The sequence below is a fragment of the Bos indicus genome, chromosome 25 (genome assembly GCF_029378745.1).
Source record: "Bos indicus isolate NIAB-ARS_2022 breed Sahiwal x Tharparkar chromosome 25, NIAB-ARS_B.indTharparkar_mat_pri_1.0, whole genome shotgun sequence".
Taxonomy (NCBI): domain Eukaryota; kingdom Metazoa; phylum Chordata; class Mammalia; order Artiodactyla; family Bovidae; genus Bos; species Bos indicus.
Genome location: NC_091784.1, coordinates 35,396,941 through 35,521,752, shown reverse-complemented (window position 1 = coordinate 35,521,752; position 124,812 = coordinate 35,396,941). Strand labels below are relative to the sequence as shown.

The 124,812-nt window shown below is 49.6% G+C and overlaps 4 protein-coding genes, 1 long non-coding RNA gene and 1 other non-coding gene across 13 annotated transcripts; 2 read left to right on the top strand and 4 right to left on the bottom strand.

Moving 5' to 3' along the window:
* Positions 1-10,177: 10,177 nt before the first annotated feature.
* Positions 10,178-103,732, bottom strand: ZP3 (zona pellucida glycoprotein 3). Of its 2 annotated transcripts, XM_070780080.1 has the most exons (11): positions 103,373-103,732; positions 77,031-77,131; positions 28,443-28,472; positions 17,574-17,830; positions 15,590-15,708; positions 14,649-14,752; positions 14,390-14,567; positions 14,177-14,294; positions 11,434-11,525; positions 11,175-11,302; positions 10,178-10,409 (listed from the first exon to the last, which is right to left on the bottom strand). In XM_070780080.1, the coding sequence occupies exons 2-11, from the start codon at positions 77,047-77,049 to the stop codon at positions 10,192-10,194; spliced, it is 1,263 nt and encodes a 420-aa protein (XP_070636181.1). In that variant the 5' UTR covers positions 77,050-77,131; positions 103,373-103,732; the 3' UTR covers positions 10,178-10,191. The 2 variants fall into 2 exon arrangements, with proteins under 2 accessions (XP_070636181.1, XP_019842813.2); XM_019987254.2 differs by lacking the exons at positions 28,443-28,472; positions 77,031-77,131; positions 103,373-103,732 and having other exon boundaries at positions 17,574-18,098.
* SSC4D (scavenger receptor cysteine rich family member with 4 domains) lies at positions 35,671-48,677 on the top strand. 6 transcript variants are annotated; one of them, XM_070780077.1, is made up of 11 exons: positions 35,671-36,022; positions 38,033-38,230; positions 39,796-39,831; positions 40,081-40,386; positions 41,338-41,415; positions 42,285-42,599; positions 44,900-44,977; positions 45,550-45,624; positions 45,740-46,051; positions 46,943-47,011; positions 48,303-48,677. In XM_070780077.1, the coding sequence occupies exons 2-11, from the start codon at positions 38,065-38,067 to the stop codon at positions 48,542-48,544; spliced, it is 1,677 nt and encodes a 558-aa protein (XP_070636178.1). In that variant the 5' UTR covers positions 35,671-36,022; positions 38,033-38,064; the 3' UTR covers positions 48,545-48,677. The 6 variants fall into 6 exon arrangements, with proteins under 6 accessions (XP_070636178.1, XP_070636177.1, XP_070636179.1 ...); XM_070780076.1 differs by lacking the exon at positions 48,303-48,677 and adding an exon at positions 47,641-47,957 and having other exon boundaries at positions 35,686-35,898; XM_070780078.1 differs by lacking the exon at positions 48,303-48,677 and adding an exon at positions 47,641-47,957 and having other exon boundaries at positions 35,686-36,022; positions 42,402-42,599.
* Positions 46,669-54,490, bottom strand: LOC109578771 (uncharacterized). 2 transcript variants are annotated; one of them, XR_011564100.1, is made up of 3 exons: positions 54,313-54,490; positions 49,363-49,918; positions 46,669-48,954 (listed from the first exon to the last, which is right to left on the bottom strand). It is a non-coding gene; the product is annotated as an uncharacterized lncRNA (long non-coding RNA). The 2 variants fall into 2 exon arrangements; XR_002183734.2 differs by having other exon boundaries at positions 49,801-49,918; positions 54,313-54,481.
* On the bottom strand, positions 64,033-64,105 carry TRNAG-CCC (transfer RNA glycine (anticodon CCC)). The gene has a single exon. It is a non-coding gene; the product is annotated as a tRNA-Gly (tRNA).
* On the top strand, positions 71,353-95,975 carry YWHAG (tyrosine 3-monooxygenase/tryptophan 5-monooxygenase activation protein gamma). Its single transcript, XM_070780081.1, has 2 exons — positions 71,353-71,642; positions 92,591-95,975. The coding sequence occupies exons 1-2, from the start codon at positions 71,556-71,558 to the stop codon at positions 93,245-93,247; spliced, it is 744 nt and encodes a 247-aa protein (XP_070636182.1). The 5' UTR covers positions 71,353-71,555; the 3' UTR covers positions 93,248-95,975.
* A 13,200-nt stretch (positions 103,733-116,932) lies between the features above and the next one.
* HSPB1 (heat shock protein family B (small) member 1) lies at positions 116,933-118,603 on the bottom strand. Its single transcript, XM_019988125.2, has 3 exons — positions 118,122-118,603; positions 117,339-117,402; positions 116,933-117,248 (listed from the first exon to the last, which is right to left on the bottom strand). The coding sequence occupies exons 1-3, from the start codon at positions 118,471-118,473 to the stop codon at positions 117,059-117,061; spliced, it is 606 nt and encodes a 201-aa protein (XP_019843684.2). The 5' UTR covers positions 118,474-118,603; the 3' UTR covers positions 116,933-117,058.
* Between the last annotated feature and the right edge of the window lie 6,209 nt (positions 118,604-124,812).

The following is a 124,812-nucleotide window of genomic DNA, read 5'->3' as shown; positions in this document are numbered from 1 at the left end:
ATACCTACTTGGATGACAGACACTTAAACATGCAACTGCAATCTAGTGTGATAAATGTGATAAAGGAGTAAGAGCATAGAAGGGGTGCCTAATTGCAGGAAGAGGGGATGTCAGGAAGACATTTCACGGGAGGTGACACTAGAATTTGAAGCCTGAGTAGGGGTTTGTCAAATGGAATACAGAGAAACATTTGCAAAGGATGAGAGATGAGAAAGTGCCTGATGCATTCAGGAAGCAATGAAATGTTCTGTGTAGCCAAGGCAGAGAATAGGTACATGGACAGGGTGAGGACAGAGAAAATGGATTAGGGTGTGGCAGGATATGGTTAAATGGCTGGGTGAGATTATGAAGGACTCTAAATATCACGCAAGAAATTTAGTCCACTGGAGTCAATGGAAGGATTTAAGCAGAGGAAAGAGAGGCAGCATTGCACTTTAGAAGGATACCCTTGTGGTGGGTGGAGGATTGAGAAAGGAGTGGGGAGACCAGTTTGGAGGCTTAGGCTGTAGTCCAGGTCAAAAGTGATGAGGCTTAAACCAGGCTAATGACTAATATTTTGGATCACAGACTTCCTTTACAAAGCTAAAGAAAGTGGTTCCCAGAAAAATGCTCGGATACATTCACACGTATACACACATACATTTTACATACAGTTTCAGGGGGTTCAGCGTCCTCTGAATCTTGGACTCTAATTGAAATATCTTTACATAATCTAATCAAAAGCTAGTGAAGGAAGAGAAGGAGTGCCTGCAGCAGGCCTAGTTTCTGGTACCCTAGGGCAGGACCTCTTACCGCCCGGGACCTGACTCAGAGGACACTGGTCTTGAGCCTAGGAAGGCATCGAAGTCGGGATCTCCCAGTTATGCCCAGAGCCAGCTCTCCATAGAGGAATGAAGGGTAGCGTTTTACCCACGATTTATACTAGATGCTTGAAGTGGCTACAGATTAGAATAGGACACTTCCCTTCCCCTCTCAGAGCCTCAGTTACCTCAGCCATAATCATCCACAGGACGTCTAAGGCACTTAGTAGGTGCTGAGCACTGGACATGCGTCACCTCAGTGAATCCTCTCAACGAGATGGATGTTATTCCCATTTTTTGGACCTCTCCCCACAGCATGCAGGACTGTGGGGTCCTAGCCACTGGACTGCCAGGGTATTCCCTGAGGAATGCTGACTTCTGAAGAACGGATGAGAGGCAGAAATGTCTGGGGAAGAGGCTGGACTTGGGGACACGGGGTGAGCATGATGGCTTAGATCCAAGAGAAGTGTCCCATGAAGGGGGTGCTCAGTGATGGCAGACAGTTCTGAGAGGCCCAACCTGCTGGTCCCCGGGCGGGGAGCCCATCCAGAACCCAGGGCTCCTGCTTCCCTATCTGGGGCTCCCTCATTTTTCAGTCAACCGGCTGACATTCAGAAAAGTCCCAAACTTCTGACTTAGCACAGGAAGGCCATTAGTGACCGCACAGCAGTTTCCACTGAGAGACAGGAACTGAGGTCATGGAGGTTAGGAACGCCTGGGAGTACAGGCGGCTCTTCCAAGAGCCATCTTTGTGTTCCACACATGGGAGGAGGGATTGAGAGGACCGAAGAGGATAAACCCCCACAGGGGGGATGACACCACCTCCATAAGGATGCCCGTGGCCGCCTGCACTTTCGGTGACCTCCGAAAGGCGGGAATAGCAGGTGATAGTCACTTTCTTTGTACTTTTCCTGTAACATTTGAGTGTGTCCCAATGAATAGTTTCCATTTTTATAACCTGAAAGGAAAGACTATTTTTATTTGGGGAAAAATGAAGAGTTCCGGTTGTGAAAAGAGGCAAAATAGGGCAGCAGCAAGAGGGAGAAGGGGGGACAGGGACTGTGAGTTTTTAGGCAGGAGAAAGTGGGGACAGGGACTCTGAGTTTTTAGGCAGGAGAAAGTGAGTGTGCTGTGTCCTGAGGTCACAGCAAGATGTCCCTCAAGAAGCTGGAAATGAGGGAAACTGGATGGACCACTTGCAAACTGAATTTGAAGCCAATACACGCAGCAGAAGGAGGCTGGTTAAATGACCCTAGAACGCTAGGTAGAAAGGATGAGGAAGACTCACAGGTGCTGAGGGAACTGGTAGCTGAGATCTGCTGCTGCTGTTGCTAAGTCACTTCAGTCGTGTCCAACTCTGTGAGACCCCGTAGATGGCAGCCCACCAGATTCCCCCATCCCTGGGATTCTCCAGGCAAGAACACTGGAGTGGGTTGCCATTTCCTTCTCCAATGCATGAAAGTGAAAAGTGAAAGTGAAGTCGCTCAGTCGTGTCCGACTCTTCTCGACCCCATGGACTGCAGCCTACCAGGCTCCTCCACCCATGGGATTTTCCAGGCAAGAGTACTGGAGTGAGGTGCCATTGCCTTCTCCGAGCTGAGATCTAGTGTTAAGTGAAAAAGGAACTCTCAGAGCAGAGGGTTATAGTAGAGTAGGTACTTATTTGTGTGTGTGTGTGTTTATTGGTGTGTAGTTGAGTTACAATATTTTGTTAGCTGCAGGTGCACACCAAAGTGAATCAGCTATTCATATCAGATCAGATCAGTCGCTCAGTCGTGTCCGACTCTTTGTGACCCCATGAATTGCAGCACACCAGGCCTCCCTGTCCATCACCAACTCCCAGAGTTCACTCAGACTCACGTCCAGCGAGTCAGTGATGTCATCCAGCCGTCTCATCCTCTGTCGTCCCCTTCTCCTCCTTCCCCCAATCCTTCCCAGCATCAGAGTCTTCATATACATATATTCATTCTTTTCAGAGTCTTTTCCCGTATAGGTCATTACAGAGTATTGAGTTCCCTGTGCTATGCAGTAGGTTATTAGCTATTTATTTTATATATGCTAGTGTGTATATGTCAATCCCAATCTCCCAGTTTACACCCCCTTCACCCCTCCCCATATAACCGTGTTTGTTTTCTACATCTGTGACTCTATTTTTGTTGTATAAATAAGTTCCTTAGTGCCATTCTTTAGATTCTACATATAAGCTACATCATACATTTGTCTGACCTGCCTCACTCAGTATGACAATCTCTGGGTCCATCCATATTGCAAATGGCATTATTTCATTCTTCTTTGTGGCTGAGTAATATTCAACTGGGCTTTCCTAATGGCTTGGTGGGTAAAGAATCTGCCTGCATTGCAGGAGATGCAAGACATGCCGGTTTGATCCCTCGGTTGGGAAGATCCCCTGGAGGAGAAAATGGCAACCCACTCCAGTAATCTTACCCGAAAAATCCCATGGACAGAGGAGCCTGGCAGGCTACAGTCCAAAGGGCTCCGAAGGATAGGACACAACTGAATGCCTGAGCACAGAGCAGGCTATTCCACTGTAAATGGGTACCACATCTTTATCCATTCCTCTGTCAATGAACAGTTAGGTTGCTTCTCTGTCCTGGCTATTGTAAGTAGTGCTGCAGTGAATACTGGTGTGTGTGTATGTGTGTGTTTAAAATGCACACACAGGCTTGTCAGCAGAGATTTTTCTGTAAGGAAACCTAAGATGCTCCAAGAAGGTAACAGATGAGCTGAAGATTTTTATTTTATTTACTATATATTCGGGCTTCCCTGATAGCTCAGTGGTAAAAAAATCTGCCTGTAATGCAGGAGACACAGATTTGATCCCTGGGTTAGGAATATCCCCTGGAGATGGAAATGCCAATATTCAATGCTAATTTTTTCTACCACAAAAATATGAGACTTCCCCCCAACACACACACACACAGTAGGGTAGGTTAGGTATGCCCTGTGGGAGCTGAAACATTCCTGGCAGAGGCTCTGTCCTTAATCATCTGCCCAGAAGGAAAGACTTTTTTTCTAATGTCTCAGAGACCGGCATTTGTGCCCCCCACGGACCTTTGAGGGTTCCTAAGCAACGGAGGGGTTTCCCAGGCGGCACTAGTGGTAAAGAACCCGCCTGCCAATGCAGGAGACGTAAGAGATGTGGGTTCGATCCCTGGGTCAAGAAGATCCCCTGGAGGAAGGCATGGCAGCCCACTCCATTATTCTTGCCTGGAGAATCCTGTGGACAGAGGAGATTGGCTACAGTCCGTGGGGTCGCACAGAGTCGGACACGACCAAAGCAGCTCAGCACGCACGCACACAAGCAGCTGAGAATGAGTGAGGTGGCCATAGGTGGGGGAGTGGTGGTGGCCAAAGGAACTTAGATTAAAAAATAAAGTCGGGGTAAGGGGAACTTTCCTGGTGGTCCAGTGGTTAAGACTTTGCCCTTCCAATGGAGGGGGTGCAGGTTCGATCCCTGCTTGGGGAACTAAGAGCCCAATGCCATGGGGTGTGGCCAAAAGAAATAAAATAGCCTAAAAATAAATTAATTAACAGTGGGACTTCCCTTGTGGTCCAATCGTCAAGACTCTGACCGTCTACTCTGGGAGGCAACCAGTTCAACCCCTGGCAGGGAACTAAGATCTCGCATGTCACGTGATGTGGCCAAAAAAATAAAGTCCTTCAACTCCACTCCAGGTGTCAGCGTTTACTGCTTCCTAAAGCTCCAACCCTGGACTCAGCCTCCAGCTCACCCTGGAGCAAGAAAAGATCAACGTAAACCTGGGAAAAGGCAAGACAGTGGAGCCCAGGGATGCCGCTGAGGGGATCAAGCCCTTTCTGATGTTTTGCTTGGGAAGGCAGAATTTCGTTGCCTGGTGCCTCAGCTAATTGGCCTCCATCTGATACTCCGGAGGGCTTGTGTGATTAGAAGCCACAGCTGCCTTGCTCATTATTTCTGATTAATAGGCAGCACTTGGCATCTCTGGGCAACGGTGCTGGCTCAGGATCCAGGTGTGATCTACACAGCCCACAAGAGCATGATGGCTTTGCAGCCCTGAGGTGGGAAGCTGTCCCCACTGAAAGCATTGTCTTATGTAAGTCCCAGTCCCTTGGAACACGATTTGATGAACTGCTTTGTCCTCGCTACTTCCCTTGCTGCCAGTCTGAAATAACTAATGTGTACTCAGAGTTAATACATTGGAGATGTTTGTTTTAAATCTAAGCAATCACACTTGACCTCTGGCCCCCACTCCACAGTTATTGTTTTGATTGTAAAGTAATGCTCTGGCACCCTAGTGTCAGAAAGAGAAAAAGAGAAAAGAGAGAAAGAAAACAAAAAGAGAGAGAAAGAGATCGAACAGGCCCAAAATGGACTCACTTGTGCTAAGCCCCACAACAGCAAACCAAGACTTAATAACTAATTGCAGTTTCAGCCTCTCCCAGGAAAATAATCCTTTAACCAGCCTCTCCTTTAACCAGTCAATCTGGAATTACCTAGCAAGTACCAGTGGTGGTTCAGATGGTAAAGAATTTGCCTGCAACGCAGGAGACCCTGGTTCGATCCCTGGATCGGGAAGATCCCCTGGAGAAGGGAATGGCAAGATCAGGCTTCCCATTGATCTCCAGAATACTGGCTACCGACTCCAGTATTCTTGCCTGGAGAATCCCATGAACAGAGGAGCCTGGTGGGCTACAGTCCTTGGGGTCCCAAAGAGTTGGACACAACTGAATGACGAACACGAACATATCAGTGAAGTGATTCGCCCCATACACACTTTGTGCCCCATAGTAGGAGGGTAACTTTCCCTGAAATAACCCCCTCTGCTCAAAACTTCCTCTTCCCACCCTCTTCTGCCTATAAAAGGCTTTCATTTCGTACAGCTGTTTGGAGGTCCTTTCTATTTGCTAGACAGAGTGCTGCCTAACTCATGAACTGTTGAATGAAGCCAATAAGGTATTTAAATTTACTCAGTTGAATTTTGTTTTTTACATTCATTTGGGATCTTGAGTTACCCGAGAGAAGGGATCAGGGACTTCTCTGGCAGTCCAGTTGTTAAGACTCTGAGCTTCCACTTCTGTGGGCATGGGTTCAATCCCTGGTCAGGGAACTTAAGATTCCACATGCCATACAGTGCAGCCAAAGGGAAAAAAGATAAAGAGAAGGGATCCACTGTGATGTGTGGACAAACTCAGGTGCCCTAGCCTGAAGGCTGAGGGCAGGTGGTCCCTTGGTAGACAATGGATTATCTTTCTGGTGATATCCTACCTCCTCCTGAAAATTTCCATTAGCCCTTAGGAGTTGCTCAGAATCTACTGGGGAAAAAAATACCTGATAAATCTCACACCTGTCAGGAAAAATTGTAGAAGACCTTGAAAGTGAAATGAAAGTCACTCAATTGTGTCCCACTCTGTGCGACCCCATGAACTGTAGCCCGCCAGGCTCTTCTCTCCATGGGATTCTTCAGGGAAGAATACTGGAGTGGGTAATCATTCCCTTCTCCAGGAGATCTTCCCCAACCCAGGGATTGAACCTGGGTCTTCTGTATTACAGGCAGATTCTTTGCTGTCTGAGCCACCAGGGAAGCCCCCAAAAGACCTTGAAATAGGCAGAAAGTTAATCTGAAAGGGTGTTAGAAAACGCCCGGTTACCTGATTCTTTGAATCTGTGCCTTTCCTTTTACAAAACCGATAGTAATACAAATAACTCTTATCCAGAGGGATCTTATTGACTTCTGTCTGTGGAAGCCATTTTTGTCTCTATCAGCAAATTCATGTCTGCATTCCTGCTTGCCTTTGTAAATGTTTTTTTTTTTTTTTAATTCTCCTTTGTTTTCTTTTTTTCCTGATTCTCTTTTGAACCACTTTTTTACATCTTGCTCTTACCCTCAATGAATGAGTTAAAACAAGGTCTTCGACACTTTTTTATTTTACATTTGTGGTATCATGATTTTTTTCTTCATTGTTCTTTAACATACCTCATATCTCCCTTTTCCCCCTGGCTATCAGGAAGGCAAAAATTTAAGATTAAGTTGTCTTATTTTTCTAAATGTTTTACCAGCAGGGAATGCCTGTGGGCTGGGACTGCAGGCTGGTCCAGGCAACAGTGTGTGGGATTTCCCAAAAGGGCAAGCAAGGGGCAGCTGGAGCCCCCAGGATGTGCCACGTACCTTTGGGTGAAGTTTTAAACCTTCAAACTGTTGATTCACCCAGGGTTTCCCAGCATATAATAGGGCGCTTCCCCAAACACACACCAGGGACCTGCGTGCCTGCCACTCTCCTCCCTTCCCAAGGAAGCTCCACCTTGAGGCAGGCAGGCAGGGCCCTCTGACATTACTGCTGGAGGCCAGTGTCTCCGCTCACTGAGCTGAGGCCCCCCGGGAACTGCCTGGGGCTGACACTCACGGTCACATCCTCAGCACACTTCCTCCCCACACCAGACCCAGCCACTTCCTCTGAGGACAACCGAAGCTGAATGAGAAATGAGTTCCTGAGATGTTGCAATACCCGGGACCATGAGGACAAGTAACCCGTAGGTGTCTGCGGCAGGGACAGCCCCCCAGGGGTCCTGGGAGTAATCTTTCTGGAGAACAGCTCTGAATGCACACTGCGTTCCAAGCGTCACATGAATCATTCCCATAACCCTGAAGTTGAGAGCTCCCCTACCTGAAACAAGATAAAGCTTAGCAGGAGGAAGCGGGCTCAGGCAGGGGTGGAGCTAGGTGGAATGTGAGACCGGTCGCCTGGCCCAGGGGTCCTGACCAAGATTCCAGCAATGCACTGTTAATCTGCAGACAGTGCCATCCTACAGACGAAGGGAACTGCCAACCTGACCATGGCCGGCTTTCTGTCGGCCCCCTGACCGTACTCCGCTGCTCAGTTGATCTCCCCAACAGGGACAGTCCATCCATGGCACTCAGCCCTTCGGTGGCTCTTCTTCCTGTCATCAGCCCTACATGGCCTCCCTCTCTACTCTCCCCCTTACTGGACATCCAGGCCCTCCAATCCATCAGAGCCCATGCTCTCCCTGTCCTCTCTTCCCTTCATACCCACCTCCCCATTTTGCCCAGCTAGGACCTGCTTGATCCTTGAGGGTTTACTCCAGGATCACCACCTCCAGGAAGCCCACCCTTCCTACTCCAAGTCTCTTTTCCCCTTATATAGCATACCTGATAGAAAGGGAGGCAGATTCCTACTTGAGGTAAATCCCTTGGCCCAGAATCAGCCGGGGATTTTGTTGAGACGCAGAGTCTTAGGTCTGGAATGGGGTCCCAAACTCTGCCTTTCCCACAATCCCCAGGTGATGCCCAGTGGTGTTTATAAAAAACAAAACAAGAAAAACACATGGACTTCATTGGTGGTACAGTCACTAAGAATCTGTGTGTCAATGCAGGGAACACGGGCTCGATCCCTGGTCCAGAAGATTCCACATGCTGTGGACCAGCTAAGCCCGTGTGCCCTAACCACTGAGTCTTCACGCTGCAGCTACTGAAGCCTGCGCTCCACAAAAAGAGAAGCCAGTGCAACGAGAAGCCCATGCACTTCAACTAGAGAGGAGCCCTCCGCTGGCACAGCTAGAGAAAGCCTGTGTGCAGCAGCGAAGACCCAGTGCAACCAAAAACAAATTTGTAAAAACCCTGAAAGAAAACCAACAAGACAGGAGCAAGGATCTAGGCCTTCCTCTTCTGAGACCCAGAATCACAAACTCTTGCTCTGAATGTTTTTAAGCGCCATTGGCTCCAATCAGTTTATGCCTCAATAGCCCTGCCCAGCTGAAACCAGCCCCATGTGGCCCCCAAGGGTGCTCAGGGCTCACAGCAGGTGACTAGCAAGGCTGGGATTCCACAGTGATCTTCACCCAGTGAGAAGTCACAGCTGGGGACGAGGTTGGAGGCAGCTAAGAGCCAGTGCAAGGTAGGGACATCACAGCCCTCAGCAGAAAGAGCATGGCCACCTCCCCTGGAGAGGGGCCACAAACTTCCTGGGCACCCTTCTCTTGCTGAGCAGCCCTAGAGGCAGTGGCCCGTCAAGGGAGTGAGGAAAGCAGGGGAGGCAGAGAGGCAGCTCCTGTCCATCACAGGAAGCCCTGAAGCACTCACAGCTAGTGACTTGATGCTTGCTCCTTGGAGGAAAAGCTATGACCAACCTAGACAGCGTATTAAAAAGCAGAGACATTGCTTTGCCAACAAAGGTCCGTCTAGTGAAACTTTGGTTTTTCCAGTGGTCATGTATGGATGTGAGAGTTGGACTATAAAGAAAGCTGAGCACCTAAGAATTGATGCTTTTGAACTGTGGCGTTGGAGAAGACTCTTGGGAGTCCCTTGGACTGCAAGGAGGTCCAACCAATCCATCCTAAAGGAAATCAATCCTGTATATTCATTGGAAGGACTGATGCTGAAGCTCCAATACTTTGGCCACCTGATGTGAGGAACAGACTCATTGGAAAAGACCCTGATGCTGGGAAAGATTGAAGGCAGGAGGAGAAGGTGACAACAGAAGATGAGATGGCTGGATGGCATCATCGACTCAATGGACATGAGTTTGAACAAGCTCCGGGAGTTGGTGATGGACAGGGAGGCCTGGCATACCGCAGTCCATGGGATCGCAGAGTTGGACACAACTGAGTGACTGAAGTGAACCGAGACCACAGCACCCCCACATCCCAGCGGGGCTCCTCTACAGCAGCTTCAGCTGTCAAGATGAGCTCTGCCCTCTGCCATCACCTATGGCCTTCGAGCTTCTAGCCCACAGACGTGAGGCTTTCTGCCAGCTGCCACTAGAGAAAGAGACTAGAAGTCCTTTCCTCCTTGCCCCTACTCCTTGCACCAGATCCACGGGGCCCAGAGCCAGGACCCTCTGCCAGCCTAAAAGTGGGGCAGGGCCCACCCCACTTCAGCCCCCAACATCTCTCATTTTGGGCTCACTAGAGACACGGGGTTATAATTGCCCCTGAACAAGCGAGCCTTGGCCCAAGGAAGGACGCGTTGCCCAAAGCCAGGAAAACAGGCTTGTCTTCACCAACAATCCTGGCCTCTCTCCTCTTTGTTGTTTACTCGCCAAGTTGTGTTAGACTGTGACTCCTTGAACTGTAGCCCGCCAGGCTCCTCTGTCTCTGGGATTCTCCAGGTGAGAATACTGGAATGGACAGCCATACCCTCCCCTCCAGGGGATCTTCCCAACCCAGGGATTGAACTCTCATCTCCTGCATTGGCAGGCGGAGTCTTTACCACTGAGCCACCAGACAAGCCCATACAGACTCACTAAAGACACAGTGGTACTTTGATTTCACTGTTTGAACCCATGACTCGGTTATTGTCTGCCCTCCGCCCCTACACAGCCACTCCCAATTCACCCCCATCTAGTCACTGCTCCACACCAAGTTCACTTTCTTCTTTTATTGGGAAGCAGACACAGGGCACACGGGGTGAGAAGCAGCCCGAAGCCTCCCAGTGAGACCCAGGACAATGGCAGCCAGAGTCAAGGTCATCACAGTAGCCAGGCCTAAGCCCAGCATCACCAGAGGGGGAGAGGAGGTGGGCCCTTCCACGCCACGGTCATTCATCTTCCTCAGGAAGATCAACGGCCCCACGGTGACATCTGCTTCCTCCGTCACTGAAAGACAAGACATCCGAGGGTTACCCAAGTCCCCAAGCCAGGAATCGGGTGAGGGGTTTGTTCTGCTCAACGGGCTGAACCGGTAGGTTTAGTTCTAGCTGCTGCATTAGTCTCCCGGACCCGGGATTATGGGCTACCCTGGTGGCTCCGCGGTGAAGAATCTCTAGCCAACGCAGGAGACACGGGTTCAATCCTTGGGTCAGGAAGATCCCCTGGAGGAAGGCACGGTTACCCACTCCAGTATTCTTGCCTGGGAAATCCCATGGACAGAGGAGCCTGGTGGGCTATTGTCCATGGGGTTGCAAAGAGTTGGACATGACTAAGCAACTTAAAAACCCCCTGACTGTCAGGATCCCAGGATGACTGCAGAATGGCCCTGGCCAACATCAGGTGGGGGCTTGGAGCCTCTCCCACTTAGCTCCGAGATGGTATCCCCTAGAAATGCATGTTAAGTCCCTTCAGTAGGGTTTGACTCTTTGGGAGCCCATGGACTGTAGCCCGCCAGGCTCCTCTGTCCAAGGGTTCTCCAGGCAAGAATACTGGAGTGGGTTGCCATGCCCTTCTCCAGGGGATCTTTCCCCACCCAGGGATAGAATCCATATCTTTTATGTCTCTTGCTTTGGCAGGCAGTTTCTTTACCATTAGCGCCACCCAGGAAGCCATCCCCTAGGGCTAAGCAGCTTTAAATGGGGAACAAGAAAAGGACTGTCACCCTAAGGTCACAGCTGGTGCCTCTGAGGGGAGGGACCTCCCGAGACCTACCGTGCCTGCGACTTCGGGGAACAGGCCTGCCCTCCCGGTGGGACAGCCTCATGGAACGGCCTGAAATGCCACAGCGCCCCTTGCTACAGCATCGACAGATGTCAGTGGGGCCTTCAACCGGGGACCACCTGAGAGTGAAATACAGGAAGTTAGACAGCTTTGCAGCCTGCAGGAAGCAGTTTGCTAATAGTGGGCACATTGGGGAAAAATCAGCATGAGCAAGGATGGCTGGTTTTCCACCCTAGTCTGCTCTCCTTACCTGTTGGAGGACTTGCTGAAGGAACAGGCTTTGTTTAGTTGGTCCGGGACTCGGTCAACCGGAGTGACCTTCAGGTGGCAGGTGATATATATCTGGAAATAAGAGCAGCTATTACCAGGCAAAGTTCTAGGCAGTTCAGTGACTGGTAAGCCAGTTCGTCAATAACCTTAGCCTTTGAGGAGGGGAAGCCCACTTTAGAGACAAGAGGATGCATATTCAGAGATCAGCTTGCCTACAAGTCCAGAGCAAGTTGCAAATTGAATTCTGAATTAGAACCCAACCCATCAGCTTTATTCCTAGACTCTCTCACACTTCTCCAATCACTCAGCCGTGTCTCACCCCCAGGGCCTCATTAAATCAAAACCTTAGGAACGGGGACTCAAGCCCAGAGGGAACAAAATCCAACTTGGCTGCTGGAATGGGAGGAATTTTGACAAGACCAGAGCTCAGGTCAGCCCAGGGCCTCTTGGTAGAGGGATCCCAACCAGAGGTCCCCCTCATACTCTAGGGGTCCCCCACCCCACACATGCCCTGCCAAGGCACTGGACCACCAGCTACCTGTCCTGAAGACTTCGGCGTACAGAACCACAAGCTGTGGCCACCACCTAGTGGCTGAATGCACCAGCAGGGAAACCGTTTCGGAAACTTGAATCAGCCAGGCTGCACTCCCGATTGTCTGACTCCACCCCTTCTCGAAACCCGGAGAAGCACTTCCTGGTCCTTTAGCATCCCTATTCCAGGAAGGGAACTGCCTTGAGCCTCAGCTTCTTCCCAGATGATGCTAACTGGGGCCTCAGATCCCCGGAGCGGTTCCTCATTAGCTGTTGAGTAAGAGTCCATCTCCTCTGTACTCTAGCCACAGCTGGCCCAGCCACCTGCCCACCTTTGAGGGAGAGCCCTCCCAGAGTTCAGGCTGCCTTCCCTTGATCAGGATCCTCCTCTGGTCTTTAGGTACCACCCCATCTTCAGAATGCAGATGCTGGCTCAGGTGTCGGCCGTGATGGCTAGCACCTGTGTGAAGCCTCGTCTCCTTCCACTGGACCACCTGTGAGGTCACCACCCCACCCCAACAGGATCTTCTACCTTAAGACCCACAAGGTCATCGATATGGGGACTAGGACCCTTCCCTCGTCTAGTCTTTCTCCCCAGACCCATTCAAACACACAGCCTGCCATTACAAAGCTTCAGGAGAACATCCAGTAGCTTCGGTTGCACCTTTCATCACCAGCTGTAGCAAAGGACTCCTGTTCTCAGGCAAGGTGAAGTAGCATCTGTGTGCTCATCTACAAAGTTCCCATTGCTTGCCTCTCAATGCCACCCAGCCATGTAGGCCTCTGGCTCAGTACTCTGTAAGCCTAGCTGCTTGTTAGAGAACTTAAGTGGTTTTTGATGCATTTGTAAATAGAGACCAGTGACTAGGCATGGCATAAAACACTAACAGAACCTAGATGGTAGGTATGTAGCTGTTTGCTTTGAAATCCTTTCTCTACGTATTTGCAGATTTTAATGGAATGGGAAAGTTCATGTCAGACCCCACCCAAGTTGAGTGAAAATATATGGGCTGATTAAATCAGTATTTTGATGATCTTTCCAGGTGGTTAGTACAAGAGCCAGAGCTGGAAATCCTTGCTTTAATCACTGTTCCTTCCTGACCAGCTATCCCGAATTCCCATCCTTCCATTCCTATCTCAGGAAAATGCACTTAAGAGCTACTTGAGGGCTTACCCTGGTGGTGCAGCGGTTAAGAATCTACCTGATAATGCAGGGGACACAGGTTTGATCCCTGGTCGGGGAAGGTCCCACACGCTGCAGGGCAACTAAGCTGGTGTGCTGCAACTACCGAGCCCCCTACTCTAGAGCCCACGAGCCCACAACGAAGACCCAGCACAGCCAAAAATAAATATTTGAAAGATAAAAGCGTCTTGGTTTGTAAAATTCTACCAGCACTTTCTGGCTAGCTGCCAGTCCCACCTATTCTTCCTGCCAGTCATCACATGTGGTCCAAGTTTTAGCTCCCTCCCGCCTTGCCACCCTTAGTGTCAAGCTGAGCTTCCTAGCTTAGTGGTTCATCAATGGCACCTGAAGACTTGTTAGGAATGCAGGTGCCAGGCTCCACTCCAGGTCTATTGAACCAAATCCTGGAGGGTATGGGCTCAGTGATCTAGTTCAACCCACCAGGTGATGCTGGTAAACTTAGGGTTCAAGCAGCCACTGATCTAGCCTATGTTCGAGTTTGAGAGGCTAACTAGTATGAAAAGTTCATACCTGCTTCCCTTGCCCCTTCTAGAAACCCTCCAGAAAGGCTGGCACCTGCTCTGATGAACTCCTTTACTCAGCCCATCTGGGTTCCAGTCCTGTTGACCTTGCTGAGGATAATGTCAGTGACCTGGTCACCAGATACTGCATTGCTGATGCAGTACCATCATCTGATGTGAATTGTCAGCTGAGTCTCCTGGGTTCCCACTCTACCTTGTTATGTTTCCAGGATCCCTGACTCATTCCATCCTTCGTGGATTTTCTCACTCCATCCCACATAGATTTTCTACCAGTCTCTTAAGGCCTATGCTTTCCCAAAGATCTCGCTGGAAATCATGGCTTTATCTACTTGCTAAGTTACTAGGATGGGGCAGAACTATCATATCATTGCTTAAGGGAACAGCTCATGAGTGACAGCACCAGCTTAGGAAGGCTGGTCCGCCTGACCCTAAGAGTTCAGGCTTATTCCAGGCTATTAAGCCATTACCATGTTTCTGGAGTCATTAGCAAAATGGAACACATCCACTGTGAACTGGAGGATCTCCGGTCTGGGTCTGGGTGCTTTGAAAGCAGACGAGGCATCGGTGAGACCATCAACGAGACAACTTTGAAGAGAGCAAGTGAAACACAGTTAGAGATGGAGGAAGGTGACACAGGTCACATCCCAGAAGGGTCCCCCAGAGAGGCAGGCCAGCCTCACCCATGGAAGTCCACGATGGTGTGGTAAGGGGAGGTGCTCCAGTCTGGCGTCAGCGTGGCCACGCAGTGGTCCACGAACAGCCGCAGGGGCACGTGGCTGCCAGTGTGCACTTGGGCCTGGAGGTGGGCTCTGTCTCCCAGCTGGAAGGTGGGCGTCATCTTCTCGGCGCTCCAGTTCTCTGCAAGGCACGCCGGGGGTGAGAGCCTGCCGGAGCACTGCCCCCCCCAACAGTTGACCCCTCCCAGCCCATCTTGCTCACCCTCCATCAGGCGCAGAGAGAAAACCAGCTTCTCCTCCGAGAACACCGTGGTCCTGAATGGCACCCAGGTGGGCTGGATGGCCCAGCTACTCACATTGCCCTGCCTAGGAAGAGACAAGCAGCTGCCCAACCTGGCCTGCGGCTCTGGGCCCTACTAGAGACACTGTCCTCTGGGTGTGTCTGCCCACCTGCCTGAGCACCACCCCCCCGGATCTTGTCCGGGGAGGCCCTTCCACACATGCCTTGTTCCTTCATCGTATCAACACCATCTCCCCTCCCAGATCAGAGTCAAGTTCAAAGCCTTCCTAGACGTCCCTGATGGCTCAAAGAATCCGCCTGCAATGCGGGAGACCTGGGTTTGATTGCTGGGTTGGGAAGATCTCTTGGAGAAGGGAATGGCAACCCACTGCAGTATTCTTGCCTGGAGAACTCCATAGACAGAGGAGCCTGGTGGGCTACAGTCCATGGGGTCGCATAGAGCTGGACACGACTGAACGACTTTTACTTTGCACTCAACCCAGCACACAGGGCCAGGCCTTGTAGTTGTAAGCCAGTCACTCGGTCCCCAATCCTTGATGCTCCAAGGTCACAGGCTCATGCTTCGTGCTGGGGCCTCCCCCACCCTCACTCAGCTACAGAGTGCAGGTTGTGATGGCCAAGGTCAAGGTCAGAGCTTGGAACCCACTTCTGCTCTACTGAGCGAGCCTTTCTGAACTGAGGGGGCAGGGCAGCCCTGCAGCTTCCCCCAGGAGGCAGCTGTGGGCTGGCCGGTTTCAGGGGCTCTGAGCAGAGGCCACAGGGCCACGCCCACCCCCACCAGGACTGAGGGCAGCGACGACAGCCCCAGCCTTTCCTCCGTCCTCACAGCCTCACTGCCAGGTGCTGCCAGGAGGCTGACATGCTTGCCGAGGGGCCTCTGGGCCAGGGGCAGCCACACAGACCTGGGGTAGTGGCACTCGATGGGGACCTCTGCGCGGTTAGTCCTCAGGATGGACAGGTTTCCTGCAGGGCGGGGGTTGTGGAGCAGGAAGGTGCTGTACACCAGGGCATTGTCGGTCACCTGAGGGAAAGGAAGGGGTTAACTCTACCAGCATCACCTGCCCCAGGTGTGCCCGGCAAGGGGCTGGGGGGCCGGGGCCGCTGGAGGTGGAGAGCACACAGGCCCTGGGCTCAAAGCCCACTTCGCTGATCCGTGGGAGCAGCTGCACAGGCGCCCCGCTTCACACCTGGTTTCACTGCAAAATAGGGACACCGCCCCGGGGGTTCTGGATCAGCTCTGTGTCACCAGCAAGCAAGGCCCTGTTGACCAGAGGCCTTGGGTGCGAGGTCCTGTCTCAAGCTGCTGCCCCCCACCCCGAGACACATACACCTTTTCCTTTTCCAGGGAAGGCCTGGGGGCCAAGAAAGCCCCCAGAAGAGGCTAGGAAGTTCCAGGAATTTCAACTCACTGCCACAGCGGTGACCACCTAACTCACCCTCCTTCTTCTGACTTATTCTCACGCTCGTCTCAGAGGGGGAAGCTGGCTTTGTGGCTGCCCAAGGCCGGAAGAGCACCAGCAGGTGCTGCTGGGCAATTTGCATCCCCTCCCAACACCCCCCTCCCAGTGAGCAGCTGCCCAGCCCGCCCTCACCGCTCAAACTTCAGAGGAGAGTCCTAGCTGTCCATTAGTGAGTCCCCAGGTGGAGAAGCTGCATATTTGTGGAACCCGGTGCAAAGGGAAAATGTGGGGCTCCTTGTCCAACAGGAAAGAACGTCAGGACAGTGGAGCATCATTAAAGCAAGCGTGGTCCCCGCAAGCCGCCGGAACCCCATGTGATTTTCCCCACGTGATTCTCATCTGGTGAGACCGGGCAAGCTGCCCAGCTGTGCTCCATGGTGGATCTTACAGATACTGACGTCTGCCCCCACTTCCATCCCAATTTCAGATGGAATATGGGGATCAGTCCCTTGGTGACTCTGATGCCCTAAGACTGGGAGTTACTAGGTTAGGATAATCCCTTAACTCTAAGCAGCTCTGGCTTGCCTAAGCTCTCCCCAGGGAAATGAGGTCCAGGTGGCTTCAAGTCCAGCCCTAGGGACCATCCTGAGACCAGAGCTCCCGAGGAGGACTCCAGGGGCTGAACTTGGCTGAACTGAGACCAGAGTCCAAGGGCTATCTGGGTGGGGGGCGTAAGGGAGGGGAGGACAAATCCTCTGAGGGGCAGCACGAAGTTGATCCAGGAATTGTGCACCTGCTGGGCCAGTGCCCTGGCCCTTGCTAGGAGGGCCCTCCTACCGAGGCTCTGCCCCTCCCCTTGGGGGACGATCTGGCCTGAATTACTCAGCTTTCCCCCTGCACACACACCCCCGTTTGAGACTGCCCCCATGGGACCCACACTTTGAGCCTCTTCAACCATGATGCCCTTTGACCCTGCCCTCAAACCACTTTCAACTCAAGGCTTCAAAGCCATTAACATGAATGAGGGACACCAAAATAGTTTTTTCCCGTGATGACTTTTGGGCTTTCTGAGGTTTCAAAATTCACCTCTTCCATACAAGTTTCTAGGGCCCCATGAAAGCGCTGGGTTACCTGCAGAGTAACCCATCACGCACCCACCCCCCACCCATGTTGACTATGTCTTCTGGTTGCCCCCTAGGGGTTCAGAAGTCCTCAGAAATCAGAGTGGGGGTGCCCGGTCTGGCGCAAAGTGAACTGCCACTTCTGGTCTCCATCCCACCTCCCCAACTTTGGCACCCAGAGGCAGGAACTCCCTCACCCCAGCGCCACCAAGGCCCAACTTCAGGTCTCAGCAGCTCCACCCACTCAGCTCCCCCTAATGAAAGGGATCCACCCTAGCCCCACCTTCACCCACACTCTGCATCACCGGCCCCCTCCCGTGTCATCCCATCAAAGCCGGGGCTGCCGAGGTGGGGCCAAGCCTCACCTGCAAGATGTTGCCACACTCGTGCAGCCCGACCGCAAACCTAACCACGCCATCCGTGTCCGCGGAGGCCAGCGGCTCACAGTTGTCGGGGCCCAGGGTGAGGTCCGCAGGCCGGATGAGCTTCCCGGTGCCGAAAAGGTCTTTGTCGACTGTGACCACCAGCTGGGCCTCCTGACACTCCACCATCACGGCGGGCGGCTTTGATGGCCTGAAACGCTCGGTTTCATCATCCCAGAAGGGCTGGGGGCTGCAGAGCTCTGTGCTTCCCCAGAGCAGAAAGCAGAGGAACAGCCTAGAGCGCGGCCCCATGGTGCCCACGAAGCCACTCCCACCCACTGTGACTCCTGGGCAGGCACCACCCACCGTCTTATACCCCTGATGATGGCCACTCACACCTGGGCCCCAAGTGCCTCTCTTCCCCAGCCAATCAAGTGGGCCAGGCCCCGATGCTTAAGGTGACCCTCCAGGCCCGCAGCATCGGCCTCACCTGGGAGCTTGTTCAAAAGGCAGACTCTGGGACTTCTCTGGTGGCCCAGTGGTTAGGAAGGTGCACTTCCACTGCAGGGGGCACGGGTTCCACCCCAGATGGGGGAACTAAGATCTTGCAAGCACCGTGGGCAGGCCAAAAGAAAGAAACTCAGACTCTCTGACACAGCCCAGGGTAACTAAGTCAGGACCTGGTCTCCCTCTTTATCCCCAAGTGATCTGTATTCACATTAAGCTTTGAGAAGCATCAGCTGGTAGCCTGGTCAGTCATAGCTTCTCACCCCTTCCCTCCTTCCACCCTTTGCTGGCCTTTCCCTCATCACCTAGAGAGGGAGCTAAGAGCTACCCTGGATCCTTAGGGTGTGTGTGTTGGTTGCTCAATCGTGTCTGACTCTTTTCAACCCCATGGACTATAGCCCACCAGTCTCCTCTGTCCGCGGGCTTCTCCAGGCAAGAATACTGGAGTGGGTTGCCATTTCCTTCTCCAGGGGATCTTCCCGATTCAGGGATTGAACCCACTTCTCTCACATCTCCTGCATTGGATGCGTATTCTTTCCCACTGTGCCACCTGGGAAGCCTGGATCATTGGGGGAGACCAGGAGAAAGCCCTTGATTAAGGATGAGGAGAATTTTATCAGAGATGGGTGCTCTTTCTAAGCAGAGAAACCATGGTATCATTAGGAGACCAGGGAATGTTGTGGGATGCTGCTCAACTTTATTTTTTTTTTATAAGATTGCATTTTTCAATATTTATTTATTTGGCTGCACCAGGTCTCGGTTGTGGCACGTGGGATCTTTAGTTGTGGCATATAGGATCTAGTTCCCTGACCAGGGATCGAACCTGGGCCCCCTGTATTGGGAGCATGGTGCCTTAGCCACCGGACCACCAGGAAGTCCTTGCTGCTCAACTGCATAGGAGGTAGCAGGGAAGGGCAGTTCAGGCAGAGGGATCTGTGTGAACAGAGTGTAGACAGGACACTGGGTAGACCCGAGGGAAAACCTCAGGAACTCAGAGTTGCTGGAGCCTCAGGTCCCTAGGGGCCAGAGAGACAGTTCAGGGGGCTGGGGGGCAGGATCCTGAAGGTGCTGGGCTGAGATGCTGGACTTTGCTCTTGGTGGGGGAGAGGCAGGGTGGGGAAGATGAGTGGTCTGGCCAGCTCTAGTTGGGGAGGGGTAGGTCTGAAGACAAGAGTCAGGGGGGCTACTGCACCCCTGGTTGGGAGGTGGAGAAAGACTGACAGACAGGGTGGGCCCTTCCTCACGGCCTACTCCTTGCCAGGCCTGGGTGAGAGTCCTTCAAGGGGAGAGAAAGAACTCAAAATAGTCACGGCGTTAAATTCCTAGGGGCAGAAGTGATACCAAGCAGGGCACTGTGGGGCTCCTGGACAGAAAGGCTTTCTGTGTCCCCCACTTCTTTGATTTCAGGAGACAGCCTTCACTCAGCCCCCATGCCCTTCCTGGGTCCCAATGGGCAGATTCAAGCACTTGTTAATTAGGGAAGGGAGGGGATTTGAGACCAGGGAGAAACAGTCAAGAGCAGCCTTGGGGCAAGGTGCCCTTTCCCCACGAATGGGTACACACAACAATATCTTTAAGCTATTTTGCAGACACTGAAAGCCCCTCCAGGTGGGAGAAGGTAACAATTAACAACGGTGTGCTGCCCACAAGCATGTAGACCCCAGACCATTTGGACCTGAAGGTTGACGATGCTGACTCCTACTTGCCTCACCAACCCAAGAAGAATGTCCACAAACTGATCATGCCCGCTTTGAACAATTACTATAAAACTTTTCACTGTCTTCTCCAAGAGGGGGGACACATGGTTTTGAGGGCATTAGCCCACTGTGTCCCCCTTTGTCTGGAAAAGTAACAAAGTTATCCTGTTCTCCCTCACCCAGAACTCTGTCTCTGCGATCTGATCCAGCACTGGTGTAGAGAGAAGCTGAGCTTTCGGCACCAGAAGTGCAGGTGTGCGTGCTAAGTTGCTTCAGTCCGACCCTTTGCAACCCCATGGGCTGTAGCCCGCAAGGCTCCTTTGTTCATGGGATTCTCCAGGTGAGAATACTGGAGTGGGTTGCCGTGCCCTTCTCCAGGGGATCTTCCCGACTCAGGGATGGAACCGGCCAGTGTCTCATGTCTCTGCATTGGCAGGTGGTTTCTTTACCACCGGAAGTGTGTACTCTTGTAAATACTTGCTTCTAATTCCCTAGTGGCTCAGATGGTAAAAAATCTGAGCTACAGTCCACAGGGTCGCAAAAAGTCGGACAGGACCAAGGGACTAACACTAACTAAAGGGATTGAACCATATGTAAGTTGCTTAAGAATATACTTCCTTGGTGTTTTTTGTTTTTGTGTTAATAAACTTGTTATTTTGTTAATAAAGGTATGTGTTTTTGTTAATAAACTCGTGGGAAAATAAATGAAGGGGAGAGATTACCCTCACCACTTCCTTTGACTTGATCAACACAGGTCGGGGTGTGGTGGGAGGAAGCCGGCAGAGAGAAGCAGATGGGAGTTCAGGCTCCAAGCTTGCCTGGGCGGCCTGCCCACCACAGCAGAAACCACCTGGGTTTCCTGCCTAGCAGGCCCACAGGCAGAGAGCCAGCTGTGGCCTGAGGCCCCCGAGGGACAGCCAGCCGGAGAGACTGTGTCCTCTGCTGCGAAAGGGACCCCTCAGTCCCACAGCTGTGTTCTCAGATTGTGCTGGGAGTAGGGTGGGGTTGACTGGGGATGAGCGACCAGGGAGGGCATCCCTGAAGCCATCAGCCCCTCTCCGCCTTGGAGTTAACCCCCCTTAGAGGGCTTCCCTGGAGAAGGCAATGGCACCCCACTCCAGTACTCTTGCCTGGAAAATCCCATGGATGGAGGAGCCTGGAAGGCTGTAGTCCATGGGGTCGCTGAGGGTTGGACACGACTGAGTGACTTCACTTTCACTTTTCACTTTCATGCATTGGAGAAGGAAATGGCAACCCACTCCAGTGTTCTTGCCTGGAGAATCCCAGGGGCTGGGGGATCCTGGCGGGCTGCCATCTATGGGGTCGCACAGAGTCGGACATGAGTGAAGTGACTTAGCAGCAGCAGCAGAGGGCTTCCCTTGGTGGCTCAGATGATAAAGAATCCTTCTGCAATGTGGGAGTCCTGGCTTCGATGCCTGGGTCTGGAAGATCCCCTGGAGGAGGGCATGGCAACCCACTCTAGTATTCTTGCCTGGAGAATCCCCATGGACAGAGGAGCTTGGAGGTCTACAGTCCATGGGGGTCACAGAGTCGGACATGACTGAGCAACTAAGCATATCATAGCACGGAGGGCTTCAGGGGAAAAATAGATAAGAATCGGTAAGGGTAGGGGGAGTCTGGGTGAGAGTCTATATGCACACGGGTGGTGGTGAGCGTGTGTATTCCCGTTTTTCAGAACAAGGACCAGAGACAGCACCCCTGGGAGCATGGCCAGTCCAGCCCCCACCACACCAACCCAGACCAGATTCTGGATCTTTTACATTTTTTCTGAGAAGTGCTGCCCCCTGGTGGCCAGAATGTACCAAAGCGGCGTCACCAGCTCAGAGCATTTTCCTTTGCTTAAAACTTTTTAAAGTCCGGATGTCGTAATGTTGCTTTAGTTGCTAAGTCGTATCTGATTCTTTTGGGACCCTCGTGGGCTGTAGCCTGCCAGGCTCCTCTGTCCATGGGCTTTACCAGGCAAGAATACTAGAGTCTGTTGCCGTTTCCTCCTCAGGAGATCGTCTTGACCCATGGATGGAACCCACGTCTCCTGCATTGCAGCTGGATTCTTTACTGCTGAGCCACCTGGGAAGCCCAAAGCCCATAGTGGTTTCTAAAATACTATTCCTCTTTAGATGCAGGACCCAAGTCTCCTTGGAGAAATGGCTGATTCCAGGACTAGGGCCGGGAAAGTACAGGGTGAATCTGGAACATCTTGTTATGCCAAAAAAATGCTCATAAAATGATATGGATGTGTCAGAAGAACATAGGAGCCAAATGAATGGGGTGGGGTTGTGGGAACTGGTCCAGCTGGGGACAACTGTCCACCAGAATGAATGAAGACAATAAGACAGCACATTGAAAGAAATAAGAATCCATGAGTGTCCGTGCAGAAGCTAAAAACACACAAATGAGTAAGCTTTTTCCATAAAAAAGGAGACTTCCTTATAGTACAGTGCAGACTAATGATTGTAGAAGGAGAAATAGATTCAGAAAATAACCATTTGCAATCATCACAGTAGTAACAGATGCAGGCAAGAAGTATTAGTGCAGGTTAAAAATCAGCTAATGGTGGGTGGGGAAGGATGGATTAGGAGCTTGGGATTAGCAGATGCAAACTATTGCATACAGAATGGGAAACGGAATCCCCTGGCAGTCCAGGGGTTAGGACTTGACACTTTCATTACGGTGGGCCCACTGTTCAGTCCCTAGTCAGGGAACTAAGATCCCACAGGCCATGTGGTGCGACAAAAACAAACAAAAAAAAGGGAAACAACAAGGCCCTATTGTATAACACAGGGAGCTACATTCAGTATCCTGCAATAGGGCACTTCCCTGGTGGTCCAGTGATTAAGAATCTGCCCTGCAAAGCGAGGGACGTGGGTTCGATCCCTGGTCAAGGAACTAAGATCCCACATGTCTCGGTGAAACTAAGCCCACGTGCCACAACTATTGAACATGCACACCACAACTAATATGTGACATAGCTAAATAAATAATACTTTAAAGATGTCCTGTGATAGAGAATTCACTGGGAGCTTAGTGGTTAGGACTCGTTCTCTCACTGCTGAGGGCTGGGGTTCAATCCCTGGTCAGGGAACTAAGATCCCACATGCCGCATGGGGAGGCCAAAGTTAATTCTCCTAAAACATTCAATGAAAGTGAAACTGAATGTCACTCTGTCATGCCCGACCCTTTGCGAACCCGTGGACTATTCAGTCCATGGAATTCTCCAGGCCAGAATACTGGAGTGGGTAGCCTTTCCCTTCTCCAGGGGATATTCCCGATCCTGGAATCAAACTGGGGTCTCCTGCATTGGCAGGCAGATCCTTTATCACTTAGCCACCTGGGAAGCCCCTTTACAGTGGATAAATCTGGCAAATAGCACTTTAGCTACTTTGTCAAAGTTAACCATTAGTTGAATAAACACTATTATTCATTTAGTGGGATAAAAGGACATCATGCGCCTCATCATGAGAAGAGATGACACCCAGTGGGGTTTTTTTCTTTTCTTTTGCCCCAAGTCACGTGTGATCTTATTTCCAAGACAAGGGATCGAACCCAAGCCCCCTGTGTTGGAAGCGTGGAGTCTTAACCACTGACTTGACTGCCGGGGAAGTCCTGATGCCCAGTGTTTAGGAAAAGGTTCAGTTCAGTCACTCAGTCGTGTCTGACTCTTTGTGACCCCATGAATCACAGCACGCCAGGCCTCCCTGTCCATCACCAACTCCCGGAGTTCACCCAGACTCACGTCCATCGAGTCAGTGATGCCATCCAGCCATCTCATCCTCTGTCGTCCCCTTCTCCTCCTGCCCTCAATCCCTCCCAGCATCAAACTCTTTTCCAATGAGTCAACTCTTCGCATGAGGTGGCCAAAGTACTGGAGTTTCAGCTTCAGCATCATTCCTTCCAAAGAAATCCCAGGGCTGATCTCCTTCAGAATGGACTGGTGGGATCTCCTTGCAGTCCAAGGGACTCTCAAGAGTCTTCTCCAACACCACAGTTCAAAAGCATCAATTCTTCGGCTCTTAGCCTTCTTCACAGTCCAACTCTCACATCCATACATGACTACAGGAAAAACCATAGCCTTGACTAGACGAACCTTTGTTGGCAAAGTAATGTCTCTGCTTTTGAATATGCTATCTAGGTTGGTCATCACTTTCCTTCCAAGGAGTAAGCGTCTTTTAATTTCATGGCTGCAGTCACCATCTGCAGTGATTTTGGAGCCCCAAAAAATAAAGTCTGACACTGTTTCCACTGTTTCCCCATCTATTTCCCATGAAGTGATGGGACCAGATGCCATGATCTTCGTTTTCTGAATGTTGAGCTTTAAGCCAACTTTTTCACTCTCCACTTTCACTTTCATCAAGAGGCTTTTGAGTTCCTCTTCACTTTCTGCCATAAGGGTGGTGTCATCTGCATATCTGAGGTTATTGATATTTCTCCCGGCAATCTTGATTCCAGCTTGTGTTTCCTCCAGTCCAGAGTTTCTCATGATGTACTCTGCATATAAGTTAAATAAGCAAGGTGACAATATACAGCCTTGACGAACTCCTTTTCCTATTTGGAACCAGTCTGTTGTTCCATGTCCAGTTCTAACTATTGCTTCCTGACCTGCATACAAATTTCTCAAGAGGCAGGGTCAGGTGGTCTGGTATTCCCATCTCTTTCAGAATTTTCCACAGTTTATTGTGATCCACACAGTCAAAGGCTTTGGCATAGTCAATAAAGCAGAAAGAGATGTTTTTCTGGAACTCTCTTGCTTTTTCCATGATCCAGCGGATGTTGGCAATTTGATCTCTGGTTCCTCTGCCTTTTCTAAACCCACCTTGAACATCAGGAAGTTCACGGTTCACATATTGCTGAAGCCTGACTTGGAGAATTTTGAGCATTACTTTACTAGCGTGTGAGATGAGTGCAATTGTGCGGTAGTTTGAGCATTCTTTGGCATTGCCTTTCTTTGGGATTGGAATGAAAACTGACCTTTTCCAGTCCTGTGGCCACTGCTGAGTTTTCCAAATTTGCTGGCACATTGAGTGCAGCACTTTCACAGCATCATCTTTCAGGATTTGAAATAGCTCCACTGGAATTCCATCACCTCCAGTAGCTTTGTTCGTAGTGATGCTTTCTAAGGCCCACTTGACTTCACATTCCAGGATGTCTGGCTCTAGGTGAGTGATCACACCATCGTGATTATCTGGGTCATGAAGATCTTTTTTGTACAGTTCTTCTGTGTATTCTTGCCATCTCTTCTTAATATCTTCTGCTTCTGTTAGGTCCATACCATTTCTGTCCTTTATCGAGCCCATCTTTGCATGAAATGTTCCCTTGGTATCTCTGATTTTCTTGAAGAGATCCCTAGTCTTTCCCATTCTGTTGTTTTCCTCTATTTCTTTGCTTTGATCACTAAGGAAGGCTTTCTTATCTCTTCTTGCTATTCTTTGGAACTCTGCATTCAGATGTTTATATCTTTCCTTTTCTCCTTTGCTTTTTGCTTCTCTTCTTTTCACAGCCATTTGTAAAGCCTCCCCAGACAGCCATTTTGCTTTTTTGCATTTCTTTTCCATGGCGATGGTCTTAATCCCTGTCTCCTGTACAATGTCACGAACCTCATTCCATAGTTCATCAGGCACTCTATCTATCAGATCTAGGCCCTTAAATCTATTTCTCACTTCCACTGTATAATCGTAAGGGATTTGATTTAGGTCATACCTGAATGATCTAGTGGTTTTCCCTACTTTCTTCAATTTCAGTCTGAATTTGGCAATAAGGAGTTCATGATCTGAGCCACAGTCAACTCCTGGTCTTGTTTTTGCTGACTGTATAGAGCTTCTCCATCTTTGGCTGCAAAGAATATAATCAATCTGATTTTGGTGTTGACCATCTGTTCATGTGTAGATTCTTCTCTTGTGTTGTTGGAAGAGGATGTTTGCTATGACCAGTGCGTTCTCTTGGCAAAACTCTATTAGTCTTTGCCCTGCTTCATTCCGTATTCCAAGGCCAAATTTGCCTGTTACTCCAGGTGTTTCTTGACTTCCTACTTTTGCATTCCAGTCCCCTATAATGAAAAGACATCTTTTTGGGGTGTTAGTTCTAAAAGGTCTTATAGGTCTTCATAGAACCGTTCAACTTCAGCTTCTTCAGCGTTACTGGTTGGGGCATAGACTTGGATTACTGTGATATTGAATGGTTTGCCTTGGAAACGAACAGAGATCATTCTGTCGTTTTTGAGATTGCATCCAAGTACTGCATTTCGGACTCTTTTGTTGATCATGATGGCTACTCCATTTCTTCTGAGGGATTCCTGCCCGCGGTAGGAAAAGGTTATGCATGTGTAAATATACATGTGTGTATGTAAAAACACATGTACATGTATACATATGTGTGCATGTATATGGATAAATATGTAATGTGTAGCAAATTACATATATACAGAAAGAAAGCTTATATAGCAAAATGTTCATATTTGCTCTATATGGGTAAAGGGTAAAGAGGATTTCAAAATAAGATTAAAAATAAACCCTTTCTAGGTCAGATTCAAGTGAAAGAAAGGACAATCGGGATCTGTTTTCAGAAGAAGGCTGTTAACAGGTTTCCAAAAGCAATGCCTGAAACAAAATATGAGGTTACTTGGTAGAAAACAAAAAGATGGGTAAGATTTTTGAGGAATAATTTGTGAAAATCATCAAAGAATATAATCTAATTAGAGATTCCACATTCATGGATGGGAAATGCAATCTCAAAGATATCAGTTCTCCCAAAATTAATTTGTAAGCTCTATCAAAATCCCAACAGGTTGTGTGTGCGTGTGGGTGTGTGTGCGTGAGTGTGTGTGTGTAACTTAAGAAAACTAATTTAAAATTTATATGGAAGGGCTGGGTTGGCCCTTTACTTGGCCATAAAGCAAGCCTTTTGAAGAAAAAGAACAATGTGAGAGACACACCCTAACAGATACAAAGATGTATTACAGAGCCATGGTAATGAAGGCAGGGTGCTGTTAGGACAAAAAAAAAGTACAGTGGAATAGACAAGAAGCCCAGAACAGCCACTGCATATGTGGAAATATGATACATGACAAGGGGAACAGATGGACCTCTCAGTGACAGGAGCTGTGACAAGTATTATCCATATGGGGGAAAATTGGATTTCTATCTCATACATAAAAATGAATTCTAGAGAGATTAAAAAGCTGAATGTGAAAGAACAAAAGTTAAGACATTCAGAAGGAAATGCAGCCTCACAGGGCAGAGTGAGGTGTAGGGTGTTTCCCAAATATGACCCCATGCCCTCCCTCCACAAAAAAGCACAAATTATAAGAGAAAGGTGACTTTTTTAGGACACTTTCATAAATAATAATAAAATAGCTATAATAAACATAATTGCCATTCAATGTGTATTCATAATACACAGGACTAGGCTGAGTACCCTAATCCTTATACCCATCTAGGGAAGTGTCATTGGCCCCGTTTCACAGATGTGCAAACTAAGACTCACACAGGTGGTCACACAGCCAGGGAACACCCCAACCAAGATTTGATTGCAGATTGATCAGACTCCAGTTCCCGTTCTTCTGTCTCTAACCTTTACTGTCTCTCTGAGACCTTACAGTAAAGTCAGTTCAGTCAACATCACACAATTGTGTATGGGCTGGGGGTAGACATGCCCAGATAAATAACTCCAATACAAACAAGGGTTGGGATTTACGGACACGTGCCTGTCTCCCCCAACTATTCATAGTAGATACTCAATAGGTGCTTTAAAATATAGGACTTTCTACCTGTCACCCTGGGAAGACAAACTAACCAACGTGTGATTGAGAATAGTGAGAACCGTGGGGCAGCTGAAATTTGCCACACACACACACACAACACTGATACTACTGCCTTTGCATTAACTCTGTAGCCAGACTTTAGCTGGAGAGACCCTGATGGGCTGAGATTTGGCACATTTTTTTGTGCATTGGGAGAAATGGAGAGAGATTTAGGGGTATAAAGAGCAAGCTGATTGGGACAACTTTTCACTATTTCATTATTAAATGTCAAAGTGTGTACAACATTTACAGCCCGCTTGACTGAGTGAGTGACCTTTTTAGTGAGTGTGTATGCACACACATATATATTTGGCTGCACTGGGTCTTAAATGTGGCACATGGGATCGTCAGTCTTTGTTGGGATATGCAGGATCTTTATGTATTCTTTAGTGGCATGAGGGATGCAGGATCTTTAGTCGCAGCATATGAACTCTTAGTTGCAGAATATGGAATCTAGTTCCCTAACCAGGGTTCGAACCTGGGCCTCTTGCATCAGGAGCATGGAATCTTAGCCATTGGACCACCAGGGAAGTCCCTGAGTGGGTCACCTTGATCACAGCTAAGAAAAATGGATTTTTGTACAATGTTTTGGCTTTTAATTACAGAGTGTTAAAAATTACCTTTAAAAATAGTGCTGGAAATTTCTTGGTGGTCTAGTGGTTAGGACTCTCACTGCTAGGGCCTGGTCATAGAACTAAGATCCCACAAGCCTCTTGGTGTGGCAAAAAAAGAAAAACGTGTCTAAAGGGAAAATGAAATACACCTCCTCCCACCCCCAACTATTGTTACCAGTTTGTAATGAATCTTTCCAGACAGTTTTTCTATGCATATAAAATCACTTAAAAATACACTTACTATATGCAATGTTGTGTTCTAGATTGGATCCTGGAACAGAAAAAAAAGACGTTAGTGGGAAACACGGTCTATTCAAATAAAGACTGGAGTTTGGTTAATATTAACGCACCGATGTTAATTTCTCAGTTTTGACAAGTGTGTTGTGGTTGTGTAAGATTCTTAATGTTATGGAAAACTAAGTGAAGAATTTATAGGAATCTGTGTACTATTTTGGCAATTTCTCTGTAAATCTAAAATTATTCTAAAAGATTATTTTAAACATGAACTTTAAATGGGGATTATATTCTACACTGTTCCACAATCCGCTTTTTCTCATAAGATGTGGAGGACATTTTTCATGCTGAAAATCACTCCATTCTTTTTGATGGCTGACTAGAACACCCCTATACAGATGTAACCACAATTTACCCACCAATATCCTCATGCTGAACATGTGGATGGTTGTAATTTTTTCCGCTGTTACACTAGGACTTCCTTGTCCATCTATCTTTTCATATCTGCTTAGATATTTCTTTAAGATCAATTCTGAGAAGTGGATTTTTGGGTCAAAATGTATATGTGATGGGACTTCCCTGGTGGTCCAGTGGTTAAGACTCTGCACTTCCACTGCATGGGACATGAGTTCAAGCCCTGGTTGGGCAACCAAGATTGGATTCCCACATCCTGCACCCCACATGGTACAGCCAGGAAAAAAAAAGAGCAAAACAAAAAAACCTAGTTAAGATGGTAAATTTTCTGTTAAATCTATTTTTCTGCTTAAAAATAAAATAAAATAGTTTTAAAATATTTCATTAAAAAAAAATCCAGTTTCTAGCCAAGAGGACCTGCTTGATTCTCAGAATGCGGCAGCTGCTGCCAGAAGTTTCCTCTGCACCATTGGTCGCCCAATACAAGGCACATCCCTTGGGATCTTTTTGCCTTGGCAACCCTTAGGCTGCTTCTGAAATAAAGGGCTGGATAAACATAATGGCCTCCACTTCTGGTCATTCAAAACTCTCCATCAGCACCAGTGTTGCCGCAAACATGCTCCCGGCCGAAGTCCACGGAAAGATCAAAGAATGAACTTTCAGTGACTCAAGGGGGCAATACAGGGCATGTCTCTTCTAGCCTCTGATTTCACTTTCGGGTATTCTGTGGAAACTGCATTTTGTCACTGTGCAAACGTATCTCACAACAGGACTTTCATTTCCCAACAACGGGTTGCAACGGACTCCCACTTCAGCCTCGAAAAACACACCAAGAAGGAAGGGTGATGTGGGCCGTTGTATGATTCAATGCAACAGATTTCCTCCGAATAGGCGGGGCTGTTGGAGGTGCTTAGGGGAATTCCTTGGCGGTCTAGTAGTTAAGGGACTTCCCAGGTGGCTCAGTGGTAAAGAACCTGCCTGCCAGTGCAGGCGATGTGAGTTCGATCCCTGGGTCAGGAAGATTCCCTGGAGGACGAAATGGCAACCCACTCCAGTGTTCTTGCCTGGAGAATCCCAAGGACAGAGGAGCCTGGTGGGCTACAGTCAACAGGGTCTCAAAAACAACAACAACAAAAAAAAAACCCAGGGTCTCAAAGAGCGACTAAGCAGCAACAGCCAGTGGTTTGTTCAGGGTCTGTGCCCTTTCAACACCATGGGCCTGAGTTTGATCCCCCGTTTGGGAACTAATGTCCACAGGCCACTCGGCCAAAAAAAGAGAAGAGATGAATTAGGAGTTCTTTTCATGACTATCCTAAATGGAATCATCACAGTTTTGGGATGTCACCACCCTCCCAGGTGGCAGAAGAGCTGCTCCACTCGGGAAAGGCGGTCCAGAATTTGGGGTCCTTGTGGAGATCTACTCACACATCTTACACCAGGTTTTCCTACTATTCAGCCAAGCCTGGCTGCTTCCAAAGGATCTTTTTTTTTTTTTTTTGGCCTCACCCCTCAGCATGCAGGATCTTAGTTTCCCAACTAGGGATCAAACCCATGCCCCCTGCATTGGAAGCTCGGAGTTCCTAACCACTGGACGGTCAGGGAAGTCTCCTCCGTAGGATCTTTGAGAAGGTAAATCAGTGAATCAACCCCCCGGGCACCTGCCGTTTCTCACACCAGGGAAAACCGCTTGTCAGAATCCATTTTCACACACATTTTGAGAAGTGCTAAAAACTTTTTTGCTTTTATTTTGCAAGGGTAATCTGTATTGTTTTTGTAAGTCATCTATGACTTTTAAAAAAATGTCTTATTCTGAAATGCTAATTATAGATTCACAGGAAATTACAAAGAAATGTATAGGGAAGGACTTCCCTGGTAGTCCAACGGCTAAGACTGTGTTCCCAGTCCAGGGGACATAGGTTCAATCCCTGGCAAGGGAAGTAGACCCCACATACCACAACTAAGACCCAGATAAATAAGTTTTTTAAAAAAGAAAAGAAATGTATAGGGAAGCCCCATGAAACCCTCCTGGCTTCCCTGGTAGCTCAGATGGTAAAGAATCCGCCGGAAGCGCAGGAGACCCCGGTTGGATTCCTGGGTCGGGAAGATCCCCTGGAGAAAGAACAGGCTACCCATTACAGTATTCTTGGGCTTCCCTAGTGCCACAGACGGTAAAGACTCCGCCTGCAATGTGGGAGACCTGGGTTCGATCCCTGGATTGGAAAGATCCCCTGGAGGAGGGCATGGCAACCCACTGCAGTATTCTTGCCTGGGGAATCCCCATGGACAGAGGAGCCTGGTGGGCTACAGTCCGTGGGGTTGCAAAGAGTTGGACATGACTGAGCGATTAACACTTTCACTTCTTACCTAAGCTGTACGTTAAGTGTATGTTCAGTTTTTAAAGCAACTGCTAATCTATTTCCCAGAGGGCCAGACCGTTTTACGTACCCACCAGCAATGTATGAAGGATCCGATTTCTCCACGTCCTTGTTAGCGTTTGGTACCGTCACTGTTTATCGTAGCAGTTCTAAAACGTGTGATGATGGCTTACCCCAGGCTTAACTTACACCTCCCTAATGGCTAGTGATGTTAAACATCTTTTATGTGCTCCTTGCCGCCCATATCGGAGAAGGCAATGGCACCCCACTCCAGTACTCTTGCCTGGAGAATCCCATGGATGGAGGAGCCTGGTGGGCTATAGTCCATGGGGTCGCTAAGAGTCGGACACGACTGAGCGACTTCACTTTCACTTTTCACTTTCATGCATTGGAGAAGGAAATGGCAACCCACTCCAGTGTTCTTGCCTGGAGAATCCCAGGGATGGGGAAGCCTGGTGGGCTGCCATCTATGGGGTCGCACAGAGTCGGACGCGACTGAAGCGACTTCGCAGTAGCAGCAGCCGCCCATATGGGCTTCCCTAGTGGTTCAGACGGTAAAGCATCTGTCTGCAACACAGGAGACCCAGGTTCGATCCCTGGGTTGGGAAGATCCCCTGAAGAAGGAAATGGCAGCCCACTCCAGTATTGCCTGGAAAATCCCATGGATCGTGGAGCCTGGTAGGCTACCGTCCCTGGGGTCGCCAAGAGTCGACTTAACTTCTTTCACTTGCTGTCCATATACTTCCTTTGGTGAAATGTCTCTTTGTTCACTTTCTTTCACTTGCTGTCCATATACTTCCTTTGCTGAAATGTCTCTTTGTGGTTTGCCCATCATCTAATTGGCTTATTGGTTTTGTGTGTGTGTGTGTGTGTGTTCAGTTTGTTTAATGTTGAGTTCTGAGAGATCCTTACATATTCTACATAGGAATATTTCTATTCATTTAGGTGGTATACCCATCCAGTGGAATATTACTGGGCCATAAAAAGGGATAAAATACAGATACATGCTATGACATGAATGACCTTTGAGGACTATACTAGGTGAAAGGAACAGAACACAGAAGGCCTCATATTAGAGGACTTCACTTATAGGAAATGTCCCTGAATGGGCAAATCCGTAGGGATAGCATGTAGATTAGCAGCTGCCAAGGGCTGGAGGAGGGGGAGAAGGGATTGACTGATAATGGGCACAGGGTTTCGTTGGGGGTGGTGAATATGTTCGGTAATTGGATAACGGTGATGGTTGTACAACTCTGTGGGTGTACTCAAAACCAATAAATTGCACACCCAGAGCTTGTTCAAAGTTTCCTAGACAGGGAGTATGGGTGAAGAAAAAGGCTAGGACTGAGCCGAGGACTCCCATCTACTTGCCAATTGTGCTTTGCGACGGGCAAGTTACTGGATCTGGCCAGTGAGACGTAAGGGGATTTCTCTTCTGGGTTTTCTGGGAAACTCTTCTAAGCTTTTAAGATAGGACACAAGGTGGGGATGTTTCCTCTTTTCTGGCTCCGAACATTGTCGTATGCATGAGCTACTCAGAACTGAGGCCACCATCTTGAGTCATAAGGGAAAGCAGCCAGGGGAGGAGCAACTTGCTGAAGACGGCAGAGCAGACCTGAGTCCCTGACGATGTCCGCCCACTGAATTAACCAGTCCTGAAATGGCCTTCCCTCTTCCCTGGTGGCTCAGACAGTAAAGAATCTGCCTGCAGTGCAGGGGACCTCAGTTTGATCCCTGGGTCAGGAAGATTCCCTGGAGGAGGAAACGGCAAGGAGCGTGGTGGGTTAGAGTCCCTGGGGTCGAAAAGAGTGGGACACGACTGAGTGACTAACACTTTCACTTTCTCACTAAGTGAGGCCAAAAACAACAACAAAAAAAACTCCTCTTTTTGAGTAACTTTGATTTGCATCTTCCATTACAGCCAAAACACTGTAACTGATAGAGTCAGACACCTCTGAGGAAACTTACTCAATATTTTGTAATAGCCTGTAGGAGAAAAGAATCTGAAAAAGAATTATATATAGGACTTCCCAAGTGGGCCAGTGATCAAGAGTCCACCCGTCCCGCCTGCAGGGGGCACAGGTTCAATCCCTGGTCTGGGAAGATTCCATATGCCGTGGGGAAACCAAGCCCATGGGCCACGACAATTGAGCCTGTGCCCTGGAGCCCCGAGCTGCAGCTACTGGAGCCTGCGAGCTCTAGAGCCTGTGCTCAGCAACGAGAGAAGCCACCGCAATGAGAAGCCCACACGCCACAGCTGGAGAGTAGCCCCCGCTCTCTACAAACTGGAGAAAAGCTCTCGCAGCAATAAAAACCCAGTGCAGCCAAAAAAAAAAGAACATATATACCTGAATCACCTTGCTATACACCTGAAACATTGTAAATCAACCATGCTTCAATTAAAATTAAAACAAAAAAACACTTCTGTGGTATCAGGTAACACAAGGACTAGGGCAGAAACAGTCATTGTTCCCGGCACTTTTTCCCTCCTGTTACACAGTAATAGAATTGTTAGCCAGGCTAGGGCCGTGAGAAGCTGTTCCAGTCCTGAGAGAGCAGAAGGGACATGGTCGTGCCCCTTAAGGGGAGAAGCATGCCTTCACTATTAACCTAAGGAAAGGTTTGGTGCTTGGCGTGCTAAGGACCAAAAGCAGACTGAAGCCAACTGACCAGTGAGTGAGAAGTAAAAAAAAAATGAAGGTGGGTAAGCAGATGGCTTTGGGGGTAGATTTGGCTGTGATGGGGAGCAGAGGGATGGGGCAGCAGCTGGAGGGGGCATGGAGGCCAGAGGCAGCTATGCCAAGGCTCTGCTCGGATCTCCCCGTGAGAAAGGAGCTGATGAGCCCCAAGGAGTGCAGTCGGCCGACAGCCTCCATCTGTAGCACCTTGGAGCCGGGGATACATTCTTCCCAGACATCCCCAGCCAGTGACAAAGCAGGGTGGGGATACCAGGCCGGGCCACTGCTACCTTGAGGACCCAACCAACATAGATGGTAAGGGTTTTCTGTTGTTCGCTTTAAATGACAGAGACCAGAGTTTGCTTAGAAGCCCCATGCGAAGAGTCTAGTTGGGAAAGAGCAGCCGAACATGGACGAGAGAAGACGCACAGATGGAGAGAGGGAGGTCCCTGGGAAAGCAGAAGATGGAGTCTGGACTGCGAGGGAACAGATCCTCAGGCCCGGGGAGGAGGAAGGAGGCAGGAGGATGGGAGGACTGAGAGTGGACATGCGAGGGGATGCAGGTTTGGGAGCGAGGTGGTGGCAGACCTCCCACCAGAGAATTTTCTTCTCCTGAGAAGTAGGAAGCAAGGCCAGGCTCCAGAGTCAGGGAGCTAAATCCTTCGAGGCTGCACAGAACTGTGTGTCTGTTTTCTTTTCTTGATGTCTGTTTTACCACCTGCACAATAAACAGCTTGGGTTAGAACCCTGCTCCCCCAACTTGTTTAAGCCTCAATGGGTTTTCAAAAATACACTTTTGGGGGACCCCCACCCTCAGCTGCTGGATCAGAATTTCTGGGGCAAAAGTGGTAAGGGCAAGAATCTATGTGTGTATGTATATATATATGTACATATACGCACTTTAAAAAATATTTATTACCTATTTATTTAGTTACACTGGGTCTTCGTTGCAACACACAGATCTTTATTTGTGGCTATGTGAACTCTCAGGCGTGGCTCGTGTGATCTAGTTCCCTGACCAGGGATCCAACCCAGCCCCCTGCCTTGGGAGCACAGAGTCTTAGCCACTGGACCACCAGGGAAGTCCCTGTATATATTTTTAAAGTATGGCTGGGGATGACGTGAAGGCACATCCAGGTTTGGGAACCACCCTGCCGGGCTTCTCAGGACCCCTCCAGCTCTGAGAGTTTGTAGTCCCAGCTCCCCCCCAGGATGGTGCAGAATTCTGGCACAGCATTTGACTGAAGCTATAAGCTACAGAGTAAGCCACATGCCACTATCTGTTACCAGGAATTTAAAAAGCCCCAAAGGGCTTCTCTGGTGGTTCAGACAGTAAAGAATCTGCCTGCAGTGCAGGAGACACAAGTTCAATCCCTGGGCTGGGAAGATCCCCTGGAGAAATGAATGGCTACCCACTCCAGTACTCTGGACTGGAGAATCCCATGGACAGAGGGACCTGGTGGGCTACAGTCCATGGGGTCGCAAAGAGTTGGACACAACTGAGTGACTAACACAAAGTCCCAAAGGTACCAGACTCCAAAGAACCATAACAAGGCAAAAAGCCTGGCAGCAAAACCAGAGGTTCTGCCTGTGTGGGAGCCCACTCAGGCTCCTATGATCGATGTTTTCCAAACCCCCTTGGTGGGACGTGGTTAAGGGCAGTCCCAAGAACAGGAGACAGGCATGCTTTTGGCACCTCTACAAAGGGGTGGAGACCTGGCCAGGCCTTTCAGAAACCTGAACCCTGGGGTGGGGGGGGGGGGGGGAGGGGCTGCCCGGCCCTGAGAGTCCGTCTGCCCCCCTCCACCCCAGAGCTCCTCCTCAGCCTGGTCCCCCTTCCGGGGGCTGCTCCAGACGCTGCAGGCCACCTCTGCTCTCTCTTTGCCTCCCTCTGCCCCTAAGGTCGAGTGGGGACAGGCTGGGGCCACCAGCCAGCTCCATGGACGGGGGACTTCGCCTCTGCTCACCTCCCAGCTTTGGAAAGAAAAGAAGAAAGGTCTGTGTTGCTTTGCATCTGGGAGATCCTTCCCCGTCCTAAACTTCTGGAGGCAGGAAAAAGGGATTTGACCTTGGATTGACTATAAAATAAGGAACAGAGAGAACCTAGAACCTTCCCACAGGTATGAATTTCTTCACTTTTGCTGGCATGTGTGAGTATGAGTGTGTATGACAGGTTTTCCATTGGTCAGAGATGAAGTTGTCCGTAATGATCGCCCAGGCCCTTTCTGACCGCTTCGGTGCTGTGATTCTGCAGCCCTAACTTTCATTCAGTTGTTCAACGTTTCCTTAGCACCCATCCTATGCCAGGTGCTGCCACTAGATAAGCCCTGATCCCTGCCCTCAACGGTCCCCAGTCTGGATGGGGAAACAGTAATCGTAATAACAGCGACCACATTTACGGCGGGTCAGGCACTGGGCTAAGCTTTGTATCAACTTTAGCTCATGTATCCTAGCAAAAACTGGAAGAGGTTAAGTGTATTCCTAGCCCCATTTTACAGGTGAGAACAGTGAGGCCCAGTGAGATGAGGTCACACAGCTAGTAGATTGTGGAACCAATGCTTGGAACCACTGTGGATGCAGCCTGCCTGCACTGTAGAGACAGTTCAGGGCAACAGGTGGACCACTACAGCGGAGGGAGGGAGCCATGATCTGCGGGGCTGGCAATGGTGAAGCCTCATTTTGACCAAGGTCTCCAGAGTGTAAGGCAGGACCAAGCTCAGAGCTGGAGATGGGCAGCCTCCACGAGGCCCACTGAGAGCTCTTGGGTCATCTGGGACTTGAGGTCAGTGATGGTCCGGATCAAGGGTCCCCCTCTCTCATTCTGGGGGCCAGGGTGATGGGAGATAGAACAGGAGGACTTCAGGATTCCCCGCCAGCTTCCCTGGGAGCTGTCTGTCCCCACACTTAAGAGCGGCGGCTTCCCTGACCTGGGGGGCTAGTGTCCCAGCAGCCTGAGAGGTGGGTGGCCCCCAGGCCTGGGAGGCAGGGGCAGGCCCAGGTCACTGTGGATCCCCCTCAGCAAAGCCTGGACCACAGTTTTCCCCTCCTCACAGTTCTCGACTCCCATCTCCCATCTGTCCCCAGAAGGACAAAAGCTGATTATTCCACTGGGGGCTGTACTGGGCCCCATGAATGGAGTATTGAAAACCCTGTGTCCACATCCAGATAGATTTTCATCCTCTTCCCAACCAGCCTGTTTGTCCGCCAGGATGGAGGCAGAGCCAAGGAAAGATGGGGCGGGGGGCGGTGTTCTTGATGAGAGGGGCACCCACGTCCCTGGGCACCTCAGTCTCAGTGTATCCCAAACAGAATCATCTTCTCTTTAAAAAAAAAAAAGTATTTGCACTGGGTCTTAGTTGCAGCATGTGGGATCTAACTAGTTCCTTGACCGGGGATTGAACCCGGGCTCCAAGCATCGGGAGAATGGAGTCTTAGCCACTGGACCACCAGGGAAGTCCCTCAAACAGAACCATCTTCTAAACCAGCCACCCCTCACCGCCCCCGCCACAACCACCCAATCATTATCCACTCACTGGGATGCTGGTGACATGGTGTGAATGTTCACTGAGCTCTACTCTTAGGATTTATGCTTTTCTTGGTTTGTAAACTTCAATCCAAAATTAAACAAAATAATCTCCCTGGGCTTCCTACTTCAAAAGGGCACAGCATCCCAAATGGCATTTAAACTTCCAGTCCTACACCATTTTTGCATATTTGTGACTCATGGGAACCATGTCTCCTTGATGTTTTTTCTTTACATTGACTGTTTTTTTTTTCCTAATTAAAATTAACTGTAGGGAATTCCCTGGCAGTCCAGCAGTTAGGACTTGGCGCTTTCACTGCTGGGACCCAGATTCAATCCCTGGTTGGGGAACTAAGATCTCACAAGCCACGATGCAGCAAAAAATAAATAAATAATTAATTTAAAATTTAATTAACTTTCAAGGGAAACCTGATATTGTTCCAGATCAATGGAAAGCCAGGATCCTTTGTCATAAACAGAATGCACTGCAACAGGAAAAAATTAAGGCAACAGTAAATGTCCATCTATCCCCCCAGCCCCCCTCCACCACAAAGCTCTCCCTGGGCCCTTCCAGCTGGAAGAAGAGACCTGGAACATTTAATTCCAGATGTTCCAGCTGTGACTTCTCACTGCACCTTGATGGGACCACTGGAAAGACCACCCATTGGCTGGACACACAAGGAAGCAGAGATGCACACTGGTCCCCAGCCTGATGAGAGGAGCAGAGGACGGGGGTCCGGAGACAGGAGCACTGCCCCTCCCCCTCTCCCCCCAGCCCTGTCCTTCCTCCTCCTATTGCCACTGGGTGAGTGCCTCCCAACTCCCCTGACCCTCCCCCTTCCCTTTTCTGACTCTCAGCTTTCCCAGTTGTAAAATTATGGTGGGACATGGCCTGTAAACGAGGTGTTTTCCAACATTCTTTCCAGCTCTGCCATTTGCCCCAGGTTGATGAAAGCTAAGGTCTGAGTTGGGCGAGTGGAAGGCTCAGTGTTAAAGGCTAGAGCTCAATGCACACAGAGTCTAGGCAGTGAGGATACTGGAAATAGGGAAGGAGCGAAAGGGCATGGACTCACCAACGGCTGTTGGAAAACCAGCTGGTAGAACAGATGGAATCAAACAACCTAGGAACTAACCTAACTTAGGAAAAAAGAAACTGACTCTCAGTTTCTTCATCTGTAAAATGGGTTCACTAGTACATGCCTCAGAGGTTGTAAGGTAAGGTATGGGGCTGTGTCTGACAAGCCTGTGCACAAATGAAGGGTACTATGGGGTATTAACTTCTCATGCCAGGCCAGTTTCCTTCTTAGGCCATGTGCTCAGAATTGTTTGGTGAAGAGGAGTGTGGCTATCTGGGTTAGAATTTCTGCTCCACCCTTTATTTGCTTTGTGGCCTTGAGCAAGTGGCCTGACCTCACTAAACCTGAAGTTTTCCCTTCTGCAAAATCTAAGCTGCCTCATAAGTTGTCCTAATGATTAAGTGAGCCAGGCCACATAAAGCAATGAGCACAGTGCTGACATATACAGAAGCAGAAGGACTGATAGGGACTTCCCGGTGGCCCAGTGGTTAAGACTCTGTGCCTCCAATGCAAGTGGTGTGGGTTCTATCCCTGGTCAGGGAACTAAGACCCCACATGCCACAAAGCATGACCAAAAAACCAGAACCAAAAAAAAAAAAGAAACCCAAAGGAAACAGAAAGACTTACATAGGTAAACTCTTTAGTGGGAAACCAGAATGAAACCCAAAGTTAATTTACACCCTTAAGGCAAAGCTGAGGAGTAACAGACTCTGGGCAGGGAGCTCTGGGGAAAACCAAGATGACACAGACCTGGCCACGTCACTGGGCAGAAGGCCTGGAAAGGGGTATGTATATGGCATCCAGAGATTCAGAGGAGAAAGACAGCCCTTTTAGCTGAGAGCTCCAGGAAGGCTTCCCATAGGAGGGGGCTCCATCTGCAGGGCTGTAATGAGCAGGGGGAGCAGAGGAGACAGCAAGATTACAGACCTGGTGACCAGACTGATGCAAGATTAACAAGGAAGGTGAGGCTACTCAGAAGATCCTAGAAGGCTTTGCAGAGAAAGTTCAGGGTCCAGGACTTCTGCAGGAAATGGGGAAGCTTTGAGGAATTCAGCAGTGGAATGGGATCAGCCTGTCTGGGTCTCAGGCAGATCTCTCTGGGGCGGCCCATGGACCAACCGGTGAGGGATGAAGCCAAGAGGCCAACTGGGGCAGTCAGGGGCTTTGGAAGCAGGGGTGGTGACGAGGAAGAGGGTGATGGTGAGGACTTGAGGGGAGGCTTGGAGGGGAGGCTGTGTTCCTGGGGCCAAGGGAGGGGGCTGAGGGGCCAATGCTCTTCCTCACTCTGTTCCAGCTGGTGCCCTACAGCCCACTTCACTGCCCTTTCCAGGTAGGTGCCCCTGCCTCTCCCCCACACTCCCCCAACTCTCGCTCCCAAAGCACTCAGGTGCTCAGAAGACCTCTGTTACTCAAGATGCAAAGGGACAGCTCCAGTGTCCCCATTTTACAGAAAGGGCAAAATAAGGCCCAGGAGGGACTGATCCCAAGGTCCCCACAGCTTCGTGGCAAGGTGGGCATCCTCTAGGTAGGGCCCAGTGACCCCCACCACCACCCCGTGCCAGGTCACTTCTCTCCACAGAACTCAGGCTGGTGGGGGGCCCGAGCCGCTGCCGGGGCCGCCTGGAGGTCCTACACGGGGGCTCCTGGGGCAGCGTCTGTGACGACGACTGGGACGTGGTGGACGCCAATGTGGTGTGTCGTCAGCTGGGCTGCGGCCTGGCGCTGCCCGTGCCCCGGCCCCTCGCCTTCGGCCAGGGCCGAGGCCCCATCCTGCTGGACAACGTGGAGTGCCGCGGGCAGGAAGCCGCCCTGAGCGAGTGCGGCAGCCGAGGCTGGGGCGTGCACAACTGCTTCCACTATGAGGATGTGGCGGTCCTGTGTGACGGTGAGTGGGACAGCCTGTGACCTGGAAGCGCAGACAGACTGCCGGGGTGAGCGGGCAGCCTGTGACCCGGAAGCGCAGACAGACTGCCGGGCAGCAGGGCTGTGGGCTAGACACGTGAAGGGACTTCCCAGAGGTAAGAATGTTCCAGTGAAGACCAAGCCAGCAGCTGCAGTGTGTACATAGTCCTGGGGAAGACCCCCAGCCTGGCAGGCAGGAGCCTGGGCCCTGCCATGCTCCGGCTCATGGTATGACCTCTGCTGAAAACCAGCAATACTGCTTCCACAGAGGGCTTCGATCATCCCAACAGAGAGCTCCCTTCCCAGTTTTATATCCAGACCATTGGGGTCTGGTGGTTTAAGGCCCACTTGGCATAGACCTGCAACAAATCTCTGGGAGGCTTTGACCTTGAAAGCAGTAGTTCTGTTTTTTAAGAAAATCAGCTGGAGGGCTCATTATAAAACCCAGATGGTGGGACTTCCCTGGCGGTCCAGTGGTTAAGACTGCACTCCAATTGCAGGAGGCACAGGCTCAACCCCTGGTCAGGGAACTAAGACCCCCACATGCTGCATGGCACAGGAAACACACACACACACACTGATGGTAGCCCCATCCCAGAATTTCTGATTCTGCAGACCTGGGATGGAGCCTGAGAATTTGAACGTTGCATTTCCAACAAATTCTCAGGTGATGTGATGCTGCTTTAAAAACTAAGGAAACCAAGAACTGGAAGAAATTCTCTAAAGCAAACTCCTCTAAAGCTACTGCTTTCAGGACTCAGGCGGCCCTTTCTCCTCTCTTACCCAGAGTCCCCAGCTTTGACCCTTTGTGTGGCCAGAAACCGAGATCAGGAAACTTAGGGGTCCATACACTGCCCCTCACATATCTGTGTGTGTGAGGATGGAGAACAGAAATATCCACATCTTCCTCTCTTCCACCCTGCTTCTTTCCCAGAATTCTTGCCCACGCAGCCCCCAACAAGGAGAGTGTTAACCAGCAGGGAACCCCCTACAACGCCCCAGAATGGAAAAGGTAAGCAAAGGCAATGTGGGGGACCACCTGGGTCTTAGGAGAGGGATCCAAGAGGAATCTCCCAAATCCTACCCTAGGCAGTGGGAAGAGAGGGATTACTGATGGGTGAGTTTGGTCATTCCCTCACCCCTGCTCTGCCCCCTGCACCCCCACCCCGCAGGCTGCTCACTATCTGGATAAGGAAAGAGGATTCATTCTAGTGAGATGATAGAAATAGTAGCATAAGGTTGGAGAAAATAAAAGAGGTGGGCTAGTGTTAGTCATTCAGTCGTGTCCAACTCTTTGTGGCCCCATGGACTGTAGCCTTCCAGGCTTCTCTGTTCATGGCATTCTCTAGGCAAGAATACCGGAGTGGATTCTCATTTCCTTCTCCAAAAGAGGTGGGGGCTGAAACCTAATCCAATGGGAGAGTGAGATATACTATATATAGAAATGCTGATAATCATCTTAGAGCAAGAAAATGAAAAATGAAAAATTCTCTTAAAGGACAGATAAAAAGGCAAGGGAGTCCAGAGGAGGAAGAGGATCCCACTCATCAGAGATTAGAGAGGGCTTCCTGGAGGCAGAGTTGTTTGTGAAGTAAGGAATCAGCACATTCTATACGGTTTAGGAGAGCGTGGACAAGGGCAGGCTGAAAGTGACAGAGTTATAGGATTCTATCCTCAGATCCCCAAAAGCGCCCCTAATCTAGACTGTGAGGAGGCAGTGCTTTGGGGGTAAGTAGGTGAGCAGGTCTTCCTGGGTGTTAGGTCCTGGGACACCATGTATTGTGGGTATGCAGAGGGCCTGGGGCAATAGGAAGACCACTGGATTGGGATGGGCAGCAAAGCCCTGGGGGAGATGCTCCTGGTTCCCGCCCCCATCACCAGGTGAGGGCAGCGTGCGCCTGGTGGGGGGCGCAGGCCCGTGCCAGGGCCGAGTGGAGATCCTGCACGGTGGCCTGTGGGGCACCGTGTGTGACGACGACTGGGGGCTGCCGGACGCAGCCGTGGTGTGCCGCCAGCTGGGCTGCGGGGCGGCCCTGGCAGCCACTACCAACGCCTTCTTCGGCTACGGCACGGGGCACATCTTGCTGGACAACGTGCACTGTGAAGGCGGCGAGCCCCGTCTAGCAGCCTGCCTGAGTCTGGGCTGGGGCGTGCACAACTGCGGGCACCACGAGGACGCCGGCGCGCTCTGCGCAGGTGCGGGGTTGGAGGCGGGGCCGGCGGGGCGGCGCGGGGCGGTGCGCGGGGCGGGGCCGTATTCTGAAGCAGGAGACCGGAAGAGGGACCTCGGAGGGGATCGGGATGTTGAGTGGCTTGATGTTTCCCTGAGCTCTTTCGAAAAGGCCCCCAAATTAGTTTTTGTTTCTCAGTACGACTCTAGAAGTGCCTCATAAAATTCTAGTAGACTCCACGACTATGTAATACTGCAGTATTACCCCACCAATTGAGATTCCCTGGTGGCTCAGACGGTAAAGCGTCTTCCCGCCATGCGCGAGACCGGGCTTGATCCCTGGGTTGGGAAGATCCACTGGAGAAGGAAATGGAAACCCACTCCAGTTGCCTAGAAAATTCCATGGATGGAGGAGCCTGGTGGGCTGCAGTCCATGGGGTCGCAGAGAGTCGAACACGATTGAGTGACTTCACCCCACCAATACTCCAGAGTTGTCTAACAGTACTCCAAACATGTCTCCAGAATTTTCTAGCACTCAGTTCAGTTCAGTCACTCAGTCGTGTCCGACTCTTTGCGACCCCGTGGACTGCAGCACGCCAGGCTTCCCTGTCCTTCACCAACTCCCGGAGTTTACTCAAACTCATGTCCATCGAGTCAGTGATGCCATCCAGCCATCTCATCCTGTCATCCCCTTCTCCCGCCTTCAAGTTTTCCTAGCATCAGGGCCTTTTCAAATGAGTCGGCTCTTTGCATCAGTTAAGTAAGCACAGTGACAATATACAGCCTTCCTATTTTCCTATTTGGAACCAGTCTGTTGTTCCACGTCCATTTCTAACTGTTGCTTCCTGACATGCATACAGATTTCTCAAGAGGCAGGTCAGGTGGTCTGCTATTCCCATCTCTTTAAGAATTTTCAGAATTTTCCAGTTTATTGTGATCCACACAGTCAAAGGCTTTGGCATAGTCAATAAAGCAGAAATAGATGTTTTTCTGGAACTCTCTTGCTTTTTCAATAATCCAGCGGATGTTGGCAATTTGATCTCTGGTTCCTCTGCCTTTTCTAAAACTAGCTTGAACATCTGGAAGTTCACGGTTCACAGACTGTTAAAGCCTGACTTGGAGAATTTTGAGCATTACTTTACTAGTGTGTGAGATGAGTACAATTGTGCGGTAGTTTGAGCATTCTTTGGCATTGCCTTTCTTTGGGATTGGAATGAAAACTGACCTTTTCCAGTCCTGTGGCCACTGCTGAGTTTCTGGCACTAAGTACTCTTTTTTTTTTTTTTAATTGTTGGTATTTTCTTTTTAATTTTTATTTTATATTGGAATGTAGTCTATTTACAATGTTGTAATTCTTTTCAGTGTACAGCACGCTGATTTAGTTATACATATGTGTGTGCATGCTCAGTCATGTCTGACTCTTTGAACCCTTAAACTATACTTATACATATATACATGTATATACATGGATTTTTCTTGATTCTTTTCCCATATATGTTATTATTACAGTATGTTGAGTGCTATACGGTAGGTTCTTGTTGATTACACTTGTTGATTACTAAGCACTCTTTGTGAAATACTTCGGAGTAAAGTAATAGTACTTTAAGATAGCTCCAGAGATACTCCAGAATTCTTTCACTGAAACTCAGGTATGTCCCCTGAATTCCCTCTCTCTTCAATCCTGATTCTCTTATGATAGTATTTCCCCTCACCTGGTCCTTCTTCCGCAGTGAAAGGTTTTCTGAACAAATAGAAATAATAGGGCTGTTAATGGCACTTTACAGATGGACTCCACTCTGCCAGATATTAAGTGCTTGCCCATGCCTCACGGCAAACCAGGAGCCATCAATCCCGATTTACAGATGGGAAAGCTGAGGCCCAATGAGGCACAGTGAGCCCTGGCAAAGCCTCAGCTAACCTTTCTGCATAATCTTGAGCATGCCCCTTGCCCCTTCTAATCTTATTTATCTGTAAGACGGGGATAGTGAGTTTTGTTCTGCAAGCCCCTCAGGACTGTGCATGGCCCTCCCTGGTGGGCAAGACCTTCTTTATCTCCCCAACTTGAACATACGTTGGGCTTCTGAGAACCCTGGAAAGAAATGAAAACATGCTTGTGAAAGTGTTGTATAAACTATAGTGTACGCCTAGGCAGCACAAATAAATGACCAGAATTGGCAAAGCGGGGCAGACTTCCTTGGACCCCAGCTGAGGCTGAGTCTCCAGCTCTGGAAGTAAAATCTGTTTGTCTTCTCCAGGGAAACCCTCTCATTCTCTCCAGGAACCAGAACCTTGGCCTCTGACCCCACTCCCTTCTCTCCTACTCTAGTCCTGGGCCACTCGACTCTCACAGCACTGCCACCGTCAGCCACAAGAGTGGACTGGGCCTGGCACACAGAGCCAGAGGGTAAGGAGCCCTGCCCTCCAGGCTGGAATGGTAGAGATGAGGTGGGTAGGACTGGAAATTGGGAAGACTGTCTGGATCCATGGGGAGGGGGCCTGGGCTAGCAGGCCAGGGCTTTTGAACCAGATGGTAAAGACGTGAGTGAGAGAACGGATGAGCAGATGGAGCAAGAATGAAATCCGGAGCTCTGAAAAGTTCAGCAGGGTGGGAGGAGGCACTTCTTCGAAGCTCTGAAATAAAATTTGGCAGGGGCCGGGTGGAATGGGGTGCTGAGATTGGAAATCGAGGAGACTTGTGAAAATTGAGATACACGTTGAATGAAGGATAGAAGTACTTTTGGAATGAGGGCTGGAACTATCGTTGGCACTGAAGTCTGGAAGTAGGATTTGATTCATTTCCTTCAAGCTTCCTGAGGACCCCACCACAGCAGACAACATGGTAACTCTAGAATTGAGGCTGAGTAGGGTGAAGGCGTGGTAGAGGTCGGACATCTCCGTAGGTGAGCCGTGTGCCATGCTGCAGGCCAGAAGTCCCCTTTGTCCCATTCAAACGCTCTAGATGCCTTGTCTCTGCAGCTACAGGAGTTGGTGCCCTGCCTTCCAGGGAGCCCGCACGGCTCACCACTGCCGCCTGGGCGGCAGGGAAGAAAAGTAAGTGGCAGGGCAGGGGTTCCGTTGCGGGTGGGAGAGGGTGGGGCCAGGGCTCTGCCAGGGAGCGGGCGGCCCCAGCCCAGCCCCTCTGGCCGCGGGCCTGTGCACCCTGCAGGCGGGCGGCTGCGGCTGGTAGGTGGCCCAGGCCCGTGCCGCGGTCGCGTAGAGGTGCTGTACGCCGGGGGCTGGGGCACCGTGTGCGATGACGACTGGGACTTCGCGGACGCGCGCGTGGCCTGCCGCGAGGCGGGCTGCGGGCCGGCGCTGGGCGCCACGGGCCTTGGCCACTTCGGCTACGGCCGCGGCCCCGTGCTGCTGGACAACGTGGGTTGCGCCGGCACGGAGGCCCGCCTCAGCGACTGCTTCCATCTGGGCTGGGGCCAGCACAACTGCGGGCACCACGAGGATGCGGGCGCGATCTGCTCAGGTGAGGCCGCAGCAGGACCACAGGTGCACTGCGGCTCAGGCGAGGCTGAACGCCTTCTGGGAAGTGGGCGGGGCCCCGCGCAGGCGCTTACTTAGGCATTGGCGGGGTCTGCTGTGAAGTAGGCCGTGGTGCCGGCGGGACGAACAGGCTCTGAGGAATGGGCGGGGCCTCACGGAGGCAGGCTCTGGGGATGGGCGGAGCCTCGCGGAGGCACGCTCTGCGGCGCGGGCAGGGCGGGGTTCGTTGGGAAATGGGCGGGGTCGCGCGTGAGCGCTCACCGCGGCACTGCAGCGTGAGCGCGGCGGGAGAGTGCTCACGCTCCGCAGGAAGAGGTGGAGCCCACCATCGGGTGGAGCCCACTCGCTCTGCGGCTGCGCGGCATGGGCGGGGCCGGGAAGGGAGCGCCCTCTGCGGCAGTGCGGGGCGGGGCCCGAGCAGAGTCCGAAGTGCCGGAGCTCAGAGTGGGAGAGTCAGTCAAGGGCGTGGTCCGGGAGCTTTTGCTGTGCTGCGTCAAGGATCCGAAAAGCTCTAGTTAGCAACGAAAGTTGATCAGCTTTCGGGGAGCATACGTTTGTCCCTTGGGAAGTCACTGGAAAAGGGATAGTTGCAGAGTCCGACACATTTAAAAATGCGTCTCTTTATTGACGGATGTGGGAATTGATATTTTCGCCCTTGTTTGGTGCCCTGGTGGTAGCTTTGGCCACAGAGGGCTCTGCTTTGGGCCCAGAGTGAGAGAAACACAAACCCCGTTTCTGTTCCAAGGAGTGGGGGCCTATGAAGCCCTTTCTGATCCTAGATCAGGCTTCCCTTGGAGGGTAAGAGGTGACCTGGTCTCAAGGGACTGGTTCCCTAGTATCACAGCCACCTCTTTCTCTGTCCTTGCTGAACCAGGTCCAGATGAGCTAGTCCAGCAGGAGGGTGCTGAGACCACCCGGGTACCCACTCCTCGGCCCAGGGACGGTAGGTGTTCACAGTCCCTAAGAGTGAGGTGGAGGCATCAGAGTAGGAGGGACCAGATCTGGAGGGAAGTCACAGCCCCAGGTTACACAGCAGATTTGCACCAGATCCTAGAACTCTTGTCCTTTCCTGTTAGTCTCAGACCTCATCAATAGAGGTATGATGTCTGGAAGGAGGGAGGGGGGTTTTAAGGTAGAGCAATTGAGAGATTTCTAGACTTGAGACCAAAATAAAGGGACGGGGTTCCTGTCCTGAGGAAATCAATGAAAGAATTCAGGCTTTAATTTGGGGAGTCCAGAGGGGAGGGGAAATGGTGATGACCTTCGGGGACACAATCTCATTTGACAACAGCTGTAGGGCTGAGGTATTAGGATTGTAAACAGCCAACTAAGGAGAGAGCAGGCATGGAGCTCGCAGCATGCACAGAACACCCCACAAGGGCTTGTACACACTTTCCTGATGCCCATCTTATTTTATCTCATTTGTCTGCCCTTGTCCAGTGGCTCCCAGGGCAGTGAGGTGTCCCAAACCACCACCCTTTGTCTCCTCTTAACTACCCCTCCCCTGGCCTAGCTTGGGAGTGGCCTGGCCTGGGCCGGCCCCTTCCAGCCCCAGGCCTTGTCCCCCCACAGGACACCTACGTCTGGCCAACGGAGCCCACCGATGTGAGGGGCGTGTGGAGCTCTTCCTAGGGCAGCGGTGGGGCACTGTCTGTGACGATGCTTGGGACCTGCGGGCAGCTGGCGTCTTGTGTCGCCAGCTGGGCTGTGGCCAGGCCCTGGAAGCCCCTGGTGAGGCCCACTTTGGCCCAGGCCGAGGCCCTATTCTCCTGGACAATGTCAAGTGCCGTGGGGATGAGAGCGCCCTGCTGCTGTGCTCTCACATCCGCTGGGATGCCCACAACTGTGACCACAGCGAGGATGCCAGTGTCCTGTGCCAGCCGGAGTGACCCAGCTTGCTCTGCAGACCACCTCTTCTGGGAGCCTACTGTGGCCTGCCCCTCTTCCTCCAGGAAGTCCTCCTCCTGTGACAGCAGCAGTTCACTCTGCCTGCCCTCCCCTTGCTTGGGAGAGAGCCTGCCTAAATGGTGTGGTCCTGCCTAGGGAAGCAGAGCCCATCAACTTAGTGTCTGACCTCACTGTCACCACCTGTGCTGGGCCCAGTTCAATGAAAGCTCCCACTTTCTGCTCAGCTCAAACAGAAAGTGGTGGGGAGTGAATAACTCCTAACTGTCCTCTTTGGCAGGGGTCCCATTACAGGAACCCTGACCCAGCCTTCCTGGTCTGTCCTCCAGAAGGTCCAGAATGGGGTATATCCCTTCCTTCCCACCTCTACTCATCTTGGAATCCTCAAGAAGAGGGAAGGCAGGAGAGGCCTACAGTTCTGACCTTAGACTGCCAAGGGCTGCAGAAGAACCGGGGTCATTGCACTGGCCTGCTCCAAGAGGGCCAGATGGTGCTTGGCTGGACAAGGGGACTGGAAGGGGCCAAAGCAGTGACAGTGGTCCCTCCCTGCAGCTGGAACCAGCAACTCTGATTTCTGCTGCCCCCACGACAGAGCCTCCATTTTGCAGATGCAAAGAACCCTGGGGGCCTGTAGCCACCCATTCATAGGTGCCAAGTCAATAAAGCATTGTTTCCCCTCCTTTTCCTCTTTTAACCAAGGTCAATGTTGGTGTGTAAGTGCACTGTTTGTGGCAGCAGGAAAGACTCTGGTTAGGACTCTGGAGGAAACCCTCTGGGGGATGGAGGGCGGGTCAAGAGCATCATCAGAGAGCTTTCCGCAGGCCCATCGCATCCTGGAGACGCTGACTCACAGTGTCAGGCCGCCAAGAAGGCCCCTAGAAGGTCCCCTGGGCCATCCTCACTTTTATGTTCACAGAAATCTGGGTCTTCGACGGGGTCTACTCAAGGTCACGAAACATGGCGGTCATGGCATCGGAATGACTAGAAGAGAAAAAAATTGACAGGAGGCAGAAAGAATGATGGGGAAAAGGAAGCAGCACTGGGGCTTCCCCAAGGGCTGCTCTTGGGGTACCTCACCTGGAGCCCTAGGGCCACAGAGAAGTAGGGGATCCTGCCAGAGCCTCTCTCAGCCCCAAGGTGCATGACTTGCCAATAGCAACTGTCTGACCAAAAAAGCCCCGCCTTCCACATTAGCCTGCAGGCTCTGTATGAGTTTTCTCTCATTGCGTAGCAAATTATCACAAATTTAGTGACTTTAAACAACATAAATTTATCATCTTACAGTTCCCGAGGTCATGAGTCGGAAATGGGTTTCCCCGGTCTAAATTCAAGAGTGTTGGCAGGGCGATATTCTTTCTAGAGGATCCAGAGGTGAATCCATTTCCTCACCTTTAGCAGCTTCTAGAGGCTGCCTGCATTCCATGCTTGCTCAAGACCTCCTTCTGGTCAACAATCGCATCACTCCGACCCCAGCTTCCATCATCTCATCTCTTCTTCTGACTCTCCCACCTCCCTCTTCCATCCTTAAAGGTCTTTTATGATTATATCAGGCCCACCTGGATAATCCAAGATAATCTCCCCATCTCAAGGTCCTTAATTTAAGCACATCTGCACAATCTTTTTAACCATGTAAAGTCACATTTTCACCAGCTCCAGGGATTAGGACATGGACTTTGAGGGGAAGGCATTGTTCTGCTTCCCACAGGCTCCAAACCCAAGTCTTGGCTGCCAGCCAAAAAGCGAGGCAGACACTTAAGCTCCAAACTCCATCAGCTCTTGGCAGTATTGGTTTTGTCTCCATTTGTCAGGGAGCACCCTGCAACTTACTGTGTCATTGGAGGGACGAGGGCTGGAGGAGGGAAAGGAATGACAATGCTGAAGAATTCAGGGAGTCGGGGCTTCTGGTTCAGGATGGTGAAGTAGAAGGATGTGTGCTCATCTCCTCCTGTGAGAGCACCAAAGAATGGAGGGAGTCAGGCAGAGAAACAGGGAAGTTCTAGCCACCAAGAGCCTCAGACCTGAGCGCAGCACGCTATCATTTTGCACAGCCCACGGTTATTACCTCTCCAGGTACATCACTGACTCGATAAGACATGAGTTTGAGCAAGCTCCGGGAGTTGGTGATGGACAGGGAAGCCTGGCATGTTGCAGTCCATGAGGTCGCAAAGAGTCGGACACGACTGAGCAACTGAACTGACTGACTGAGGTACACCCACATTCATTGTCTTGAGGTGTATCACAGCTTCCCACCCCTGGACTCCCCTTCCCCATCTAACAAAGTGCTTTTATCGGTGCTCAACTCAAGGGAAGTATTAGCATCCCTTTTTACAGACAGGGAAAACTGAGGCTCAGAGACCGGAAATGATTTATCCAGGTTTGCAGAGTAGATGCAGGACTGGAAGTTAAGCTTCTTTTATTTCTTAGCTGCACCACATGGCATGCAGGATCTTAATTCCCTGACCAGGGATTGAACCTGTGCCCCCTGCATTGGGGGCAAGGAGTCTTAGCACTGGACTTCCAGGGAAGGCCATTTGCTCAACTCCTTAGTTCAGTCTACAAAGTCTCCTGCACAGACTGGCCCTGCTTGTGTTTTTGACATCATCCATCACCACTTGGTGCCAGGATCTCGCCAGGCTGAACTACTTTCAGTTCCTCTAATGTCTGGGCTTTCTTCCCACCGTGCCTCTGCACATGCTGTTCTCTCTGCCTGGAATACACGTCACCCTCTCCCCTCCTTCCCCCTTAGTCAACTCTTATTTAGCCTCATGGCTCAGCTTTCCTTTCTCCAGAAGGCCTTCACGGGTACCCGCTCCCGCACCCACGGTCAGGACTAGGAGCCCCCATCACACCATGCACTTGCCCAGGGACAGCACCGACTCACGCATCTCAGCGGACTGCTCTGACTCAGCTGTGTCTTCCTGGGGCTGGGGCTATTGTGTTCAACTTTGTGTGTGAGACCTCATACACGGCAGGTGCTCAAATAATAGTTGGCCAGTGAACAGAGGACCTGAGCAAATATTTCTGGAGCGCCCGTGTGCTAGTCTGCGCACTGGGCTGGACTCTGGGGCTGCAGAGCCCCAGAAAGATCTAGACCCGTTTCTGTTTGCAGGGCCCAGAGGTTACCTTCAAGGCAAGTCCCGTGAAAAGCCACTGAACAAATCAACAGCCAAGAGATTTGGAGCAGTGATTCGTGCTAGGAAGAACATGAAGCAGGGTGTTATGGGAGGGAATGGATGGTGAGGGAAAGCCTCTGAGGAGGTGAGACTTGAGCTGGGCCTGGGTGGGAACCAGCCATGAGCCTTCTGTGGACCATGAAAAGGTTTAGGGTAGACCATTCCAGGTCTGTCACTAGGGATTTAGCCTGGCCTGCAGAAGGACCAGAAAAAAGTGCATTGTGACTGGAGCAAAGTGCCAAGAGACAAGTCAGGAAAGCTGGTAAGGGTCAGACCACTCAGGGCTTTCTGGGCCACAGAGGTGAGTTTTATTCTAAGGGCAATGAGCCTCTTGGCCATCTTCCGCATCTTTCAACTTCCTGACTGCACCTTGCCTCTTGAGATTAATTAAAAGGGCCCATTAAAATAGGATACCAAGGATCCCTACCAAAAATCTCAGGAATTCTTATGGAGGTTAGTGAAGTGAGTGAAAGTCAGTTGTGTCCAACTTTTTGCAACCCCGTGGATTACACAGCCCATGGAATTCCCCAGGCCAGAATACTGGAGTGGATAGCCTTTCCCTTCTCCAGGGATCTTCCCAACACGGGGATCGAACCCACGTCTTTTGCATTGCAGGCAGATTGTTTCACCAGCTGAGCCACAAGGGAAGCCTAAGAATACTGGAGTGGGTAGCCTATTCCTTCTCCAGCAGATCTTCCCAACCCAGGAATCAAACTGGAGTCTCCTGCATCGTACCAACTGAGCTATGAGGGAAGCCCCTTATGGAGGTTAGGTCCTGCTAAGTCCCCCTGACTTTTGCTGATTTCTGAATCTCCCATCTGCTTTTGGAGAAGGCAATGGCACCCCACTCCAGTACTCTTGCCTGGAAAATCTCATGGACGGAAGAGCCTGGTAGGCTGCAGTTCATGGGATCGCTAAGCGTCGAAAACGACTGAGCAACTTCACTTTCACTTTTCCCTTTCATGCATCGGAGAAGGAAATGGCAACCCACTCCAGTGTTCTTGCCTGGAGAATCCCAGGGACGGGGGAGCCTGGTGGGCTGCCATCTATGGGGTCGCACAGTCGGAAACGACTGAAGCGACTTAGCAGCAGCAGCAGCATCTGCTTTTACCTCCTTTGTGACTCCCCCTTTACCTGTTCACTGACTAAGCCCTTCACCCCTAAAGTTCCACCTGTTCCGGGCTGCGCACAGTGCACGCTTGGCCACTGATCGGGGGCAAGCATTCAACAAGCAGCTGAGGGACTGCTCTGGTGGTCCAGTGCTTAAGACTCCACCTTCCAATGCAAGGGCCTCGGATTTGATCCGTAGTTGGGAACTAAGATCCCACACACCTTGGGGGAACTAAGCCCTCATGCCCATGGGCCCTGGAACCCATGCAGTGCCACAACTCGAGAGAAGCCCGCGTACAGCAACGAAAGATCCCACATGCCACAGCTAAGACCTGACACAGCCATAAATAGATAAATAAATGTTAAAAAATAAAGATGCAGCACGCCACAACGAAGATCGAAGATCCCCGTGTGCCAAAACTAAGACCCAGCACAGCCAAAAAAATAAATATAAAGAACAACATTAAAGAACCAAACAACTGAAAATTAAAAATTAGATACCCTGTTTTTTTTTTTAACTCAAGTCCATTATTATTATTTTGGCCATGCCACACAGCCTGTGGGATACAAATTCTCTAACCAGGGATGGAACCTAGGTTCTCTGCTGTGGAAGCTCAGAGTCCTAACCACTGGACCACCAAGAAGTCCCTACATATCCTGTTTTTAAAGAGCTCTTTTGTATATTCACACAGGGCCACCATCACCACCACTGCACACACAGGCACATTCCCACATCATTTTTATTTTGATTTTCTTTACTCTAGCCCTAACAGCCTACCCCAAATGAGACCCTCCCTGTCTCCTACCCCAACGTTTGCAAGCCCTCTGACTCTTACATTTTTGACTTTTCTTAAACAACAGCATTACTGAGATATAATTCACATATCATAACATTCACCCTTTTAAAGTGTACAGTTCAGTGGTCCGTTAGCTATTTGCAAGGTTGTGCAACCATCACCACTATCTAATTCCAGTACATTTCATCACCCCACCAAAAAACCTCATATCCATTAGCAGTCACTCGCCATCTCCCCACCCCTGGGGCATCTGGCAGCCGCTAATTCACTTTCTGTCCAGATGGCTTCTAGACATTTTGTAGACATACAATCAAGCAATATGGGAGACCCAGGTTTGATCCCTGGGTCGGGAAGATCCCTGCAGAAGGAAATGGCAACCCACTCCAGTATTCTTGCCTGGGAAATCCAATGGACAGAGGAGCCTGGTGGGCTACAATCCATAGGATTGCACAGCCAGACATGACTTAGCAACTAAACAACAATAGCGCAAATGATAATAACATGCTTAACATTTGGAGGGATTACCAAATTGTTCTGCACTGTGGATGGGCCATCTTACATTCCCACGTGCACTGCACAGGGGTTCCAATTCTCCACATTTTTGTTAATTCTTGTCATCCCCATCCCCTTAAAAAAATTCTAGCCATCCTAGTGACTGTGAAGTGTTATCTCCTGGTTTGGGTTTGTATTTCCCTAAAGACTAATTATGTCAAGTGTCTTTTGTTGTTGTTGTTATTGACAATTTGTGTATCTTCTTTGGAGAAATGTCTATCAAGTCCTTTGCCCATTTTTCGATTGGGTTCTTTCCCATTTCTTAGGCAGAACTGTTTATTTTGTCTACTGCCTAGCCTCCAGGACTAGCTTTCCAAAACTGTCCCTTTTGTTTTGCTAATCAAAGCTGGTTCTCCCAATTTAATTCTGCAGCCACCTATGAAACTAAGTGGTTTCATATACATTGTATTCATTGTCTCACTGTCTCAACCTAAGAGATGGAGATAAAAATCTTTCTAGGATTTTACACAGGAGGATTTAGGGACTGGCTAGGATCACACAGCTACATAATTAAGAGGGTGAGATTCGCTCCCTGAACTGTCAAACTCCAGAGAAGCCCCATGCTTTTCCTACTAACTAGTACAACCGTGTCTCCTGACTTCTCCTGGACGTGTTTATCGCTGCTGTACAAAAGAAAAACGCAGGGTCAGAGAAGGATCAGTTTTTCTGGGTCACAAAGATCAGGGATCAGGTCTAGGGATTCTCACCTCTGCCCCCAAATCCTCCTCCCAGTCCCACACGCTCAGTGGCGTGGACCTGGAGGGGGTGACTTGGCTCGGCCCTTCCGGCCCAGTCGGGTCGCGCCTTCCTGCTGAGTCATGGCGGAGGGGCAGGGCGGGGTGGACGCCCCAAGAGAAGAGAGACTAGGAGCCGCCCTGCGTGAGAACCGAAGCCCCACCTCTGGCTCCGGGGTAGCCTCCTGATTGGAGAGGCTTGGACTGACATAGCCAATCACAGCAAGCTGCGGCGTGCGGGTGGGGCGGAGCCAAAGGCAAAGGCACCACCTCCCCTCCTATCTGAGAATCTGCCCTTTCCGGGCGCGCCCCTTGGGGCTTTGGGGAGCGTCCTGGGCTCCGCTACTGGAGAGGGGGGTGTGCCTGGAACTGGGGTGGAAGCCTGGTGCCACCTATGCGGGGTCAGGAGAAAAAGGTCAGGAAGAGCGCCCAAGAACCTGGGGTGAAGGCGAGCTTTTCTAGTCTGTGCGGCCATTCTCAGTTTACAAAGAGCGTTTGACACTCCACCCGCCCACAATCGGGCCAGGCTGGGATCTTTATTCTTGGTTTAGGGGAGGATTACCCTGCAGAGGACTATTAAAATTATAAGGCCAGTTTTTATTAAAACTGGCATTTGGAAGAGGCAGGCCCAGGTACTTGCAGACAGGTGTACAAGGCTGAGAGTTTCACGACCAGCCGCTTAGGGGCACCCGGACAAAGGCCTGGGCGTGCAAGTTTGGTCCTGAGGGTCTTTGAGATATAGACAAGGGGCAGGGAGGGTGGTCTCTGGATCTCAGCAGTTTGTTCATCAAACTCATAGTCTAGGCCCTGTCTCTCCCTACCCCCACCCCGCCCCCTCCCCTGCACCGCCCTCCACCGCTCTGCACGTCTCTGGCCTCTGCCCGTCTCTGGCCTCTGCCCTTGGTCTTGGTCTGCTTAAGCTTATCTTGCTCTCAAAGACTGCTAGCAGCCTTTCTTCCTCTCAGCCTCACTCAGCTACTCAGCAAATATTAATATTTGAGCCCTTCCTTGTGTCAAACTGGAACAAACAGCGCATCCAACCAGGTCTCTGCTCCTGTAGAGTTTACAGTCTAGGCAGGAGATAGACCAATGATTCCATGAAATACTGGTGAGAGTTGGATGGGAGAAGAATAGAGTGCTAAGTCTGGGGCAGCTTTCAGGGCATTCTTGCCTGGAGAATTCCATGGACAGAGGAGCCTGGTGGGCTGTACAGTTCATGGGGTCACAAAGAGTCAGACATGACCGAGCAGTGTAACACTAAAACTAAATGAGTACTCCATGGAGACTTGAGAGGCCCTGGACAGCTGGTAGATCAAACCAGTCAATCCTAAAGGAAATTGCCCACGAATATCCATTGGAAGGACTGAAGTTGAAGCTCCAATACTTTGGCTACCAAATGCGAAGAGCTGACTCATTGGAAAAGACCCTGATGCTGGGAAAGATTGAAGGCAAAAGGAGAAGGGGGCTGCAGAGGATGAGATGGTTAGATAGCATCACTGACTCAATGGACATGAGTTTGAGCAAACTCTGGGAGATAGTAGAGGACAGAGGATCGTGGCATGCTGCAGTCCATGGGGTTGTAAAGAATCTAACAATACTTAGCAACTGAACAAAAACAATTGAGTCTAGGAGGGACCAGGGAAAGCTTTTGAAAGAAAATAGCTTTTAACCAGATGAAAGGGAGCCTGGATTTCTTTGAGGAATGGGAAAAGAAGCAGGTGGCTGGAACAGAGGCTCAAGGGAGACAGTGGATTGAGACGGGAGAAGAGCCTTTGTAGGCTCATTAATGGTTAGGAAGATTATCCTGATGGCACTAGGAAGCTAACCAGAGGATTTTAAGCAGAAGAGAGACATAATAGGATTTGAGTTTTAAAAAGATCACTCTAAGCATCCTGTGGAGAAGGGGTAGATAGTAGGGGAAGAAGATGGAAACAGGAAAACCAGCTGCATTAATTCAGGGGAGCTGTGATGATGGTTCAAACTCTGATAGAAGCGGTACAGACCATGAGCAGAGGGATGAACTGTTGACCTGTCCAAGGGGGGCTGTAATGCTTTTGGAGCCTAAGAGTGGCACTCCCTCTGTGAGGTCCCCTTTATTCACTCATTTATTCTTTCATTCAACAAATACTTGAGCACCACTCTAGTCAGAAATTATGCCTGGTTTCCCAGGGAGAGAGGCTGCCATCTGACCCAACTGGGCTGGAAGGGAAAGGGTAATGTCTGCAGATGGGTTGGTACAGACCTCACTGGGACCCCACAGCTGTACAATACCGGGACATTGGTGTGGCGTTCCTCTGCATTCCAGCTCCTACTAGAGCCTCACCTCATCTCTGCTGCCAGCCAGCCAGTGAATTCAATTCCTACTTGGCTGATGAAGAAACTGATGCTCAGAGAAGGGACTGACCTGTCCAAGGTCACCACCCTGAGCTAGAGGCAGACTTGGAACCTGAGTATCCAGGCTCCCACTGGCTTCTCTTCCCACCACAGTCTGGCTGCCCACATTTGGGTTGTTTTAGGCGCCGAGAGCCTCTCCGCCACTGTCAGACAGGAGGAGAAGCTGCAGACAGAGGGGCGCCTGCTCCCTGCCTCTCTGCGTCCAACTCCGGCCCCGAGATTGCAGTATTATTAGCAACAACCCACGACTGCACAGAGCTGTGCAGCCTCCAGCTTGCCAAGGGACTTCACATGCAATATCTCATTTGATCCATCTGGCCTCGCCAGGAAGTGAAAATTATTATCCCCACTTAACAAGTGAAGAGACTAAGGCTTAAAGACATAAACTATTATGCATCTGATGAACTCTGCTGAGGTTCAAAAACATATGTATCCATTGACCTCTGATCCCCTGCAACTGTGCTGGGTTCCATAGAATGCAAAGATGAATAGGATCTGTACTCTGACCCCAAAGAGGAGACAATCTGTAAGGATACTGTGCATATACATTCCTAGCCCTTGAGTAAGACCCTGGTGTATGCAGCTTTGGAGAAATGTGGGCTCAGAAGCAGAAGGAGTCACTCCTAGGGACTTCCCTGGTGGTTCAGGGGCTAATTCTGCATTCCCAATACAAGGGGCCTGGGTTCAATGCCTGGTCAGGGAACTGGGTTCCACATGCCGCACCTAAGAGTTTGCATGCCGCCATGGCGCAAGGAAGATCGAAGAGCCCTTGTACTGCAACTGAGACCTTGCACAGCCAAATTAAATAAATAATTTTTTTTTTTTAAAGAAGTCACTCCTAGAAGAAGTTCTGGGAAGCCTTCTGGAAGAGGAAGCACTTAAGCTGGAGTTGGAGGCCAAGGACTTGGATAGACGGGACTAGAGCCCCCTTGATGTCCCTTCCCAGCATCCTGGGCTCGTCTTCTCATCACATGTCTTTATTTGTCTCACCCGCCAGATATGATGCACCTAATGAGTACCCAACATTTGAATCAATGGAGGGACAAGTAAATGGTGGGGAGGCAGAATGAGGCCAGTGTGCCGGCAACCCTGATGATCAGGACGGTCTCCTCCGGCCCAGTTGTGGAGGGCTGCCATCTGGGGCAGAGCTCTTAGGTAGGTGGGACAGAGCGATGATACGTGTCCTTTTGTCCCTATGTCGTTGGAGCTTGGCAGCCAGCATAAGTGCCGGGGTTTAGGGGTGAGGGGAGGTGAGTTGCTGTTGTTTAGTCTTCCAGTCGTGTCTGACTCTTTTGCAACACTATAGACTGTAGTCCGCCAGGCTTCTCTGTCTGTGGGATTCTCCAGGCCAGAATATTGGAGTGGGTTGCCATTTCCTTCTCCTGGGGCTCTTCCCAACCCAGGGATGGAACCCGAGTCTCCTTATTGGCAGGTGGATTCTTTACCACTGAGCCACCTGGGAAGCCTGGGGAGGAGCTTTTAATTAGTGAGATCTTTATCAGTGATTCCTGGGTTGGGAAGATCTGCTGGAGAAGGGATAGGCTACCCACTCCAGTATTGTTTGAAACTCTGGACTGGAAGAAACACAAGCTGGAATCAAGATTGCCAGGAGAAATATCAATAACCTCAGATATGCAGATGACACCACCCTTATGGCAGAAAGTGAAGAGGAACTCAAAAGCCTCTTGATGAAAGTGAAAGTGGAGAGTGAAAAAGTTGGCTTAAAGCTCAACATTCCGAAAATGAAGATCATGGCATCCGGTCCCACCACTTCATGGGAAATAGATGGGGAAACAGTGGAAACCGTGTCAGACTTTATTTTTCTGGGCTCCAAAATCACTGCAGATGGTGACTGCAGCCATGAAATTAAAAGACGCTTACTCCTTGGAGGGAAAGTTATGACCAACCTAGGTAGCATATTCAAAAGCAGAGACATTACTTTGCCAACAAAGGTTCATCTAGTCAAGGCTATGGTTTTTCCTGTAGTCAGGTATGGATGTGAGAGTTGGACTGTGAGGAAGGCTGAGCGCCGAAGAACTGATGCTTTTGAACTGTGGTGTTGGAGAAGACTCTTGAGAGTCCCTTGGACTGCAGGGAGATCCAACCAGTCCATTCTGAAGGATATCAGCCCTGGGATTTCTTTGGAAGGAATGATGCTAAAGCTGAAACTCCAGTACTTTGGCCACCTCATGAGAAGAGTTGACTCATTGGAAAAGAGTCTGATGCTGGCAGGGATTGGGGGCAGGAGGAGAAGGGGATGACAGAGGATGAGATGGTTGGATGGCATCACTGACTTGATGGACGTGAGTCTGGGTGAACTCCGGGAGTTGGTGATGGACAGGGAGGCCTGGCGTGCTGCGATTCATGGGGTCGCAAAGAGTCGGATACGACTGAGCGACTGATCTGATCTGATGGCTCAGTTGGTAAAGAATCTGCCTGCAATGTGGGAGACCTGGGTTTCAATCCGTGGGTTGGGAAGATCCCCTGGAGAAGGGAAAGGCTACCTGCTCCAGTATTCTGGCCTGGAGAATTCCATGGACTGTATAGTCCATGGGGTTGCAAAGAGTCAGGCACGACTGAGTGACTTTCACTTTTAGCAGTGGTGCAGCCCTGGGAACTGGGGTCACAACCTAATGTCCTGACTCCCCACCTCTGGCCCAAACGGCTTGGCCAGATTTTTGGAACTCTCCTCAAACGATGCCAGGAACAGAAGACATCAGTTGCCTCCAAGTTCTTGTGAGACCTGAAGGACAGCCTTGACGCCCAGGTTACTCAGGACCCTGTGGGGCAGGTGAAGACATGTCACAACCGCTGAGCATTGGGTGGCTCTTTCCATCTTACTGATGGTGATGAAGGGAGGTTAATGGCTGCCAGACCTCACAGTTAGTGAGAGGCAGACTGGGGTTGGGGGGGAGTGCTGTGTTCATGCCTCCAAAGCAGACCCCTTCTTCTCCCACTTCCTGCTGCCCTTGAGGAAACCCTGGGGGCACTCATCAGTCTTCAGCAAGAGTCACCTGACTGGGCTTCCTGCAGCAGGTGGTGCAGATGGAAGGGATGCTGTGGCTGCCTGGCCTGGCGGCCTCTGCCTTCCCAGAACAGCCATCCATCTTGCACTGATTGGGTCCATCCCAGCAGCTTCCGGAATGAGCCATGGGCACGTGGCCAGTGAGCTCAGCACCTTCTCTCCACGATTCTGTCTCAGCCATCCTGCTTTCCTGTCTGTCTCTCTGTCCTGTCGGATCCTTGTCCCTCTGTCTCTGTTTATTTCTCTTTTCTCTCTTTTTTTTTTTTGTTGCCTGCCTCGCGGCCTCCTCCTTGATCTTTCCCTGCCCCAGGAGTAGCCCCAGGACCTTCAGCACCTGGGGAATTACGGCGGCCCCTACTCTGCCTGCTGCCTGTTCTTAGCCACCTGCGTGACCCAGTGGACAAAGCAAGTACATGGCAGGGGAATACCGTGGCCACACTCCCCTTTGCTCAAGCCCTTGGCTTCCTCTTCTCTGGTTGTGAAGTTCAGGAGGCCCAAATCATCCCGTCTTCCTCCCGAGGTAGAAGTGTTAGCCCAGAGATGAGAGTTACGGGAGCAAGATGCAAGGGTGGCAGGGCCCTGTGCCTGGCAGAATGGAAAGACATGAAGGTTCAAGCCACTAGCTGCCCCATGTGCCACGCTGCTTCTTCCAAACCCCCTGGGCAGACCCCCTTCCTTGGGGCCCAAAGCTTGTAGCTCTGTGAACTATCCCTGTGCCCTCAAAGCCTGGTCCTGGGTGGCCTTCCTGAGCCTTTGACCCCTAGTGGTCATTTTCCTCCTTCCCCAGGCCCTGCCTCATCCTGGGGACTTCCAGCATCCACAGGACATGGTGTCTTCAACTGGAGCCTCTCAAGAGAGTCTTTGCTCTAGAGCCTGTACATTCTCCAGAATTTCCTGCTGCTCTTGGGGGGCTTCCCACTCTCCTGATGCTCTGGCACCCCCACTTCACTGCTCCCTCTACCTGCTCTTCCCTGTCCCTGAGCCTTCCGGCCTCTGACCTCCTCCTGCCTTGATTTCCCCACCTTGCCCCATCCATGTCCTTGGCCAGTCCTAGCACCCACTCCTTTGATATATTGAGCCCTCTTGGCCCCCAGTCTCTTGGCCACAGCTGACCACTGCCTGCCCTGGGTAGTCTGACCTCCACCTTCGCAGCTCCTGATCCACAGTGCTGAGTGAGAACTGCTGAAGAAAACCACAGGGCCCAGCAGATGGGGTTCCGGTGCACGCGGCCTCCAGGCCCAGCTGGTTCTTCTCCCAGCTCACTCCCCCACCCTCCCCAGAGGCTCCCTCAAACCTTCAGCCTGTTCACCAGCCTCTTCCCCTCCTCCTCCCATGACTCAGCAGATGACTTCAGCTTCTTCTTGGGGAAGAAGTTTCCCAGGAACCTCCCTGCTCTCCACTCGAAAGTCTCCACCTGCCTTCCTTCCCCGCTGGCCTCTCCTCCAGGGCTCCAGACCTCTCCCACATCAATTTATCTACCCGCTCCTCCCACCTTACCCCCATCCTTCCAGCCTCTCACTCTCCAGACTCTCCCCGAGGCTTTTAAACAACCCCCAACCTTTTGCATACAAAGAAAACCCTCCCTCGGTCCTGAGCCACCAGCAATATCAGCTTCTCCCTCCTTCATCTATTAAATGACTGATGAAGATAGTCATTTCTGTAACACAGTATTGTAAGTCAACTGTACTCTAGAATAAAATTAAAATTAAATTGAAAAAAAGAGAGAGACAACAGTCATTTCCAAATTCTGATTCACCACCTTGCTAACCCCTGCCATCCTGAGCCACTACAGCTCAACTCCACTAAAATCTCACTTGCCAAGGTTGACAAAGATGCCCTAGCTCAGCAAAGGCCTGCTCTGTGTCCTTCCAGGTTTCTGGAGGCACTTGGCACCGTGAGGAATGGATGGTCACATCTAGTGCTTCCTGGTGATCCCTCCAGGTCTCCAGAGCCTGTGTTCACTGGCCCACCCTGATCTCGGGTGGCCTCGGCCTGCACTGGCTTGGAGCCGGGCTTGGGTTCTGAGCCAGAGATTGAAGCTGGGTCACGATGGAGAAAGCACCAGACTCTAGCTACTAGACCCATGATCAGTGACAAGGGCCCTGGCCTTCAGCTTTGCAGAAAAGAATTCCCATAAAAACGGAAAGTAGTGAAGCAAGTAAAGTATTTATTAAGAGGAAACAGGTACAGTATGTGTGGATAGATACGCACATGCACAGACTCAGAGGGAGAGTTCTGGAATTGCGCCCTCGTGGCAGTTAGAATTACTTTTGTGGGGTATTTCTTCTGGGTTTCCTTTAGCCAATCATTTTGATTTGCCTGGTTCACAGTCTATATTTGGTCCATCTCAGGATCCTCCCACGTGTGTGCACGCGTTTCTTAGCCAAGATGGATTTTACCGAAAAGGCGTCTGGGTAAGGAACATCCCTTGACATGACTCTCCTTTAACCTCCAAGAAGCCTTTTCTGCACACGTGTGGTTGGGGAGGTCTCCTGACTTTGAGAAATGAAATATGTGGTCTGGGCAGGGCCCAGCCTCCTCCCTTAGTTGTCCTGCTATTCTTGGAGTTGCAGTCCATAGGGAATGAATCTCCAATAGCTTTACTGTGGGAGGAAGGGGCAGGCAGGGCCCATCTGCCTTCTGCCTCAACCCCATACATCACTCCCTGCTCATTTATACTCTTCATTTAAAAAAAATACATTTAATTTATTTATTTGGCTGCACCAAGTCTTAGTTGTGGCCCTTGGGATCTTCAGCAGCAGCATACTGGATCTAGTTCCCTGACCAGGGATTGAACCCAGGCCCCCTTACATTGGGAGTGCAGAGTCTTAGCCACTGGACCACCAGGGAAGTCCCCCATTTATATCCTTTAAAGGCCCATGGGTCCACCACCCACTGCAAACTCAAATTTCTATGTTGGGACCCAATCTGGGCATCTCACCTCCCAAACTGAACTTGTCATTTTTCCCTTAACCCTGCTCTGTCGAGGAGAATGGGACTCTCCCTGTCCACCCACTTGTCTAGGAGTCGTGCTGGGCATTTCCTCTGGTCACCACTGCTGCCCTACCCTCACTCCCACACCTCCCACAGTGGCTGTTATAGGAACACCCCCACCCCAGTGGTCTCCCTTCCTCTGGTCTCCCCATCTGGCCCACCCTCTACTCCAGCTTCCAGAGTGACCATTCTAAAATGCAAACCTGACTCCTCCTCTCCCTTGCTTGAAATCTCCCCTGGCTGAAAAATCCAAAGGGCAGAATCTGGTCCAATCTGATCCAATCCAGTCTCAGATTCCCAACCTCAGGACTTTCTTGGGACTGGTTTTATTTATCCTCCCCTCCCTGATGCCCCCAAACCCAGGAAATCCCCAAAGTTTTCTTTGAAGGCTTCTGATTTGCACAGGGTGATTAGAGGTCAGGTTATTTCAACAAAGAGCAGAAAGTGTCAAGGTTTTAGTATTAACCCAAGTGGCTTTTTCTGTGCTGATGGATCATTAGTTCTGTGTTCCAGAATTAACAGAGATCCAGAGAAGATGTGTGATTTGTTTAAGGTTATTTAGCCCATCATTGGTTCAGCCAGTCTCCAGTGTTGTTTGCAGCCCCAGGTCCCTGAATCCAGCATGGACAGCCACTGCCTTGGGCAGGATGCCTGGAAACTGCTGTCCCTCCAACTTCTCCAGGAGGGCCTTGGCTTGGACTCATCCTCCTGGGGAATACACTCCTTCCCACTCTCATGAGAGAGCAGGTCATTCACTTCCTCTGTCAGGCTCCTCCTCCTACCCAGCTTGATCTGCATCCTCCCATGGGAGTGGTTAGAATTAAACCCAGCTGTGTGTGGGGAGTCGGGCCTGCCTCCACCCCTCCAGTGAAGTACAGGAGACATGTGAACCTCCTTCATGACTCAGCCCTTCCATTTACTAGCTGTGTGACCTAGACAGGTTACGTAACCTCTCTGTGCCTTGGACCCCTCATCTATAGCGTGGAAGAATGGGGATAAATGCATATGCGCTCCTGTGTTTTCTCACTTAGTGGCCTTTCCTTGCCATCTGAGTGTTAGAAACAAGATGAAGACTTAGGGGGAGAGATTATAGACTTTGAGGCAGCCTCTGATACAGGCACCTGGCTCAGCCCAAATTGGTGTGACTGCCCTGCCTGGGGTTGGAGGCCCAATCTCCACTTGTCATAAAGTGCTCTTAGGCCTTGTATAACCCTCTGGGCACACATTTCTTTCTTCTCTCTCACTCTCTTTTTTTCCTAGTTGTAATATATGGGATCTAGCTCCCTGGCCAGGGATCAAACCTGGGCCCCCTGCATTGGGAATGCAGAGTCTTAAGCACTGGACCACCAGGGAAGTCTCTGGGCACAGGTTTCTTGGCTTGGACGAGGAGAGAGGTCAGGAGCTCAGTACCATATATCTTGGTCATCCATCTCTTTGGCCATCTCTCCATTCCCGTCATGCACCGGACATTATAGATGGAGGGGGGGTGGGGGGAAGGAACGTGCTAAAATCTACTCTTTGTTCCTGGAGGAATTTGTTCAGTGTGGAGACAAAAGGGCTTTATCTGTTCTGGCCTTAAATGTAAAAGGCTTTGGGGGAGAAGAAGGGCTCTCCTTTTTCTTATGACGTCCAAAGGTAGAATATAAGGAACAATGGGGAAAAGGACGTGGGAACCTGAGTGTTGTCCCACAGAGGAAGCGAGGGTTCAGGAAACGGTAAACTACCTGTGGCCAGAGGTGTGCGGCAAGGGCTGATGCACAGCAGGTGCGGTGCTATATAAGGGATTTCTCTATTGGATGAACAAAGGTCCTCCTGCTGTCCCTTCTGGTTTACCAACCTGTCTGGGAAGTCAGGGAGGGAACCTCTGGTTGGTTCTGAAACCTAGAAGACAGGGCAAGCCCCATGTTCCTGAGTCATCTCAATTCGCTTCAGGCTTGCTGCGGAGGGAGTGCCTTTTGCTCCTGTCTATCCCCAGGCTCAGAGCGCGGAGTTGGTGCTGAGTGTCTGTGCCTACCTTCCGTCCCCTAGTGCAGCCTGGGCTCCAGTCTGCCCGCTGCGTCAGCACACCCGCGTTCCTATTACATGATCAAGTGGGGTTTGCAGTCTGGAAGCATTAGTGCTGGGCTGACTCTGCAGAGTAGCCAATGCAAGAAAATGCCAGTTCTGTACCTCTTCGGCCAGCTCTCTGAGGCCTCATGGCCATGCCACTTCCTCTTTGAGCAGCCTAGCCTGGCCTTCTTCAGGGTTCCCAGGGTCTTTCGAGATCATTCTGGCAGACCGCTGATGGTGGCAGAATCCCCCAGAGAGTTTCAGGTTCCCAGGCCCCATGGTTGGAGGTTCTGATCCACTCTATTGGACCTGAGACTCTGGATTCTAGACAAGTTCCCCTTGTCTGGGTATTGGCAGAGTGGCCATTCTGAAATGCAAATCGGACCCCATCTCTCCCTTGCTTGACATCTGCTCTGGCTGAAGAATCCAAAGGGCAGAAGCTGATCCGTTCTGAGATTCCTAGCCTCAGGGCTTTCTCAGAATGGGTTTTATTTCTCCTCCGTTGGATGTTGGGGGACTGCGATGCACAGCCAAGTTGAGAACCACTGCTGGGCATTACCTCCGAGTGGCCAGTCTTCTGGCCTTGCTTCTCTACTGGTCCCTCACCCCTGATTCCAGTCCCACCCTGCCCAGACTCAGCCCAGGCCATCACTGGACAGCTCCAGCTGGTGGAGAAATTGCCTCCTGGAAATGAACCGAAACTGATGGGCTCTCTGCAGCTTGTTAGTCATTCAGTCATGTCTGACTCTTTGCAACCCCATGGACTGTAGCCAGCCAGGCTCCTCTGTCCATGGGATTTTCCAGGCAAGAATACTGGGATGGGTGTCCATTTCCTTCTCCAGGGGTCTTCCCCACCCAGGGATCAAACCCGGGTCTCCTGCATTGTAGGCAGATTCTATACTGTCTGAGCCACCAGGGAAGCTTGGCGTTTTCTAAAAACAGAAAGCCCCTGCTTCATTCCCTGTGGTAGGTAGGTTGCCACCAGCCCCATCACTGTGGCTCCCCGCTGAGTCATTTGCTCTTTGTTGGAGTCAAGCATCAAGACCTTGACTTCAGACCCCTCTACTCATCCAGAGGGCATGAACACATTCAGAGTCAAGAACACATTCAGGGGGCATGATGGAGAGTTCCCTTTGAGATTTGGGGGGTGTAATGGGAGGTCCATATTGGAGAAGCACTTGGCCCAAGTTCACACAGATGAGTTTGAGGAGACGATTCTATCCTAGGCTCCCCTGCCCTGGAAAGTCCATCTCTTGTTAATGGAAACAGACCACACAGCACATGGAACTTCCCCGACTAGGGATCCAGCTCGTGCCCCTTGCAGTGGAAGCATGAAATCTTAACCACTGGACTACCAGGGAAATCCAACAAAGGCCTATTTTGCTTTTTTTTTTTTTTAATGGAGATGAACATTCCCTTGGTGTGGTAAACTTTGAAGTGGGCCTCTTTAGGGGAATGCAAAACTTGAAATGGAAAGATGTACAGACTTTTCAATCTCTCCCTCCTTTCAGCCCAATCAGTTTTAGAGGATCTGAGAGACCCTAGATTTAGGGAAGCTGGTTTGGTGAGCAGTGGTCAGACACACGGAACAGAGAATTTCTGTGGTTGTCAGCCCCATGTCAAGAGGCTGTCTTTGAAATCCTGTCTGGCTCTTCTTAAAGACCGTCCTGTCTGGCTGTGGCCCTATCTGTTCCTGGATTTGTCTACACTTCTGCCTTCCTGAGTTTTGGCCACAATTTGATCATGGCCATTTGTTTGGAGGCAAAACCTTTTAAGTCCTCTTCAAGAGGTAAGACCATCGCCAGGTGATTCATTCTTGAAGCAGAGCCTTTTTCATTGAACAAAACTTCCTTGAGCATCTGCTCCATGCCAGGCTCAGAGCTCTGAGGTGACTCAGATGGATCTGTCTTTGAGAAATCCACTTGTAAGACCACAGGGGAAGACAAAGTCCTATACGCAGTGACAAGGTATTCTGGCCCTGCTTCTCTGTTGGTCCCTCACCCCTGATTCCTGTCCCATCCTCCCATTCCTATCCCAGCCTTTGAAAAGGCCCAAAGTAAGAAGAGGGCACTGCCTGGTCAGGAAATGCCAGTCAAGTGTCCTATGTGAGATGTAGCCAGGGAGGTAGGAAGGAACCTCGGGAGAAGCCTGTGAACTCCAGGCTAGGGAGCAGGGATTTTGATGCATATGCAATGGGAGTGGCACGCATGGCAAAGCCAAGGCGAGGGAAGGAGAAGATCAAAGTGTTAGTTACTCAGTCGTGTCCAACTGTTTGCAACCCCATGGACTGTAGCCCGCCAGGTTCCTCTGTCCATGGGATTTCCCAGGCAAGAGTTCTGGAGTGGGTTGCCATTTCCTTCTCCAGGGGATCTTCCCAACCCAGGGATTGAACCCAGGTCTCCTGCATTGCAGGCAGATTGTTTACCATCTGAACCACCAGGGAAGCCCAGGAGAAGATGGGAAGCACATAGAGAACCATCTTTCAGTTCTTATACTGGAGACGCTGGGGAGACACTCAGGTAGGGTAATTGACAGGCTGGAGGACCTTAAGAAGCATCCATCCAATTCTGTTATTTTACAGATGTACAATCTGAGGCCCAGAGAGGTAAAGCCTCTTGTTCAAGGTCACTCCGCAGGATCAATATCAAAGTCAAGGCTTCAACTGGTGGGTCCTGCCTCGCAGCACAGGCTTCCTCCACTAGTGGCTCCCATATCCTCAGGGAGAGAGACAGCCCACTGAGATCTCCCTGTCGTCCTTTGCCTGTGAATCTGTCATTCGCCCTGCCCCTACTGCAGACCTGCCTGTTAGGGCAGCAGCTGGGAAGTGTTCCCAGAGGACAGGGTGGGGAGCGTTGCTGGTCTGCTTCAGAAGATGCTGCTGCTGCTGCTGCTGTTGCTGCCTCCGCACCAATCAGGGAGCTTTCTAGCCGCAGGAGGAATCCAGGAGCCAGGGGATGGGGCTGCAGTGATTTACGACTGCCCAGAAACAGCAGGACACTAATGTCTCCAGCTGGCCTGTTTGTCGGCCAACTCAGCCCCAAGAAGATACCTCTAAAGGTCATATCCTCCAGCACTGGAGATGGAGCAAAGGGTTAGCCACACAGGGCACCTGCCCAGTGCCCCTGTGTCAAGTCGGTCCCCAGAGGACAAGGCTCCTCCTTTCCTGAGAGGTAGACTCTCAACAGTTTGGGCAGGAAAGGGTGCCCTTACTGCCTGAAGTCCAGAAGATCTGCCTGGGTTTGAATTCAGGCTCTAGGGGTCGCTGATGTGTGACCATTGGCCAGTCATACAGCTGATATCTCTGTGTCTAAAAAAAACCGAGATGGGGACTTCCCTGGTGGTCCAACGGTTAAGACTCTGGGCTTTCTCTGTACAGGGTGCAGGTTTGATCCTGGCCGGGATCCAAGATCTCACAAGCTGCACAGCCAGAAAATATTTAAAAATAAAATAAAAAACAAAGATGACTCTGAGCCTCTCAGCTCTGGCACTGAAGCAGCTCCCAGGTCTGTAGACAGATTCCCTGCTTCCACAGCTAAAGAATGTGAACAGCCTTCCATTTCAGATGAGGAACAGGCTGACTCTAATCTAGAACTCATCATGGCTGGGTGGAGCATTGAGTTTAATTCCTCACTTCAAAGGTGGGGAAATTAAGAGCCAGAGAGAACACAGGTCTTGCACACAGAGCTGGGGGCCAGGCAGAAGGCAGCATGGCTGGCTCTCCATGTCCCTGCTCCACATTTCTTTCAGCAGTACCACACAGCGTGGAGGAGGAAACCCGAATACTAAGCCACTTGCTCTATGTCATGTCTCCATGCCTGTAAAGCAGCCCTCTAAACAGCTGGGGCCACTGGGCAGCTGCAGCAGTAAGCCTAGAGTCTTAAAAAGAATCGAAAGGGAAAGGAAGGCAGGGCCATCAGAGAGGGGTCTCAACATGGAGACTGCTGATATCATTCCTGTTTCCCTTTAGAAAATCCTTTTCTTTGCATCAGCTTTACTGTTTCCCCAAACAGATTTGGCCTGGATTTTTTTTTTTTTTTTTCCCCTTTCCATTGAACTGGTCAGGGAAAGAAGTGAGGTGGAGAAAGGCAGCCTGAAATGTGCCAAAGTTCCTGAGATTTAGCTTCTGGGTCCTGAATCACTGACTGGGTCCTGAATCACTGATCCATTTAATCTACCTGCGGACAAGCACGGTTGGCTGTAATGGTTCCTTCTTACAGACCTGGGATGCCCGGGCCAGAAAGATTGAGGCCTGTCCTGCAGGGAGGAAGAGAAAGGAAGAGGAAGGACTTGGCAAATAGGCATGTAAGAGACAGAAGGAAGTGGGAGGGTTTATTCACCAGCAGGATTTCATGTTGCTAGGTGGTGTAGTAAGAGAGGAGGGACCAGATCCCATGTTGGAGGAGGGGTGAAGAGAGCTATTTCTAGGCTCTTCTCACTCAGGCCATCTCCTCCACTCCTGCCAGAGGAGTCTCCCTGAACACATGCGTGCATTCATTCATTTCTTCATTTCACACATTCTACATATGGATGCTGTGCCAGGCGCTGTACTCAGCACTGGGGAAGCAACGATGATGGAAACCAAATGCAAGCCTAGTCCTTTCCTGCCCTGGTTAAAATCTCTCACAGGTATTCTATTTATTTGGGAAAAAAGACTTCACTCCCTGGCCTGCCATTCAGGGCTCCCCAAGTTCTGGAACTCCCCAAGTTCAATCCCCAGTCCCTACTACCCATCACTTCAGGCACCAAACACACTGGATTCTCTGTCTTACAATACATATGTCAGGGAGAAATCTGCCTCTGAGTCCCTTGTTTGTCCCCTCTGCCTGCTTTCAAATTCTACAGATCTTTTTTTTTCTTAAAAAGTTTTTTTTTTTTTTTGTTTTTGCCTTTCATTTCACTTTAATTAATTAATTTATTTTAAATCCTATACATTTTTAAGGGAGTGGGTTAGAAATGTTACCAGCTTTTCAGAACCTCTTCCTGGGAATTCCTTGGGGGTCCAATGGTTAGGACTCGGTTCTCTTGCTGCGCTGGGCCAGGGTTCAATCCATGGTTGGGAAGCTGCCTAGGAGCAGGCCCCCCCCCAAAAAAAACCCAAAAAACCACACACCAAACAACAAAAAACAAAACCTTTTTCTATCTAGCATGAAAGAATTAAAAAACAAAACACTAGTACTTAACACATTCTGAATTCCTTGAGGGCAGGGTTCCATGCTCTCTTCCTCTAGTGCCCAGCATAGAGCCTGGACTATTCCTTCACAGAAATTCCCTCATTCTCAGTTCTCATACACAACACTTCATGCCCACTAATTTTTTTTAACTAGGTATAATTTTCTAACGTACTCTACCCATTATCTTTAGCCTATTTTCTTGGGCAGAATTTTGTGTTGTTGTTGTTCACTGGTGTACCGCATTGCTTAGAACAGCTCTTGGAACATAGTAGGTGCTCAATAGATAAGTACCAAATAAATAAAATGTGCACTCAAAACTTTGGGGTATGTGAGCTACATGGAATATCAAAAAAAGGGAAGCATGTAAGCAAGAATTAGTCAGCCCGACCCCAGCGTGTATATCCTACGCGGGGAGAGAAGTGTTGGTCAACCCCCAGACACAACCCAACGGTAAGCATTCATTGGCTCTGGTAACTGAATTGAATCTTTAACGCCCCACCCTGGAGAGGAAGAAAGGGCTCCCCAGGGGTCAGGCTGCAAACAGCTGCATCCTTTCCTTATATTAACCAGAATGCCTGGCCAGTATTTATCTTTCCACATTTCCACCTGTCAGGTCCAAGAACCTCGAGGCGGGGAAGGAGAGATGGAACCTTGTGGGGGAGGGTGGCAGTCCCCCCAAGGTTTGACTCTTAATTCAACCATCTCTGAGGTGGGTACCACCCAGCCAGTTTGGATCAATAGTGAATGCGTCCCATCTTCCCAGTCTCCCGGGGGCCTGCTGCTTTATCTCGGAAACAAAGTCCAGGGCTGAGGTCCTGGCCCCCTCCCCCAGTAATTTCCCGGAGAATATGGGGCGGGGCCGTGAATCAGCACTCGCTCGGACTCGGGCAGCCTTAAGTCCCCGCCAGGGGTCCCCAGTAGCCGCGGAATTAGACCTCCCCCCCACCCCCGCGCCCCACACCTCCTCCTCAATCGTCCTTCATCTGCCCGCTATGACCACTGGGAGATGTAGTCTTGACCGCCCCTTTGTCCTTGATCTCCCCAACATATCGCCCCATCCCAGGGTGAACTACAACTCCCAGGGGCCCACGCGTCGGGTGGCCTAGCAGGGCTGGGGTCTGCAGGTCCAGGGTGGGTGGGGGATCGTCTGGAGAAGCTAGGGCGCAGCGAGCCGGGTGAAGTGAAGCACGGGGCTTGTCGAGGGGCACCAGCGAAGAAGGGGATACCCAGGAGGCGGTAGCAAGCTGAGCCGGGGAGTGGAAACCCGAGAAGCGGAAGGGGCCGGGGCGGGGCCGGGGCGGAGGCCGCGCGCGGGCTGGTGGGCGGGGCCGGCTGCGTCACGCGGCGTGGGCGGGGCCGTAGGGGGTTGTCCGCCCGCGGCACGCACAGCCGCCGCAGCCGCCTCGCGCCCGGTCCCGCGGTCGCAGCTCGAGTCGCAGCCTCCGCGCCCGTCGCCTCGAGCCGCTCGCGTCTCGTGTGGGTCGGTCCCTCCGGCACACGGGCTCCAGCCGCGCCGCAGCCGCCCTCCGAGCCTTCCAGGCCGCCCCGGATCATCCTCGTCCGGCCCGACTCAGCCCGTGAAGATGGTGGACCGCGAGCAACTGGTGCAGAAAGCCCGGCTGGCGGAGCAGGCGGAGCGCTACGACGACATGGCCGCGGCCATGAAGAACGTGAGTTTCCCCTCCCCTCCCCTCCCCCTCCGCCTCGCCCCAGCCCCTTCGCGGACGCGGGCCTTCACGGGCTCTACCCGGGGACTAGTCGCCCGTCGGCGACTGCAGTTCTGGATGCCCCTGAGGGGACCGGGGAGGGTCCCGAGAACACTGAGGACCAGGTGTGTGACGCGGCCTCTCCCCGAGCGTCCCCCAGGGCCGGCGGCCCGGCCGCCTCGGCCCTCCCCGCGCGCCCGGGTTGGGGCGGGGTCTTTTCGGGGCTGGGCTCGGGAGCGGGGTCTCCGGCCGCCGCGCCTTCGGGTCGGCTTGGGGACCTGAGCGGGGGGCCGTGCGCATCCTTTGTGCCCCACTTTCCCCTCCTCCCAGAGCCTGGGCGTGTGGGGGCGGGGGACCGCATGGATGCGGTTCCTCTTTTCTCCCTGATGTCTGGGCGGCGCCTTTCCCATTCACTCAGCAGGTCTCCGGGTTTTCTAATACTCCCCCCTGCCACCCACCCCACTCCCCAAATGTTCCCACTGCCTTCTGCAGACAGATCCTTTAAAGCCTCTTCGAGAAAAAATGTAGGCTCTCCTGAAAATCTGGACTCAATGGTGCAAAATCGAAACCTCCTTGCTCACGTTTTTCTTAACAAAAGGCTCCCCTCTCTCCATTCCCCAAAGCAAGCCCTCTTCTTGCCTTTAGGAAGGGGGGGCACGTTTGTCTCGCTAGCGTTTTCATTGATTGTTCTCGATATGTCATCTCCATTTTTTTCTTAGTGTGCTCGTATTGAAAGGGTAGGTATTGTCTCTAAAATAAAGGTTATGAATTTAGCCGACTGGTTCAATTTGTGACATATGCTGTTTCTTTTTTAAATACAGGCACACATCTGTTGAAATTCCTTTAAGTTGAAAAAAATATTCTCTCTAATCTGATATTGCAAACAAAGCGGTGGTGGGAGGCAGTATCAAGTCATTCCAGAAGATTCTGCATTTGTCATATTGCAGAGAGCCTAGACTGGGTGGAGGCTGGGGAGGAGTTATTTTAAAGGGGAAAAAGTCTTTTTTTTTTTAATTTGTTTTGTTAGACACATCTGAAGCTTAAAAAAAAAAAATCTAGCGCATCCTCAATGCTGATGAAAAGAGAATACTGATCTCCAGTTGTCGCATTTTGCAGATTCCTGCCTGTATTGCACCATTTTGTCAGTAATGCTACATTTATCTGATGGGCGGTCAACCAGTTTGATATTAGAGGAGGGGGACGTATTGAGCATTACTACATGAAACATACATCTAATGATTTCAGTCTCTCACTATTTTAATATCTAACTTCCTGCCTTATGTAACAAAGGTTTTAAAATGCATCTCCAGTGTGCAGCGGATACAGGAGTGTACCTTGCACGTGAAACCTTTAATGAAACAGTATAGGCATTACAGATTAATTAATTCTCGAATAACTTTACTGGTTCACAGGAGATGACAAAGCTGATGCCTTTACATTTAAACCAGCTACATTAACACAGAAGATTTTTATCTCATTAAGGAAGAGGATTGGTTCTGAAATTGGGAGTACTGCTGTATTAATATATTGTCACAGTTGCTGTCTTTATAAGGCGCAAATGATAATTTGCACTTCAGTGGATATCAATATCTTTAGTTCACGTTATTTAGACTCTTCTAATTTTTCCGTATTTCTAGTTTCACAGGAAAGCGAGTGACCTCGCACCTATATCCATAGCAACCCAGTGATGTCACACACAATGACACAGAGGCTGCAATGCACCTCAGGGCTGGTAGGGAGTATGCAAATGGCATTTGTCCAGGGTAATGCAGAAGTTAGCAGATAAGCCAGGTGGAATTGAGCACTTCCTCTTCCGCCAGATGAGAATTGGTCCCCCAAAGAAGAATGTCCTTTATCCTGACACAGACACACCAGGGATCTGTAGATATGCCTGTTCACCTTTCCTATTTCCAATTTTCTGGAAAGTTTATAAGATACAGTCATGTTTTTAAACATTCATCTCAATAATAATCTTGGGCATTGAAGGGATAGAGATGGAAATTTTTAAAACAAGAATATGTTTTATACTCATAGTGTAGGGGTATATGTGGGTTTATTGCAAATTATTAACTTGGCAGGTTTTAATAGAAACCTTAAAAAAGATTATGACTTCCTACTAGGGCATTTTCAATAAACGTTAGGGAATGAGAATCTGCTACAGACATTTCAGCTTGAGATTTGGAAAACTTCTCTCGCCATGCTTATGCTCCTTAATGGAGTATGGAGGAAAGAAAACAGTTTTATAAAATAAAGCAGACATTTTTCAAAGCAAATCTGTTCACTGTGATTTTGAGGAATTGGTCTTACGTCTGACCTTCCTTTTCTCATCTGTAAAATGGGTCAACACCTACTTGAAAAGTTGTGAGGATTAAATAAAAAATGTAGATGCTTTAAAAAGGTAACTATAAGACTTGTTTGTTTGTTTATATAAGTCACCACAGAATTTGGAAAACACAGGAAGATAGAAAATACTCAGTCCTACCACTTAAGTGAGTTCTAAGGTTTAACTCCTCCAGATGCTAGAGTGGTGAAATTTATTCCTATCTAGTGAAGGTACCCTAGGTAATAAACAGGACCTGTGATAGTTATAGGTGTGCGACCAAGATAGAAATAAATACGTGAGTATTTTGAAAAAGAGGGAAGAAGGAAGTTTAGTCTTTTAAGACAAATGTGTAGGCTTGTATCTAAAAAGAAGCGAACACCTATATATTTCCTACTTGTTAGACAATACTGACTTGTCCTTTGGATTTTAACAGCCTCTTGAGCTACTGGTATTTGCCTTGGGAGGGGGTGGGGAGAAAAGGTTCTAGGCAACTAATGTTGAAGTTACTGGGATAAACATTTGATGGTGTGTTGGCGGCAGGGGGGCATTAGTGGCAAAAGGCTATCCTAGTTACGTAAAAATGCCTTCCTAGCAGAATCTATATACTTAAAAAAAATTTTTTTTTAAACTATGTTAAATATTCTGTTTTTTCTACTAGCTCTTCCAGGAGGCTAGATCAATAGCCATTATCACTAATGGAGTAATGACACCTCTGTAGACTCTTTGTGGAGTTCTGCCAGCCATTATTATAATCGAAATCATGTGGCTTCAATTGTTCTCTTTGGAGTGGAAGAATACAGATAACAGTTGGCTTTTTATGTTCACCTTCCCAATAACTGAAATGACTACTAAGTGCCTTTTCTAATTATTTAAACAATTTCATATGGGTTTTTTTTTTAATCAAGATAAAAGATGTTGCTGAATGTATGTCTTCATTACAGCTCATTAGATTAACTACAGACCCTGGGAGGATTTCATCCCTTGGTACTTGGAGGAAGCCTTATTTACTTATTAAACCAAACTCTAGTTAAATTATTAAAAAGAGTGGAGGAAATGATTTGAGTCTTTTTTGTTGAGGTAACAGTCACAGGGCATGAACTAACCATTTTCAAGTGTACTATTCAGTAGCACTCTAGAAAAGGGAAAAATGATATTTTTAAAAAGTGACCGTGGTTGGCCATAGCTGGCTGGATTTCAGCACATGATTACTGATTCAGGAATGTGTCAGTAATGAAGTGCTCACAGCCAGTGGTAATCAGTATCCCTTTGTCTTTGTTTTCTAACATCTGAACCTTTTCAGCCTAAACTGGAAAAAAAAAAAAAAAAAGGAGGGGGGACTTCTTTTGGCTTGGTTCGTATTTCCATTTTAAAAGTTCCAGAGCTTAAAAACTGTGTGATGCCCACCCAAATAAGAACAGTTTACCTGAAATCTGAGCAAACTATTGTTAACTATTTGGAGATTATAGGAGTTATGCTGGTGTTCTTATGATCACTCATTCTCCACCCCAAGACAGACTGACTGTGTTAGACACGCTCGCCCTGCTGTGTGGCGGCGGTTCTGCAGCGCTGAGAGTCTGCAGTTCTGAGAGTCTGTTCACGCATGGGCTTCCCATAAATAAGACGCTGAATACATTGTTTTGGTGCTTCTGAGGCAGTCAGGAACAATGTTTTGCCTCTGGTATGATCAGCCCTAACCCTTTTATCTGGCAGGGCATCTGATTATTTCTGTATTCCTCCCAGATTCCATGAGATGAGGAAGAAAAGTAGGCAAAGGCCCTATATACATTTAATAGAGAAAAAAGTCATATATAAGCCATTGTCTTTTGTCTTATTTTCTAAGCTCTTTTTGTTAGACTCAACAACTGTGATTATGGGGCACCCATTGTCTTTCCAGGTTATAAAGTCTACCAATGCGAGCTGCCTTACGGCCTTTGCTCTCATAACCATTTTTCTGTTGTCCTCCCCAGATTCCCTTTTAGGTATTAGTTTTGGTTTAGTACCAAACCCTGTTATCTTACTTTAGATTGGCACTTGCAGAGATCCTTGAAATTTTGATTTTACTAATTTAGGAGGGAAAAAATAGTTACAGGAAGAGCGATCAACAAAAATTCCCAAAGGACAGCTTTAATTTTAAATAAATGGTTACATTGGATTGGTTCCATGATTTTGCAGAAACAATAAAAATCTGTAAATCTTTTAAGACTAGTCTTTTTCTCTCGCTCTTTTGAAAGAACTGAATAAGTCTAAACCAAATTTTTGTCAGCATATTACTTAGAAGAGTGTCCCAAGAAGTAGATTTTTCCTTTACCTAATTTGAACAGTTAATGGGGTGCATAGCTTTAGTTGGGTTGTGAATAGGTAGGTAGAAATGAGAGTGTTCTTACATATAAGACATGAAAAAAATTCCAAGCAAACTCACTGGTCTTAATCTTGGTAGCAATGTCTTATTTTTGGAGAGGTGTAAAGCCAGACTTGGTGAGCAGGATCCAGGTGTAGTGTCAGCTTTTCCCTCTTGAAAGTTCTGTTACTAGAAGCAGGGTGCCAGAGCTGGGTGTGTGACAGTGACGGCGGTGGGCAGCTGAACGTGGAATGACGGTAGCGCGGGAGGAATCCCCTTCCCCCCTCCCCACGGCCGAGTGTGAAGAGCAGCTGTGGCCGTGTGAGAAGTGAGAGAAGCCTAAGAGGTAACAGGAGGAACGCTTTGAAAAACACAGGTTTGTTTTGAAGAGAGATCATTTCAAACCCCTTGAGCTTTCTGAAAGGAGTTATTAATACGACACTTAAGCTGCCATATTCAGTTAACCAAGATCTAGGAAAAAAGTTGCCTATGAGCGAGGTACTTAAAGGACGTCAAAATCAGCTTAAAATTTTTCGACTGATGGGTGCAATCCAGTGCCATTCAGTTTAGCACAGTGTTCCTTTTGTGCGGGTCTAACGTGAAGTAGCGAATGAGTGTGTCTTTGCAGCAGATGCCTGGCATGGAAACTTGCAAACCAATCCCACACTCCCGCCAGGACATTCATTCTTACCTGAGGGCCTGTCTGGCATGGCTGGACCCACGGATAGATGTTCTTTTCAAATCATACTCCGCGATCCACGTATGACTCATCTCTGGACTCTCTCACTACATCTGTGTAATAAAAACAGATGTTGAGTTCAGATCCTGGATTTTTTATTTTATTTTTTTAAGTAGGTTGAAAATGACCCAATCCATGAGGATGAGGAACATTAACCAGGATAGGATAAGAACAGCAGAATAGCATTCTGAGACAAGGACAGCAGGATGAGTATGTCCAGCTTGAATTTGGGCATGCTCTGATCTTCTAAGGGAGTCTGGTTGTTGGAAGGCTGTCACCATTGAAACTGACAACTGATGACAAAATGTCTGGCCTTCAGAACACTAGAAAATTTTTTGGAGGGATGACAAGTATCCATAATCCATATTCCAGGGATATTCCCATCATGTCATTCTACAGGATTTTGTACCTTGAATTTTTCCCTTGATGTTTCAAGATATTTTCTTCTGTTAATCAGTATTTTCAGTAGCTGAAGAGACCTGTGGATGTGTCAATTTTAAGTATTTTTTGTTTAGCATTTAAGCTGTTTACAAATTTATAGATATTGCCATGAGTATCTTTGTGGCTAAAGCTTTCAACACATATTGCATATTAGGACAGAGACCCAAAAGTGGAATTGTTGCAAGAACAGCTGAGAATTTTTAAGGAACTTGAAACTGTCACCAGTAGTGGTGTTTATCTCAAAAGTTTTGGAAGATGTAATTGTTGAGCCAGAGTTTACATACCCATGGTTCAAAGGTCAAGGATATTCTATTGCCCTTTTGGCTCCAAAAAGAAAAAATATGGTTGAAACAGGAAAGCTTGACTGCTAGCTTATGTGCTGCAAGCCTCCCTTTTGCTGCTTTAGTGAGGATGGATGGAATGAGTGCCTTTAAAAAGGAAGTTGAAAAAATAAAAACTAGTATGGGAACTTTATATGCAAAATAAAGATAAATAGCATGATATAACCCCATATAACCAATTTCACCATTTGTCAGCACATTGGCCAGTCATCCATCTGTATACTTTACTACTCTCTGGTTCCCTTGGTATTTACCATCTTTCATGATGGCTTTTTATTGACCTAAAATTACCCCTTATTTCCCACAAATGTTCCAGATACCGGCAAGATCGCTTTACATTCAAATTTGGCAACCTCAGAGTGTAGTTTCTTGCTTAAAGCATTTAATCCAGATGGCAGATGAAGTTTTTCCTAGATTTTCAGAGGAGTGTTTCTCTTCGGTTGACATCCAAAGCACTCACTGCTTCCCATCAGCCTTTGCTCATGAGGAGAAAAAGGCCGGATGGGTCTTGAGTGGGAAAGAGGATGCTGTGGCTGTAGGTTTACAGAAGGGTTCTCTCATTACAGGACTTCTTTTCTATTGCCTTTTTTGGGAAGGGGACAAGAGAGGCTGATAGTTTTTCTCAGTTCTGACTATTATCACCAATTTGATTGTTGTTTAGCCCCTAAGTTGTGTCCAACTCTTTGGCGACCCATAGAGTTTTGCACCATAGCCTGCCAGGCTCCTCTGTCCATGGGATTTCCCAGGCAAGAATACTGGAGTGGGTTGCCATGCCCTCCTCCAGAGGATGTTCCCGACCCAGGGATCAAACCCTGCGTCTCCTGCATTATTAGCAGGTGGGTTGTTTACTGAGCCACCAGGGAAGTCCCACCAATTCGATAGGAGTGCTAAAACCCAGTTGATTTGTTGAGAATGATGTGGGGAAACAAGTTTTACTTTTGTTCCATCTCGTTGCTTGCCAAGCATCTTTTTAAAAATCACTTTTGCCTTAAAGTCAGCTACTACTGGTTGTATGTGTGAATAGGTAAAAGTAGGTAGGTAGATAGTATACATTGGAGGAGGCAATGGCACCCCACTCCAGTACTCTTGCCTGGAAAATCCCATGGACGGAGGAGCCTGGAAAGCTGCGGTCCATGGGGTTGCTGAGGGTCGGACACGACTGAGCGACTTCACTTTCACTTTTCACTTTCATGCATTGGAGAAGGAAATGGCAGCCCACTCCAGTGTCTTGCCTGGAGAATCCCAGGGGCAGGAGAGCCTGGCGGGCTGCCATCTGTGGGGTCGCACAGAGTCGGACACGACTGAAGCAACTTAGCAGCAGCAGCAAAAAGTATACACACTAGCCGTCTGGGCCCAGACATCCTGAATTCGAATCCATGCTCAGAAGTATGGAGTTGACCAATTTAGTGACATCAGTAATAATGGGTGAGTGTACTGCCTTTTTATTTTTTACCATTTGAAAGTCGTGCAGAAAAAGGCTAGATTTTTGGAACTAGACTCATTTATTGAGGAAGAAAAAACAAGACGGTAAAAACCTCAAGCAGCTGTAGTAACAAATTGAAGTTTAAAACTTGCATAAAATACATTTCTAAAAAAAAAAAAATACATTTCTATTGGTGTTACTTATTTAGAATTATGTGTAGCGTATAGATCCCCCCCAAAACAGATATTATCACTTGTTCTTTCTTTGGATTTATGGTACTCTTGCATTTTGGTCATGTTTTTCTCTTCCTAATCTGGCTGGCTGTATATACACATAATAAACTTTTTAATAAAGACTGATTAAGACCAGTTTTTTAGCAGGTGTTTATATATGTTGTGAAAATCACATGAGTACTATAATTTGTTACGGCATAGCATTACCCTGAAGTGTTGGTGCATTAAACTAAGCATCTGGTCCACAGTGGAAAACCTAGTGTGCTTTTTGGTGTGACTTTTCACATCTGTTCTGTAGATTTCTGCACTGACAATGATCTTTTTGAGAAGACAAAAATATTTTAAGTTACCCCCACTCTTAAATAAAAATATTGCAATATAATTGAACATTGACTATCACTTTGGCTGTATTTTTCCACATTTAATTTCACAACAGTTTTATAAAAGTGATGGTCCCATTTTATAGGCATAAATGTTTAATATGCTTAAGGCTTGAGTTTAAAGTTGTTTTTTTTTTTCCCTCTGAATCTCAGCCTCTTTAAAAGGCTTTTTAGTTTTCAAAAAAGAGTCATAGGTAAGGTGTGTATATGGAGACTGATGATCTTTTAGCTGTTGTCTCAATGACCTGTTTTCATTAATTTTTAGTCAGTGTTCCATTGTTTGCAGAAGTTTTGAAATTCTTTCAAACTGTTGTATATTTAATACTTTTCCATTTAGTTGTCCCTGAGAGGGTTGTTGTTTAGTCTAGATTTTAAATACAGAACAAACTTCTTTAGGACATCACTAAGATAAATGTGAGTGTATTTATCATAAATAAATTTGAGCCCTAAGACTGCATATGAATGTAACCTGGTTTCTTTTAGAAAATATTTGGTCCCATGATCTTGGTATGTTTTAAGTATCATTTACCGAAGGAGAACTTGTAATTTTTGGCATAAGGAGATAAGTACCATGGTTTTGCCATTGGAATCTTACAGATATTGCCCAGAAGTAAAGGATGCCGCTTAGGCTGAATGCAAGAGTATTCCTCACTTGAAAGAAATGGGAGGAAGCTGTGACTTTTTTGTTCATCAAAAGTAATACTATCTTGTGTGGAATTCACAAGCAGGAGTGTGGAAACATGTTGGTTTGTTTTTTTTGGAAATATATTTCTAGGGGGTTTCAGTGAAGATCAAAGGAAGAAAAGAATGTTAACTTGAATGTTTTGTAGGTGCTCTAGGCAGTGGGAGAAGTGAACTGCCAGAGTGGACTGATCCAGAAATCACCCAGGGGAAACAGAGCTGTGAGGGGGGGGGTTATTGAACATCAGTGGGTGGGAATATTCAACACCCAGGAAGAGAAGGATAGCCCAGTGCTGTGGAGTCCGAGGACAACTGAAGTCACCCTGGGTGTCGGGAGGTTTCCTGGAAACAATAGCAGAGGTAGGGGTGTGGTGGGGGTGTGGAGGGGAGAAGGCTGGAGGCCTGAGTGTCCAGGCAGAGGGCCTGGCATTGTTCAGGTTCAGAATGTACAGACAGCTGAATCTGCTGCATGATTCACACCCTTACTCTTGGTTGCCCTGAGAGAATGTTAGGAAATGAGTCCAGAGAGGGGCCAGTTCACGAAGGGCCTTACAGAGTTTGAATTTTTCTTAGGCTATGGACAGTCATTGAAGGATTTTCAGCAGAAAGGGATCCTCATCCCATTTTTGGTTTGTTGAGAGCCATGGCAGCAGTGTGGAAATTGAATAGGAGGAGAGTGGGACAAGACTGATAAATAATTGCAGAGTCTAGTCTAAAAGGCAGAGAAGGCAATGGCACCCCACTCCAGTACTCTTGCCTAGAAAATCCCATGGATGGAGGAGTCCGGCGGCCTGCAGACCACTGAGCAACCACAGACAACTGAGCGACTTTGCTTTCACCTTTCACTTTCATGCATTGGAGAAGGAAATGGCAACCCACTCCAGTATTCTTGCCTGGAGAATCCCAGGGACGGGGGAGCCTGGCGGGCTGCCGTCTATGGGGTAGCACAAAGTCGGACACGACTGAAGCGACTTAGCAGCAGCAGTCTAAAAGGATGAGGACCAGGGCAGGGACGGTGAGGACGGATATGAGAGAGAATTTGATGGCTGGAGATAGGAAGACGAGGAAGGAGAAATGATAGAGATGAAGTCAGTTGCTGTCATGCTGAATTTGAGGAAACATTTAAGTGGCAATCAGTAGAGACATCATGGCTACACGTTAACTCAGGAAAAGCCCTTAGAAGAGTGCATGGCACAGGTTAAGCTCTCAGAGTTACTTATTACTCCTTCATAAAGGAAACAAATTACTTAGGAACCACTAATGACCAGACTACTCTCAGACCTGGAGAATGTAATATCCCCTGCCCTCATAGAACTGAGATTCTAGTGGGTATCTCCTATGAATCCATGCTAGTTAAAACCAGGCACAATAAGGTCATCCAGGCAGAATGGAGAGTCAGAGTCAAAATGTGAACCCTAGGGAATCACACTTCTGTGGTGCCTGGAACAAGATTTAAGATGAAGACAGGAGAACACAGGATATGTGAAGTAGGAAGACAGTTGTAACAGTAATAATGGGCTGAGGAGTGAATGAAAGGTGGAGAAATGGTAACAAGTTAGACTTGTTTTCAGAAACTTGATGTTGCAGAAAGTAGGAGATGTAATTTAAAGGGATCGTTTACTTATTGTAAACCTGAACTTGGACTACATGTTAATGGGCAAGTACAGGAAAGAGGGGCCCAGCCTGAGGTTTAAAGAAAAGCCTTAATTCCTAGTGACTACAGTCTGGCTTTTTTTTGTTGGTCTCTCTTCATCCTCTCCTCTCCCCTCTGTTTTGGGTGTAAGAGTAGAAAGCAGGCTGGGTGGTTGTATTGATTGAGGATTTAGGGATGGTGCAGCAGCAGGATGAGGCTTAGGAAAGTTGATATTCATGCAGAAATAATTTGATGGATCTGCCTTACAAGGAAGAAATAAAGCCTAAAGGGAAGGGGCTGAAAGAAAAAGGAGATTGTTTAAGAGCAAATCTAGTTGGTGGGAGTGAGGCCTGGTAATATTGGAGGATAAGAGTTTGATTTTCTTACTTATTTATTTTTGGCTGTGCCACATGGCTTGTAGGATCTCAGTTCCCTGACCAGGGACTGAAACCCAGGCCAGGGCAGTGAAAGCTCTGAGTCCTAATCACTGGACAGCCAGCAGACTCCCAGGAGTTGGATTTCAAGGGTGGTGGTTGTAGCGGGTTGGGTAACTTAGGAGTCTGGGATTGACATATACACACTGCTGTATATAAAATAGATAACCAACAAGGACCTAGTCTGTAGCACAGGGAACTCAGTATTCTGTAATAAGCTCTGGGAAAAGAACGTGAAAAGGATGGATATATGTATACGTACAACTGGATCACTTTGCTGTCATAGCTGCAGCTAACACATGGGGAGTTAACAATAATCCAGTATAAAGCAATTTTAAAATGAATGGTTGTGAATGAGGTCAAAGGTGTGGTTTGAGGATAAGTTGTCAGAATTGATGAGATCAAAGCGAACTGTTGTTTATAATTAATTTGAGGGCATGGCCGGCCAGAGGTCTGGACACAAGTCAACAATCCCAAAGAAAGGGAACATGACATCGATTCCAGGAGAAATCTGAGAAGCAAAGAAAAGGCAAGAAAGAGGAGATGATTGTGAGGGACTCAGTATGGGCTTGTATATATAAAAACCTGTTAAGCTAATTTTGATTGAGCTAATTTTTAGAATAGGGTTATTTGACTGCTAGCCAAGGGTGTGCTGGAGCATAGCATATCTGTTTCCTGACGTGTGGGGTTAAATGGCGTGCTGCGGAGCTTTGGCTTATGTCCCAGTTGTTGAAAAGTGAGATCAGGCTGGAGCAGTGGGTGGAATCGGGGCTAAAGAAGTGGCCTTGTTTTTGCTTCAAGTCCTGTACCTTGGCCCTAAAATTCAGCTGTTCTTGTATTTGGTGCTGGTGGCACCTAACAATAGCCAGCTTAATAGTAGTTAAGTTTTTGTTTGTATCAGACTACCTGAAACAAATGTTGCTTATTTGTCTCAGTTCTGTGGACTGGCCCGGTAGTTGGGGGCTGCTGGGGGCTCCTTGGGGGCCAGATGAACTATGGAGAGGCTAAGGCCTCTTCACACGGTCTCTCGTCTCCAGGTGAACCAGGCTTCCTTGGCCTGGTTCCCGGCAGCAAGCCCCGATTCACAAGCACTTTTTGGGCCTTTGCTTGCCTCATACTTGCTAATGCTCCGTTGACCAAGTCGCACGATCAAATTCAGATGACAGAGGTGAAGTACATGCTTGTTCTTGATGGAAGGAGCCTCAGAGTCATACTTAAAAGCAAGAGGCTATACACGGAGTTGGGCTTCCCTGGTGGCTCAGACGATAAAGAATCCATCTGCAGTGCGGCAGCCCTGGGTTCAATCCCTAGGGTGGGAAGATCCCCTGGAGGAGGGCATGGCAACCCACTCCAGTATTCTTGCCTGGAGAATCCCCATGGACAGAGGAGCCTGGCAGGCTGCAGTCCATGGGGTCGCAAAGAGTCGGCCACGACAGAGCAACTAAGCGCACACGCATACACACAGTTGGAAGGAGTTCTGTGGGCCATTTATGCAGTTAGTCTGGGCTGGATATATCCTGTGAGATTCATGTCACTTAGCAAACATTGGGAAGTGACTAGGTTGTGTGGTGATTCATTGACGAGTGCAGTGTGCTGCCTGCTCTTAAGGACTTTAATCTTTTGAGGAGGAAAAAAGGTACAGGGTTACACCCTGAGGCATGAGAAATAAGCAGTGTAACAAGTGCATGGTGAAACTTAGAGTAAACAGTAATTGGTTCTGCCTGCGAATTTTTCAGGCTTCAGGAAATAAGTGCAATATTTGAATTAGGGCTTAAAGGATGACTTACAGAAAATTTTTCTTCATGAGTTCTGGAAGTGCTTTTTGGGTGGTAGGAAAAACATGAGAGCAGAGGAGTGTGTAGTATGAGGAAGACTATGAGACCTGGGTCTGGGTGTTGGTGACTTGGAGCAGGGTTTTTTCTACCTTGGCACATTTCTTTTGTGTATCCCTAGGAGTGGAATGGGGAGAAGGTGATGGCACCCCACTCCAGTACTTTTGTCTGAAAAAAGATGGACGGAGGAGCCTGGTGGGCTGCAGTCCATGGGGTCAAGAAGAGTCAGACACGACTGAGCAACTTCACTTTCACTTTTCACTTTCATGCATTGGAGAAGGAAATGGCTACCCACTCCAGTGTTCTTGCCTGGAGAATCCCAGGGACGGGGGAGCCTGGTGGGCTGCCGTCTTATGGGGTCACACAGAGTTGGACACGACTGAAGAGACTTAGCAGTCCCAGGAGTGGAATGAATGAGTCGATAACTCAACATTCTGAGGAACGTTGACCTGCAGTTCTTCACCTGGAGAAAGACGTGTGTGGATCCCATGCAGTACTGAGTCTTTGAGGGTTAGGGCTGCTAAGGAGAGTATTTACAAGAAGCTCCTCCTAGGTTAAGAACTGGTCATACAGTGGAAAGCATATGGGATTTTAAGCCATGAGACTTGGGTTCCACTCTTTGGCTCTGAGCCTTAATTTTCTACTCTTTAAAATGGAAATAACAATACTGAATCATAAAGAGTTATATGAAGGACCAAAGAGGAATTATAATTTTGGTCAAAGAACTCATTTCTGATACTACAAAAGTTATTTAGAAAAATACAGAATATATGAGTATTTCTTAAATATCTTTTAAACAAAGAGTCGGGATTTAAGAATGAAACCCTGGAAGTATTGTATTAAACTCAGAACGAAACGAAGATGCATATTATAGCATTAATAATACTGTCCTTGTTTTTGCAGCAGATATCCTTGAATCAGTGGTATTTGGGAATCATAAGATTAGTAGTGAATAAACTGGGAAAATATTAGAATTAAATTAGTAATTAGTTCAATGAAACAGGGCTGAAAATCTGTGGTATATATACTACTATATATCAGTCCTAATCTGTGTAAAGATATAATGAAAGATTTTTATGCAACTAAGTTTATTTTTAAAGGTATTCTTGGTAGAAGTGAGGTGGTGAGTGCAAAGCAGCAGATGTGGGCTTGAGTTAGTAATTTATTACATTAGTAAACTTGCTCATATAAAACTACTGGCTTTAAGGTTTTTTTTTTTAAACTTGGTTCGAAAAAGTTTGGTGGATGTGATTAACTGAGTAAATTATGGAGAGGTTTTGTTTGAATAGGTACTACTGGTAGCAGGTCAAAAATTCAACCTCATCAACCTTGACTGCCTCTCAGCCACTCTGTTTTCAGCGATACAGAAATATCTAGAAACATTTCTAGAGATACAGTGAGAATATACCAATACTTTTAAAATGACTGCCTAGAATTCCCTTGTATGGATGTTCATAAACCAGACTCCCGTTGACCACCATTTAGGTGGTTCCAGAGTTTAACTGTTAGAAATGACACAGTGAATCCGTTTCTAGAAATGGAATGGCAGAGTCAGGTTTTTTAGTATTTAATTTTGATAGTTGTTCCAAATTGCCCTCCCTGAAGTTCGTACTAATCTGTGATGTCCAACAATGGATGGTGGTGGTGCCTGTTTATCCGCACTGTCGGCCTTCACAGTCAGTCATCAAAATGTTTAAGTTTTGCCAGTCTGATTGGAGAAAACTTAACATTTATAAAATGAATGACTTTGAGTTATAGATATATAACTATGTATATAATTTTTTCCTTTTTTTCAATTCCTTTTGCTCACTTTTCTATTACCCATTGGTTTTAAATTCGTTTTAGCAACTGGGTGAGGTTTTTGGGGTTTTTTTTGGTCTTTGGTCACACTGTGCGGCTTGTGGAATCTTAGTTGGATCAAACCTGGGCCTTATTGGTAAAAGCATGGAGTCCTAACCACTGAACCGCCAGGGGAATTCCCAGCAGTAGCATGTCTTAAAGTACATCTTTTTTACTGAAGTATAGTTAATTTACAGTTTTGTGTTAGTTTCAAGAGTATAGCAAAGTGATTCAGTTTTTTTTATATATATATATTTTAGATTCTTTTCCATTACAGGTGTTATTATAAGATATATATATATGTACATATGTATGTATGTTTTTCAGATTCTTTTCCATTACAGGTTATTATAAGATACTGAGTATAGTTCCCTGTGCTGTACAGTAGGTTCTTGTTATTAAAAAAGTACTTTATCGTTAAAAGTTGCTAGCCATCAGTCTGGCAAAACACGGCTGCCCCAAACCGTCAGTCTCCAAGCCCCAGTACTGTGAAGTGCAGTGAAACAAGGTGTTGCCTGTGTTGGAGAAACTGTTTCTTTCTGTGATACGTTGCAGGGTTTACATCATCAGAGACTTGGGATCTGAAACCAGAGGACTTGAGTTCGTGTCCCTGCCCTGCTGTCTGTCAGTGGGCTGATTTTGAGGGGAAAGTCTATTCATTGCTCTGCAGCACACCTGTCGAGTATAAGGTCCACCATGTCGGGGTAGTTGGCGAGAAGAACACGGTACCTGACAGCTGGCAGAAAAGCGCAGGTTCTCCGGCAGCTCCCCTCATCGCTGAGGCCTTGAGCTCAACCCTGAATATGCCGTGGAAGTTCCCTGACTCTTCTGGGACGTTCCTCTTCCTGGAATGTTTCCCTGCAGCACAATTTTTATCCAAGATCATTGCTGCTGCCTTTTAAAAGCCTAACGAATGAGATTCCCAGGCAGACTTGGCTGCCTTGAGAGTCTCTGTGACTGGTGATCTAACGTGAATACATTTGTGTTTCCTCCTCATGAACTAGCACCTTGAGGGCATCTCACAAATGTTCTGTCTTTGGTACAGTGAGGTATGATGTGACGCACGCTAGGTGTTTGGTGAATGCTTGGTGACTTATCTGGTAAGCGGTGGCCTTTAACTGTATTTTTCTTGTCATCAGACCTTACGTGACATGTTATCGAGTTTCCCAGAATGAATAGGTAATTGACGTCCCTAAGGCTCCCTCCCTGTTCAGTGGTTTGCCAGGACTCAGCATATAGAGCCATACTTTTTTTTTTTTTTAATTATTTATTTATTTGTCTGTGTCTGGTCTTAGTTGAAGCACGCAGGATCTTTGGTCACGCAGGATCTTTAATTGTGGTGCACAGATTCTCTAGTGGCGAACGGGCTTAGTTGCTCCTTAGCGTGTGGGATCTTAGTTCCCCAACTAGGATTTGAACCCAAGTCTCCTGCATTGCAGGGCAGATTCTTAACCACTGGACTGCCAGGGAAGTCCAGAGCCATACTCTTGACTATGATGTATTACAGTGGAAGGATGCAAAGCTAAATCAGCAAAGAGGAAAGGTCCTTGGGGTGAAGATCAGAGTAGGCCAGGTCTAAGAGTCTCCTCTCTCTGGAGACTCAGGTGGACTGTGTGTGAAATGTCTGCTGGGAAGGAAGCTCATTAGAGACTCAGTTCCCAGAGGTCTTTCTGAGGCGTGTTCGAGGAGCACTTTGTGCCTCGCACATACCAAATTCAAGACTTCTGGAAGGAACACATTGTTTGGACAAACTTTTTAGGGCCAATGGGCCATTCTTAATCGGGGCTAGTGGGAACCCTTCCAGAATCCTAGTTCTCAAATGCTAGCCAAGGGTCAGCTTCGCAAGCAGACCTTTCTAAAGATAGCAATCTCAAGCCTGTTGTGTTAACTCTTTTTTTGCACACACTGTACTTTAAGTTGAAGGCGTCTTGTCCGGATATGCATGACATGAACTTCAGATTGTTTTCAGAAATTTTAATTTGATATTTAGTAGGTCGTCTCTGGGCTTCCCTCATAGCTCAGTCCATAAAGAATCTGCCTGCAGTGCAGGAGACTGGTGTTCTATTCCTGGGTCGGGAAGATCCCCTGGAGGAGGGCATGGCAATCCACTCCAGTATTTTTGCCTGGAAAATCCCGCAGACAGAGGAGCCTGGCGGGCTACACTCCATGGGGTCGCAAGAGTCAGACATGACTTAGCGACTAAACCACCAGATCGTCTCTAGAATATATGGTTAACTGTATGCAAACAGCAGTGTCACATTTCCTTGCAGTGGGTTATTTTTCCCTGTGCTCAGAATATAGATAACATGGACACCGATGCTCGTCTTGTGTCTTCTCGTGTTTTTCTTTTATTTTTGGTGTAGCGTGTTCATCTACCCTTTTCATAGCCTCTTGGCCCTTTGAGGTGATAGCACTCCAAACGCAGGAGGACCAAAAATGCTTGAGGGGGCCAAATGTTATACCTGGTGTCTGCTAATATATATATATATTTTAATAGACTTTTTTAAAGCAGTTTTGGGGTCACAGAGGAAGGCACAGAGATCCCATATGCCCCTTGCCCCCTCCCTCCATGCACAGCCCTCCCCAACTGTCAGCATCCCAGAGGAATGCATTTGTTACCATTCGTGGGCCTGCACTGACTCATCATTACTGCCCAGACCACCCATGGTTTCCATTGAGGCTTAGTCTTGGTGTTAGCACTGTCTGGGCATTTTTTTACAAGTGTGCGGCCATTGGAGTATTAATATCATGCAGAATAGTTTCGCTGCTTTAGGAATCCTTTTTTTTTTTTTTTTTCGTATTTTAAGTAAAGTAAGCTTAATTGAAGTTATTACTTAAGGAGTTTAAACATTCCAAGTTGCATTCATTACAGTTTAAGGTTCTCAATAGATAAGTTGAAGAATTGTGAATGAGTTGGTGCTCCAAGACCACAGGGGTCAGAAAGTCATCTAAGTAACATTCCAAGAATCTCAAGAGTGGCTAATCTTAGGGAGAGAAGGTTTCTCCCCTCATAAACTGTTAGGGGAGAACAGTTGACGCTAATTAATGTCTCAATGCCTTAGCAGCTAGGATTTGGGGCGTTCTGTTTCTTAAACTGTTGGTGAGAATAACAGATTTTTCTAACCTTTCTGCTAAAAGCTGTCTTTAACTCACTAAAGAAATTTGAACTTGAGCTAGTATCATAGGAGTTGAAAAGAGAAACCTTAATTTTATTTTTAAACAGAATGTAAAACTGGAGAATTTGCCACGTTTTCCAGTAGCCATGACAGCATGCTTGGGGAACCATATATGCAAATGGTCTGTTCTTAGAGACAGTTCAGTGGCTGTTTTGAAAAACACTACCTTCCTTTCCAAATGATGCACATCTCACACCCTCCCACACTGAATACTCATTCTATCTAGGTTAAACCTTTTTAGGACACTATGTGAATAATTTATTTGACCTTAAAAGTTATCTTGACTTTTGAAACTAGTATGGTTGGGATCTCTATTTTAATTAGAAACCACAGATTACCTCTCATACAAGTCATTTTGATCTTAAGGATTTAAAAAAAAAAAAACAACCCTGATTTAAGGTTTTTAGAGACATCTTAGTGCCTTTGAGCAGACTTTTTTTTTTAAGTGTTAAAGGTTTTCCCCTCTAACTTAGTTTTGCAGTAGCAGAGAACATCTGGGTATGTTCCAAATGTGGTTGAGTTACTGTATCTAAAGGTGATGTTGGCATTTCATAATCTTCATGTCCAGTTTGTCTGAGGCAACTGGACAAGCATTACATAAGTGCAAATGGCCAGCTTTGGGCTCTGCAGCCCCGCAGTGGAAGACGTAACAGTATAGAGAGCTGCTGAGGTCACTGGGACTTTAAATAGTCCCTGCCTCTTGAAATAAGAACGGCATGATTTAGGGGAAAGGCCTGAAGCCGACCCCAGTGGCCTTAGGTACTGGGGCTTCTTGCATGGGAGACAGTTCTCAGGTTACACCAGAGGCGGCTAGTCTTCAGTATCTGCACATTCAGTGACTATGGGCGGGTGGCCTGTGGTGTACAGGGCTCAGGCCTACAGAGGCTGCAGCCTGTTGGAACGCTAGTCTGGGGAGTTATTCCAGGCTATGTGATACTAAAGTTCACGGAAAGGAAGTGATATAGGGAGCTAAGGACTGGAGAACCACCTGGAGCAGAGAAGCGAGACTTGATTCGGGAAGACAGGCTGGATGACACAAGAAATGCAGAGCCTTCCTACACGGAAAGCTAAAGTGCAGGACATTGTCCCTGGCTGCCCAGTAGTTAGGACACCGCACTTTCACTGCTGAGGTACCGAAACCTCGTCCCCCAGTGTGCATCTGTTTCCCCTCGGCCACCTCTGCTAGAGCTATTTGTGCTTCACATTAGAGTGGGGAATCAGTAAGGCGTAATAAAAAGGTAACATAAGAAAACCCTAAGTTTAGAAAGAAGTTGAGGATGTATTATTGGCCAGATGTTGTGAGAATTAGTAAGCAAAGCATATAAACCTCTAAGTCTGGTTTACATTCTGATTTAATTCTGAGAGAGTGTGTTAGTTGCCCAGTCATGTCCAACTCTTTGTGACCCCATGGATGGTAGCCCTCCAGGCTCCTCTGTCTATGGGATTTCCCGGGCAAGAATAGTGGAGCGGGTTGCCTTTTCTATCTCTAGGGGATCTTCCTGATCCTGGGATTGAACCTGGGTCTCCTGCATTGCAGGCAGATTCTTTACTGTCTGAGCCACCAGGGAAGCCTTAATTCTGAGAGGAACTATTTCAGTCACATAACCAATTTCATTAAGTGTAACCATCTCCCACTCGACTCCTTCCTTTATAAAAGAGGGATATGTATACCCCATGTAAGTGATCCATACACAAGTAAAGTCTCCTGGAATCCCAGCACAGCATATCTTTTTGGACTGTGTCCCACCACCTTTCATATCTGGCAGTAATAGAACATTACGAGGATGCTGTAATCTGCACGGTGAACAGAGAGTAGCCAGTTTAACTGGGGGTGGGAGGAGTGGAGTGGGCAGGATTTCACAGAAGATAGAACCTGGTTCTTGTGTAAGTATTTTCCAGGCAGGAACACTGGTAAATGCTCTAGGCAAAGGCAGAACAAAGCAGAAGTAGAACAAAGAGCAGAAGCTGCTTGCAATTAGTAGGTTACCACTAGAGTGCAGGTACCTGAGAGGATGAAGGCAGGGAAACATCTCTGTTGAAAATCTGAGGAAAGAGCTCATGGTCTGGGCTTTCTGATACTGCCGGTGACTGTGTATGTACCGGTTTGGATGTGGTAGTCAACCAGACAAGTAAAAGTGTGACCTCAGAAGAGGGAGGAAAAACAGGGAAGAGCAACAAGAGCCTAAAGTGTATGGCTCTGACATTACAGAAATCAGGTAATATAATAAGAAAATGTAATTTTAGTCATTTGATCTAATTTCTTGATTACATGCAGTTGTTTGGTAGTCATAAAAATATGCAACATAGATGTGCTGTCGCTTTGGTTTGCTCAAGGCTCTTGGTGTTTGGGATGATGGAGACCCTTTAGAAATGCATGATTGAAAGAAACATTAATTCCTGTTGGCCACCTCAGCTCAGAAGTGCTTTGCTCCTCTCTTCATCTTGTTGCTAATTGTATCCAAACACTAAAACACGTGTTCCCCAAGTTGCTAATACCTCAGTGATAGAATCAGCCCCGTGCCTGGAATTTATATCTTCTTAAGAGCAGAGAAAGCGTATTTCTCAAAGTCAAGTTGACGGTGACTCTATTCTCACCAAGTATGCAAGATACCCTCACCCAAAAGAAATGGGACTCATGTTTGCCAGACAGGGCAAGAGTAGGAGGAAGCTGTCATTCTGGTTTCTGTTTCAAACAAACAAACTGATGAGGTATAAAAGGCACCTCTAATTAAAATCCTTGGCATTGGTGTGTATGTAATGCTGCTCAAGAGAACTGTTGATGTTTGTAATTTAGATCAAAATTTGGCTTTTCATCTAAGCGTTAGACTTTGAGAGTTCTTACCGGAAACAGCTGAGCACGTGTGTCCTCTAGGGAGGAGGCGGGGGTTCATGCACCATTGAGCCAGCTGTGGTTTCTCCCCTTCTTGCTGCTCATTCCCTCTCCATCTCCCTCCCATGTACTCACACAGCCTAAAGTCTGTGTGTTGATGACTTTAATCAGCTGATCCATCTTTGTGTTTTAGTAGCATGAAAGATAGGGTTAGCCCAACTTGCCATCACCTGTACCATAACAACTCTTTCTTCTTTCCTCTTCAATAGGTGACGGAGCTGAATGAGCCACTGTCCAATGAAGAAAGAAACCTTCTCTCTGTGGCCTACAAGAATGTAGTCGGGGCACGCCGTTCTTCCTGGAGGGTTATCAGTAGCATCGAGCAGAAGACATCTGCCGACGGTAACGAGAAGAAAATAGAGATGGTCCGTGCTTACCGTGAAAAAATAGAGAAGGAGTTGGAGGCCGTATGTCAGGATGTGCTGAGCCTGCTGGATAACTACCTGATCAAGAATTGCAGCGAGACCCAGTATGAGAGCAAAGTGTTTTACCTGAAGATGAAAGGGGACTATTACCGCTACCTGGCCGAAGTCGCCACCGGCGAGAAGAGGGCGACCGTCGTGGAGTCATCTGAGAAGGCCTACAGCGAAGCCCACGAGATCAGCAAGGAGCACATGCAGCCCACTCACCCCATTAGATTAGGCCTGGCCCTTAACTACTCCGTCTTCTACTACGAGATCCAGAACGCCCCGGAGCAAGCCTGCCACTTGGCCAAGACCGCCTTCGACGATGCCATCGCCGAGCTTGACACCCTCAACGAGGACTCCTACAAGGACTCCACGCTGATCATGCAGCTGCTCCGTGACAACCTCACGCTCTGGACGAGCGACCAGCAAGACGACGACGGCGGTGAAGGCAACAATTAAGGCCCCCAGGTGGACTGGCAGCGCACGCTGATGCTACTACTGCAGTCTTTATTTTTTTCCCATGAGTCGGGGGTCGGGTGGGGGAGGGAAAGGGAGGGATGACCTTCCTAGGGAGAAACCCACGACCTGTCCTGTCTTTGATCGCCTCTTTTGACATTTTTGCCAAAATACCACTAGTGGAAAGTCAGGCTAGCTGTGCTGGTTTTGGAATAGCAGCCTCACACTGGCACATGGACTGTTCTGTAGATTAATGCAAGTGGAGCTGTCTTTAATTTAACTTATTGCTAGAAAATAGGGTTTTAAGATGAAAAGAAAACTTAAAATGGAATGGCCCTCATTCAGTAAGTTCTGTGGTTCCAGTAAGGATTTTTATGTACATATGCTCTCGTCTTTTAAGTTTTGGGTACTTCCTAGCTCATCTGTTTTAGCTGTGCATTTTGTTTTTCAGGGTGTACTCTTAGCAGACATGGAATATTAAATCCCAAGCTGATAGAACGTAAGGTCTGTTTATGGTTTAGGCCATGCCAGTTTTCAGATTAGTTGACAGTATTAACACTAAATTGCAGTTTACAGTATTTCTACATTACAGCCATATGTTAACATCAAGCCATTGATTGTGTGTTTTTCTTTATTTTGGCTCTTAACATCCTTGTTCAGCCTTATCCAGGTCGGTTTTGCTGTTCTCTGTCTCCTAGGCCAACAGGCTTGCCTGAGGAGAATCAGAACTACTTGTTAGGTTTTGGTTAATAGGTGCTTGGCAGGTGGCTGTGGGATTTTTGTCCTTCTTTCTTCTTAAATCCACCACAACAAACGATTAATCACTTTAATAGAAGCATTGAACACCACAAAACTAGAGAAAATTCAGGTCTGTATGTCATTTATCATGCTGATATTTCCAGAGAAATGCTGGGTTTTTTTCAGTTGCCACAGCTTCCTCGGGTGGCACTGCCGTCTGTCTCCTCTCTTGGGTCTTCCTCATTGTACCTCGTTCCCACAGCATGCACACGGATGGGTTGAAAAGCTGTTGGGTTGTAGAAGCTGGCGGTCATTTTGAGAAGGTTCGTGGTGCAGTGTGTGAAAATTCAGGTGCTAGGAGCTTACTGGTAGAAAAATCCTGAAGGAAGAGCTCTCTCCATGAACATTCTGTCCAGTTTTGGGAACCTCGTGTATCTGTTTTTCCTCCGTGAAAACACTCCTTCCCCAAAGAATTGTTGTAGGAAAATAGCATCATTATCAGATAATAAATCCTCAACTCCTATTTGACCACAATTTTTTCTAATTTTTTCCTTTTAATGAAAATATAGAAGTTGGAGATTGGATTGTGCCATCTTGGCACGTTTTAGAATCGATGGAAACCACCACGCTCTTTCCACACGTTTGTTTCAATCAGCCTTAGGTCCTTCGTTCTCATTTTGGATAAGTCTTTCTGAAAACACGACCTGTTGCATGTGCGTTCAGCCTTTTTTACAAGTAATAGCATGAAGTGCTGAGATAGGTAACAACACCAGATTTGTTTGTTTCTTTGTTTTATTTAGGCAGGCAGAGGAATGAGTCATAATTGAGGAAAAACCTGACAGTTGCTTTTGTTAAAACCAGAATGGAGCTTCCAGTTGTGAAATGCACAGTGCCCAGGGTCCAGGTGACAGTGAAGACAGAAGAGTGACGATGCCGTCACGTGGCACAGTCTACCCAGCATGACTTTCCTTAGAAGGCCCCCTCCATGTGCTCTGGAGCGAGTCCCAATTAACCGAGCCTACCAGAAGAACTAAGAGAAGAGAGCTTTATAGCTTCTGCGCCCTAGCAGGGGCCTAAGGTCAATGCCATGGATGGGAAGAGATTGGGGCGGGCGGGGGGGTAGGTGGGACTTTCCTTAATTTTATCTTCATGTCCAGTGAGCAGTGCTGTGTCCTTCCCTTGTAGCATTTGGAAATGATTTACTGGAATTACAAAACCTATTTTTCTTTTAAATTTCAGCTTTGGCTCTGGCTGCTTTTTAGAATAATGCAAGATAAAAACCACATCTGAGGGCTAAAAAAAAAAATGAAGAGGGAATAGGAGACTTGATATTTAAGCAGCTTGAATGGTTTCTTTTCTTTTCTTTATTTTTAAAGAAATGCACTTGCCTATGATACTGTCTCTCCAGTGAAATGATTACTCCTCCATTACTCTATTGATACAATATTGTGCATGCTAGTGTTGTATTTCTATACAGTAGCTTGAAATTTATTAACTTATACTGTAGGTGTTATGTATTCCTATGACAAAAAAAAATTAAGTCTTCAAATTTTTTAAAGTTTTTTTAATTTAATTTTTTCCTTTTGGGGGTAAAGTTTGCTCTACCAAATAGTGATCGTAACAAATTGATCTGTTTTGGATGTTGCTATAGTGACATGCAGTTATACATTTTGTTTTTTTGGGGGGGAGCAAAAGAAACACCAGTGTTAGCTTAATCTTAATGTCTGGTGTTTGTCATGGTGAAATTATAACTATTACAGTGTAGGAGAACACTGAATATGTTCTCTGAATGAGCCTTTGTGCTTTTTGTCATGTTATGCAGTGAACTATTTTTAAGGTCTAATCAGTGGTTCTTTTTTTCCAACTCCGTGTTTCTCTAAGGAATTCTTTCACACACGGACCATTCTTAGCAGTTTTCCTCAGTGATGGAATATCATGAATGTGAGTCATTATGTAGCTGTCGTACATTGAGCAAATAAACTTACAGATCTGATGTCAGTGCTGCTTAGTTTTATTTAACGAGTTGAAATTTTCCTTTGCTTTCGAAGGTTTGATTGGACCTGGTGTTTTTTCCCCCCTTCACCACTCAAAGAAGGTGGTTGGATGGGGGGAGGGGCAAAACTGTATTTTGGAAAGTGCCTCTGTCTGGGAATCAGGCCTGGGTTTACTGACCTCGAAAAAGGATTGCACATTTTGGGGCTCCATCGTTTCTCTTAGGAAATGAACCCTTAATTTAAATCATGGCTCCTTGTGATTCTTGGGTGAATGACTGTTAAACTTCCAAGCCCTGGGGGTGGGGGAGGTAGGTCTCAATGAAAACTGGCTCACGTGCCCGGCTTGATATTTCTGTTAGGTGCCCATTGGATATCTCATTATGCCTTACATGAGATGGGTTTCTACACTTTAAAATCTTCACGTAGTGTCTTGGGTGGTATTTTTTGTTTTGTTTGGTCAAGTCACATGGCACATGATATATCTGTGTTCCCTGACCAGGGATTGAACCTGCTTGCCCCATGCCGCCTCCCTACAGTGGAAGCGTGGTGTCCTAGCAGCTGGACTGCCAGGGAAGTCTTTTCTGAGGAGGTCAGCAACCTGAGTTGACGAGCTGGGCACTCAGCGACCTGCCATTGCGACAGTGGCTGTCAGGACAAGCTCAAGGCTTGAGTTGTACCCCCAGACATGTGGGGTGTTCTGCCCTCCTGTTTACAGGAGGAAACACCAGGGCAAAGGCTTCCCACCCCCGCCAGTGTGGATATGCTCTAGCAAGGCAGGGAGGGGGCTGCATTGGTTCATGGCAGTGGAAGAAGACAGCTTTTCAATTTTTTGAGAAATTTTAATTCACGTTTTACGAGCCACGCTGTGTGACTAGGTTCCTGTCGTGTTAACGGAATTCACCTGATTTGGCTCATTGTCCCTCAGGACCGCCCTGAGAGTGCTACTGCAAATAGAGCTGTGGACACAGAAGTGACCTTTGTGCCTAAGGGCCCACAGCTCACATGACCCATGTGCTGCTCAACTGGGAGATGAAACTGAGCACCCGGCACGCACTGACCAAGCAAGACCTCAGGACTGGGGGAGTCACTAGGGTAGAGACAGACATGTCTTGCCAACAGGGGAATAGAAATACAGGCAAGATGAGAACAGGCTCACCAAGGTTCTTCAGAAAGAAGGGTATTGAGTTAACTGGCAACCAAGTTCATTCAGGGTTTTCCATAAGATGCTATGGAAAACCCAGAATGAACAAATCCACCCTTGTTCCTTTGGTGTAACAGCATCCCATAGTGAAGGGGCTTACCAAGTGGCGCTAGTGCTAAAGAACCTGCCTGCCAGTGCAGGAGACTTAAGAGATACAGGTTTGATCCCTGGATTGGGAAGATCCTCTGGGGGAGGGCACGGCAACCCACTCCTGATTTCTTGCCTGGAGAAGCCCATGGACAGAGGAGCCTGGCGGGCTACAGTCCATTGGGTCCCAAAGAGTTGGACACGACTGAAGCTACTTAGCACACAGGCATGCCCATTGTGAATGCCTGGAATTTGCTGAGAGGATTTTTCACAGACAAAACTTCTCTTGAGATGAAATGCTGTCTACTGCTGCATTTCTACCCAGTTTTAAGAGTTCTTTAATGCAGGTGTTTCTTAAACTTCATCTCAGGACCCCTTTACATCACTCTTACGCAAAGTGTAAGTTTCGAGGCTAGTTTATGTCAGAAACCCGAAGCTGAAAATACTCATTTGTTTAATAGAAACCTATTACATGTTATGATATGTAACAGTTTCATGAAAAGTAATTGCTTTCCAAAACAAAAAATAGAAGAGTAGCCTTATTTGACAGTTTCGCAGATCTCTTACAAGTCATCTGGACTCTTCATAGCTGGTCCTGCATTCGTCTCCCTTGATGGATTTCATATGTGAAGTATTGGCAGAAGGAGGGGATGACCCTTCATCACAGTGATGAGTAGTTTGGAAAGAACGGCCCCGAAGAGCTGAGGTTAAGAAAGCTCTCCTAATGCAGGAGTTGAATGATACCATGGGTTAGGCACCAGTGGTAGAGGCCCTCTTCCTCAGTGCATTCTAGAACTTAGAAAACTGATAGAAGGAATTCAGTAAAGGTGATGGGCAGGAGGGTAATTGTAAAGGAGTCAATGATCTACTTGGCTTCAGGCCTCCAGAGCAGGGCTTTCCATTCCTGCTTTCAATAGAGCTTTGCAGGTGGAGTGGGGGGGACATCAGTTGGGACTTGGTGGCAAGGAGCCTTTTAGTTAGCAAATAAGTTGCCTGATGGAGGGAGTGTAGTCTTCCTCTGCTCTATTTATATGTAATGACCTCACACTTTGGCCTCTGTGCTGGTCAGCGGAACGTATGTGTGTTGACTCATACTCGTTGACCTGAGTGGCCAAGAACGGCAGCTCCCAACTGGGCACAGTTCTCAAAGCAAACTTGGAGAATCGGCCTTCTGAACACTACCCGGGGTAACACTGTTCTTGATTTCTAACAGCTGACGGATCCTAGTGGTCTCCAGCCTAATCAGCAATAAAATGTGGTGTACCAACTTAGTAATTAGCTGCTGGTTTGAACCTTCCAGTTCTGGTATGGGTAGCTGTGGTTGGATCTGAATGGCCACAAACCCTACCTCTGATTAACCAGATACCTGTGGTCAGTGAAGAATTGTGGCGAGAGTGGTTGGGTCACACCGACTGAGTCCCTAGTACCAGCCCATAGGATTTTTGGTATTTAATCTGCATACTTAACCCATACCTAGCTTTATATTTGTAAAGGGCTGTAAAGGGGGATAAAAAAAGTGCAAAGAAACAGTATGTTGCCCATGAAACTTAAAATTTCCTATCTGGTCAGTTGTTTGGCAACATCAGGTAACACTTAAGTCTCTCCTGACTGTTTCCCAGCCACCCATTTCCCTTCCCACAGGTAGTGAACCACTGTCCCTAATCTGGCTCAGTTGGAATCAGTTTGAGGTGGGAGGATTTTTGCTGCTTTTGAGCTTTGAGTGACCTGTGGGTCATAACAAGGTTCTGCCTTGTGATTGTCTTTTTTTGGCTGTACTGTGTAACTTTGGGGATCTTAGTTCCCTGACCAAAGGTTGAGCCTGGGACTTTGACAGTAAAAGTGCAGAGTCCTAGCCGCTGGCCCACTGGAGAATTCCCTGCCTTGTGGTTTTTAAATGCGAATGTTTTGGAACTGGTAGTCCCGGTTACTGCCTCTTGTGTTCGATTTAACCCTGTTCAAAGGATAGCTAGGTGGTATCAGGGGACTTTGCCCCCAGCCTTTTATTTTGAAATATTTCAAACACAAAAATTGAAAAGAATGGTGCAGTGATAACTAAATATCTACTGCTTTGCGACATTTGCTTGATATTTGTCTTGTGGAACCTTGAAAGTAATGCCATTTCACTCCCTACGTTCATATTTCTCCTAAAAAGCATATTCTCTTAGGACGATCCCATTGTCATCACACCTAAGGAAATTACAGTAATTTCCTGATATCAGCCCATATTCCAGTCTCCCCAAAGCGTACCCAGGATGCCTCTGATAGCACTTTATAACCACCCTCCTCTGATCTAATGGATCAATTGGAATTCATTATTAGGTTTCTGTAAACCCTCTACTCCTTCCACTACTTGTGTAACACTGACTTTTCCAGAGACTAGGCCACTTGGTGGTCTTACAGAAAGTGCCAGATTCTGGGTTTGTCCATTTGTTTCCTCCTTTGTCATTTAATTTGTTCCCATCTCTGTTGGGGCACTTTTTTTTGGTCTTGCATAAAGGTTTTTCTTTGTCCCTCCATCTAGCCTTCTCATTGGTTCAGACGGAATTGAATTTGAATTGAATGATGGCAGGCCCAAGGCTCATCCTTCAGAATCAGGTGTTCTTAAGCAGCAGTCTGCACCAGGGTCTGTGTGACCCGAGTCCACAAGGACAAAGTTACCTGCCCGTTACACAGGGGAACTCTTGTTTTCTGACTAGTCCTTTAGGTTAAGGCGTTTTGCCTCCTCACACCCATCTCCTTCCCTTGGATGGAAAAAAAAAACAAGGTGGGTGTCCACTCAGCCCTTGTGTTGACTCAGCAACCATTTACTAGGTTTGGTGAGTCCTGGTGCTCTGCAGCTGTTCTGCCCCTATGCCTGGCCTAGGTAGTGAAATAGTGCAGCCCACCGTATTCCCAGAGTTGTCAGGAACCCGCAATCGTCTGACAGGCTGCCTTCACACTGGATCTACCTGGGAGAAGGAATCTAGACTTGTTTTAACGCAGTCTCCACGATGGACAAGTTACCCTACTGCTTACTGGCTCTTAGCCTCCTGAAGCCAGAATTGAGATGGGGAGTTTGGATGGTCCCTTCAGTTGTTTAAAGCCCGACTGACAGCTCATTTTGGATTCCCTTATGAAAGTATACTGCTGCTGGCGCTAAGTTGCTTCAGTCGTGTCCAACTCTGTGCGACCCCATAGATGGCAGCCCGCCAGGCTCCGCCATCCCTGGGATTCTCCAGGCAAGAACACTGGAGTGGGTTGCTAATTCCTTCTCCAATGCATGCAAGTGAAAAGGGAAAGTGAAATATGAAAGTATACTGCCTTCCAAAAGTCCTTGCCTCTGAAAATATGGAGGTGTTAACAGCTTATAGGTGGTTTTCCCTGCTCAGCTTAAAAAAAAATTCTTTGGGGGGAATGTTGTGGTCCCTCAGTGATGAATGCTAGGTTGGAGAGGGTAGTGGGTGGACCAAGTGAAAAATATTCTTTTGACCTAAATTAGGGATTACATTCATTGAATACACAAAATAGATTTAGTAAATGGCTGGGTAACATGTATAAAGGGGGAGCAGCTTGTCGCTGACTGCAAGCACTGTGGGTGAATTCCTTTCCATTGTAATTTCCCTAAGTGCTGTCCAGATCCTCAAAATCAGACACACACTTCATTACACTGCTGGGCAAAGGCAAAAGGAGCACCCTCCCCCCCCAGTATCCTAAAGGTTAAGGATCTACAATGTATTTAGCCCAGTGGTGACAGCGCCGTAACAACCAAGGGAAGAAAACAAACGGCCTTGGTCCATCCCTCAGGGCTTCAGCACTCAAGAATGCACTTGCGACTGGTCTGGCCGCTCCTGACCCATTACTTGGTTTGCGGGGCCCTGGAGTTAGGAGGGCTCAGCATCCATCCGGGGCCCGACCCCGCCTCACCTAGGGGCCTGCTTCTGTGGCTCCATCCTCTGCTGCCCCCCGCCGGGCACTGCCCGGCTCTGCAGCCAAACCCGGGTGCGGCCAGGTTCGGCTTCCTGCAAGCCTTCGCGCGCCCCCGGCTGGGCCCAGACCCCGAGACGGCAGCAGGGCCGTGGAGCTCGGCCCGTCTCGCCCCAGCTCCAACCCATCGGGGAGAACCATCCTCGGGCTTCCCTCGGGTCACCTATCTTCAAACACCTAGGCCCCGGGGGGCAGGATGTCGCCCCCTGCGTGTACCCGGGGCCTGTTATGCGCCGGCACCACAGGCGCGCGTCGACACCGGCGACTCCTCATGGGTGAGCCGCACGAGCCCGCGCGCCGGTCAGCCTTGTCTCCGGGGGCGCTGCCCCTGGAGGTCAAGGGGAACCCGACAACCTGGGATCGGCGACGGGGCCAGGCCAGGCCAGACCACCCCGGATGTGAGCAAGGGCGGAGACGGGGCCGCCTTCCAATCGGGGGCAGCAGCGAGAGCCAATCACAGCCAGCCTGCCCCGCTCGTCCAATGGTCGGCCTGTCGCTAGGGCTCTGCTCCGGAATCAGCCTGGCGGTTGCCCGAGCCCAACCGCTGCGCTCCGCCCGGGCTCTCCTCCCACCGCCGGGCCGTCCTAAGCCACACGCACCCCGCCTCCGTTCACTCTCCCCTCTCTCCTCCCCGGGTCTCCGCCCTCCTCGCGGGCCTTTGTCACCCGGAGTAACCTGGCCAGGCCTCTGTAGGGCATTACAACGCCTTATAGGGAGTTAGCGACCTCTGCGGGCCTTGTCCGTTGCCGCGATCGGTCGGCCGAAGGAGCTGGCTTGGAAGGGCGGGGTTTGGGCTCCCGCGGGGCCCGCGACCCAATGCCTGACCCTCAGAGTTCCCTTCTGGAACAACGACGCAGCCTGTCAAGTCCAGGGCGGGTTCGCCATGCTTTCTAACCTACGTGGATCTTGTTCTGGAACCAGCCCCTGGAGGTCTCCGTTATTTTCATATTGCAGAGAAAGCCGGGGGTCTCTCTGTACCACTTGCTTGCCTGACCCTCCCAGCAGTTGGCGGGACTCAAGGGGTTGGCCACCGAGTTCCATCACCTCACACGCAGGCCCCACGGTCCAGAGGACGCCGAGGCCAGACTCTGCTGCCTTGGACATCAAGGCCTTCCATGGCCAGGCCCCCGCCCAGGTCTCTAGCCTTCCCTGCCGCTTGCAAAATGCCCTCCCGCTCAACGCCCTTCTTTCCCCCACACTTCCGGGGTGGCCGCTCTGAGCGGTGGCCAGCCAGAGCTCTTCCCCCAAGAAGCGGATGTCAGAAATGTTAAGAAGCTCAGACAACCCCAATCTCCGCCCTTCTCATCTCCCAACCTAGAGCTGTGTAATCTGAGGCTAGGAGGGGAGATGGGTTGCCTGAGGCAGTGTCAAATCTGGAGTGAGGAATTTAAGACCAACTTCAGTGTGGCTACTGGCTATTTAGAAAGGTGAGATTTCTGTCCCCAGCAACATGTGTCGTTTTCCAGATGAAGGGATTTCAGTGGTAGAAAGCTTAGGAGTTTAGGATTTGAATTCTCCCATCCTGTTCTAGTTGTGAGGCATAACTTCTCAAGTTCCTTAGTCCTTCAGAAGTCAGTTTCCCTATCTGTGAAATGGAAGCCCAGTTCTAACTCCTGGACCACCTGAGAATTCCCTCACAGTCTGTTCTTTTCTTTCTTGGAACTTTATGTTCCTGGTTATAAATTAAATCTCATTATCAATTGCTCCATTGCTTCTCTCCATCCATCCTCACATCATTTAAACTCGTTAAGTGTCTTTAGTCTTGAATGGAAATCTTCTCTAAAGAAGATTACTTTCTAAAGCTCAAGTCCCATTTCCTTCCATTTTGTAATAGAACTGAAAGAACAGTTACTGCTTCCTCATATTGCCTTCGACTATTTTTTTTCCTTTTGGCTGAGATGCAAGCAAGCAAGCAGAATCTTAGTTCCCAGACCAGGGATAGAACCTGTGCCCCTTTCAGTGGAAGCACGGAGTCTTAAACCCCTGGACGACCAGGCAATTCCTCCCTCAACCTTTGACTTACAAAGATCACCAGTGATTTCACTTTGTAATAAGGGTGATCTCCATTCTTAATAAGATCAAAGTTATCTTCCCATAATTTTCATGAGTGTTTCTTACTCGAAAAATAAGTAACTAAAGACTTACCATGTATTGGCTTCCCTTGTGGTTCAGCTAGTAAAGAATCCGCCTGCAATTTGGGAAACCTGGGTTCGATTCCTGGGAAGATCCTCTGGAGAAGGGAACGGCTACCCACTCTAGTATTCTGGCCTGGAGAATTTCATGGACTGTTTTGTCCATGGAGTCTCAAAGAGTGGGACACGACTGAGCGACTTTCACTTCCCATGTATTAATTCATATAACCAACTTCATTTTGCAGAGGAAGAAATGGATTTAGTAACTTCCCATGGTCCCACAGCTCGTAAGTGCCGTGGTGGGGATTTGAACCCAGTGTGACCAGTGGCCACAAGCGCGGCTGTAATCCTCTGCTGCCTCTCAATGGCACAGGGTTGCTATGAGGGTTTAATAAGCTAAGGTGTGACTGGCAGCTAGCAGGTGCCCAGCACACTGCCTTGGGCCGGTGTGATTCGTAACACGACACCCATGTGGCAAAGGAGCAGAAGGTGGAGTAGGCTCCCAGACCCTGCAAAGGCTGACCTAGGAAGTGAGCTAGGTGCTCCAGGAGGGAGGCCTGAGCTGCTTCAGCGACTGAGGCCCAGAGCAGAGAACAGGACCAGAGGAATGGGGGGTGCAGGGCTAGGGCATGTCAGTGTTTTCCAAGACTTGGGTTTTCTGCCCCCATTTCTGCTCTGGGCCTGGGCAGAGATTCCCCAGGGCTGTCTGGGGTGGGTGGTGTCAGGTATCTGGGGATCTCTGGGAGAGCACCAGGGGGCAGTCACTTACCATCCTATCTGGGGTTGGGGCGGGGAGAGGAGGGAGGCTGGGGAGGCCGAACCCAGGGCATCCTGCAGGGGCCGTCAGGGCCTACCCTGGCCCTGCTCCACCCTGTTGACAGGTGGGGCTGAGACTTCCCTTCTGGAGTCAATACAGCCTGACACCCTAGAGGCCTGCTCTCTGCTTGGTGGGAGCCAGTTACTCTTCCAGAACCGTTCTGCCCCACCCAACCCAGAGCCTTGGGGCTCCAGCTAAGGGACTGGCCTTTGAGACCCCTTCCAGGGTTCAAGCCTTTCAGGCTGGTCACACCTAGAGAAGGGTTTTGTTTTTGTTCTTTTGTTTTTTGAGATCTTTAACAGGGCCACCAAGGGGATTGTGCAAGGATAGCTCTGCCTCCAGGGCCCAGAGAGGTGGGGGAGGAAGCTCCAAAAGCGGGAGAGCTTGGTGATGGATGTAGGGGTTCAGAGAAGTGCGAGAACTCCCAGAAAGGAGGGAGTTCCAGTGTGGAAGAAGGGGCTTGGTGCTGGGAGGGGGTTGTAGTGAGGGAGTGGAGGATCAGAGAGGGACACAGACCTGGCAAGGAGGATGGGGGCTCAGAGGGGGCTAGGGAAGGGGACTCAGGGACCACTCTGGTCATCCATTCACCCGCTGAAGTTCTCAATCCCCCTGCCCCGCTGTCTTCCCAGCCTCAACACAGCCGTCCCTAAAGGACTTTCCAAAGGACTTTCATGAACCCATCTGATGAAGGGGAATGAAAGTGGTTGTCTAGACCTGCCCCGGGGTCAGGGCCAAGACTGAAGGCCTTCCTTGTACCAGGTCCTGGTTGGCCTAGTTAGAAAGCCATCCTTATACCCTTGGGCCCCCCTGGGAATTTGGTCTTCCTACCATTGTTAGGGAATCCTCGGTAGCCGCCAACCTTGGCCATTCTCCCTTGATTCCCAGCTCGCACAGAGCTGGCAACACCGACAATCCAAACAGGAGGGGCCTCAGGAGCCACCCAGACCCCTCAGAATAGAAACTGAGCCCAGCCCAGGGCTGGACCCCAGGCCATGCCTCCAAAAGGGACAGAGCTGACTCAGACTCGGACCTGGCCTCAGCTCAATGCATTTTCCTGAATGCAAAGCTGCTCCTGCAACCTCTGTCGGTTCTTTAAACCGAGCAGGCTCTGCCCTATTCCTGGCAGGCTCTGCCCAGTTCAGCCCTGAGGTGGGGGTGAGGGTAGATTTTCTTCCACTGACGCGGCCTCTGGACCACCAGGGCTGCATCTTGACCCAACCATTGCCACTTAGGCTGTGCAGGGAGGTGTTCCAGGCTGGTTGGCGTGCAAGGCTGGAAGGAAGGGTAGCGGGGTGGGGCGGATATGAAACTGCAGGGACCTCTCCTAGGGAAGGTTAGTTTTCCCCTAGGTCCCCAGACATGACCTTTTCTCTCTGGGTTGGGAGTTGGGAGGCCTGTCTGAACACTTGACTTTCCCTTGCCCTCAGTCTGCCCTTCAGAAGAGATGGAGGTGCTGACAACTGGCCAGTGAGGCTCTTCCGCCCTCCATGCTCCTACCCAAGGCCATCCAGAGATTCTGTTATTAATCTGGAGTTGTTCCTTCTTAGCCAAACCTGGGGTTCCTGGGATTTTTCATGCTTCCAGCTCTCCAAGCAGAGCTGTCTCGTAAGTTGTTCGGTCGCTCAGTTGTGTTTGACTCTTTGTGACTCCATGGAACACAGCACACCAGGCTTCTCTGTCCTTCACCACCTCCTGGAGCTTGCTCAGACTCGTGTCCATTGAGTCAGTGATGCCATCCAACCATCTCATCCTCTGTGGTCCCCTTCTCCTGCCTTCAGTCTTTCCCAGCTTCAGAGTTTTTTTTTTCCAATGAGTCGACTCTTCCAGTGAGTCAGATTTTTTCATGCTTCCAGCTCTCCCAGCAGAGGTGTCTCATGAGAGGCCTATGAGAATATAGTTCATCTTCAGGAGGCAGAGTTCGATGCATACGATGAAGTCAGAGTCACCTGGGCAGGTGGAGGAGGGAGGGGAGAGTCAAAACTGCCCAGAGACTAAGAGGAACTTGCCATGGATGGCGTCATTCCCGCCTCCGGGCTCTTGCTCTTCAGGGCTGGAACCCAGGGACGTGGTAGATGGACAGGTGGTACACACTTTGGGGTGGGGAGCACACATTCCTAGGGGCTGCTTCTCTAGGAGAGCAGACGTGAAGGCAGGGCTTAGCCCCCATGACATCAGGGTCTGAGCAGCAGGGCCCAGTGCCAGTCCGACTAAGGCCCGCCCAGGCTCGCCCAGCTGCCCACAGCCATGCTGATCCTCTATCCCTGGTTTGATCCTAAGAGGTAACTCAGTCACTGCTGAGCAAGTCCGGACCCGGGGCCAAGCCCTGGCTGCAGGGTTGTCCCAGGTTCCTCTGTGTGCATGTAGGGGTTGGGTGCAATGTAGAGGGACAGAGGGTCCAGGGTAAGGCCAGCAGATAATGATTTCGGGCACTCGCAGCAGTAAACAGCAGCTTGAAGTAAGGACTTAGTCTCCCAGACCTGGACTCCTAACCCCTGGACCGCAGGAGCCAGCAGTTAGGGCTAGAGTCCCTAGTCCCTGCCTGACTAGTCAAGAATGAATTCAGGCGAGGAGGCAGAAGGTAAAGAGTAAAGTAAAAAGTTTATTGAAAAGAAAAGGACATGCAGAAAGGCACTTGGGCAAGTTCAGAGAGAGAGTTGAGCCTTCGGAAAGTTTAAATCCTTTATAAGGGGGCAGTTTTCCAGATCTCTGTCTTCCCTCAGGCCAGTCATCCTGCTTTGTCCTTCCCTCTACCCCCCACAGTTAATTTGTCTCAGGACCCTCCCCCGGGGCGCGCACGGTCAGCCAAGATGGATCTCGAAGTGAAGGCTTCTGGGAGGAGCAAACTCATTATGGCCTGGGATTATGCTCTGACTTCTGACTCTAAGGAGCCTTTCTGCGCATGTGTAGTGCCTCCCTTATCCTAAAAACGGGGAAGTGGAGAACCTGTAATCCTTCACTCAGACAGGGTCTTGCCTCTCTTTGTCCTTGCCATGATTATTGCCTTGAGATGTTAACAAGAGACAAAGACTGGCTATTTAGCCTGTTCTTCACCCTGGCTATTTACCTATTGTTACTTCCATTTCGGAGAGCAATCCGGAGGCTGATTGTAAATTCCTCCGTTGGAGCCCACTTATCTCCTGTCCCAGAAAATGCAAACAGAAGGGTGGCTGATTGTAAATGTCCAGTTCTGAGCCAGTCTATCTCCTACCTCAATAGGACCTCTCCAGCTTGAACTCCGCCCCACCCTGGGCTCTCTGTCAACTTCCTGGCCAAGCCAGTTCCTGGCCGAGGGACTCCAGACCTACCCCACCCTCCTCGCCATTCTTCCCTTGGTTGCCCCTCTCCCATCACAAAAGTGGTCTGGCCGTGCCCTTTGGACTCAGCCCCGAGGTCCTCTGCAGCCATTCTCTGGGCAGTTTTTACTCTCCACCCCACCCTCTCCAGGAGCAGTCTGTGCCTGGCAACCCCCCCGGGCTGATTCAGTAGCAGGGAAGATGAGAACAGCTGGAAACAATTCACTCTTCCTGCAGCCAAGGTCTGGGGGCTGCCTGACTTTGCGGAGACAGGGAGGTCAGCAAGCCCCAGACGGCGTCATGGCAGTCAGGAGCTCAGGACTTCAGAGGTCCCCTCCTTTTCCCACCCCCAGCACCTCCACATCTGGTTTGTCACCCCCACCCTGCAGAGGCCTGATTGCTGCCACCCCCTGGCCTGTGGCCCCCTTCCCCCCTCCCCTGGCAGGACCTGTGCCCACTGCATCTCAGCCGCACACTGCCCCCTGCCTCTCGGCAGGCCCCTGCAGAGCATTCTCTGAGATCTGGAACCCCGTTTCTAAAGCAAGGATGCTTAAACCCTTTGATCAGCCTGCACTTAGTGTGGCCTTCAATTGCCTCCCAAGACGGTCCCCCCCTTCTCCCTCCGTTGCCCTGTCTGCTGGCGGCCCCTCCTCCAGCCTGACCTCACCAGCCTTCCAACCCTCACCCATGCAATTCCTGCCTTACCTGTCACATAAGATACACTTCCAGAAATCCCTGTTTCCCACTCCACCGAGACCCCCCTGCCCCCCACCCCCCGGCTGTGCAGGCTCCTGTCTATGCTGTGCGTCACAAGGCTGTGTCCTCCACTTGCCCCCGTGGGCTCAAGCAGGGACTTGGACTGACGAGCTGGGTGCTGGGCCCAGGGAAGGTGCCAACAGGGAGGGCAGATTTCACAACTGGAAGGGAGAGAGGAAAGAAGAGACCCAGGGATCACTGACCTGGAGCTGAGAGTGGCTTGCGCACCCCATGGGTCCCTAGGGGAGCTGGGGAGGGGTGAGCGGCAGCCTCAGGGGTTTGAGGTCTGAGAGGGAGCCTTTGTCGTTGACCTGGAGCAGGGGCATTGCCCCCCAGATGCTCTTCAGCTGAGCAGAGGGGCCTGGATCCTAGCGTTCACTGAACCAGGCCAGTGTCTGAGTCTGCAGCCCTGAAGGACATGGGAGGCCTTTAGAGAGCAGCCCACTGGAAATCAGAGAAAGGCCTGGAGAGGCGGGAACAGCAGTAGGCGGAGTCTCACCGGGTCTCTCAACACCCCAGAGCCAGTCTCTCCCAGTGGAGAACCCAGACCTGAGCCAGCCTGCCCAGAGGCGCTGCCAGGCCTACATCTTCTTCTTTTTGAAAGATATTTATTTGTTTGGCTACGCCAGGTCTTGGTTGTGGCACATGAGATCTTTAGTTGCAGCATGCGGGATCTAGTTCCCCTAACAGGAATCGAACCCAGCCAGGCCCCCTGCATTGGGAGCGCAGAGCCTTAGCCACTGGACTGTTGCAGAAACCAGTAATCGAGAAACCAAGCACCACACTTGGAGAGTTGGAGAGCTCAGGTTTATTATGCCGGCGGGCCCAGAGGAGTTAACACTCCAAGCTCTGAGCCCCGAACAAAGGGGTTACAGAGTTTTTATAGACAGGCTGTAGTGGGCAACACTAGCTGCTAATAGGCTGGTTTAAACTAAGGGAGGGGGATGCCTGACCTTTACACGGACAGGCATGATGAAGCAGGTTTGCAGGGGCTGAGCAATTGCAAAGAGCAGGACAAAGGTGAGGGAGATAAGCTCCAGCTCCTAGTATTGTAAGTCCCCACTTTCTGAGACTACGTGACCTATGTGATCCAGACTTTTCAAGGAGCCAGCTGAGTTACAGAGGCAGAAGGAGCGGGAGGTGATGTAAAATTTTAGCTTTTCCTCTTCATTCCCCCTTCTTGATGCTTCTATCACTCGTTGCAGAAAGCATCATCTCATGTTTTGGTAGGACGTTCAGAGCTCCCCATCATTTAGGGGGCTATATTGAGCTATTGGACTTCCCTGGTGGATCAGAGGTTAAAGCGTCTGCCTGGAATGCGGGAGACCCGGGTTCGATCCCTGGGTTGGGAAGATCCCCTGGAGAAGGAAATGGCAACCCACTCCAGTGCTCTTGCCTGGAGAATCCCATGGAAAGAGGAGCCTGGTAGGCTACAGTCCCTGGGGTTGCAAAGAGTCGGACACGACTGAGCGACTTCATTCACTCACTCACTCACTCATTGAGCTATTACCATTTGCAACTTTATGGATTCAATCCAAGAGGTTATGAACTGGGTAATTGCATTGAGAATACAAGGGCCAAACAATAGCACTGCAAAGAGCGTGATGAGAGGATCTGTTAAAGGGAGAAGCCACAAGGGCCAGCTCCAGATATTGCTCGAATTACCCCAGGAATTAGCTAGTTTTTCTCTCCTTTTTATGATTTGTTCGCTTAGCTGTTGGGCCATGTCCCTGACTATTTCTATTCGTTTACATAAAAGCAGCATTCTTTATTCAAGAAGAGGCAGAGTCCTCTCTTTTCAGCTGTCAGTAGGTCTAGCCCTCTCCTATTCTGTAAAACCACCTCAGCCAGGGAGTCTAGTTGGTCCTGTAAAGAAAAGTACAGCAATAATACCGATTAGGGATCGAGGCCAGGGTTGACAATGAAAATCCATTGATATTTTGATAGCCGGATCCTCAGGCTTCTGCCGTGCGTTGACCAGCCAGCTGCCAGTGTGTGGCTGGAGTAAGGCTGAAGAATCAATCCTCAAGCTTCTGCCAAGCGTTGACTAGTTAGCTTTCAGAATGACTAGAGCAGGGCTCAGCGTCCTTCGTGGTTGAAGGCCATTGTCTTTGGAACTGGACCTTGAGGAAGTTTTTGGGGTCCCAAACTGCTTTCCAGGTGTCCTCATCACAGGAAGCTGCTGCTTTCTTGACTCGGGTGCGGTGGATCCAAGGGATAACACCTATAACTTTAATGGCAGTAGGGGTTGCCAGGATGACCGTGTGAGGGCCTGTCCAAACTGGCTGAAGTGGGTTTTTTTTTTTTGTCTTTAACCCATACCTCATCTCCTGGCTGATAGGGATGAACCCGATTGCCCAAAGGAATGGGTGTCCTTTCTAAGGTTTCTTGGGCGATTTGGCGGAAGACTTTTCCAGGGCCTGGAGGTGTCGGGACATCTCCAGGTCAGCTAGTTGTTGGTGGTCTCCCTTGAGCTTTTTTATCACTGGCGGTGGTCTCCCGTATAAGATCTCAAAGGGAGAATAGCCTGAGGACCTCAGGGTGCATTTACGGAGGGAGATGATAGTGCACAGAATGATAAGGCAGCTTGTCCTAGCACTGTCTGGGTGATGGCCAGGGGATATTCTTGTCGTACTACTATTTGGAGAAACTTCAACAAGAAAGTTAAAGATATACGGCCCAAAGATTAATAGAAGTAGGAAAGCTGCTGGGGGGCTAGCCAGGAGAACCAGGTCCAGACATTGGTTTGTGATGTTAGTGTTTCTCTAGGTATGAGAAGAGGTAAGAATTTGGACTCATAAAAATCTTTACCTGAAAACATCTGACTATCTGAAGGCCTGTTTTTCCAGGGTTTTCCCAGAGCATGGAGTGTCTTATTTTTTTGTCTCCACCCTGAACTCCTTTCAAGAGGGTGTTGAAGGTCAGCATCTTATAGTGGTCACAATTTAATTTTTGTAGAGGCAGCTGGCAAGGGCCAGCTTCCAGGCAGCAGGGCCCTTCATAGCCACATATTTGACCATGTTTTGGGGGCATTTCAAGGTCATTGTGTCCGGCGGTGCTGGGAAGGCTCACTCCCAGTCTAACAAAGATTCCACTGACAGGCCAGTCACTGTGTTGTCACTAGGCCAGGCCTTGTAAGTAGCAAATTCTCTGGACCATACCTGTCTTACTAGCCTCTTGGTCCAGGAAAATATTTGTTGCTTCTTCCCGTATCTAGAGTTACGTTATTACAATTATTGATCTCATATGGAATTGCATATCAGCATTTTATCTCAGGCTCAGTCACACCTTTGGTAACGTAAGAAATAATCTTCTGAAACAAGCTACATAGAAAAAATAATATAGCTAGCAGTTATTAGTAAGGTCACAAGCAAGAATTTAGGTCAAGAACTTTCATTGGGTATAGCCCGGTATACCCCAGGTCATCTGACTCAGTTACATGATTATAGCCAAGTGTTAATCTCCTGGTTGTACATCATGGACCATCTGACCTTTATCCAAAGACTGGTTACTGACTTAAGCTTTAGAAACAATCTTAGAGTGTCCTTTTTAATAACTTAATTAAACCTTTTAGCAATAAAGCATAACAAGGAACTATCTCAGAAGTGAGTCTTAGTAAGCACAGACCTTAATTAACAAAACTAGAATTTAAAATTTAGTGAAACGTAATTTTTTCTTTTTTCGGAGAACTCATTGTGACAGCAGTAACACTATAGGGAGGGAAGGCTTAATCCCATCAGATAAAAATGAGGTCTGTCAGGGCACCGGGAAAAGCCCAGGGGCCTTCTTGGATTTCCCGTAGCCCTGGCTCTTTGGTTTTAGCTGTTGTTTATCCATTTTTAATTTCCTGATTTAGGAGCAGACTATTGCCACGTTTTAAGGACCTCAAGATAGCAAAAGTCTAACCATAAGGGGTTATTTTTTTGTAGAAGCAGAATGAACTTTGTCTACGTGTACCATAATTTTAAATAATATTTATTTGCTTTAGCAAAGTAACAAAAAGATTTTAAAGACAAATATAAATCACTTAAAGGCAAAGAAATTAATAATCTGGTATCAAAAGCTGCATTCTAAGAAAACTTTGTTTTCTAAACAGAGAGAAGGCCAAATTCCAGTCTGGTACCAGCTTACTGTTAATAACAAAATTTGTTTATCTGCTTAATCTTAGAAAATCTTCTCCATAAATCTTGAAGAACTAGCAGTATTTTTCTAAAGACATGAGAGTAAAACCATAGAAGGCATGTTTAGAATCTGATTCTCTTGCAGTTGACAAAGAAATCTTGTCATAACACTTTAATATGATAACTAGAATTATAACTGACTATATTTTATCAGGGCATATCAGATCTATATGAATTTCACATGATTTTAGGATATCTATATTAGTAACATCAACCATACGGTATAACCTGAAAAGATTTTTCACCCCTTTAACAGTACTTCCCATGTAACTTAACATGTCCAACGAACCCAGGTAGCTTAATAGCTCTTTGGGATGTCTCAGGGGCCCTCTGAAGCATCCCAAAGTTAGCTAGAAGTCAAGTTATTTAGGAAGTTTTGTCAATAAATGTCAAAAGGGTTTATAACATTCAGTGAGGTAGGATCACATAAGTTACTGTGAAATAATAGTTATTTACTTAGCCAAAGTTAACAAAAGATTTCAAAGGTAAATTCAGAACAGAGCAATTAAGAGGTAAAGAAACTTAAATCTATTATTAAAAGCAGTTCAACATCTGAAGAAAGGTATGTCCTCTTAACAGAGAGAAAGGCCAAATTCAAGTTTTGCACCAGCTTACTTTAAACTCATTTAGGTAAACTTAATTAAATTTATTTTAAACTTAGTCCTAACTATGCACAAAACTTTTTTTAGGGTCCACTTTCCACAAACTTTTTAATCACTTCTATAACAGCCATCTGTAAGTCAGACCTACTTTCCTTTTCCTTTATAAAATGTAATTTTATTTCTTATACCTTCTTTATTAAAAGCATACATCCTACATCCTTATTAGATTAGCAAACAAACATTAATACTAGATATTTAATATTGACTATTTCCCAGTTCACGTGAATCTGACATTTATTTAGGTTAACTTTTCTTGTATTTAGAATTGTTTGATTTGTAAGCGCTTACTTTTTTTTAGGCCAATTAAATTAGAACTCATTTACCACTTCAACAATATTATCAGAAAAAAACAAAAGACATACACTGAGACATACATAAATCCAGACAGACAGAGATCTTATAGTTCTCTGAGATTTAAAATATCTCTTTGACTCCTTTTTTTTTCTTTGCTTGAAGTTCTAATTTGCTCAAGGCCAAGGTCTCAGGCAAAGTGGGCTGTGTATTTCAAGGACATGGAAAGGGTTAACTTCAAGCTTTTTCCTAGGCAGGCCTTTTAACAAGCTAGTTATTTTTAATTGCATATGCAAAAAGAATTGGTTTTGCAGTTTCCAAAAAGAAAAATTTCTCTCACTCTGTTCAATCAGCAATCATGCACTCACAATCCTTCAGAGGCTATCACAATGCCTCCCTTCTCCAGAGTCCCCAGGTTTCCTTAACTGTTGCTGCCTTCCTGGGAGCTCCAAGCAGGTTATCAGTCACGAGGCCTTCCTTCTCCCGAGTCTGGTCGGGGCTTGGCTGTCCGGACAGTCGGTCAGAACACCGGTCCGAAAGAGAACCCTGAATACCGTCAAGTGGCGTGCGTCCTTGTTGGTCTCGGGGTTCCTTCGTTCCAGCCAGGCTGAGCCATCCACCAGTCCGGTGGCTCAACGGGCTGGCGTGCTTGGAATCTCGCTGGGGCCTCCAGAAATGTTGCAGAAACAGGTAATCGAGAAACTAAGCACCACACTCGGAGAGTTGGAGAGCTCAGGTTTATTATGCTGGCGGGCCCAGAGGAGTTAACACTCCAAGCTCTGAGTCCCGAACAAAGGGGTTACAAAGTTTTTATAGATAGACTATAGTGGGCAACACTAGCTGCTAATAGGCTGGTTTAAGGGAAGGGGACGCCTGACCTTTACACGGACAGGCATGATGAAGCAGGTTTGCAGGGGCTGAGCAATTGCGAAGAGCAGGACAAGGGTGAGTGAGATAAGCTGCAGCTCCTAGTAAAGTCCCCATGTTCTGAGACTACATGACCTACATGATCCAGACTTTGCAAGGAGCCAGCTGAGTTACAGAAGCAGAAGGAACAGGAGGTGATGTAAAATTTTAACTTTTCCTCTTCAGGACCACCAGTGCGAATATGAGTGTGAAGTCGCTTCAGTTGTGTCCGACACTTTGCAACCCCACGGACTGCAGCCTGCCAGGCTCCTCTGTCCATGGGATTCTCCAGGCAAGAATACTGGAGTGGGTTGCCATTTCCTTCTCCAGGGGAATCTTTCCAACCCAGGGATGGATCCGCGTCTCCTCCATTGGCAGGTTCTTTACCACTAGAGCCACTGGGGAAGCCCACTAGACCACCAAGGAAGTCCCAGATCCCACATCTGAGTTGAGCTCAGGGCATACGTAGGACCAGCCCAGCCTCAGACTCTGGTCCTGTCTCTGCCCTGCTCCCGAAAGTACGACCCAGGCAGCCTACTGAGCTTCCATCCCTTCTTCCTCATCCCTTATTTTGGGTTTCCAACGGAGACTGCAGCCCCAATTCTTCATCTCCTATGGACCTCATACCCCAGCTGTGTCCTAGAGGACGGTATGAGCCCCTAGACCTATATTCCAGTTGGAGCACTGACTGCACCCAGGCGCTGACCCCTGCCTGACCCCGGCCATGGCCCTGGACTCTGGGTCTTCCTGAGCTCCGGAAGCTCTCTCTGTTTTGCAACCTGGCTGGCTTCCTTGAGTGGCCCTGGCCCCCAGGCTCACCTCCATCGCCGTCCGTCTCCTCCTGAGGCCCCACGGAGCCTCCCTGGGCAGCACTTCAAGCTGTGGAGGCCCGCTCCCCACCCCCGCCCCTGCCCCGGCCTGTGTCTTGAACTCGTCTGCTCTCCGGTGCCTGTGGTCACTCAGATGGCCCTCCAGGACTACTGGGTGCACCCGGGCAGGTCTCTTCACTTTTTTAAAAATAATAATTTTATTTATTTATGATTTGGCTGCACTGGGTCTTAGTTGTGGCACATGGGATCTAGTTCCCTGACCAGGGATTGAACCCCCTTCACTGGGAGCTTGGAGTTTTAGCCACTGGACCACCAGGGAAGTCCCAGGTCTCTTCACTTCTTTGAGGCTTTGCTGCCCAGTTGCCAAGCAGGAGTAACAGCACCTCTTCTCAGGGCTGGCCTGAGGATTACCTTGTCAAAGGCTTGGCACCAGCTCTGCCACTCATCAAGGGCACCGGTGGAGGAGCTGGCAGCCTCGCGATCGCTCTTTCTGACCAGACAGGAGGACCCAGACACACCCGTGGAAGTCAGGGCCATCCTGTTGCCAGCTGCAAGGGCGCCGGCCAGCAGAGCGAGGGTGAGACGCGGACGGGCTGACTCTGGGTCGTGGCCCAGCAGAGTGGAGGCATCCAGGAGACACCTGAGACGTGGGGGGTGTGCATGTCAGGGAGGTGAGCGGAAGATTTGAGATCAGAGCTTAGGGAACCAGCGGTGGGAGGGTGGGTGGACTGGGCAGCGCCCTGGCTGACAGGTCCAGACCCGAGCTGCCAGCTGGGCCAGCACCACCCTTATTCCAGGTGTTTATTTCTCTGTGGGCCTCCCTCCAGGTTTGGCGGGGCCGGGACCTGCCTTGGCTTTATGCCTGCTCCAGATCATGGTGTCCGAACATGGAACCTGCCCCAGGGAGTAGAGACTGGGAAGCTGGGCAGTGTGGGGGGAGATGGTTGTGGGTGGGTGCTCAAGGCCCTGCCCTGCGGGTGCTGCTCCTTTCAGAAACCATGGCAAAGCCTGGCTGAGCAATCAGAACAGGGTCTGTCTTGGCCACAGCCCCAGGCTCTAGGACCTTGTTGGTGGAGAAGACTGGAAGGTCTCTCAAGACCTTGAGCAGTTCAGACTGGGCTCCAAAGCCTCCATCTTCTTACTCCCTCCCCGAGGTCTTCCCAGACCCTGCTTCATCAGGGAGACAGTGAGTGGGTAGGAGACGGTGGTGGGGAGGGCACAGACAAAGGAGAGGGCCAAGGCAGGCGTGGCCGCTCCTGGCAGGGACAGGCAAGGCAGGCCCTCCTGCGGCCACCGCTTCCCCCATCTGGTCTTTGCCTCTCCCACCAAAACCTAAGCCACACCTGCTCATCACTCTCTACGGGGCACTCTCGGACCTGAGGACCCAGGTCCCATGCTGCCTACACGGGCTGGGGGAATTGCCCCTCAGAAAGCCTCCTGTGGTGGCCACACTTCCCCTCCCGTCTACCTGGCCCAGCCCCTCTATGATGAAGTCCGGAGTCTGAGCTCCCAGGAAGCCCTCTCCCCCAGCCCTGCCCTATCTCCCCTCACCTGCCCCCTTGCCCAGGTGGTTCCTGAGTGCCCAAGCCTGGGTCAAGTGCCTCTCATAGTTTCCCCTGCTCCCCTGCAGGCTCTGGGCCTTTTAACTCTGGTGAACAATCACTGCTTCTCTCTTAATGAACAAGGGGCACAGGAGGCCAGGGCTGTGCCCAGTGACGGATGGCACTGCACCCACAGGACCCAGCCTGGGGCCTGGTGCCCAACGGGCCCTCAGCAAACGTCAAACCAGCACCAACCCCTCTTCCTTCACAAAAACACCAGGCTCTGAGGCAGTGACTGGCGGTGGCTTCAAACTTTATTTGAGAAAAACAGAAGGTAAACGTATCAAAAGAACATAGAGGTTTGGCGGGTGAGGATGGTCAGTGATGGCTACTTGTGGGCTGGGCCGCTGGGCTAAGGGTCTTTACTTGTTTTCCGGCTGTTCGGACTTCCCGGCTTCGGGGCCGCCAAGCTGGGCACGCGCCTGGAAGGTGACGGGAATGGTGATCTCGGCCGACTGGGTGGCTGACTTGGGCAACGGGGCCTCCACGGTGAGCGTGCCCTCAGGGGACAGAGAGGAGGAGACCAGGGTGGGGTCCACACCGGGGGGCAGCCTGGACGGGCAAAGAGGGTAGACGAGAGTTACACACAAGGGCGTCCCCGCGCGCCCGCCCCCGCCCCCCAGATCCGGAGCCAGGACTCACGTGTATTTGCGAGTGAAGCAACGGGAAATGTAGCCGTGCTCGTCCTGCCTTTCCTCGTGCTTGCCTGGGAGGAGGGGGAGGGGAAGTAGGTCAGAGGAGGCGGGAAAGGGCGGCCTCGCCGCTGGCTCGCAGCCAAACGCACCCCACCTGGTGGCCAGGACTCCGGGCTGGCAAGACTGACGGAGGGATCTGGGTGCCCGAGACTGTCCCGGGAACTCAGAAGCTTTTGGAAAGTTCGGGTTCAGGGGCTTGGCGAGTGGGGGGTGGGGGTGGAAGCGCGGCTCGGAGCAGGCCCACACGCCCCCTCCGCGGACCCGGGCTGGGAGCAGGGACCGTGACGGGGGGGGGGGGGGGATGGGGAGCAGGGCGGGGAGGGCGACGCCCTCTTCATACCGACTGCGGGCCGGGGTGGGTGGGGCGCGGGGGGGGGTCTGGTCCCTTGGGGGCCAGGTCCTCAGGTCGGAGGGCTGGGGTTGAGGCGGGGGGGGGTCTCCGCTGGAAGGGGGCGTTGCTTTCCTTAGTGGAGACTTTTTAGGGCTAAAAGATTCCTTAGGAACTCCCAGCAAACCCCAACTCCAGAGAATACAGACCAGGGGTTGGGCGAAGAGGCCGGGCTCCGCTCCGGGGGCTCCGCACCCCCCACCGTCCGTCCTCGGCTAAGTTTTCACTTTCCAGCGTTCCCCTCTCCCCGCTCCCCGCCCACATTTCAACCCGGGGCTCTTCCCCGGGACCCGCGAGAAGCGAGGGGCCGGGGTCCCTGGGGCGGAGGGCGGGGGTGCTCACCAGTGATCTCCACCACGCCGTCCTTGGTCTTGACCGTCAGCTCCTCGGGGGCGAAGTGGTTGACGTCCAGGGACACGCGCCAGCGGTCGGCGGTCTGCTGGATCTCGGAGACCCCACTGCTGAGCTGCCGGCTGAGCGCGCGGTTGTAGGCGGGACCCTCGATCGCTGCGGCGGGCAGCGCGCGCACGTAGCCCGGCCATCCGCTGTGGCTCAGCCACTGCGACCACTCCTCGGGCAGCCGGGGCAGCCCGAAGGCCTGGTCGAAGAGGCGGCTGTGGGCCGGATACCAGTCGCGGAAAGGGTCCCAGCTGGGGCCCCGCAGGAGCGAGAAGGGCACTCGGCGCTCGGCCATGCTGGCTGGTCTGGGTGCGTCCGGAGGAGGCTCGGAGAAGCGGGAGAAGTGGCGGGCGCCGGACCCCGCAGCGCTTTTATGGGTCTCCAGCCGGGTATTTTTAGCAGGCGGTGTTTCAGGTCTCTATTAATGGCAATGACGGGCCAGGGGGCAGCCCCTCCCCCTGCATTCCCCCCCACTGCATACCAGGGCGCGGGGCGGGGCGAGGAAGGCCCTGCCCACATCTGGAACCTTCTCTTGTTCGAGAAAACAAATGACTAGAGCCCCGGTGTCGGCGCACTGCCCACTGCCGGAAGCTCGGAGGCCTGGGTGCAAAGCGCTGGGCCGCGATCTGTAGACAGTCGGGGAGGACAAAGCCGAGGGAGAGGGAGGGAGAGGTCGGGCAGTGAGTCCCAGGCCGCACAACTAGGAGCTGGCAGAGCGAGCCAGGATTTGGACGGCAGAGTGTCTGTGAAATAATGCCTTAAGAAGCAGCGTGGTTAGGGCGGTCTCGGGAGGTAGACCGCCTGAGTTCACATACAGGTTCTGCCACTCACTCGATGAACTTGTGCAAGTTGAGAGTCTTTTGCCTCAGTTTCCCCATCGGGAAAATGGGGATGATGATGGTGGTGATGATAATGCTTTCATCGCTGGGTTGGTTTGAAGATTCAGCCTCTTAATGCAAGTAAACATTTTAGTCCAGGGTACAGGATAATGAATATATTGTTATTATTAGCCCCCTGAAGTTGAAGGAGGGGGCAGAAAGGACAGCATAAATGTGTCCCTGTTGCAGAGGCAATGGTGTGTGTAGGTTTGGCCGTTTGTCCCCTGACCCCCAGTGTTGTAGACTCATCACAAACCCTGAGGGCCAGTGCTGAGAAGGGGTCAGGAGGAAGGTTATGGTCAAGTCTCCCCATTATATCTAGTTTTCTGGAGGAGCCCTAGACAGGAGAACTTGAAATGCAGCAACCTTGAATCTAGTCAGGGCTTTGCTGTTTGTGTGATTTGGGCCAATGCTCCTTTCCCTGTTTGCAGTTTATTATCTCAGAGCCTGTTCTGTTGAATATTCCCACAGACAGGGAGAGGGGGCAGTTCCTTCAAACTTGCTTGGAGCCTGAAGCCCATCCCTCCTCCTGTCTGACTGCCTGTGAGATCCACGCCCCCACTACCCGCTCTGGGAAAAGATGCTGCTCCCAGCTTCCTGCCATAATCCTAACAATCTCTCTCTCTCTCTCTCTCTCTCCTGCCTTCCTTCTCCTGACATATGTCCTGTGTCCCTCCTTTTTCAATGAGGAAACAGGTTTAGAAATGAGGTAACTGGCCCATGGTCTCCCATAAGACACTAGCGGAGTAAGGCTCTCATCTCTAGTGCTCACGGCTCTTCCCCTGGTCGGGCTCCCACCTTGGGCTCCTCTTGTTTTCTCTTCTCCCGAGACCCACTCTGCTTGCTGCCCCCCACCAAGGGTCTCAGCTTCAGGAAGCCCCAGGCCTTGGCTCCCTGGCACTCCCAGCCCCACCCAACCCCAGCTCTTAAAGTCAGGGTGAGGTCAGGAGCCAGGGAGGGCCCTCATCCACTCCCTGCCTGCCCACCTCGGCCCAGACTGGAGCCTAGGTGCCCCACCCTCGCGGGAGCTGTCATGTATAATCACAGATGCTGTCAAGTTCAGCCTAGCCATGCTCTGGGTGGGGGCTGCCTGCCTGGCCACCAGTACCTTGTAGACAGAGGCTCCTTTCACAGCTTCCTTCCATTTGCCTGAAACCAGGGTGGGGAGCTTCCATCCCTGTTGCCCCAGCCAGGGCAAGTTGTGCAACCCACAGCGCCTCCCCCAGCACTCGGCGCATGGCGGCAGGAGTGGCAGAAGACAGAACTTTCACATCTTACTTTTTTTTCCACATCGCAGGACTTGTAGGATCATAACTCCCCAACTAGGGGATTGAACTTGGGCCCTTGGCAGTGAAAGCGTGGAGTCCTAACCATTGGACCACCAGGGAAGTCCCCAGGTCCATCTTCGGTTGGTCACTTCGTGAGGGACTCTGATCAGAGCTGCCAATCACAAGGGAGGGGACCTGGGTGGCTCTAGGTGGTGGTAAGAGGGGGTGAGCGAGGGAGAAACTGGGTTTTGGGGTCAGACTGGGTGGGGCATGAATCTGCTGCTGTTCACTGGCCTGCTGACCTTGCTGAGCCGGAACGTCCCCATCTGCAAGCCGCAGATAACAACACACCCATCTTTCAGGGCTGTGCTGAATCTATAACATGATAACTCCAGTGAAGAGCCTGGTGCTCAGAAGTGTTCATTGTTATAATAACAAAAGAGGAAAGAGGGCCTTTAATCTTGGATATTGAGACTTAGATTAATGAGAAATACCTGGGTAGATGCACTTTACAGCACATTCAAGAATCTTATCAGGGTCTTATTTTGGAGATGAGAAAACTGAGTCACGACTAGCCTAAGGTCACAAGGCTGGTGATGGGTGGAAGGATTGGAACCTGGGGCCTCCTGCCTCTCCGGCCTGGGAAGTCCATCCAGGGAGGGCTGTGGACTGTGGCGAGATGAGGGGTGCAGCCCAGGGTTACCTGTGGGACGGAGGGTGGAGCCGGCCTCTCTGGGTTCACTTCCAGCCCTGACCAAGCAGAGCACCCTTCTTCCAGGGGACTGAGCTGCCTGGGGTAGCTTTTTGGGGATTAAGGGGATAACTCCACCCCCAGGGATTTCCCAGATGCCAAGGGGTTGGGGGGCAGGTGGGCACTGCAGGGACTCCTTAATCAGAGGGCCCCTCCCTTCATTCCTAGCCTCTAAGTCTGGGGTAACCTGCAGCAGCCCAGAGACCAGCCTCCTGGCCCTGTGCCAGAGGCCTCGGCCACATTAGCCACTCCCTTGGCAGGCCTTTGCCAACTGCGGCTGTTCCAGCCCCTCCTTCCCTTGGCCCAGCCTCAGAGAAAGCTCGAGAGTGTTCAGGCAGCTACCGGAGCTCCCAGGAGAGGCCTGACAGCTGATGAATTGCCAGTCGCTGGGCCTGCTGGGAACTAAAAATGTGGGCAGCCGTAATTAGAATGGGGGTGGGAGGCACTGGGTCTCTCTGGAAGCATCTAGATACTTCTCCTGCAGGAGTTCATTTCCACAAACCCAGCTCCTAACTGAGCCTTTGGCTTCTGGCTGGCCTGGGGGGTCATCTCATCTCCACCATCTCTGAAGTGGGGGAGGGCGCCAAGGAGAGGCCACGGGGGAGGGCTGGGGTTCTAGCCTCTTCTTCCCGCCTTGCCATCCAGCAGGGGACGTCCATGTCTCTGATTGTGACCTTGGCCAGGGGCCGGTCTCTATGACTCATTTGCTTCATCTGTACAGTGAGACCATCGGACTGGATGTTCTCGAAGACTCCTTCCAGCGCTGGTGAATCAACAGATTCTCCTCCACTCTCTCCCTCCCTCCCCTGCCCCGTCCTGCAGCCCCTCCCCCCAGGGATGTGCGTATGGTGAGAGGAGACAGAGGGGGCCAAAGGATGCTGAGATTTGGAATCCCCGGCGGGTGGTGGCCATTGGAGGTGGGAGCCCCGGTGGCTGGAGCACCCTCGTGGGCTGGGTGTCCTGAAAATCCTTTCCCAGGTGGAGGGGAGCTTGGCAAGGGAAGGGCAGGTGCCTGGTGATGAAGCTGGTTTGCTGAATATGCCCTCGGCTAAAGAGAGGCTGGGGAGGAGGCCAGGGGGCTTCCAAGAGCGTTTCAGAGAGGCAGGGGAGGGGGTAGTCAGCTGGAACCCCAAAATAGGGCATGTCCACTTGTGATCTGCTATCCTGGGTCTGGGGCTGTAGGAGACGGATTAAGTAAAAGGGGTGGATTTGCCAGGACACAGGAAAGCCTCGTCCAGCCTCCTGGCTGCTGTGTGTTTGGGAGGGAGTGGACGGAGGGGTCCCTGAGGCCCCGCATGCAGAGGAGAGGACTACTACGCCCCAAACGCCACATCTTCCGAAGGTTCCCCCACCCCTGCCCCCATCTCCCCTCCTTGCTACCCGATATGCAATTCAAGTTTCCTGTTTTCCTGCCTGCCTTCCAGTGTTTTTCCCTTTTCCCAAGGTCAGAGCAGAAGAGTGCAGGCTCAACCCTCTGGGGGAGGATGGTGGGGGAGCACAAGGGGGTGGAGTATCTCCCTGTCCTTTTCAGGGGAACAGGTGCCAAGTATCCAGCGAAGTGCTGAGGACGAGAGCTTCGGGCTTTCAGGCTGACATGGACCCTCCCCCAGGGATCTCTCCTCTCAGTCCTGGCCAGTTTTGTATCCCTTCTGGCCGGGGACCAACCAGCAGTTTTTTCCCTTCTCTCTGTCGCCCTCTAGGGTCTTCCTGCCGCCACCTCACTGTTTGTCTCCACCGTCCTCATTTCTCAGTTCCCTCATTCACCCCTTTACTCATTCAACAAACATCGCAAGGGTGCCTGTTTGGGGGATGCAGAGATAAGAAGGCACGGCTTGGGCTCCAGAAGCTCACAGATTTAGGGTGAGCGAGACATGCCAACAAATAACTGAATCAACAGTTTGATGCCCTGGGACTTCCTTGGTGGCTCAGTGCTAAAGAATCTGCCTCCTGATGCGGGGGACTCGGGTTCGATTCCTGGCCGGGGAATTAAGATCCCACGTGGCTCAGGGCACCTAAGCCTGCAAGTTGAAACTACTCAGCACAGACAGTCTCTGGGCTCTGCAACACGAGAAGCCCCTAAGATGCAATGAGAAGCCTTAGCACTGGGGCTGGTGAACCACAGGTGGGGAGAGAGCAGAAATGAGCCGGTCATGTTGCACAGTCCAAGGTCAATGGGCAACACCCCCAGCACTGAGTGGGACATCCCTTGAGTGATGAGGAGGTTGCACTGAGTTTCAGCAACCCCTGTCAGATCCACAGGTGTTTCTGGATCAGATCACCCTCCATCCAAAGGGCCTGATCGCTCATGCCATTTTACAGATGAGGAAAATGTGCAGGTCAGAGATGGGGGCTCTAGCCAAGATGGGAGCTGGGGGCTGGAGTACAGGGACCACCAGCAGAGGACTGACCTCACAAGGCCAAGAGGGCACGTGGTCTCCCAGCTAGTGGCTGGTGCAGCTGGGTGAGGGTGCGACCCCGTCTGCCCAGACCCCGCGTTCCCCCTGGGCTGTCACCTCCCCTCTGTGGTCAGCAGAATAGAGGCCCCCAAAGAAGTCCTATTGGAGAAGGAAATGGAAACCCACTCCAGTATTCTTGCCTGGAAAAGTCCATGGACAGAGGAGCCTTGTGGGCTACAGTCCATGGGGTCGCAAAGAGTTGGACATAACTGAGTGACTAAACAACAACAGTACCACAGCAAAGACCCAGTGCTGCCAAAAAAAAAAAAACTGCTTGATGCCCTAAAGGCAGGAACAGACCCAAGGCTGGAGGAAACCAGGGGGAGTGAGTGGCCACTGCAGCTGGCAGTCAGGAAGTCTCCTTGGAGGAGGAGGCAGCTGAGCTGGACCTAAACCGGGAGCTCCCAGGGAACCTGAGGACAGGGCACGTGGGGGGCCGAGGGACCCTCCAGGGATTCCAGGAAAGGGATGGGAGCTGAGGTTGGAGGGTGGCGGGAGGAGAGGATGGCAGTTTCAGGCGGGGCCATTTGGAAGGCCTTCTAAGCCCTATGCCCAGTGGACATGGTCCTCGGATCCTCAGGGCATGGAGTTCTGCTTCATTAATCCCAGTACTGGGTCCTCAGAGCACATAGTAGGTGTTCAATAAGCATGTTGGGAGGAGTGAGCGAAGGGTCAGGTTGGCATTTTAGATATGGTGGGAGGGGCAGGCAGGGATGGAAGGGGCAGGCCAGCTAGTGAGGAGGTGGGCATGGGAGGAGGGGTCGTGGGAAGAGGCCAGGAGCCGGGGGCAGGGTAGAAAAGGGAGTGGTATTATCTGGTCACAGCCTGGCTGTGGGGTGTGGATGAGGAAGGTTGGGCAGGGAGGGAAGGGAAGGGGGAAGGCGGAGGGGCAGGGACAGCTGGGTGGGAGACAGGCTGGACTTGCATGCCCACCTTCGGTCTGTTTCGTGCCCCGCCCGCCCCCTCCAAAAAGTGGCATCTCTAGAGTAGGACCAAGTCTGCTCTCCCTGTAGCCCCAACCCCTGCCCAAAGCCCAGTTCTTGCTGGACAGGTGTAAAGGGTTAAGGAGATCACCAGTGCTTCTTTGAACAGCTTCCTCAGATCAGAAACAGAGCCAGTGGCCAAAGGCCTCCTCAGGTGCCCCTTCCAGCCTGAGGGAAAAGAAACTAGAGAGGGGTCATGTGTGGACACAGCCATAGGCTTCAGAGCATGGCACCCCCTCCCCGGTTCTGCAGCCAGTCCAGACCCAGGACATCTCCTGTGTGGGGCCCTAAAGGACTG

Excerpts from the sequence above, each read along its gene's own strand:
- YWHAG (XM_070780081.1), top strand. The coding sequence starts at position 71,556 with ATGGTGGACCGCGAGCAACTGGTGCAGAAAGCCCGGCTGGCGGAGCAG. Across the intron at positions 71,643-92,590 it reads TGGCCGCGGCCATGAAGAAC|GTGACGGAGCTGAATGAGCC; the intron begins GTGAGTTTCCCC and ends CCTCTTCAATAG.
- HSPB1 (XM_019988125.2), bottom strand. The coding sequence starts at position 118,473 with ATGGCCGAGCGCCGAGTGCCCTTCTCGCTCCTGCGGGGCCCCAGCTGG. Across the intron at positions 117,403-118,121 it reads CGGCGTGGTGGAGATCACTG|GCAAGCACGAGGAAAGGCAG; the intron begins GTGAGCACCCCC and ends CCCTCCTCCCAG. Across the intron at positions 117,249-117,338 it reads TGCTTCACTCGCAAATACAC|GCTGCCCCCCGGTGTGGACC; the intron begins GTGAGTCCTGGC and ends TTGCCCGTCCAG.
- SSC4D (XM_070780076.1), top strand. The coding sequence starts at position 38,065 with ATGGGACCACTGGAAAGACCACCCATTGGCTGGACACACAAGGAAGCA. Across the intron at positions 40,387-41,337 it reads TGTGGCGGTCCTGTGTGACG|AATTCTTGCCCACGCAGCCC; the intron begins GTGAGTGGGACA and ends CTTCTTTCCCAG. Across the intron at positions 45,625-45,739 it reads CTGGGCGGCAGGGAAGAAAA|GCGGGCGGCTGCGGCTGGTA; the intron begins GTAAGTGGCAGG and ends TGCACCCTGCAG.
- ZP3 (XM_019987254.2), bottom strand. The coding sequence starts at position 17,882 with ATGGGGCCGCGCTCTAGGCTGTTCCTCTGCTTTCTGCTCTGGGGAAGC. Across the intron at positions 15,709-17,573 it reads AGTGTGGCAACATCTTGCAG|GTGACCGACAATGCCCTGGT; the intron begins GTGAGGCTTGGC and ends CCTTTCCCTCAG. Across the intron at positions 11,303-11,433 it reads TTCAGCAAGTCCTCCAACAG|GTGGTCCCCGGTTGAAGGCC; the intron begins GTAAGGAGAGCA and ends TTTCACTCTCAG.